Source organism: Bos indicus, chromosome 3 (genome assembly GCF_029378745.1).
Source record: "Bos indicus isolate NIAB-ARS_2022 breed Sahiwal x Tharparkar chromosome 3, NIAB-ARS_B.indTharparkar_mat_pri_1.0, whole genome shotgun sequence".
NCBI lineage: Eukaryota > Metazoa > Chordata > Mammalia > Artiodactyla > Bovidae > Bos > Bos indicus.
Window position 1 is genome coordinate 25126220 of NC_091762.1, and position 144179 is coordinate 25270398.

General features: G+C 38.9%; 1 protein-coding gene and 1 pseudogene across 1 annotated transcript; one reads left to right on the forward strand and one right to left on the reverse strand.

Moving 5' to 3' along the window:
* Nucleotides 1-12819: 12819 nt before the first annotated feature.
* On the reverse strand, nt 12820-120260 carry LOC109556762 (RNA-binding protein 12-like). Its single transcript, XM_070781634.1, is given in 4 exon segments — nt 12820-13411; nt 13414-14220; nt 14223-15970; nt 120217-120260. Coding segments are annotated over 4 exon segments (2940 nt in total). The 3' UTR covers nt 12820-13070.
* Nucleotides 120261-132013: 11753 nt separating this feature from the next.
* Nucleotides 132014-132759, forward strand: LOC109557028 (small ribosomal subunit protein eS6-like; annotated as a pseudogene).
* Nucleotides 132760-144179: the final 11420 nt, after the last annotated feature.

Consider the following 144179-nt stretch of genomic DNA (forward strand, 5'->3'; position numbering starts at 1 on the left):
GCAAAGACACACAGAGGAAAGCTGCTGCTGCTGCTAAGTCACTTCAGTCATGTCCAACTCTGTGCGACCCCATAGACGGCAGCCCACCAGGCTCCCCCGCTGGTGGGGGTAAAGGGAAGTCTGGAGTGGCTTTCACCTTTATTAGTTGTGTGCCCTAAAGCAATCTGCTTTAACCTCTCTACACCCAGTTTCTTGATCTATCCAGTAAAATGGACAATATCTGCTCCTACTCTAACAGCAGAGGACTGCTGAGAACATCAAAGTCAAAATTCAGTATAAAATAGCATTTAGCCATTTACTCGGGATGTGTTCTCTCCCTCATTTCTACAAAAAAATCTAAGAAGGCATAGAACAATAACTCTGTATACGAGACAGCAAAAGAGTCACTGATGTATAGAACAGTCTTTTGGACTCTGTGGGAGAGGGCGAGGGTGGGATGATTTGGGAGAATGGCAGTGAAACATGTATAATATCATATATGAAATGAGTCGTCAGTCCAGGTTCGATGCACGATACTGGATGCTTGGGGCTGGTGCACTGGGACGACCCAGAGGGATGGTACGGGGAGGGAGGAAGGAGGAGGGTTCAGGATGGGGAACACGTGTATACCTGTGGCGGATGCATGTTGATATACGGCAAAACCAGTACAATATTGTAAAGTTAAAAAATAAAATAATAATAAAAAAAAGAACAAAAATGGAGATCAAAATCCAAAAATGTATTCTTGCAGTTTACGTTAGATAAATTAGGAAGAAGCAAGCTCATTTGTTACACTAAAAAGTTTAAATATTGATTTGCATGAGGTTGATTCAAAATGTGCAAAATATGGACTTAAGACTATTTTTGCACATAACATTTTGTTTAGTTACAAATGAGGAAAAGATAATGAATACAATAATGACTGTCTATATTAATCGCACATACACATATTTTAAATAACCAATTTATGGATATTTTGTAGTCATTTTTCTATGCAATATTTCTTGTGGTTATACTTATCGAAATTTGATTTTATGTTCATTAAATCTAAGCATCTTGTTTAGTCTGTGTTTGCATTTTGGATGTCTTTGCCTTTTCACTTTATTTTTGTTGTTAATTCATTTTTTAAATATTGGTACCTGAGGTACTGGGTATAAAATAATAACCAAAATCTGGTTCTTTACCACAGTTATTTTGAAATATATTGTTCTGAACAGGAAATATACTTCTTTTGTCCAAATTATTCTTGGTATTGCTTTATATCTAAAAATAATTCATTACTGTATTATACTAAATACATTATTTCTGGTTGAGGGATTATGATAAACTTATGAAATTAATTTAAAAATGTCAAGTACTAATGATGCTCTCAGCATAACATCATTTAAACTAAAATTGTTTAATAAAAATTGTAACAAAAAAAAAGAAGGCATAGAACAAAATAAAATTTTAATGATAACACTGAAAACTAGAACACATTATTAGCTATCCCTCCCTATTTTTCTCTATCAGTATTCTAGTGCAGCATCAGCTGCTGCTGGACAATTGGAACAATAGAGCTGATTTCCTGGCTTCTGCTCTTGGTCCCCAATAGGGCGGAGCCTGGTGGGCTGCCGTCTATGGGGTCTCACAAAGTCGGACACGACTGAAGCGACTTAACAGCAGCAGCAGGGCATTTTTTATAGATAGCACGCAGGATTTATAAACGGTTTTTTATGAACTATATCATACATACAAAAGAGTAGGTATAACGATATATAGAGCAAACATCCAATTTAATAAATAGGTTTTCACCAATTCCTACAGCTTCCTGTGAGTCTCTTTCTGATTATATCCCCCCCTGCCTTTTCCTGAACGCTAATCATGCACAATACTATATTTTATCATTTCCTTACTTTTTTCTTTGTATCATTACCATAAAGGTGTGCACGTGCTTAGTCACTTCAGCCATGTTTGACTCTTTGCGACCCTATGGACCACAGCCCACCAGGCTCCTCCGTCTATGGGATTCTCCAGGCAAGAATACTGGAGTCGGTTGCCATGCCTTCCTCCAGGGGATCTTCCCAACCCAAGGATCAAACCCATGACTCTCAAGTCTCCTGCATCAGCAGGTGGGTTCTTTACCACTAGTGCCACCCGGGAAGCCCACAAAGGTATATGTCCTCAAATAATAAACCGATTAGCTTTGCCTCTTCAACTTTATTTAATGGAATCATCCTAAGTACTCTTTGGTTACTTGCTTTTTATTTTTCAATGTTATGTTCCTGAGATTCATCCAAGTTGATGAATGTGCGTGCATGCTCAGTCATGTCCCACTGAGCCACATGGAAAGCCCATATTGATGCATACACTAGCCCTTTAAATTTCACTATTGTATAATATCTCACTGTATGGATCAACAATTTGTTATCTTTTCTTCTAGTCATGTACATATGGGTTATTTTCAGTAATTTACTATTATAAGCAATACTGCTATGGATTTGCCTATACATGTTCTCTGGTACACATTTTAGAGTTTTTCAAGGAATGTTTCCAGGAGTGCAATTGCTAGTCTTGAGGTACACACATCTTCAACTTTATCAAATAATGCAAAAGTGTTTACTAACGGAGGGATTAATTTACCAATTTATGATTTCACCACAAGTTCCTTTTGCTCCATATCCCTATCAGCAATTGGAATTGTCAGATTTTATAGTTCTAGCTAATCTTTCAGTTTTAATTTGCATTTCCTGATTATTAGTGAGGTTGTATATGGTCAGATATGATTAGTAGTCACTCACATATTTTCTTTTATAAGTTACCTGCTTATATCTTTTGTCTCTTTTCATTTTGGGTTGTTTCATTTTGTTATTTATCTATTTTGCATGCTAATCCTTTTTCAGTTACGTGTTACAAATATCTCTGTTATCTTTTCATTTTATTTATGACATCTTTTGATGAAAAATAATTCTAATTTTTTTTTCTTCTGCCAAGACAGCTTTTTCCATTTATTTATATAGGTACAGGGCACAGATCAGCAAGCACATTGTATGAACAGAACCCAAACTAAGAAATAAAATCTCAGTAAGACACTCTGAAAGTTTCCACTTGAAGTCCTTTTTACAACATAGGGATTTGAACAAAAGCAGCTTCCCTTTTCTCTCCCGGGGGAAAGGAGGAAAAAGCCACAGTGCCTGCATCCTTCAGCAGCACCCCGCTCTCAGGTTTCTCCTTTCTCTCCCTAATCTTCTGATAGAATCTGGATATAGAAGGACATGTGGGGCAGAACCTGATGGTTCCAGAGTCCACTTGGCCTCTTCTTAAGAACCCTGGAAGAACTGCCACTTGGTCTTGTTTCTCTTTCAAATCTGGGGCATTTCATACCTCCTTTTTCTCTGAGCACTTGGTCATGTCCCATCAACATGCTATTACACCCATTCCCTGGATATTCTTGTAATCTCTGGACAATTGTTCACATTCCATTTAGCAGTCTATTATATCCATTCCATGGCTCAGCTGGTAGAGAATCCACCTGCAGTGTGGGAGACCTGGGTTCAATCCCTGTGTTAAGAAGATCCCCTGGAGAAGGAAAAGGCTACCCACTCCAGTATCCTGGCCTGGAGAATTGCATGGACTGTATAGTCCATGGGGTTGCAAAGAGTCGGACATAACTGAGAGATTTCCCCTTTCACTTTTCACTTTCACCTGAATATTTTTCCTCAAATTATTTCTTTGATTTTTTTTCATATTCATTTTCTCTGTTTTCTCTTTCCAAAACTCTCAATATTCAAATATTGGCCTTCCTCTTTCGCTTTATACAATGCTTTATAAAATAATGTAAGGCTTTATATTTTCTATATAAAATTATACATATACAAATATAGATTTAATTCTAATTTTAGTGTAAAGTTTATCGGGCATTTTCCTTTATTGTTTGTATATTTTGAGTCTGTACAATAAGTCTTTCCATATCCCAAAGTCATAAAGAATTCCACAGGAGTGACTTAAGTTTTGCCTCCCAAATTTGCCCTAATTCTATCTGGGTATTTTAAAGACTTTTTTTTTTTTTTATTTCAAAGTGTACTCATATATAGAAATGTACATAAACTGTAAATATATAGGTTAATTATCATAGAGTGATCATCTGTGTAACTACCACCCAGGTCAAGAAATAGCAAGTATGCCAGTCCTCCAGAACTGCCCCTGCAGCTCTTTCAATTACTATTCCCTGCCTACCACATCAAGTATAACGACTATTTTAACTTGTAACAAAGGAGTCCGATTTTGCCTGCCTGTTTTCAAAGTTCATATAATGGAACCTTCTTCATATAGTGCAATCTTCTGTACTTGGTTTCTTTCATTCGACATTATATTTTTCATATTAACCTATGTTGTTGCATTTATGAGTAGTTTGTTTTCACTGATATAAAATATACTGTTAAATGAATTATACTATAATTTACTTATCCACTTACTGCTGATGGACACTTGCATTGTTTCCAGTTTGAGTTATTACCAATAATAATCATCAATATGAACATTCTTAAACATATCTCTTGGAAAACATCTGTCACAATTTTGGTGGGTACATACCTAACAAGTGTGGAGTTGAATTGCTGAGTATGCAATTGTTGGATATGCACAGTGTCAGTAAATATTGTCCAAGAGTTCTCTGAAATACTTGCACCAATATATAATTCCATTCACAGGGTATGGGGGCTGTGGTTGTGTCACATCCACACCATCAAATGGCACTGTTAGTCTTTTTAACTTTAGCCATTCTGATGGCTATGTAGCAGTACCCTGTTTTGCTTTATTCTGAAAATTTCCATTTTATTAGTAAGTATGAACATCTCTTTATATGTTTATTGGTCAGATGGACATCCTGTTTCATGAAATGTCTATTCAAACATCTTGTCCAGTTTTCTATTCAACTGTTTTCTTTTCATGTTGAATGAAATTTTTGTATATTGGGTATACAATATTTATACTATACTGGATATTTATTACAAATTAATACAATTCTTTGTTAGTTATATATGTTACATATATATATCTTCTTCCCATCTGTGTTTAAAGCCTTTGACTGTGTGGATCACAACAAATCATGGAAAATTTTTAAAGAGATGGAAATACCAGGCCACCTTACCTGTCTCCTGAGAAACCTTTATATAGGTCAATAAGCAATAGCTAGATCTACACATGGAACAATGGACTGGTTCAAAATTAAGAAAGGAGTATGTTAAGGCTATATATCTTCACCCTGCTTATTTAACTTATATTCAGAGTACATCATGCAAAATGCCAGGTCAGATGAATCACAAGCTGGAATCAAGACTGCTGGGACCTATGGGATGAAGCAAAAGCAGTTCTAAGAGGGAAGTTTATAGCAATACATAATAGCCATACATGTAGCAATACAATCCTACCTCAAGAAACAAGAAAAACACCAGACAACTTAACTTTACACCAAAAATAACTGGAAAATGAAGAACAAACCCCCCCCCCCAAAATTAGTAGAAGGAAAGAAATCATAAAGATCCAAGCAGAAATAAATGAAAAAGAAATGAAAGAAACAATAGTAAAGATTAATAAAACTAAAAGTTGGCTCCTTGAGAAGACAAAAAAACAAAAAACTGACAAGCCTTTAGCCAGACTCATCAAGGAAAAAAGAGAGAAGAATCATATCAACAAAATTAGAAATGAAAAAAGAGAGGTTACAACAGACAATGCATAAATACAAAGGATTAGAAGAGATTATTATGAACAACTATATGGCAATAAAATGGATAACCTGGAAGAAATGGACAGATTCTTAGAAAAGTTCAATCTTCCAAGACTGAACCAGGAAGAAATAGAAATTATGAACAACTCAATTACAAGAATTGAAATTGAAGCTGTGATAAAAAAAAAAAAATCTAAAAAACAAAAGCCCGGGACCAGATGGCTTCACAGGAGAATTCTACCAAACATTTAGAAAAGAGTTAACGCCTATCCTTCTAAAACTCTTTCAAAAAATTGCAGAGGAAAGAACACTTCCAAACTCATTCTACAGGGCTACCATCAGCCTGAACCAAAACCAAACAAAGATAACACACAAAAAAAGAAAACTACAGACCAATACCACTGATGAACTTAGATGCAAAAATTCTCAACAAAATTTTAGCAAACAGAATTCATCAACACATCAAAAAGCTCATACACCATGATCAAGTTGGGTTTATTCCAGGGATGCAAGTATTCTTCAATATATGCATATCAATCTATGTGATATACCACATTAAATTGAAAGATAAAAACCATATGATAATCTCAATAGATGCAGAAAAAGCCTTTGACAAAATTCAGCAACCATTTATGATTCAGTTCAGTTCAGTTCAGTTGTTGAGTCATGTCCGACTCTTTGCGACCCCATGAATTGCAGCATGCCAGGCCTCCCTGTCCATCACCAACTCCTGGAGTTCACCCAAATTCATGTCCATCGAGTTGGTGATGCCATCTAGCCATCCCATCCTCTGTTGTCCCCTTCTCCTCCTGCCCCCAATCCCTTCCAGCATCAGCATCTTTTCCAATGAATCAACTCTTCTCATGAGGTGGCCAAAGTAGTGGACTTTCAGCTTTAGCATCAGTCCTTCCAAAGAATAACCACGACTGATCTCCTTTAGAATGGATTGGTTGGATCTCCTTGCAGTCAAAGGGACTCTCAAGAGTCTTCTCCAACACTACAGTTCAAAAGCATCAATTCTTCAGTGCTCAGCCTTCTTCATGGTCCAACTTTTACATCCATACATGACCACTGGAAAAACCATAGCCTTGACTAGACGGACTTTTGTTGGCAAAGTAATGTCTCTGCTTTTGAATGTTCTATCTAGGTTGGTCATAACTTTCCTTTCAAAGAGTAAGCATCTTAATTTCATGGCTGCAATCACCATCTACAGTGATTTTGGAGCCCCAAAAAATAAAGTCTGACACTGTTTCCACTGTTTCCCCATCTATTTCCCATTAAGTGACGGGACCAGATTCCATGATCTTAGCTTTCTGATTTAAACTTAGTTTTATGATTAAAACTCTTCAAAAAATAGGCATAGAAGGAATCTACCTCAACATAGTAAAGGCCATTTATAAGCCTACAGCAAACATTAGTCTCAATGGTGAAAAACTGAAAGCATTCCCCCTAAGATCAGGAACAAGACAAGGGTGTCCACTTTCACCACTATTATGCAACATAATTCTGGAAGACCTAGCTACAGCAGTCAGAGAAGAAAAAGAAATGACAGGAATCTGGATTGGAAAAGAAGAAGTAAAGCTCTCACTGTTTGCAGATGACATGATATTGTACATAGAAAATCCTAAAGATAGTTTCAGAAATTTACTAGAGCTAATCAGTGAATTTAGCAAAGTTGCAGGATACAAAATCAATACACAGAAATCACTTGCATTTGTATACTAAAAGTCAAAAATCAAAAATAGAAATTAAGGAATCAATCCCATTCACCATTGCAACAAAAGAATTAACTAAGAATAAACTTACCTAAGGAGACAAAGGTTCGTCTAGTCAAGGCTATGGTTTTTCCTGTGGTCATGTATGGATGTGAGAGTTGGACTGTGAAGAAGGCTGAGCGCCAAAGAATTGATGCTTTTGAACTGTGGTGTTGGAGAAGACTCTTAAGAGTCCCTTGCACTGCAAGGAGATTCAACCAGTCCGTTTTAAAGCAGATCAGCCCTGGGATTTCTTTGGAAGGAATGATGCAAAAGCTGAAACTCCAGTACTTTGGCCACCTCATGCGAAGAGCTGACTCATTGGAAAAGACTCTGATGCTGGGAGGGATTGGGGGCAGGAGGAGAAGGGGACGACAGAGGATGGGATGGCTGGATGGCATAACTGACTCAATGGACGTGAGTCTGGGTGAACTCTGGGAGTTGGTGATGGGCAGGGAGGCCTGGCGTGCTGCGATTCATGGGGTCTCAAAGAGTTGGATATGACTGAGTGACTGAACTGAACTGAACTGAAGGAGACAAAAGAACTGTGCACAGAAAATTATAAGACACAAAGAAATCAAAGACAACATAAACAGATGGAGAGATAGTCCATGATCCTGGGTAGGAAGAATCAATATTGTGAAAATGACTATACTACCAAATGCAATCTACAGATTCAATGCAATCTCTATCAAATTACCAATGGCATTTTTTTTTTTTTTTACAGAACTAGAACAAAAAATGTCATGATTCATATGGAAACACAAAAGAACCCGAATAGCCAAAACAGTCTTGAGAAAGAAGAATGGAGCTGGAGGAATCAACCTTCCTGACTTCAGATTATACTACAAAGTGACAGTCATCAAGACAGAATGGTCCTGGAAGAAAAACTGAAATATAGACCAATGGAACAAGATAGAAAGCCCATAAATAAACCCATGCACCAATGGGTACCTTATTTTTTACAAAGGAGGCAAGACTACACAATGGGGCAAAGAAAGCCTCTTCAATAAATGGTTCCTGGAAAACTGGACAGTTACATGTAAAAGAATGAAATTAGAACACTTCCTAACACCATACACAAAGATAAACTCAAAATGGATTAAAGACCTAAATGTAAGACCAGAAACTATAAAACTCTTAGAAGAAAACATAGGCAGAACACTCAATGACATAAATCAAAGCAAAATCCTCTATGACCCACGTCCTAGAGTGTGGGACCTGATTAAACTTAAAAGCTTTTGCACAGCAAAGGAAACTATAGGCAAGGTAAAAAGACAGCCCTCAGAATGGGAGAAAATAATAGCAAATGAAACAACTGACAAAGGATTAATTTCCAAAATATACAAGCAGCTCATACAACTCAATACCAGAAAAACCAACAACCCAACCCAAAAGTGGGAAAAAGAGTGAAACAGACATTTCTCCAAAGACATATGGATGGCTAACAAACACATGAAAAAATGCTCGACATCGCTCATTATTAGAGAAATGAAAATCAAAACTACAATGAGAGATCACCTCACATTGGTCAGAATTGCCATCATCAAAAAGTCTACAAACAATAAATCTTGGAGAGGGTGTGGAGAAAAGGGAACGCTCTTGCACTGTTGGTAGGAATGTAAATTGATTCAACCACTGTGGAAGACAGTATGGAGATTCCTTAAAGAACTAGGAATAAAACCACCATATAACCCAGCAATCTTACTCATAGGCATATACCCTGAGGAAACCAAAATTGAAAAAGACACATGTATCCCATTGTTCATTGCAGCACTATTTACAATAGCTAAAACATGGAAGCAACCTAGTCGTCCATTGACAAATGAATGAATAAAAAAGTTGCACTACAAAAAAAAAAAAAAAAAAAGAAGTTGCACTACATATACACAATGGAATATTACTCAGTCATAAAAAAGAAAGCATTTGAGTCAGTTCTGATGAGGTGGACGAACCTAGAACCTATTATACAAAGTGAAGTGAGTCAGAAAGAGAAAGATAAATATCATATTCTAACGCATATATACAGAATCTAGAAAAATGGTACTGAAGAATTTATGGGGCAGCAATGGGAAAACAGACATAGAGAATAGACTTATGGACATGGGGAGAGGGGAGGAGAGGGTGAGATGTACGGAGAGAGTAACATGGAAACTTAACATTACCACAGTAAAACAGATAGCCAATGGGAATTTGCTGTATGGCTCAGAAAACTCAAACAGGGACTCAGGATCATTCTAGAGGGGTGGGATGGGGCAGGAGATGGGAGGGAGGTTCAAAGGGAGGGGATATATGTATACCTATGGCAGATTCACGTTGAGGTTTGACAGGAAACAACAAAATTCTGTAAAGCAATTATCCTTCAAGAAAAAAATAAATAAATAAAAAGACTGCTGGGAGAAATAACAACCTCGGATATGCAGATGATACCACTCTAATGGCAGAAAGTGAAGAGGAACTAAAGAGCCTCTTGATGAGGATGCAAGTGGAGAGTGAAAAACCTAGCTTAGAACTCAACATTAAGAAAACTTTAGATCATGGAATCTGGTCCCATCACTTCACTGCAAATAGAAGGGGAAAAAGTGGAAGCAGTGATATCTTAGGCTCCACAGTCACTGCTGATGGTGACTGCAGCCATGACATTAAAAGATGCTTGCTCCTTGGAAAGGAAGCTATGACAAAACTAGACAGCATATTAAAAAGCAGAGACACTTTGTCAACAAAGGTCCGTCTAGTCAAAGCTATGGTTTTTCCAGTAGTCATGTATGGATGTTAGAGTTGGACCATAAAGAAGGCTAAGTGCTGCAGAACTGATGCTTTTGAATTGTGGTATTGGAGAAGACTCTTGAGTGTCCCTTGGACTACAAGGAGATCAAACCAGTCAATCCTAAAGGAAATCGTTCCTGAATATTCATTGGAAGGACTAATGTTGAAGCTCCAATACTTTGGCCATTTGATGTGAAGAACCAACTCACTGGAAAAGACTCTGATTCTGGGAAAGACTGAAGGCAGGAGGAGAATGGGGCAAGAGAGGATGAGAAGGTTAGCATCACTGACTCAATGTACATGAATTTGAGCAAACTCCAGGAGATAGTGAAGGACAGGGAAGCCTGGTGTGCTGCAGTCCATGGGGTCCCAAAGAGTCAGACATGACTTAGGGACTGAACAACAGCAACAACATCTGTGGTTTCCTTTTCATTCTCTACATGCTATTTTTTGATTATCAGAAGTTCTTAAATTTAACATCATCCAGTTTATCAATATATTCCTTGACAGTTGGTGCATCTATGTTATTTTCTATTAATAGTTCTGCTTTTTTATTCTTCTTGTTTAGATTTATAATCCACATAAAACTGATTTCTTTGTAAGACAGGTGCTATTATAGATAGCTAGATAATGACCAAGCATGATTTTTGAAAACATAATCATTTTTCACTTATCTACAAAACAGAAATAGTCACAGATGTAGAAGACAAACTTATGGTTACTACAGGGTAAGTTGCGGAAGGGATAAATTGGGAGGTTGGGAATGATAAACATATTCTACTGTATGTAAAACAGATAACTAATAAAGACCTACTGTATAGCACAGGGAACTCTATTCAATACTCTGCAAAGACCTATATAGGGAAAAAAAAACCTTTTAAAAAAGTTGATATGTGTAAATGGTAACACGTATACTTAATTCAGCGCTGTACAACAGAAATTAATAGAACATTGCAAATCAACTATATGCCAATAATTATTTTAAAAAAGAAAAACAAGAAAAGTTAATCATTTTTCATGTGTGAAGTCCATAAACACAAGGCTTGGCTTCTTGGCTCTCTGTTCTATTTCACTGGCCTATTTGCTTCCCTCTGTATCAAAACCATGTGCTTTTAATTACTCTAAGTTTATAATTTGTCTTTTTATCTGTAGAGAAAATCTACTCTTGTTCAAACATGACATTGCCATTCTTAGCTTTTTGCTATACCATGTAAATTATGGAATCAATTTGCTAAATTCATAAAAAAACTATTGGGATTTTTATCAGTTTAATTCAGTTCATTTCAGTCACTCAGTCGTGTCCGACTCTTTGTGACCCCATGGAAGGCAGCATGCAGGGCTCCCTCTCCATCACCAACTACTGCAGCCTACTCAAACTCATGTTCATTGAGTTGGTGATGTGATCCAACCATCTCATCCTCTGTTGTCCCCTTCTCTTCCTGCCTTCAATCTTTCCCAGCATCAGGGTCTTTTCAAATGAGTCAGCTCTTCACATTAGGTTGCCAAAGTATTGGAGTTTCAGCTTTAACCTCACTCCTTTCAATAAACATTCTGGACTGATTTCCTTTAGGATGGATTGGTTGGATCTCCTTGCAGTCCCGGGGACTCTCAAGAGTCTTCTCCCACACCACAATTCAAAAGCATCAATTCTTTGGCACTCAGCTTTCTTCATAGTCCAACTCTCACATCCATACATGACTACTGGAAAAACCATACCATTGACCAGATGGACCTTTGTTGGCAAAGTAATGTCTCTGCTTTTTAATATGCTATCTAGGCTGGTCATAACTTTTCTTCCAAGGAATAAGCGTCTTTTAATTATATGGCTGCAGTCACCATCTGCAGTGATTTTGCAGCCCCCCAAAATTAAGTCTGCCTCTGTTTCCACTGTTTCTCCATCTATTTGCCATGAAGTGATGGGGCCGGGTGCCATGATCTTTGTTTTCTGAATGTTAAGCTTTAAGCCAACTTTTCCACTCTCCTCTTTCACTTTCATCAAAAGGCTCTTTAGTACTTCTTCACTTTATCTGCCATAAGGGTGGTGTTCTCTGCATATTTGAGGTTATTGATATTTCTCTTGGCAATCTTGATTCCAACTTTTTTTTTCTGTATACAGAGATTTTATTCAATTTTAAAAGAAAACGAGAACTTTAGACAATGCTTTGACCCTATTACAAAGCAAATCTGTCCAGCTTTGAACCAAATTCCAAGAGTAGCCAGCTATTTTTCAGCAGCTGGCAAGAGCACCCTTAATGAGCTCTACTGACATTTCTATCTTCTTCATCCATATGGTAAAAAACCAATCTAGACTCCTTGATAAGCTTTATGTGGCCATTTGAGTTTTACAAATGGTTTCTCTAATGGTATGCCAAAATCATTTTTGTGTTCTCTCGAGACAGCTTTACTATACAATGGCACCCCACTCCAGCACTCTTGCCTGGAAAATCCCATGTATGGAGGAGCCTGGTGGGCCGCAGTCCATGGGGTCGCTAAGAGTCGGACAAGACTCAGCGACTTCACTTTGACTTTTCACTTTCATGCATTGGAGAAGGAAATGGCAACCCACTCCAGTGTTCTTGCCTGGAGAATCCCAGGGATGGGGGAGCCTCATGGGCTGCCGTCTATGGGGTCGCACAGAGTCCGACATGACTGAAGCAACTTAGCAGCAGCAGCAGCAACAGCAATGTTTATCTTGGTAGTGAGTCTTCTGTAAACAGTCAACCAACACTCTATGTTATGGAAACCAATCTATATGCAATTGAAACAATCCACAGGTTCTAACCTGGAAACACTAGAAAAAGAATCTGAATGCATTAATCACAGCACTATGAAGACTATATCTACCCTATGAAGAATGATGTGAACAGCTACCCTAATACAAGCTTTACTTTCCTAGAGCCAATAGGTCTGTCATTTAAGTCAATGACAGCAGCTGTGGCTTCATCCCGAGATCCAAAAGCCACCATAGCTTCACTGGTGGGCATATCTTTTTCATTGTACTTTAAACAAACTGAGCCTGGGATCACTTGATAACTGTAAAAGAAATCTAAAATCTCATCAATAGACACAGTGAAGGGCATGTTCTGTACTTTAATTATTGTTGGTCCTGGTTTTCCAGAACTAGATCCAAAGCCAGGAGGACCACCAATGTGGATTGGGCCAGAACCAGGGCCAGAGCCAGAGCCAGGGCCAAAGCCTGGAGGCCCAAATGCCCGGGGGCATTTCCAAGGCCAGGGGGCCCACTTCCAAAGCCAGAGGGGCCACCTAAGCTACCAGGACTATTTCCAAAATTCTAAGGGCCCCCTCCAAATCCTGGTCCACTTAAATTATTTGGTCCACTTCCAGAACCTGGAACATCCAGTCCTAGACCAGGCAAACCACTATTTCCAACTGAAGGCATTCCAGGCCTAGCATCACCAAAGGCCCTTCCTAATCCTGGAGGAGGGAGTGGTGTTCCAAAGGCATTTGACCCACCAAAATTACCAGGAAAGTTAAATGGAGGCCCACTGTTGGCCTCCTTAGATCCTACAGCCAAGAAGGCATGCTTTTCACCTCCTGCACTAGGCATTCCTGCACCAGGCATTCCCACACCAGGCACTCCTGCACTGGGAATTCCTGCATTGGGCATTCCTGCAGCAGGCATTCCTGCATTGGGCATTCCCGCAGCAGGCAGTCCCGTACTGGGCATTCCTGAACTGGGCAATCCCGCATTGGGCATTCCCACATTGGGAATTCCTGGAACTGCAGGATTACCTGGCACAGACCTCTTTAACCCCTTTTTTCCTTGGGCAGGAGGATTTTTCTCAGTCTCTCTCATATCTTCTAAAGTAACTACATGAACAAAAGCTTCTCTCCCATTAAGTTTTTTACGGTGTAAGTGTTCAGACTTACATGTATCATCTTCATTTTTAAACTGAACCAATGCCTGTCCTAGACCTTGCCCATTGTTATCAACAAGAACATGTACAGCATTTTCATCCACTGGGATTCCTTCTAGGAACTGAAGAACATCCATCTGGTAATGCTGAAGGGAATATTTGTTATATGGGCACAGACTTTGGCAGAGGTGACATCCCCCTCCGGATTTAAGATCATTTCCCTCTGGTCATAGCTGAAGTTCTGCAGTCTTTTTCGAATCATATCTATCTTTTCTAGCATACCTTTCTTGGTAATTGGATGAACTTGAATAAAGCAATTACCCATGTATTGTTTATGATGACACAGAGCAGCCTTATAGTCAGCCTCATTCCTGAACTCTACAAAGCCTTCACCCGTTGCTTTCCCATTGGGTCCATAAGCAATATAAATACTATCTTCCACAACATCCAACTTTTTAAAAAAATCAGTGACATGTTTGTTTTCTGCTTCAAATGGCAGCCCTTTCAAGTAAACACAAAAACCAGCCTCATGTGGTGATCTTGACCTTGACCTTTTCTGCCCACTGGGCGATTCTGACCTGGGAAGTGGCTAAGGAGGGGGATGGGTTTGTCCAGAAGGTCCTAAACTTTGCTTAAAAGTGATATGGCCTCCAGCAGCTACCCACTGTCTCTCTGTGGCAGGACTAACTTCCACATAGCACTAAATCATCAGCATTCTGTTTCGTTTCAAAGCTTCAAATGTATCTTGAGGGGAGAGAAACTTAACCAATCCATTCCTGTTATTTCGACCTATATGATCTTTCAACAAATGCACCGCATCAACACGGAGCCCATGGAAAAAATCTCGGACATCACTTTCCATTGCAGAGAAAAGGGCATTCCATGCACACTGACATACAGATAGATCATCAGGGTTGATGGGAAGTGGTTCCACATTGCTTTGCGAGTTCATCTGGACAGGGTTAATAGGATTCAACGGACCCAGAAACACAGGGTTCAGGTTATTGTTCAGATTCACAGGTGCTCCAGAGCCATTCATTCCAGGAGGTAGAGGTGCCACAGGTGGTGGGTTCAAAGGTAGCATACCTGACATGGGTGGCAGTGGGGTCATGGGTGACCCAGAAGGGACTGGGGGAATTGAGGGCACAGGAGGCATTGTAGGTACCAGAGGAGGAACTGGAATTGGGGGAATAGACGGAATTGGCGGCAAAGATGGCATCGCTGGGATTGGAGGAATTGGTGGAGATGGGACCGTGTTCATCGGAGAGGCTGTGCTCGGAATAGTTGAGCTAAACGTTGGGCTCCCAAAGGAAGCCCCCATGTTTGAAAGAGCTGTTCCTATGCTGGCTGTGGAAAATGTCTGTACATTTTTGCTGCTTTCATGAACAGAAGTGGTGGCAGTAACTACACTGGATGAAGGATTATTAAAGTTGGGGACTGTTGTAGGCAAGTTCACCCTGCCACTCATTCCTGAGCTAGGTGGTGGTCCTGATCTACTAGCATTTGCTGGTGGTGTATCTAGGTTGGCAGTTTCAAAACGCCTACGACTCAGTTCAATCATATTCTGCATTTCCGTTTTACTACTCAACAACAGTGTTACTTTTGATCCTTTAGTTGTACCACCTGTGCACATCACACCAAGCCTTGCATCTTCATCAGTGGCAAAAACAATGAAAGCCTCACCCAGTTCACCCCCTACAATATGCACACCCCCATCAGGAATGGTCAGTCCAGAGAAGAAGCAGCGAATGTCCATAGTCCCCGCCACAATTGGGAGACCTTGCAAACGGATGACCACAGCTATGCTGTGCTGAAACCACACATACCTCCTTCTTCTCTGCTTCACCCAGCTTGTGCTTCTTCCAGGCCAGAGTTTCTCATGATGTATTCTGCATATAAATTAAATAAGCAGGGTGACAATATACAGCCTTGACATACTCCTTTTCCTATTTGGAACCAGTCTGTTCTTCCATGTCCAGTTCTAACTGTTGCTTCCTGACCTGCATACAGATTTCTCAAGAGGCAGATCAGGTGGTCTGGTATTCCCATCTCTTTCAGAATTTTCCACAGTTTACTGTGATCCACATGGTCAAAGGCTTTGGCATAGTCAATAAAGCAGAAATAGATATTTTTCTGGAACTCTCATGCTTTTTCAGATCCAGCAAATGTTGGTGTTTTGATCTCTGTTTCCTCTGCCTTTTCTCAAACCAGCTTGAACATATGGAATTTCACAGTTCACATATTATTGAAGCCTGCTGCTGCTGCTGCTGCTGCTGCTGCTGCTGCTGCTGCGTTGCTTCAGTCATGTCCAACTCTGTGAGACCTGAGATGGCAGCCCACCAGGTTTCCCTGTCCCTGGGATTGTCCAGGCAAGAACACTGGAGTGAGTTGTCATTTCCTTCTCCAATGCATGAAAGTGAAAAGTGAAAGTAAAGTCGATCAGTCGTGTCCGACTCCTAGTGACCCCATGGACTACAGCCTACCAGGCTCCTCCGTCCATGGGATTTGCCAGGCAAGAGTACTAGAATGGGTTGCCATTGCTTTCTCCGATTGAAGCCTGGCTTGGAGAATTTTGAGCATTACTTTACTAGTGTGTGAGATGAGTGCAATTGTGCAGTAGTTTGACTATTCTTTGGCATTGCCTTTCTTGGGGATTGGAATGAAAACTGACCTTTTCCAGTCCTGTGGCCAATGCTGAGTTTTCCAATTTACTGGTATATTGAGTGCAGCACTTTCACAGCATCATCTTTCAGGATTTGAAATAGCTCAACTGGAATTCCATCACCTCCACTAGCTTTGTTAAGCTAATGCTTCCTAAGGCCACTTGACTTCACATTCCAGGATGTCTGGCTCTAGGTGAGTGATCATACCTTTGTGACTATCTTGGTTGTGAAGATTTTTGTTGTACAGTTCTTCTGTTTATTCTTGCCTCTTCTTAACATCTTCTGCTTTTGTTAGGTCCATACCATTTCTGTCATTTATTGTGCCCAGCTTTGCATGAAATGTTCCTTTGGTATCTCTAATTTTCTTGAAGAGATCTCTAATCTTTCCCATTCTATTGTTTTCCTCTATTTCTTTGCATTGATCGCTGAGGAAGGCTTTCTTATCTCTCCTTGCTATTCTTTGGAACTCTGTATTCAGATGCTTATATCTTTCCTTTTCTCCTTTGCTTTTCATTTCTCTTCTTTTCACAGCTATTTGTAAGGCCTCCCCAGACAGCCATTTTGCTTTTTTGCATTTCTTTTTCTTTGGGATGGTCTTGATCCCTGTCTCCTGTACAGTATCATGAACCACCGTCCATAGTTCATCAGGCACTCTATCAGATCTAGTCCCTTTAACCTATTTCTCACTTCCACTGTATAATCATTAGGGATTTGATTTAGGTCATACCTGAATGGTCTAGTGGTTTTCCCTACTTTCTTCAATTTAAGTCTGAATTTGGCAATAAGGATTTCATGATCTGAGCCACAGTCAGCTCCTGGTCTTGTTTTTGCTGACTGTATAAAGCTTCTCCACCTTTGGCTGCAAAGAATATAATCAATCTGATTTTGGTGTGGACCATCTGGTGACGACATGTGTAGATCTTCTCTTGTGTTCTTGGAAGAGGGTGTTTGTTATGACCAGTGCATTCTCTTGGCAGAACTCTAGTAGCCTTTGCCCTGCTTCATTCTGTCTTGACTTCCTACTTTTGCATTCCAGTCCCCTATAATGAAAAGGACATCTTTTTTGGGTGTTAATTCTAGAAGGTCTTGTAGGTCTTCATAGAACCATTCAACTTCAGCTTCTTCAACCCCAGCCTTACTGGTTGGGCATAGACTTGGATTACTGTGATATTGAATGGTTTGCCTTGGAAACGAAGAGAGATCATTCTGTCATTTTTGACATTGTATCCAAGTACTGCATTTCAGACTCTTTTGTTGACTATGATGGCTACTCCATTTCTTCCCCGGAATTCTTACCCACAGTAATAGATATAATGGTCATCTTAGTTAAATTCACCCGTTCTAGTCCATTTTAGTTCATTGATTCCTAAAATGTTGACATCCGCCTCAGTCAGTATATCCTATCAAGAAGCTTTCATAGGCCTCTTATCCTTCTCCACCAGAGGGCTGCTGCTGCTGCTGCTAAATCGCTTTCAGTCGTGTCCGACTCTGTGCGACCCCACAGACAGCAGCCCACCAGGCTCCCCTGTTCCTGGGATTCTCCAGGCAAGAATACTGGAGTGGGTTGCCATTTCCTTCTCCAATGCATGAAGGTTAAAAGTGAAAGCGAAGCTGCTCAGTCATGTCCAACTCTGAGCGACCCCATGGACTGCAGCCTACCAGGCTCCTCTGTCCATGGGATTTTCCAGGTAAGAGTACTGGAGTGGGGTGCCATTGCCTTCTCAGGGCACAGAGACTGAAAACCACAATCACAGAAAATTAACCAATCTAATCACATGGACCACAGCCTTGTCTAACTCAATGCAACTATGAGCCATGCCATGTAGGGCCACCCAAGACAGATGGGTCATGGTGGAGAGTTCTGACAAAATGTGGTCCACTGGAGAAAGAAATGGAAAACCACTTCAGTATTTTTGCCTTGAGAACACCATGAACAGTATGAAAAAGCAAAAAGATAGGACACTGAAAGATGAACTCCCCAGCTTGGTTGTTGCCCATTTTGCTACCGGCAATCAGTGGAGAAATAACTCCAGAAAGAATGAAAAGACGGAGCCAAAGCAAAAACAACACCCAGTTGTGGATGTGACTTCTGATGGAAGCAAGGTCCAATGCTATAAAGAGCAATATTGCATAGGAACCTGGAATGTTAGGTCCATGAATCCATGCAAATTGGAAGTGATCAAACAGGAGATGGCAAGAGTGAGCTCTGACATTTTAGGAATCAGCAACTAAAATGGACTGGGATTCTGATCAAATCTTTACTAAATCTGACAAGAATTAACTTCTTTTTTTTTTCTATTTATTTTCAATTTATTTATTTTAATTGGAGGCTAATTACTTTACAATATTGTGGTGGTTTTCACCATACATTGACATGAATCAGCCACAGGTGTACATGTGTCCCCCCGTGCCAAACCCTACTCCCACCTCCCTCCCCATTCCACCCCTCTGGGTTGTCCCAGTGCATTGGCTTTGAGTGTCCTGTTTCACAAATCAAAGTTGGACTGGTCATCTATTTCACATATTACTTAGGTCTTTCCCTCCACGAATTTAGTATATTTCTCTCTCTCTCTCTCTCTCTGTGTATATTATATTTTGTTTTGCATATAAATAATTACATTACTTGCTACCACTAGCACTTTTGTGCTTTTCCTCTACATTTCTTATGCCTTCATTTTTTTTCTTACATTTTTTTCTGTATCTGTTGAACAAAAATCATATAATTTTCTTGCTTGAGAGGCATTACTCAATACATTTTTTTCCCCTAATTCTGAACTAAACTGACTTCTGGAATATTCACTACTTGGTCATAGTGTATTTTTTCCCACACACTGCTAAGTTCAGTTGCTAATATTTGTTTAAGATTTTATAATACTTGTTCATGAGTGATTCTGACCTGTACTATTTCTCATTCTTTAAACTGTTCTCATCTGGTTTTGTTATTACAATTATACAAGACCATTATGGTTTCCCTCTTTCCCTCTATGATCTGAAAGACGTTTTGTACTGTTTGCATTTTCTAATCCACGGATGTTTGGTAAAAGTTACCTACAAAATTAGGCTTGTTATTTTCATCATAGGATGTTTTTTAAAACAGTATTTAAATTCTTCAATAGTTACAGAACTATTCAGTTTTTCTGTTTCTTATTGAATACAGTTAACTTTATATTTCTTCTAGGAATTAAATATTTCATAAGCTTTCAAATGTGTTAAATAAAGTTAATCATAATTTTATTTTACCTTTTTACCCCTGTTAAAACTGAAGTTAGAGCATACCCTTTCAAAGTCTGATGTTTATGCCTTCTCTTTTTCCCCTTATTTTAACAAGATTATTTCTTTCTTTCTACTTGACAGGTATATTCTTTTTTATTTTTCTCACTTAAGTTGTATGCTGCTGCTGCTGCTGCTAAGTCTCTTCAGTCATGTCCAACTCTGTGCGACCCCATAGACAGCAGACCACCAGGCTCCCACATCCCTGGGATTCTCCAGGCAAGAACACTGGAGTAGGCTGCCATTTCCTTCTTCAATAAGTTGTATGCATGGTACATCAATTTTCAGGCTTTATTCTCTTCCAATATAAGTAGGCAAATCTATAAATTATCTCTTAAGCACTACTGTAGCTATATCCCACACACTTTTATATATGCTGCTTTTCTTAGCATGCAGTTATACAAATTTAGTAAGGGATATAGAAGTGTGTTTTAAAATTTCTAATGTGAAAATAAACAAAAAGATTCTCCCACTGAAAAATTTTAAAAATAAATAAAAATAAAAATAAATTTTAAATTAAATTTAAAAACTATTTTAAAATATATAACATAATACTAACCAAAAAATCAGTTGTGTTTCTTCCTGTACATTAACAATTGAACAATATGAAAAGGAAATTGAGAAAATTCTATTTACAACAGCATCAAAAAAGATAATACACTTTGGAATAAATTTAACTCAGGAGGTGATTTATATACTGAAAACTATAAAACACTGTGAAAAGAAATTAGAGAGAATACAAATAAATGGGAAAACATCTGTGTTCATGGCATTGGAAGACTTAATATTGCTAAAATAATATTGCTAAAATGTTAATATTACCCAAAGAAATCTACAGAGTTAATACAATCACTATCAGAAATCTAGTTGCATTTTTTGCCAAAAAAAAAAAAAAATCCTAAAATTCACTTGGAATCTCAAGGAAACTGTACATCCAAAATATTCTTGAAAAAGAACAGAGTTAGAAGTCTCACACTTCCTACTTTTAAGGCTTCTCTGGTGGCTCAGAGGGTAAAGAATCTGCCTGCAGTATGGGAGATGCAGGATTTGATCCCTAGGTTGGGAAGATCTCCTGGAGAAGGTAGTGACTACCCGCTCCAGTATTCTTGCCTGGAGAATTCCATGGACAGAAGAGCCTGGTGGCTACAGTCCACGGGGTCGCAGAGTCAGACATGACTGAGCAACTAATGAGCATCACAAAACTATAATAATCAAAACAATGTAATACTGGCATAAAGACAAACATACACCAATAGAATAGATTAGAGAACCCAGGAATAAATTCTTGTATATATGGTCAAATGATTCTTGACAAGGGTGTCAGGACCACTCAGCAAGGAAAGGACAATCTCTTCAAAAACCTACATTGGGAAAATTAGATATCCACATGGAAAATTATGAAGCTGGTCCTTATCTTATAACATATACAAAAATGGATCAAAGACTCAAGAGCTAAAACTGTAAAAAACATACAAAAACACAGGCTTAAAGCTGTATGACACTGAATTTAGCAGTGATTTCTTGGATATGATACCTAAAGCATGGACAATAAAAGTAAAAATAAGTTAATGAGACTCCATTGAAATGAAAAACTCATGTGCAGCCATGTACAACTGTGTAATTACAACCAACAGCATGAAAATGCAATTAATAGAATGCAAAAGAGTATTTGAAAACTACACACACACACATATATACGTGAATGTATGTGTATATATATATATATATAAAACACTAGAATATATTTTTAAAAAACCCTATACCTCAACAAGGGTGTCCCAGTAGTAAAGAAACCATTTCCCAATGCAGGAGATTCAGGGGACATGGGTTCCATCCATGGGTCAGGACAATACCCTAGAGTAAGAAATGCCAACCTGTTCCAGTATTCTTGCCTGGAAAATTCCATGCACAGAGGAGCCTGGTGGGCTACAGTCCATGGGGTCGCAAAGAGTCAGATACAACTGAGTGACTGAACACGCATGCACAGCTCAACAACAACCAAAATATACCCCATTTAAAACATGTGCAAAGGACTTAAATAGACATTTTACCAAAGAAGATATACAAATGGCCAATGGGCATATGAAAAGATGTTCAACATCAGTAACCATTCAGTTCAGTTCAGTTCATTTCAGTCGCTCAGTCGTGTCCGACTCTCTGCGACCCCATGAATCGCAACATGCCAGGCCTCCCTGTCCATCACCAACTCCTGGAGTTCATCCAAACCCATGTCCATCGATTCGATGATGCCATCCAACCATCTAATCCTCTGTCGTCCCCTTCTCCTCCAGACCCCAATCCTTCCCAGCATCAGGGTCTTTTCCAATGAGTCAACTCTTTGCATGAGGTGGCCAAAGTATTGGAGTTTCAGCTTCAACATCAGTCCTTCCAATGAACACCCAGGACTGATCTCCTTTAGGATGGACTGGTTGGATCTCCTTGCAGTCCAAGGGACTCTTAAGAGTCTTCTCCAACACCACAATTTAAAAGCATCAATTCTTCGGCGCTCAGCTTTCTTCACCGTCCAACTCTCATATCCATACATGACTACTGGAAAAACCATAGCCTTGACTAGACGGACCTTTGTTGGCAAAGAAATGTCTCTGCTTTTAAATATGATATCTATCTATCTAGGTTGGTCATAACTTTCCTTCCAAGGAGTAAGCATCTTTTAATTTCATGTCGGCAATCACCATCTGCACTGATTTTGGAGCCCCAAAAAATAAAGTCTGACACTGTTTCCAATGTTTCCCCATCTATTTCCCATGAAGTGGTGGGACCGGATGCCATGATCTTCATTTTCTGAATGTTGAGCTTTAAGCCAACTTTTTCACTCTCCTCTTTCACTTTCATCAAGAGGCTTTTTAGTTCCTCTTCACTTTCTGCCAGAAGGGTGGTGTCATCTGCATATCTGAGGTTATTGATATTTCTCCCGGCAATCTTGATTCCAGCTTGTGCTTCTTCCAGCCCAGCGTTTCCCATGATGTACTCTGCATAGAAGTTAAATAAGCAGGATGACAATATACAGCGTTGACGTACTCCTTTTCCTATTTGGAACCAGTCTGTTGTTCCACGCCCAGTTCTAACATTAGAGAGATGCAAATCAAAACTACAATGCAGTATCAGTTTACATCCATCAGAATAGCTACTATCAAAAACAAACAGAATATAGCCAGGAAGAATGTGGAGAAACTGGAATCTTTGCACCCTGTTGGTGGAATGTAAAATGCTGTAGCTGCTATGGAAAAATATATGGCAATTCCTCAAAAAAACACAAACCAAAAAAAGAAAAACATCACTATGTGATACAGCAATTTCATTTCTCAGTATACATCCAAAATAACTGAAACTAGTATCCCGAAGAAATATTTGTACACCTCTGTTTATAGCAGTATTATTCATAAAACCAAGAAGTGGAAGAAACCCAAGTATTCACGGGCAGATAAATGAATATACAAAATGTGGTACATAGAAGGAAGGAAATTCTAATGTGTGCTGCAACATGTATATACACTGAGGATATTATATTTAGTGAAAAAAGCCAGTCACAAAATAACCAACACCGATTTCATCTGTACAAAGTATCTAAAGTAGTCAAATTTACAAAACAGAAAAGTAAAATTGTGATTTCCAGGGGCCCTAGGGAAGGAGAAATAGGTAGTTGTTTAATTGGTATAGAGTCTCAGCTTTGCACTATGAAAAACTTCTGGAGACTGGCTGCACCAGCAATGTGAATACTTAACAAAGAACTGTACACTTAAAGGTGGTAAGATGTTTTATGTATTTGCAATTTTTAAAAAACCTAAAGTTGTTCTCTAACTTAAAAATTGTATGACTATGGTTAAGCCAATAAAAATGTGTGATGGACCCAAATGCAAAACAAAACAAAAACTACAACTGAGATATCATTTCAAAAATGAGAAAAACATGAGAAAACGTTCTGCCTGCAGGGCTTTGGGGAAACAAACATAGTCATACATTGCTGACAGGGATCCAAATTAGCATAAACCTTTTTGGTGAGAAATGGAGAAATATCTGGGACTTCCCTGGTGGTTCAGATCATAAAGAATCTGCCTGCAATGCAGGATATCCAGATTCAATCCCTGGGTCGGGAAGATCCCCTGGAGAAAGGAATGGCTACACATGCCAGTGTTTTTGCCTGGAAAATTCCATGGACAGAGGAGTCTGGTGAGCTACAGTCCATGGGGTCATAAAAAAGTCAGACACAACTGCGCACTGGTACCCAGGTAGAACTATCTAACACAATTAGGAATGTGCTTACCTTCTGACTAAGTTTCACCTCTAGAAATTTACCTTAAAATACTCCTCCAAAAAAAAAAAAAAAAGTGCTCCTCCAACAATATGAAAGTAAAGCTGCACATTACAGCTTTGTTTTGTAACTGCAAAATGTTGGAAATACTCTAAATCCCCAAATATAGGTAAGTAGAATAAACTATGGCATATCTGTATATTTTATACAGAAATTTATACAAGCAATGTTTTACATATATATTCATGTGTGTGTGTGTGTGTATATTCTCCAAGGTGTATAAGATTTAAGATTCCTGGGCCTAATATGTGGACATTTCACTAGTTTTTTTTTTTTTTTTCTATTTGTTTTCATGTTGGTGTCCAAAGTTTCACTGCTATCAGCACTATATAGATGTGCTAGTCTTACTTGTGCTAAGTATTATAACAATAATTTGAAAATCTGATTTCATATATGTAAGATGACACCATTAGGTTGCTTTAATTTACACTTCTCTAATACAAAGGATAACTAATTTTTTATATTTGTATATTATTTGTTGGGTTTCCCTGGTGGCTCAGTGGTAAAGAATCTGCCTGAGAAGTTGGAGATGTGGGTTTGACCCCTGGGTTGGGAAGATCCCCTGGAGAAGGAAAAGGCAATCCACTTCAGTATTCTTGCCTGGCAAATCCCATGGACAGAGGAGCCTGGTGGGCTACAGTACATGGGGTCACAGAGAGTTGTATATAATTTAGTGACTAAACAGCAACAACATACTAATTGTTGCTCATCTGTGGATTTTTTGAAATCTAAGAGAGTCATCAAAAGTATGACTTCAACAAGTCACTCATCAGTTCAGTTCAGTCCAGTCGCTCAGTCGTGTCCGACTCTTTGCGACCCCATGAATCGCAGCACACAGGCCTCCCTGTCCATCACCAACTCCCGGAGTTCACTCAGACTCATGTCCATCGAGTCAGTGATGCCATCCAGCCATCTCATTCTCTGTTGTCCCCTTCTCCTCCTGCCCCCAGTCCCTCCCAGCATCAGAGTCTTTTCCAAGGAGTCAACTCTTCGCATGAGGTAGCCAAAGTATTGGAGTTTCAGCTTTAGCATCATTCCTTCCAAAGAAATCCCAGGGCTGATCTCCACTCATATCTATCATCAAAATGATTGCTTTAGAAGAATTATTGATATTATTAATGAACAATGACATAGTCATCAATTTGATACCTTTAGTGAATCCTTTTTTTGATATCCCCTCTTTGACATGACAAACTTTTCAGTAATAGTCATTAAATAAAATTAATAATGGTTAAAAACAGCACGAGAGGTATTGTTCAGATATCTCCCAGACCTCAGATTTTAATTTCTACCAGGTTTAAAGTCAGTTACAAGATTGGATGTTCATTTTTTTGTCCCAACATCCAAAGTCTACAGACAAAAACAATTATTTCAATTGGAGAACACTGGCATCTTTTTTTTTTTTTTTTCAGTGTTTGGTAAGGATTTATAAAATCATGAAGTTGTCAAGTATTGACTGCTTCCTTTGCTCTTTTCTCCTCTTCTTTGAACTGTAGAGAAAGGTTCATATTTATTCTAAAAAGATTCACTTCCTTTCTTAACTGGATTAACTCTCTTCATCTGGAAATAGTATTGACCAAGCAGAAATATCAAAACAGATTAAAATATCATTCACTGTCTCTTCTTCATCAAAGTCTTGGCTTTACTAGTATGATTTTCTTCTCCATTAAAAAAAAAAAATACTGTCAGTGTTGACGCTTACTAACATTTCCTTTCTCTTCCGCATTGTCAGTGCTTATAGTAAATGATTCATTATTGTCTTTCATCCCTTTGTCATCTGAATCTTGTGTTGTTTCTCGTATGCATGCTTTGGATGTGCCAACTTGCACTCCTCACAATTTTTATAAAGTCTGGGCAATGTTGAAGGCATTACACATTTCAAAACAGATCCAGACACTGCTGAAATTGCCTCTTTTGCTTCTTGAGCTCCACTGAGTTGTTACCCTTTCATGTTGGCATTGGTTTTGACTTCAAATTACTTTATGAAATTCACAAAAAATTATTAAGCAGTTTCTAATTTTAGAACAATTTTCCAAATGACTGAAAGGTACTTCAAATTCCTGTAGGACAAAAGTGTAGAATTCAGTAACTTTTATATCAACCTAGTAGTTTTAATTTTGATGTCTTTTATCAGAATCTTATGCAAAATACTTTAGGGAAATAACTGTCTAATAATTAGTTAGTGAAATTTAATATGACCAAAATATCAGAGGAAGGGTCAATTTATACAATGACTAAATTGTACCACTAGAACAATATTTTCTTGATTTGTTCTTTAGCTTAAAAACAAAAAGTTAAAGTGGAATATATTTCAATTTTTAAAATATTTTCCAGGATCATTAAAAATTTAACATATTAACTAAAATTTGTACTTTGGAAAGAAAAATATCTCACCTCAGTTTTCACTCTGTTCCACTGTTTAAATTTTAAACAAATAACAACTCCATGTAGTATTACAGAATAACAAAATTGAAGTAACTATACTGTTTCTTCATTTTTACAATTACAATGCTATTATTGCTTATTTCAAATACAGTTTAAATGCAGGAATGTATTGTTCTACAAGGATTGCAGGTGAAATAGTACACAGAGTACACACTCAAATTATTCAAATTTTATTAAGTTATGCTTGGAATGAATACATATACCTGAGTCTGACTGTGTTCAAGCTTAAGCATACAACTGGAAGTACTCAATATTAACTTCTTTATGGAATATAGTATTTATTAAAAATTAAGTTTAAAATGTGCTAATTAAAAGCTAAAATATAAATTATTGAAAAATCAACATTAACCATGGCAGTTATCTAGCTGGACAAACAAGGAATTCTGGGAGAAATATTTACCATGGATGTTCTTTAAAATTGCTAGCACATGGTGATAATATAAAGCAGATAAACTTTGAATGAGTTTATTTCAGTTACAAATTGTCTTTAGAACAATGTACCCAGGGTGGACTGTTCTCCATGCCCCATCCCAAGAATGCCACTAATAACAAGTAACACATGAATCACTAATTGAACTCATGTTTCTATTTCTTCAACTATGGCTTTCTGCACCCCTGTCTCTCTGCTATCCACCTAGATTCCAGGTACATGTATGTTTTACTTCCAAATATTATTCCACAGGCCCCCGCAGATCTCTTCATCCCTCTCCCTTCCAAAAAAACTTCTCTATGTTCTTCAACTGGATACTTCATCTTCAAGTTCACTGACTCTTGTATCAGCTCCATTAAAACCCATCTAGAGAATTTTTAATATTTCAAGTACTGCCTTTTTCAGTTCTATTTAGTTCCCCTTTTGTTCCTCTGCTAAGGATTTTCTATCATTGCATTCACTATGAGAAGATTTTCATTTACTTTTTTAAGTAGAGTTATAATCATTGCTATAAAACTGTCTATTAATTCTGACATCTGGGTCCTATCAGAATTGGTCTCCCCTAATTGCTTTTCTCCTCGAGAATTGGTCAGGTTTTCCTGTTTCTTCTTTGTTTATCAATTTTACCTTATATCATGGACACTGAAAATATGTTGTAGACATTAGATTCTTTCATATTCCTCTGAAGACCCTGACTTTGGATTTGTGTGTTTTAGCACACATTTCTCGACTGGACTTCTACTGGAAACTCTGTGGTAAATGGTACCTCAAATAATCTCAACTCAGCTCTTTTTCCTTTCACTGGCTGCTTCAAATCTACCCTCAAATGTGTATCTCAAGGAGGAGCCACCAGAGATTAAGCTAGAAATTATCCATAGCTTTAGCAATACTCTATTTTTGGATTTCTCTTTTTCAGAATGTCTGCCCTCACTTTCCAATTACTGTGATTATTTCAAATTCTGTACTCTGGTTAGTTATTCAAGCCAATAAAATTGTAGATTTTTTCCATCAGAGTTCTAGATGTCCTGCACAGTGCTGCTTGGGGCCTGTCTTTGCAAAAGTCATAAAAATATGAAACTCACTTAGCACCATCTCTTTCTTCCAAGCATCGTATCCTCTGTAGAGTCTGTCTGTTTTTGGTCCATCTTTAGAGCGTTTAGATAGATTTTACAATTATTTTTTTTTTCCAGAGCTTATATGTACTATCTCTGAGAGAATTTTTCCAATAGGAGCTACCTGGCCACAAAAACTCATATTTTTCATTGAGGATTTCTATTTTCTTCTTTCCTTACTCTCCTCTTATAGCATCATTTTACTTTTTTGCTATCCTGTGCCAGAAAATGCTTTGGCTTAAGTTATGCACTTGAATTAGAGATAGCTTCATCATTGGTGCTAGGGTACCAAGGCTGGTGTATTAGTTTGTTAGGGCTGCTATAACAAAATATCACAGACTTATTTTTGCACAGTTCTCAAGTCTAAAATCAGGTGTCAGCAGGTTTGGTTTCTTCTGAGGACTGTCTCCTCAACTTGCATACGGTCACCTTCTCACTTCACTTGCAGACAGCCCCTCACATGGCCTTTCTTCTGTGTATATGCATCCTTGACATTTACGTGTTCTAATCTCTTTTCATAAGGACACCAGTATACCTGGAGTAGAGCCCACCCCAATGGCCTCATTTTTAACTTAATTATTACCCTTTAAAGACCTTAATTCTGTATCTGGTTACATTCTGAGGTGCTGGGGTTAGGGTTTCAACATATGAATTGGGTAAAATGGGGAGGGACACAAATTCAGCTCATAATAGCCTGCCATCTCTTCTTCATATAATTTTTATTTTGGGTGTGCTTTCCAAAAAATACTTTGACATAGTATGTTTAACCACATAGTGTACATTTTACCTAGAAGAGGTCCACAGCCAGTTGGTTTCCTTACTGCAGGAGGACCTCCAAGTAGTTCTTGACACGTCTCCATTGTACCTTTGCCTACTTTTTCTTTTCTCATCTTCCTTTCAAACCTATTCCATTACTATTGTAAGTTTTACTAAAGGCAAAAGCCTCAAACTAGATATTTTCAATCTAAGGGGCTTGGCTCAATGCATCATTAATTCTCTGATAATAGCTTGAACACGGTTTCCAAATCATGAAACAGATACCATGAGACATTAAACCCTGATAGTCAAAATTTGACCAAGAGTTAAGAACCTTTGTTCTGGTCAATTGGGCCAGAAGTTAACCTCCTTGCTCTATGGAATTAAGCTAGAAATGGTAATAAAGAAGAGGAAGAACAACAACATAATATTTCAGGTTATTCCAATTTTAAATTATTGAGATTCAATGTCACTCTGCTTCCTATAAGACAAACTCTAAACCCCTTGAGCTTGGTATTTAAGTCTTACTACAAATTAAACTATATTTATTTTTCATATGTTATCTTTAAACAGAAAAACTCAACTCAAGCTAGTCTAGATTATTGCTTCCTCAGATTTACTTCATCCTTGCTTATACTGTGTCTTCAGCCTCTAATATTCCTCTTTATTCTCTCCATATACTAGAAATCCTCCTTCATGCTTCATCAGATCAGATCAGATCACTCACTCAGTCATGTCCGACTCTTTGCAACCCCATGAATCACAGTACGCCAGGCTTCCCTGTCCATTACCAACTCCCGGAGTTCACCCAGACTCATGTCCATCGAGTCAATGATGCCATCCAGCTATCTCATCCTCTGTCATCCCCTTCTCCTCCTGCCCCAATCCCTCCCAGCATCAGACTCTTTTCCAATGAGTCAACTCTTCGAATCAGGTGGCCGAAGTACTGGAGTTTCAGCCCCAGCATCATTCCTTCCAAAGAAATCCCAGGGCTGATCTCCTTCAGAATGGACTTGTTGGATCTCTTTGCAGTCCAAGGGACTCTCAAGAGTCTTCTCCAACACCACAGTTCAAAAGCATCAATTCTTCGGCACTCTTCACAGTCCAACTCTCACATCCATACATGACCACAGGAAAAACCATAGCCTTGACTAGACAAAACTTTGTTGGCAAAGTAATGTCTTTGCTTTTGAATATACTACCTAGGTTGGTCATAACTTATAGTACCCATAAAATCCTATATCATCCACTGTGATTTTTCTGATTATTTCAGTCCACAGTAGAATGTACCTCACTCCATCACTTACTACACCTCTATGAAGCTGAGGTCTTCATTTACATAAGAGGGATTACTGAATGAAGTTCACAGCACAGTGGACATGGCCCTGGAGTCCTGAGCTCATCCTGTTCCAGCCTCCAGGGGCAACCAGCAGTGATGGCAGCAGCAGGAGGCAGAGGGGAAGCAGGAGCCACTGAGACGAGGAGGTGCACATATGTCTGTAGACTGTGGACCTAACAGGAGAATTCCCAGACAAGATGGTAGAGTACAAGGACCTGAACTAACTTCTTTTCACAAAAATACCAAACTCACAACTAACCACTGAACAACCATTGACATAAAAAAAAAAAAAAGATATTCTACTTTCAAAAACAAAGAAGCCACGAGATGTTAGGAGGTGTACATTCATGATATCAAATTCCAGACCCACAAACTGGAAAATAATTGTATCTCAGAGGTTCTCCCACAGGAGAATTCTGAACCCCAGGTCAAGCTCCCTAGTTTGTGGGTATGGCATCAGGAGGAATCCCCAGAGCACTTAGCTTTGAAGGGGTTTGATCACAGGAACTTCACAGGACTGAGGGAAATAGAAACACCACTACTGGAGGGCACACAGCGGTTTCAGGCACACTGGGAGGGACCCCGGGGTAAAAGCAGTGACTTCATAAGAGCCAAACCTGGCCAAACCTACCTGCAGGTCTTAGAGGGTCTTCTGGAGATGTAGGGAGTGGCTGTGGATCACTTCAGGGACAAAAACACTTGTGGTGGATGTACTGGGGAGCACTCATTGGCAAAAGCAATCCTGGAGGCTGACATTTTGAAGCCAAGACCTGGTCCCAACCAACAGCCCAGAGGCTCCAGTGCTGTGATCTCTCAGGCCAAACAACCAATAAGGCAGGAAAACAGATCCACCCATCTGGAGACAGGCTACCTGAAGTATTCCTGAGCCCACAGCTGCCTCTAAACACACACCTTGACACAGTCCTGTCCACCAAAGGGACAAAACCCAGTTCCATCCACCAATGGCAAGTATCAGGCCCTCCCAACAGGAAGCCTGCACTAGCCTTTTAGACCAGCCTCACCCACCAGGGGGCAGACACTAGAAGCAAGAGGAACTTGCTATCTGCTACCATAATTCCGCTACCTGTGTGACCCCAAACACAGAAAATTAACAAAAACAAGACAGCAGAGGAATATATTCTAGATAAAGAAACAGGATAAAATCCCAGAAGAACTAAGTGGAGATAGGCAATAAAGCTAAAAAAGAATCCAGAGTAATGACAATAAAGATGATCCAAGATCTCAGAAAAAGAATGGAGGTACAGACCAAGGAGATACAAGAAATGTTTAACAAACAGCTAGAAAATTCAAAGAACAGAGATGAAAAAGGCAATAACTGAAATGAAAAATACACTGGAAGCAATCAGCATGACAATAAACGAGGCAGAAGAACAGATAAGTGAGCAGTCTCAGAATGGTGGACACAGAATGGTAGAAATCACTGCAAAAGAACAGAATAAAGGAAACAAAAGAAATGAGGACAATGTAACAGACCTCTTGGACAACATTAAAAGGATCTACATTTGCATTATAGGAGTCCCAGAAGGAAAAGAGAGAGAGAAAGGACCTGAGAAAATATTTGAAGAGGTAATAGCTGAAAACTTCCTTACAGTCCCATACAGGATAAACCCAAGGAGGAACATGCTGAGACACATATTAATAAAATTTACAAAAGTTAAAGACAAAGAAAAAATATTAAGAGCAACAAGGGAACAGCAACAAGTAATACACAAGGGAATCCTTACAGGTTATCAGCTGATTTTTCAGCAGAAACTCTGCAGGCCAGAGGGAGTGGCATTAGATATTTAAAGTGATGAAAGGGAAAAACTTACAACCAAGAACATTCTACCCAACAAGACTCAGGCTCAGAAGCAACAGAGAAATCGAAAGCTTTATAGACAAGCAAAAACTGATACAATTCAGCACCACTAAACCATCTTTACAACAAATGCTTACAGGAATTTCTCAAGAAGGAAGAGAAAAGGCCACAACTAGAAATAAAAAAATTACAAATGAGAAAGCTCACCAGTAAAGGCAAACATACAGTAAAGGTGGGAAATCCTCCATATACAAATTAGACATGGAAACCAACAACTGTAAAAACAGAAGACTACAAATTGAGGATATTGGAAATGCATCTGAAATTAAGAGACCAGCAACTTAAAACAACCTTGTACATATACAGACTGCTAAATCAAAATCTCATGGTAACTGCAAACCAAAAATCTACAATTGATACACACACAAAAAAAGAATAAAAATCCAAACACAATACTAAAGATAGTCATCAAATCACAAGAGAAAAGAACAAAAAGGAAAGGAATTAAAAGTATCTACAAAAACAATCCCCATGCATATTGGTAATTACCTTAATTTTAAATGGATTAAATGCTCCAACCAAAAGACACAGACTGGATGAATAGATACAAAAACAAGATCCATAAATATGCTGTCTACAAGAAACCCACTTCAGACATAGGGACACATACAGAGTAAAACTGCAGGGATGGGAAAAGATATACCATGCAAATGGGAATCAAAAGAAAAAGAAAGCTGGAACAGCACTACTTGTATCAGACAAAACAGACGTTAAAATAAAGACTGTTAAAAGAGACAAAGAAGGACACTACGTAATGATCAAGGGATGAATTCAAGATGATATAACAATTATAAAATAATTGAACATCATTAAATATAACGTAAATATTGTAGGACCAAAATAGGAGTACCGTAATATATAAGGTAAATGCTAATAGCCATAAAAATAGAAATAAACGATAACACAGTAATAGTGGGGGATTTTAACACCTCACACAGGTCAATAGATAGATCATCCAGACAGAAAATCAATAAGGAAACAAAGATTTTAAATGATACATTAGACTAGATGGACTAATTGATATTTATAGGTCATTCCATCAACAAACAGAAAAACATACATTCTTCTCAACAGCACATATAGAACATTCTCCAGGATAGATCAGATGCTGGGTCATAAAGCAAGCCTAGAAAAACTTAAGGAATCTGAAACCACATCAAGTTTCTATTCTGACCACAGCATTCCTGGAAAGTCCCATGGATGGTGGGCTGCAGTCCATGGGGTCTCTGAGGGTTGGACACGACTGAGCGACTTCACTTTCACTTTTCACTTTCATGCATTGGAGAAGGAAATGGCAACCCACTCCAGTATTCTTGCCTGGAGAATCCCAGGGATGGGGAGCCTGGTGGGCTGCCGTCTATGGGGTCACACAGAGTCGGACATGACTGAAGTGACTTAGCAGTAGCAGCACAAGAAAAAAACTGTAAAAATTATAAACATGTGGAGCCTAAAGAATATGCTACTAAACAACCAACAGATCACTGAAGAAATCAAAGAAAATCAAAAGATACCTAAGGAAAAATGAAAACACAACAAACCAAAACCTTTGGGATATCGTAAAGCCAGTTCTAAGAGGGAAGTTTACAACAATAAAATCTTTCCTCAGGAAACAAGAAAAATCCCAAATAAACAACCTAATCTTACACCTAAAGCAACTAGAGAAAGAACAAACAAGACCAAAACTTAGCAGAAGAAAATAAAGATCAGAGCAGATATAAATGAAATAAAGATGAAGAAAACAACAACAAAAAAATCAGTGAAACTAAAAGTGGGTTCTTTGAAAAGATAAACAAAATGGATAAACCTTTAGACAGACTCACCAAGAAAAAAAGGGAGAGGACTCAAATTAATGAAATCAGAAATGAAAAAGGAAGTTACAACTGAGACCACATAATACAAAGGCTCACAGGAGACTACTAAAAGCAACTATATGGAAATAAAACAAACAACCCAGAAGAAATGGACAAATTCTAGAAAGCTACCATCTCCCAAACTGAACCAGGAAGAAATAGAAAATACAAACAGACCAATCACAAGTATTGAAATTGAAACTGTGATTTTAAAATGTGCAATAAGCAAAAGTTCAGGACCAGATGGTTTCACAGGAGAATTCTATCCAGCATTTAGAGAAGAGTTAACAGCTATCCTTCTGAAACTACTCCAAGAAATTGCAGAGGAAGAAATACTCCCAAACTCATCCTATAAGGCCACTATCAACCTGATACCAAAACCAGACTGAGATACCACCAAAAAAAAAAAAAAAAAGAAAGAAAGAAAATTACAGACCTATATCACTGATGAACAGTCACAAAAATTCTGAACAAAATACTAACCTGAATACAACAATACATTAAAAGGATCATACACCATGATTAAGTGGGATTTATCCCAGGGATGCAAGGATTCTTTAACATTCACAAGTCAGTTTACCATACCACATTAACAAACTAAATAATAAAAACCATATGATCATCTCAATAGATTCAAGAAAAGCTTTTGACAAAATTCAATACCTATTTATGATTTTTAAAAAATCTTCAGAAATTGGGCAAAAAGAGAACCTACCTCAACATAATAAAGGCTATATTTGAGAAACCTGGGCTTCCTGGGTAGCTCAGCTGGTAAAGAATCTGCCTGGAATGCAGGAGGACTCAGTTCAATTCCTGGGTTGGGAAGATCCCCTGGAGAAGGGATAGGCTACTCATTCCAGTATTCTCAGGCTTCCCTGGTAGCTCAGACGGTAAAGAATCCACCTGCAATACAGGAGACCTGGTTTGGGAAGATCCCCTGGAGGAGGGCATGGCAACCGACTCCAGTATTCTTGCCTGGAGAATCCCCATGGACAGAGGAGCCTGGATGGCTATAGTCCACGGGGTTGCAAAGACTTGGACATGACTGAGCAACTAAACAGACTTGAGAAATCCACAGCTAACACAGCACTCAATGGTGACAAGTTCAAAGCATTTCATCTAAGAAACAAGACAAAGATGCCCACTCTTGCCACTTTAATTAAACATAAAAGCAGTTTTTTGATCCATGATCAACAGGCACATGAAAATATACTCCAACATTGCTAATTATTAGAGAAATGCAAATACCTACAAAGAGATAGCACCTCACATCAGTCAAAAAGTCTATGCACAAGAAATGCTGGAGAGGGTGTGGGGAAAATGGAACCTTCCTACACTGTGGGTGGGAATTTAAATTGGGACAGCCACTATGGAGAATGGTACAGAAGTTTTTTTAAAACATTAAAAATAGAGCTACCATAAGACCCAGCAATCCCACTCCTGGCCAAATATTCAGAGAAAAGCACATTTCAAAAAATACAGGCACCCAAATGTTCATTGCTACACTATTACAATAGTCAATATACGGAAGCAACATAAATGTCCATTGATAGGTGAATGGATAAAGAAGATAGGGTACATATACACAATAGAATATTATTCAGTCATAAAAAAAATGAATGAAATAATGCCATGCGCAGCAATATGAAATGATCTAGAGATCATGATGGGAGAAGGCAATGGCACCCAACTCCCGTACTCTTGCCTGGAAAATCCCATGGACGGAGGAGCCTGGTAGGCTCCAGTCCATGGGGTCGCGAAGAGTCGGACACGACTGAGCGACTTCACTTTCACTTTTCACTTTCATGCATTGGAGGAGGAAATGGCAACCCACTCCAGTGTTCTTGCCTGGAGAATCCCAGGGACGGCAGGGCCTGGTGGGCTGCCGTCTATGGGGTCGCACAGAGTCAGACACGACTGAAGCAACTTAGCAGCAGCAGCAGCAGAGATTATCATACTCAGTAAAATCAGAGAAAGATAAATATCTTATTAAATCATTCATATGCATAATCTAAAAAATGATACAAATTAATTTACAAAACAAAAACAGACTTACAAACTTAGAAAACAAATTTAGGCTTACCAAAGGGGAAGGTGGGGAGTGGGACAAAATAAGAGGTTGGGATTAACATGTACTCACCAATACACATAAAATAAACAATCAGCAAGGATCTATAGCACAGAGAACTATACTCAATATGCTAATAACCTATATGAGAAACAAATCTGAAAAAGAATAGAAATTTGTATCAGTTCGGTTCAGTTGCTCAATCCTGTCTGACTCTTTGCGACCCCATGAATTGCAGCATGCCAGGCCTCCTTGTCCATCACCAACTCCCGGAGTTCACTCAGACTCAGGTCCATCGAGTCGGTGATGCCATCCAGCCATCTCATCCTCTGTCGTCCCCTTCTCCTCCTGCCCCCAATCCCTGCCAGCATCAGAGTCTTTTCCAATGAGACAACTCTTCACATGAGGTGGCCAAAGTATTGGAGTTTCAGCCTCAGCATCAGTCCTTCCAATGAACACCCAGGACTGATCTTGTTTAGGATGGACTGGTTGGACCGCCTTGTAGTCCAAGGGACTCTCAAGAGTCTTCTCCAACACCACAGTTCAAAAGCATCAATTCTTCTGTGCTCAGCTTTCTTCACAGTCCAACTCTCACATCCACACATGACTACTGGAAAAACCATAGCCTTGACTAGACGGACCTTTGTTGGCAAAGTAGTGTCTCTGCTTTTTAATATGCTATTTAGGTTGGTCTTAACTTTCCTTCCAATGAGTAAGCATCTTTTAATTTCATGGCTGAAATCACCATCTGCAGTGATTTTGGAGTCCCAAAAAATAAAGTCTGACACTGTTTCCAATGTTTCCCCATCTATTTGCCATGAAGTGATGGGACCAGATGCCATGATCTTTGTTTTCTGAATATTGAGCTTTAAGTCAACTCTCCTCTTTCACTTTCATCAAGAGGCTTTTTAGTTCTTCTTCCACTTTCTGCCATAAGGGTGGTGTCATCTGCATATCTGAGGTTATTGATATTTCTCCCAGCAATCTTGATTCCAGCTTGTGCTTCTTCCAGCCCAGTGTTTCTCATGATGTACTCTGCATAGAAATTAAATAAGCAGGGTGACAATATATAGCATTGATGTACTCCTTTTCCTATTTGGAACCAGTCTGTTGTTCCATGTCCAATTCTAACTGTTGCTTCCTGACCTGCATATAGGTTTCTCAAGAGGCAGGTCAGGTGGTCTGGTATTCCCATCTCTTTCAGAATTTTCCACAGTTAATTGTGATCCACACAGTCAAAGGCTTTGGCATAATCAATAAAGCAGAAACAGATGTTTTTCTGGAACTCTCTTGCTTTTTCGATGATCCAGCAGATGTTGGCAATTTGATCTCTGGTTCCTGTGCCTTTTCTAAAACCAGCTTGAACATCTGGAAGTTCACAGTTCACATATTGCTGAAGCCTGGCTTGGAGAATTTTGAGCATTACTTTACTAGTGTGTGAGATGAGTGCAATTGTGTGGTAGTTTGAGCATTCTTTGGCATTGCCTTTCTTTGGGATTGGAATGAAAACTGACCTTTTCTAGTCCTGTGGCCACTGCTGAGTTTTCCAAATGTGCTGGCATAGCTAAATCACTTTGCTGTACACCTGAAACTAACACAATATTGTAAATCAAATATATTATAAATTTTAAAAATAGGGATTTTTATCCCTGTTTTATAGGATTTCTTAGAGGATCTCAGATAATATTTCTAAAAGAAAACATAATGATAACAAATACTTAAGCACAACTTCTAGGATTTAAACCCAAGAGGCTCCTGAGACTATATATCCTTATATGAAATATACTATTGATATATTAGTAAGCAAAAAGGGCTGCTATTATTAACTTTTACCATGTCTATCTACTGAATTTATCATGAATGCATTTTTTATTTTAATAAAGATTTTTATCTCTTTGAGAACAGGGACACTTTTTCTTTCCCTTCTATAGTATGCGTCTGCATGCTGCTACTGCTAAGTCGCTTCAGTTGTGTCTGACTCTGTGTGACCCCATAGACAGCCGCCCATTAGGCTCCTCTGTCCCTGGGATTCTCAAGGCAAGAACACTGGAGTGGGTTGCCATTTCCTTCTCCAATGCATGAAAGTGAAAAGTGAAAGTGAAGTCTTTCAGTCACGCCCGACTCTTAGGAACCCCATGGACTGGAGCCTACCAGGCTCCTCCGTCCATGGGATTTTCCAGGCAAGAGTACGGGAGTGGGGTGCCATTGCCTTCTCCAATGTGTCTGCATAGGAGGCACTTAACTAATATTTGCTGCATAAGTGAATAAATGATTAAACCTATTTCAGAGACATTATTTACCTGGTTAAAATTACTGTTTTACCTCTCACTGCATCCTTCTTGGAAAAAATCATAGAGTGCCTGATTCTTGTTCAAATATAAATTCCCCCAAGAAAGGGAACTTCCTGTGGCTGCTGAGGAGAAGCTGAAACCCCAATCCTGATTGCAGCAAGCAGAGATTCAGAGAGAAAATAAGGTTCTGATGACCACAAAAAATTCAAGACTCTGGATGTGTCTGAAGCATAAACTGCTAAGCCAACAAGCAATAAATGCAGCAAAAACTTGTTGCAAGTTGACTGAAGTTTTTCTTTTCCTCTGTAACATTTTCATTCTGTAACATCTAGAGCTGGCTGGGGCTATGACCTAACTGGACTAGCAGTGTCAAAGGACTTCTGTGCAATATTTAGCATTTCCAGTGACTTAGGCATTGAGGCTGGATATTTTGTTTCCTAAAAAACAGTTTCCTTTACCTTAACATACTTATCCCAATAATTGTGTCATCTCTGCTTTTCAACCAGAAAATCTCTCAGTTCTGGACATTGTCAGGTTATGTCTCTTACTCACTAAAGACAGACTTCCTTCTGTCTTTATTTGGGGACTTCCTCCTGATTCATACTGGGGCCAAACTATAAAGTCAGGAAGACAGACCCAATCCTTTATGTGGGAAGTTAGAATAATAAGAATCCTGTCTCCTCTCTTAGTCTTGGAATGGTCTCAAACCCCACCATTACTTTGTCAACCTTTGCTCCAAGAGCCAAGGCAGTTTTCCACATGGCATTATGTAAATATATCACACATATTTTCTAAAACTGTGGTGTATTAATCCAGAGAGTTACCTGTATTTTCATGAAAATACCTACATCAATATATATTTTGCCTTTCAAGTTTTAAATGCCATTTTCATATAATTAAGTACAAAGATCTTGAATGTTAAGGTTATAAGAAAGTTTTTCCTTTTATATACTTTTAATCAACTTTATTGAGTTATACTTAATACAAAATATAATTCAACAATTTAAAATGTACATTTCAATGATTTTAGACAAGTGCATATAATCATGAAACCATCACAACAATCACGAAACAGAATATTTCCGTTACTTAGGAGCTCTGTCATGCTCTTTTGCACTCAAAACCATTGCTGTCAATTCTGGCATCTAAAAACCACTAACATATTTTGAGACATTATATTTTTGCCTTTTGCAGAAACACGAATAAATGGAATCATATAGCAGTCTTTTGTATCTAATTTATTTCACTTAGTATGATGATTTTGCGCTGAAGAATTGATGCTTTTGAATTGTGGTGTTGGAGAAGACTCTTGAGAGTCCCTTGGACTGCAAGGAGATCCAACCAGTCCATTCTGAAGGAGATCAGCCCTGGGTGTTCTTTGGAAGGACACTGAAACTCCAGTACATTGGCCACCTCATGCGAAGAGTTGACTCATTGGAAAAGACTCTGATGCTGGGAGGGATTGGGGGCAGGGGGAGAAGGGGACGACAGAGGATGAGATGGCTGGATGACATCACCAACTCGATGGACGTGAGTTTGAGTGAACTCTGGGAGTTGGTGATGGACAGGGAGGCCTGGCGTGCTGTGATTCATGGGGTTGCAAAGAGTCAGACACGACTGAGCGACTGAACTGAACTGATGATGATTTTTGTATTTATCCCCAATTTTTTATATCAATAGTGCACTCTTTGGGACTCTCAGGAGAGAGAGAAAGTATAAATGACAATTCGTTTATCCATTAACTAGGTAACAGACATTTGAGTTGTTTCTGTTTTGACTGTTATGAATAATGCTACAATGGCTACATAAATATAAGTCTTTGTGTGATCATACATGTTTAATCTCTCTTGGGCAAACAGCTAACGGTAAAACTGAAGGTTCAATACAGTAGGTGAATGTTTAACTTTTGAAGAAACCATCCAATTGTTTTCCGAAGTAACTGTACCATTCCGCAATCCCTCCAAAAACATAAAAGAGTTCAGGCTGCTCTACCACATCCTCATAACATTCCAAGATTTGGTACTGCCTATCTTGTTAAACCTAATTCATTACAATGGATGTGTAGTATGTCACAGTGATTTCAATTTGTATTTTTTAAAAAATGAAATAAATATCTTTACATGTGCTTATATGTCATTCATATATCTTCTCTGCAAGTGTCTAGTCAAATCTCTCTTGCCTGTTTTTTAATTGGTTTGTCTCATTAAGTGTAAGAGTTCTTTATATATTCCAGATACAAGCCATAGTTTTTTGTTTTGCAAATATTTTCTTCCTCTCTGTGGCTTACCTTTTGATTTTTTCATAGTATCTTTGGAGAGCAAAGCTTTTGAATTTTGAAGAAATCAAATTCACCCATTTTTTTTTTCTTTTTGATTAGTGCTTTTATATCCTATTTAAGAAATCTTTCCCTTACCAAAGGTCACATAGGTTTTCCTCTTATGTTCTCTTCTACTAGTGTTACAGTTTTAGCTATTACATTTAGATAACTGGTTCACTTTTGGGCTAATTATTTCATAAATGGTACAAAGTAATGGTCTAGGTTTATGTTTATACGTCTGGCTATCCAAGTATTCCAACAATAATCTGGGCAGCATAGGTAATTTCTCTGCCATTCCCTGAGCTGGAACAATACCTTCTCCAATGAGATCTGAACTCCAGGCTTGAGGAGTGATTCCCCCCTCAAAGTTTATCTTTAATTAGAAAGTTTTCCTTAGCTCTTAGGGTGCTATCCAGCACTCCCTGTACATCATATATTTACTATTTTCTTGTGGCTTAATAGTTCTTTATACTAAACCAAAGCAATAGACTGAAATCAACCAAGAATTATACCTAATTTTGTTGGACTGTTTTTTTCCTGATGGAACTGACCCTTTTACCATTATGAAATATTCCTGAAATATTCCTCTAATAATACTATCTAAGTCCATTTTGTATAACACAAACCCAGCCATGCCACACCATATTTCTTATGTGTAATGATTGCATGCTACATCTTCTTCAACTGCATTACTTTTAATTGTCATCCTTAAGTGTCTCACTTATAAAAAGTACGTATTTGGTTTACTTTCAAATACAGTTACCAATATGGTTAGTTTTAGTTTTATTTTCTATTTATGACATTTATTAGTTATTACAGTCATTCCTTTTTAATCTTTTCTCTCCTTTTCAGTATTCTATGGATTGTATATTTTTTGGTATTTATTACCTTCTCTACAGTCCTGTTAACTATAGCTTTGTGTGTTTTTTTAAGTGATTTCTCAGGGTTTTCAATCTTTCATAATCTCCTAGTAGTTAATATCAAATCACTTCGGGTACAATGTAAGGTCCTTAACAACAGTATGCAATAATTATCCTTCTCTCATTACTTTTGCTATTCTTATATATTTTACTTCTAAACATGTTGTATATCCCACAATACATTGTTATTATTTTTGATTTCACGAGACAACACTCTTGAGAAATTAGGAAATGAAAAAATATATCTTTTCTATTTACCCACATACTTGTCATTCTCAGTACTCTCTGTAGATGTGAATTTCCATGTTGTATCATTTTTCTTCACTCTGAGGAGCTTCCATTAATGATTTGAATACTGCAGGTCTCCTGAAAAGTAAGTCCCTCCACTGTTTAACCAAAACTATTTTTATTTCACTCTAATTTTGAGAAATATTTTCATTGGAACTGAAATTCTAGGTTGGCTCTTTTCCTAGCAATTTAAAGATCTCATTCCATTATCTTCTGGCTTCCATAATTTCTGATGAGAAGTTATTAGTAAGCCTTTTGGTTCTTCTGCTATATTTGTCTTTTTCTCTGCTCTTAAGATCTTCCCTTTATCATTGGTTTTCAGCAATTTTGTTGTGCATGTCTATCTGTATGTCTGTTTACCGTGCTTGGGGTCCACAGAGCATCTTTGATCTGTCAGCTTATATTTTTGACAAATGTGGAAAAAATTCTACTATTAACTTTTTTAATATTCTTTTCCATGTCAGTCTCTTTTCCTTCTAGCTCTCTAATTACAGATATGTTTAAGATACTTTAATATTTCCCACAAGTCACTAATGGCTCTGTTCTCTGTTTCTGCTTCAAATCCACTAATATGTTCTTCTATAGTATCTAATGTGATAACAAGCCCATTAAGCAAATTTTCACTGTAGATATTGCTTCTACAGTTCTAAAATTTCCATTTGGTTCCTTTGGTTAACTGTCATTTCTCTATTGAGATTTTTATTTCATTCCTATTTATGACCAAAATTTTCTTTTAAATCCCTGTATTTATTTATAATAGATATTTAGTCTTTGTATATTAATTCCATCAATTCTTTTTTCTTTTCTTATACAGAGTACTTCCCTTGTGGCTCAGCTGGTAAAGAATCTGCCTGCAATGCAGGAGACCTGGGTTTGATCCCTGGGTCAGGAAGATCCCCTGGGGAAGGGAAAGGCTACCCACTCTTGTATTCTGGTCTGGAGAATTCCATGGACTGTATAGTCCATGGGGTCACAAAGAGTCAGATACAACTGAGCAACTTTCGCTTTCACTTTCTAGAGAATGCTAGTTTCAACTCTATTTGTGGATGTCTAAGGAATGACTACATCAGAAAGGGATAGCTAATGTCCATAAACAAATTCCCTACCAACTGTCTTGGGGCAGATGGCACTTATGTCTCCTATTTTTCTGCAGAAAGGAATGAAAGCTGAGATTACCACACAGGCCCTGATGCTCTCTCAGAAACCTCCTTAGACCTAAACTTTGCTCCATTATAATGAGCTACAGAAACAATCATTAGTATTATTTTCCATCATTATACTTGACATAAATAGGAATAAGCTTTTTCTTGTAAAGCACTTAATTAGATCTGAAATCCTCCCAATGGCCTGGAAAGAAGGGTATCATTACCCTTACTTCTTAAAAAACTATCTCCTATCTCAGGTTCACAGAAGTTCCAAACATGCATATTTGTCTGTAAATATTATGCATTTGGCATTAAGTAAACTGCATCTTGTCTCTGGGTGGTGTGTCTATGAATGTTCACTTAAGACCCACTATATGCACTGAAACATGTATATTATCATATGTGAAATAGATGGCTAGTCCAGGTTCGATGCATGAGACAGGGTGCTCAGGGCTGGTGTACTGGGATGACCCTGAGGGATGGGATGGGGAGGGAGGTGGGAGGGAAGTTCAGGACGGGGAACACATGTACACCCGTGGCTGATTCATATCAATGTATAGCAAAAACCACTACAATATTGTAAACTAATTAGCCTCCAATTAAAATAAATAAATTTTTTAAAGGAAATAAAAGACCCACTATGTAACATGAGTGAAAGTCTCTCAGTCATATCTGACTCTTTGCAACCCCATGGGCTATATATAGCTCACCAGGCTTCTCTGTCCATGGAATTCTTCAGGCAAGAATATGGGAGTAGGTTGCCATTTCCTTCTCCAAGACCCACTATGTGGCCCTGATGTAATGCATGATCAATGTCTTTTATAAACTTAGGTATCCCTGGATCAGATGAGTAACACTGATTTCTGTTGGACTCGTCAGGCATCTTGTATAAGCCACTTAATTGTTACATATATTTTTCTGATTCTATTTATGATAATCATCTCTCCCCTCAATTACTCTTTCTTATTTATTCAGAAAGTATACTGAAAGAAGGCCTGGACTCACAAGGCTCTCTACTTCTACATGGCACCCTTACAATCAAGAAGAAGAAAAACTCCCTGAAGGTTTTATAATTCTAGGCATAATTTATGCAGATATAAATGCAGAGATCCACCTCTAATTTAGAAGAATAAAAGCTACCCAAAATGCATTTGGTCTCTGATGTCAACAATTCTTTCTACACATTTCTATACAGCCATGTAGCAACTTTAATGTAGGTCAGTTATCATATAGTCTTTCTTAATGGAGAAAAAAAATAAGTCCAATTTCCCAGGCCATGAAATACATGTTTCTCTGGAAGTATTTCTTCAGAAAAGGGTCCTTCTCACCCAAGACCTCCCATGGGATTCAGTTCTTACATTGTCTTACACACACGTGTACCTGATTCAGTCTGACTAGATAAAGCTCAAGGGCCCACTACCCAGAGTTCCAACTCCCCTAGAAAGGCTGTAAAACACATACACTTTAAACCATTCTCTTCCTGGCTGTGAAATCTTCCCCACACATATTAGAAAGATTTTTTAAGAAATCCTTACACACATAAATCAGTTGATGCCTCAACCTTAGCAAGACCTGGAAGGTTGTAGGTTAGAGTCTATTCTGTAAGACTGGCTCTTGCTTTGCAGTGAGGTTAGGCCATTAGATATTCTAATGAGTGCCCAACTTGTACATTCCCATTAAAGATTAATTTGGCTGCCTTGCAACGTCTGTGTTCTGCTGACTCCTATCTGTTCCCCAGACTGCAGGGCCAAACTCATCCATCATCACAGACAGACACTTGGAAGCCACCCCTTGCTGTTGCTTCAAAATATCAAAGAATGAGTCATCTCAGGCAAGGGAGATTCCTAGAGTGGCCTGCCCCAGGGGCTTCTTCTCAAAAGCCTTTCTCAGGTCCCCCACTTGCCTTTTGGGGTTGAATCTTATGAAGACACCATCACAGCTGAGTCCTTGAAAGCACAGCAAATGGAGCATGCTGAAAGGTGGCTTTAAGGAGGCATTACAGCCACCTGGAATCTGGAGACATTTCTGCCATAGTTCCCTACCCAAAATAGCAATTGGTGAAATTTAACCTGAGAACTGTTGTCAAAAACAAGTGTGAGTATTTTAGTTAATGGAAGCCATCCCAACTGTGGGTGTGGGTTCACCCCAAGGCCCAAGGGATTTGAAGAACTGAACTTCTCTCTGTTTGCTGAAAGAGTACTGCAGGTGAGCAGGAAGCTACTCTGAGTGTGCAGTTAAGAAAGTCTCCCAGGAAGCTGAGAGAAACCCGTAAGGACTAACAGTCTTCAGCATCAGAGACTCACACACTAGGTATACAGACCCCAAGAGGGCTCTTTGCATAGGGAGAGAGGATCGGTCTGGGTACAACTTGCTTGTGATGCCCAGATTCTCATAGAAAGAACACTGACTGCTATCATTTACACATGCCATAGACAGGACCCCACCTCTGATATAGGCAGCTATGAAATATATCCACATGTGTAACACACAGATCAAGAGAAGAAATACAACTGAAGATGAGATAGGCAATTTGGAAAGTTAGGAAGCTTCCTGACAACTGAGGTATTCAAGTCAAGGCTGGTAAACACTAGGATAAGAAAGTCATACAGAGGGTTCAAGCATCAAATGAGTCATTTTTTAAAAAGATTGTCTTTGTGGACCCTTCCAACTCAGATTCCACAGTCTACAAATTCTCCAATTAACAGGACATACCAAGCGACATAAGCTACCTGCAAATGTGTACATCAAACCATTTACAAATATATACCACACATATGCTGTCTGCTTGCCTAAATATAAATGGGGCAATCTGCAATATAAACAAGCCTCAGAGTCATTTATACACTTTTACATAAGAGAACTTGCTTGTGTACAAAGGTGTGCACATAGACAGGCTAGGATGACAAACGAGGCTGTAGAGACAATGTAACAGCTTGATCTGATAACTCCTAAAACTAAAATACAAAAAATTAAGTTTACAGCTCTTTTCCTTCTTCATTTTGTCAATGTTGAACTAAAATGAAGAACATCTCCCAAATAAAACCCTTGGGAAAAAATGAGAAAAAATGTAGATGAAGACTATGAAAGGTTGGGTAAGTACAGAGCATGGAAGAGCATGCTTCACTTCTCAGAAACATCACTGTATTTGTGAAAACACAGCAGGAGGCAGAGAAGGGGGCAAGAGCAGGAAATTGTGTTCAGTCGCTCAGTCATGGCTGACTCTTTGCGACCCCATGGACTGCAGCATTCCAGGCTTCCCTGTCCTTCCCCATCTCCTGGAGCTTGCTTGGAGGAAAGCCCTTCTCCAATTGCAACTGTCTTTTACACAAGGTAAAGGTGTTGAGTACCCTTATGGATACAAGCATACAAGCTTATCCAGTCTTCCAGTACATCTGCTTCTGCTAGGCACCAAGTGATTTAATGTCCAGTCCACTCATTTTATTTACTGCCTCTTAATCTCTTTAAGTGGACCTCAGGGCTTTTGCACAAGCATGGATCAATGAAGGAGCATTCACTCCTCTCCTGCATCAGATGGAGAAGAAAGTTATGGGAAAGTAAAAAACAAAACAAAGAGATAACACAGTGAACAAAGCTTCAGTTTTCCCAGTATGACCTTGTTGAGAGAGCTAAGGAAAGCACCAGGATGTCCTTCTTACCTTTGAAAACTTCGGGGGAAATTAAATAAGGCAGAACTAATGGGGCAGACACCCTTGTGGACTATGCTATGCCTCCAAATCTGATTAGGAAGCGTTATGGACAGAGGAGCCTGGTAGGCTGCAGTCCATGGGTTGCAAAGAGTGGGACACGACTGAGCGACTTCACTTTCACTTTTCACTTTCATTCATTGGAGAAGGAAATGGCAACCCACTCCAGTGTTCTTGCCTGGAGAATCCCAGGGACGGGGGAGCCTGGTGGGCTGCCATCTATGGGGTCGCACAGAGTTGGACATGACTGAAGCAACTTAGCAGTAGCAGCAGCAGCAGCATGCCAGCTGCCATGAGTTCTGTTTATTTCCTATGCTTGGAAAGCAAGGAGATCAAACCAGTAAATTCTATAGGAAATCAACCCTGAATGTTCATCAGAAGAACTGTTGCTGAAGCTCCAATACTTTGGCCACCTGATACAAGGAGCTACCTCACTGGAAAAGACCCTGATGCTGGGAAAGATTGAAGGCAAAAGGAGAAGGGGGTTACAGGGGATGAGATTGTTAGATAGCATCACTGATTCAATAGACAGAATTTGAGAAACTCTGAGAGATACTGGAGGACAGAGGAGGCTGGTGTGCTGCATAACCATGGGGTTCTAAGGAGTCAGACATGACTTAGCAACTGAACAACAACTTTAAAATGTGTTTTGAGAAGGGGCTAAAACGCCCATCAAATAACCTTTACCTACTTTCATCTGGTAAGAGTGTTAGAAGCATATTTTAAAAACACATTCACCAATTACAAAACACAATTATATGAACTACTTTTATTGGTTATCATTCAACTTTAATGTGGCTTTTTAAAGCCCTGGTCAATATCGATATATTATACTGAATGATCTTAAATGCAATTGTAATGAGAGCACTGACACAATAAACTATTTAAGTTTCAATACCAGAATTCACTATCTTTATTCTAGCCAGATCTATACAGTGAATTAGATCTGAATAACAAACAGGTTCACCACTGTCCCCAGTTATCTTGGACAATTGTATCAGGTATGCTGAATGACAAATATAACTAATGTCAAGAGTAATACCTACCATTCATTCTAGCAGGTCCTCTAAAATTATCTCTAATTCTTATAACAACCCTGCAAATTTCTATTACCCATTTTACAGAGAAGAGTACTGAAACACAGACATGTGGGGCTCCTTGACCAAAGCTTGTAAACTTTCTATATTACTCTCATCATCTCCTACTAAAATATCCTGGATAAAATCATAACCTAAACAGGATTTGTGTACACGCATCATTAGGTAGAGCTGGTGATCTAAAATACAGCATAAGCTCTGACTTCATCACCCTTGGGTAAGTTGAGGATCCATCAGCTGCACCATTATGGCTCAGCAGAAATATAGATAAGGAGGTGGCAAAACTTTGGCAGCTGAGACCTTTTCTAAAGCACTAAACATATATAAAGCAAAGTCCAAAGAGAAATATACTTAAGTTCTAAGATTACGGTTTCATAGGCTCTGATGATCTTACAGATTCTTTAAAAAATTCTCCCGAAGCAAGCAAGACCATAGGCTACCATCTCTCCAATCTATAAAGAGATATTAAGGTCCATATTGTCATGAAAGCTCACAGGAACACTTATCATGACGTGTGTAATTTGAGATACAAGTTGATCCAAATGCTTAGTTATCTAAGACTTAGCTATTACACTTAAAGTATGGTCAGTAGACCAGCAGCCTCAGCATCACCTAGGAACTTACTAGAAATGCAGAAATCTTAAGGCCTATCCTGGACCCACTGAATCAGAACCTATATTTTAAAAAGATCTTCAGTTCATTTACAGGTACATTAAAGTTTGAGAAGCATTACTCTTAGAGGCACTACTTACATGAAGAGCCTAAAATGCTGAATTCTGAACTAGACAGTTTATCTGGCAGGAAAGTGCAGTTGAAATGTTTTTTATCATACAGGTACAGGAACTGCTAAAAGGGAAAAAAGATATTTTTATTAAATTTAATCCCTAAAGAGTGTCCTGATTCACATTTTGTAAGGATCAAAACATCTTTAAATAATCCAGGCATTAGAAGGTCTAAATTTTACAGCCTAAATATAGTCTCAAAATGATTTGTAGAGTATTCATGGAAGGGCAATAAGTCTTGCTTCATTGTTCTCATGTCTGACCCTCAATTTTCTGATTTTCTTGGGATTTAAATTTCATTAGCAGTGTTACAGTTAAAAATATATTCAGGTCTTTGCATGACCTTTTCTCAAAGAATATAAATTTACCCTAAGAAGTACAGAATCTAACCAGCACCAAGAAATCATGTTTTATGGATTAAAGTGATGTGATAGCTTCAAAACACCAAAAATCCATGTTGTATGGATTAAGTAAAGTGATGCGATAACTATAAGTTGAACAAGGCAGTAAAAAAGATGAGCTCTTTCACAGAATCTACCTGTCTATAAGTATGAACAGCTGTCAAAATCATTAAGGCCAGCCCAGTCATAGCACTAACCTAGGAATGACCATCCTCGGGATCCTTGATGAGGCAATGCAGAGATGATCAAACAGAAGTAATTGTTCAATCCTCTAACAGCTCACCAACTACAGGAGATGAAATCACACATATGAATCTTTTGGAAAAAAATGGTATAAGACAGTAAAAATCTTCACCACATTATAAAAAGATAAAAGTATGATGGGAAGACCAGAAGTAGGGAAAAAAGGGAAAGAAGTGAAGAGAAAAAAAAAGAGAGAGAAAGATAGGAAGAGGAAGGAAGGAGAAAACAAAGGAATAAAGATACATATGATTACTTTGAGCCAGATACTGTGGTGGGCCCTTCATTACATCTCAGATAACTACAGATGATACAATTGAGACCTAGAGTTTTAATTATTTTCCCAAGGTCAAACAGCTAATGTGTCCTAGTAGAGAATAGCTACTGAGTTCTAGTATTTTAACCTAAATTTGAAATCGTACCTTGACAGCATGGTTCTAAATGTGTACTGATTATAGAGCTACAGAAACCCTGCATTTTCAAACTGAAAAGAACCTTAGAGCAGAGCATTAAAAATACGAGGCTTCTACAGTTCAAGTGACTAGTGGAATTAAAATGACCAACTGGTAGGGATGTGACTGAGACTGAGCAGTAGGCAGGCAGAAAAGAAAGCAAGCAAGAAAGAATGAGAGCTTTTCTAGAATATATCATTATGCACAGCAGGAGGTTATTTGCAAAGAGCTTAACTGTTGAGCAACATGGTCACCACTCCGAGGATCTGAGAGTTTGCTCTGAAGTTCAAAACCCGGTTTCTGCATGACTGAAACCAACTTAGGATTTGCAAGTGTCCAAAACTTAGCCATTCCTAAAACTTGTCCAGAGGAAATGGCTTAGCCAAAGTCAAATATGACTTCCTGTTTTAAAGAAATAAGGCTTAAACCGCTTGTTTAAAAGACTCATTGGATTTCTTGGCCAAGATACCACTTAAAAAAAAAAAAGAATCTATTTTGATGATATAAGTCTAATTGAATCAGAACCATATGGACTGCATTCCCCCTTTTAAACTACACATGAACTAGAAATTAAGTGTTCATGCTTCTCAAAGTAATTAATGATTCAATTGATTAAATATGATACTGGCCTTAAGTACCATGCTGAGCTCACACTGGCTCCATTTTGCAGGAATCAAGATACTTGCTGAATCCCAGACTCAGCTCACACACATTCCTATTTTGTCTGATGCAAGTTTTCTTTTGTTTGCTCTAAATAAAACCTACTCTTTACTAAGAAGCATGGGCAGCCTATTCACAATGCAACTGTTGTTTAGTTGCTAAGTCATGTCAGACTCTTTTGTGACCCCATGGACTGTAGCTTGCCAGGCTCCTCTGTCCATGGGGTTTTCCAGGAGAGAAAACAAGAAAAAAGCCCTGGAGTGGGCTACCATTTCCTTTTCCATTACAATGCAAAGCTTCTGCTCAAATCCCTTTTCTTTTAGGTGTGCCCTAAAAGTGGGGGAGGAAGCACAGACTTTCCGCTCCAACTCCTGACTGGGTTGAGTTCTGGCAATAAAGGCAGAAGGTTGGATCCTGGGAAGCTTCAGGGAGGTGGGCACAGTATAACTAAAGTACCTCTCCACTCTCTACCATGCACAGGGCTATGGTCCCTGGAAAATAATATTCTCAGCCAACCTGGCTTAATGTATTTTTTAATCACCTCCCAGCCAACCCAGCTCAGAATCTTCACACCTGGCTTCATACCTAGCTGATCTCAGAGGAATGAAAAGTGAGCACTTCTCTTTCAGGGCCATTACTTGATATTTTGATCACTTCTTTTGATAAGGGCAACACTATTTCCTGAACTCTGACCTCTTTGCCAGACACCATACAGAGCATTTTACTAACAACCACCCTGAAAGGTGAAGTAGGTGTTATTAACCTCATTGAATAGATGAGGAAACTAAGACTTGAAGAAGTGGAGTCAGGTACTCATAGCCACACAGCTGGGAAGCAGCAGAGCTGTGATTTAGACCCAGATTCAAAACGACTTGAAAGCCTGCTTCCCTCTCTTTTAGGCATTGTTAAAGACTCACCTCAGCCTTCAGTCCTAACGGTCACTAGTTGAAGTGCTTTCTCACTGTCATTAACTCATTTTAGAAGTACAAGGAGGAACAAAGAGATGGGCTCGGTCACTGTCGCACATGTAGGACAAGAGTTATCAATTCTTACAGAACACCCTGCCCAAATCCCACCCAAAGAATCAAGATGCTATGGAAGTCATTCTTTTGGCACCTTCTCTAGCTTCTATAATTTCTGTGTATGATACTTTCTGCAAAATTCACAATTTTGAAAGAAAAGAAAGCAAAGATTTATGCATACATTATTGTATAGGTATAATATCTATTACTTCTAAAAGTTGTTCATTCATAAATCCTTGAGATAATTAATACATGTTGAAATTTAATATAATTATAGACTCTGATCTGTTTATAAATATGCTTTCAAAATTTACAATATCTCACAGTTCAGTCACTCAGTCATGTTCAACTCTTTGGGACTCCATGGACTGCAGCATGTCAGGACTCCCTGTCCATCATCAACTCCTGAAGCTTGCTCAAACTCATGTCTATCGAATCGGTGATGCCATCCAATCATCTCATCCTCTGTCATCCCTTTCTCCTCCTGCCTTCAATCTTTCCCAGCATCAGGGTCTTTTCAAGGAGTCAGTTCTTCGCATCACGTAGCCAAAGTATTGGAGTTTCAGCTTCAACATCAGTCCTTCCAATGAATATTCAGGACTGATTTCTTTTAGTATTGACTGGTTGGATCTCTTTGCAGTCCAAGGGACTCTCAAGAATCTTCTCCAGCACCACAGTTCAAAAGCAGCAATTCTTTGGTGCTCAGCTTTCTTTACAGTTCAACTCTCACATCCATACATGACTACTGGAAAAACCATAGCTTTGACTCAGTTCAGTTCAGTCGCTCAGTCGTGTCTGACTCCTTGCGACCCCATGAACTGCAGCAATACCAGGCCTCCCTGTCTATCACCAACTCCCGGCATTCACTCAAACTCACGTCCATCAGGTTGGTGATGCCATCCAGCCATCTCATCCTCTATCATCCCCCTTTCCTCCTGCCCCCAATCCCTCCCAGCATCAGAGTCTTTTCAAATGAGTCAACTCTTCGCATGAGGTGGCCAAAGTACTGGAGTTTCAGCTTTAGCATCATTCCTTCCAAAGAACACACAGGGCTGATCTCCCTCAGAATGGACTGGTTGTATCTCCTTGCAGTTCATGGGACTCTCAAGAGTCTTCTCCAACACCACAGTTCAAAAGCATCAATTCTTCGGTGCTCAGCCTTCTTCACAGTCCAACTCTCACATCCATACATAATGACCAGCTTTGATTAGACAGACCTTTGTTGGTAAAGTAATGTCTCTGCTTTTTAATATGCTGTCTAGGTTGGTCATAGCTTTTCTTCCAAGTAGCAAATGTCTTTTAATTTCAAGGCTGCAGTTACTATCTGCAGTGATTTTAGAGTCTAATTGGTCTACTACCTACATGCACATATACACATTACTCTATTGAATTATTTCTCACAGGAAAACCAAACATTTTTATATAGTTCACTCCCACATAAAATAAACACACCCACATAAACACAAGGAAACAATATGCAAAATCATAATACAGAAGAGATTTGCAAATATACTCACAAATCTGTTAAAAGTGGAAAAATCACATGCTCATTCATATTTTACTTTCTCCCTCTCTCTTTCCCTCCCCTCCCCACTCTCTCTGATAAACACACACGCACATCAAAATCTTCAAACAAATAACTTTTTCAAATTGAAATACTGAGCAGGGGAAACTCTTTTGACTGAAAATACCTCCTCTTACAGTTCTGAGAAATAAGAAGTCTCTATACAAACCAACAGGCACACCATAGTGCGGCCAAGAGAAGCCACCCCACGTCCGAGATCAGGGGCAGAAGCCGGAAGGACCCCATGCCCGAAGGGCGGTGGCCAAGAGGAGTTACCCCACGTCCAAGGTCAGAGGCAGCGGCCGAGAGTACTAGACTGCAACGGCACAGGAACAGCCAAGAGGAGCTACCTGGCATTCGAGGCCGGGGGGGTGGCCGGGAGGAGCAACCCATGCCCGAGGCCAGGGGCAGTGATGAGAGGAGTTACCCGGAACCGTGGCTGTGCGGGCGCAGGAAGGCCTAGAGGAGCTATCCCACATTGAAGGTCAGGAAGGGCGGCGGTGAGGAGATACCCCTCGTCCAAGGTAAGGAGCAATGGCTGCGCTTTGCTAGAGCAGCCGTGAAGAGATACCCCAGGCCCAAGGTAAGAGAAACCCAAGTAAGACGGTAGGTATTGCAAGAGGGCATCAGAGGGCAAACACACTGAAACCATACTCACAGAAAACTAGTCAATCTAATCACACTAGGACCACAGCCTTGTCTAACTCAGTGAACCTAAGCCATGCCCATGGGGCAACCCAAGACGGGCGGGTCATGGTGGAGAGATTTGACAGAATGTGGTCCACTGGAGAAGGGAATGGCAAACCACTTCAGTATTCTTGCCTTGAGAACCCCATAAACACTATGAAAAGGCAAAATGATAGGATACTGAAAGAGGAACTCCCCAGGTCAGTAGGTGCCCAATATGCTACTGGAGATGAGTGGAGAAATAACTCCAGAAAGAATGAAGGGATGGAGCCAAAGCAAAAACAATACCCAGCTGTGGATGTGACTGGTGATAGAAGCAAGGTCCAATGCTGTAAAGAGCAATATTGCATAGGAACCTGGAATGTCAGGTCCATGAATCAAGGCAAATTGGAAGTGGTCAAACAAGAGATGGCAAGAGTGAACGCCGATATTCTAGGACTCAGTGAACTGAAGTGGACTGGAATGGGTGAATTTAACACAGATGACCATTATATCTACTACTGCGGGCAGGAATCCCTCAGAAGAAATGGAGTGGCCATCATGGTCAACAAAAGAGTCCGAAATGCAGTACTTGGATGCAATCTCAAAAACGACAAAATGATCTCTGTTCATTTCCAAGGCAAACCATTCAATATCACAGTAATCCAAGTCAAGGTGATGGTACCCCACTCCAGTACTCTTGCCTGGAAAATCCCGTGGATGGAGGAGCCTGGTAAGGTGCAGTCCATGGGGTCGCTAGGAGTTGGACACTACTGAGCGACTTCACTTTCACTTTTCACTTTCATTCATTGGAGAAGGAAATGGCAACCCACTCCAGTGTTCTTGCCTGGAGAATCCCAGGGACAGGGGAGCCTGGTGGGCTGCCATCTATGGGGTCCCACAGAGTCGGACACGTCTGAAGCGACTTAGCAGCAGCAGCATGCCCCAACCAGTAATGCTGAAGAAGCTGAAGTTGAATGGTTCTATGAAGACCTACAAGACCTTTTAGAACTAACACCCAAAAAAGATGCCCTTTTCATTATAGGGGACTGGAATGCAAAAGTAGGAAGTCAAGAAACACCTGGAGTAACAGGCAAATTTGGCCTTGGAATACGGAATGAAGCAGGGCAAAGACTAATAGACTTTTGCCAAGAAAATGCACTGGTCATAACAAACACCCTCTTCCAACAACACAAGAGAAGACTCTATACATGGACATCACCAGATGGTCAACACCGAAATCACATTGATTATATTCTTTGCAGCCAAAGATGGAGAAGCTCTATACAGTCAGTAAAAACAAGACCAGGAGCTGACTGTGACTCAGACCATGAACTCCTTATTGCCAAATTCAGACTTAAATTGAAGAGTAGGGAAAACCACTAGACCATTCAGGTATGACCTAAATCAAATCCCTTATGATTATAAAGTGGAAGTGAGAAATAGATTTAAGGGCCTAGACCTGATAGATAGAGTGCCTGATGAACTATGGAATGAGGTTCGTGACATTGTACAGGAGACAGGGATCAAGACCATTCCCATAGAAAAGAAATGCAAAAAAGCAAAATGGCTGTCTGGGGAGGCCTTACAAATAGCTGTGAAAAGAAGAGAAGTGAAAAGCAAAGGAGAAAAGGACAGATATAAACATCTGAATGCAGAGTTCCAAAGAATAGCAAGAAGAGATAAGAAAGCCTTCTTCAGCGATCAATGCAAAGAAATAGAGGAAAACAACAGAATGGGAAAGACTAGGGATCTCTTCAAGAAAATCAGAGATACCAAAGGAACATTTCATGCAAAGATGAGCTCAATAAAGGACAGAAATGGTATGGACCTAACAGAAGCAGAAGATATTAAGAAGAGATGGCAAGAATACACAGAAGAACTGTACAAAAAAGATCTTCACGACCCAGATAATCACGATGGTGTGATCACTGACCTAGAGCCAGACATCTTGGAATGTGAAGTCAAGTGGGCCTTACTACGAACAAAGCTAGTGGAGGTGATGGAATTCTAGTTGAGCTATTCCAAATCCTGAAAGATGATGCTGTGAAAGTGCTGCACTCAATATGCCAGAAAATTTGGAAAACTCAGCAGTGGCCACAGGACTGGAAAAGGTCAGTTTTCATTCCAATCTCAAAGAAAGGCAATGCCAAAGAATGCTCAAACTACCGCACAATTGCACTCATCTCACACGCTAGTAAAGTAATGCTCAAAATTCTCCAAGCCAGGCTTTAGCAATACGTGAACCATGAACTTCCTGATGTTCAAGCTGGTTTTAGAAAAGGCAGAGGAACCAGAGATCAAATTGCCAACATCTGCTGGATCATCGAAAAAGCAAGAGAGTTCCAGAAAAAAACATCTATTTCTGCTTTATTGACTATGCCAAAGCCTTTGACTGTGTGGATCACAATAAACTGTGGAAAATTCTGAGAGAGATGGGAATACCAGACCACCTGACCTGCCTCTTGAGAAATTTGTATGCAGGTCAGGAAGCAACAGTTAGAACTGGACATGGAACAACAGACTGGTTCCAAATAGGAAAACGAGTTCATCAAGGCTGTATATTGTCACCCTGTTTATTTAACTTATATGCAGAGTACATCATGAGAAACGCTGGACTGGAAGAAACACAAGCTGGAGTCAAGATTGCCAGGAGAAATATCAATAACCTCAGATATGCAGATGACACCACCCTTATGGCAGAAAGTGAAGAGGAACTCAAAAGCCTCTTGATGAAAGTGAAAGTGGAGAGTGAAAAAGTTGGCTTAAAGCTCAACATTCAGAAAATGAAGATCATGGCATCCGGTCCCACCACTTCATGGGAAATAGATGGGGAAACAGTGGAAACAGTGTCAGACTTTATTTTTCTGGGCTCCAAAATCACTACAGACGGTGACTGCAGCCATGAAATTAAAAGATGCTTACTCCTTGGAAGGAAAGTTATGACCAACCTAGATATCATATTCAAAAGCAGAGACATTACTTTGCCAACAAAGGTTCTAGTCAAGGCTATGGTTTTTTCTGTGGTCATGTATGGATGTGAGAGTTGGACTGTGAAGAAGGCTGAGCGCCGAAGAATTGATTCTTTTGAACTGTGGTGTTGGAGAGGACTCTTGAGAGTCCCTTGGACTGCAAGGAGATCCAACCAGTCCATTCTGAAAATCAGCCCTGGGATTTCTTTGGAAGGAATGATGCTAAAACTGAAACTCCAATACTTTGGCCACCTCATGCGAAGAGTTGATTAATTGGAAAAGACCCTGATGCTGGGAGGGATTGGGGGCAGGTGGAGAAGGGGATGACAGAGGATGAGATGGCTGGATGGCATCACTGACTCGATGGACGTGAGTCTGAGTGAACTCCGGGAGTTGGTGAATGACAGGGAGGCCTGGCCTGCTCGATTCATGGGGTCGTAAAGAGTCGACACGACTGAGCGACTGATCTGATCTCATCTGATACAAACCAACTCTCTAATCACTCCAGACATGCTACAGTGGTCCCCATTTGTAATATTCAGGTTTTCATAAGGAAACGTTGTTCAATCTAGACCTTAAAAAAATCTTTCCCCAGTTTTTGAGCCTCCTACCTGTTCTCCAATGTGATGTTTAGCCAAAGGAAAATCCTGCTTTTCTGCTGCTTCTCTTCTCCCTCTTTTTTTAGTGGTGATAGTGGGTAACCACAGAAAAGAAAATTCTGAGGGTACAATTCTTAAATTAACTAAAAAAAACTTTATGAAGTACCTTCTATAAAGCATGATAAGGATATATAACTGAACACCTTGGTGCTCAAAAAATTTAAGTAATGAATAAAGTAAAGAGGAAGATTTCAGAGACATTTCTGAGGTACACTTCATAGGTCTTATTGCCTAAACAGATGGGCTGGAGTGGGCGGAGGAGGAAGATATTTCTACCTCTAAAGACTAATGTTTGATCTCTAAAGGAGAGTGAGACACGGTCTGCACTGGGAAAAAGCAGATATTAAATTTCTGTGCATTTGAATTTGCATACTTGTGGGACATTCAGATGAAGATTTCTATTGGTTGTCAAAGGTTCAGAACTTGGTAACAGTCAAAATGTACATATGTTCTCCCAGAAAAACCATGTAGAACAAGAAAATGAGGCCAAACTTGAATCCAGAGAGTAAACATTTCCTTTAGAAGGTTCAGGACTGAACTGTTAACCCTTGCTAGGCCCCAGGTGCAGCAATGTTTTTAAACACGCAGGCTAATTGTGTTCAATTAACAGGATACCACAAAAGGCAGAACCAAAAATCCAGACTAAACCTGCTATGACTTGACCACAGGAACCACATATGAAACCTGTTGGCATCTAAAGGTACCTCTAATTCCCACCATGCTAAGACCTCTGCCAAAAAGGGGGGACTTGTACTCTGCTAGGCATAATCTGTGCCTGGTGCAAAGGAGCCTGAGGCACCGCTCTTGGCCAGCTGCTCCTGGCCCTCTCGGCCCTCTTTCCCACTTTCTGGTGACGCACACTTTTCTCCCTTCCAGAAGGTGCCTTTAGAGTATAAACTCCCCTTCTCCATTCTCTGACCATTGAATAAAAGCCTGTCCCACTGACACCAAACTCAATTTTCCTTACTGGCATCACAAACCTGGGCCCTAAGTCCCTTGGAAACCCTTCCTGGGGCACATCAATTCAGTATGGACCCCAAGAAGAAGACCCTGAAGTCTAGTGTCTAATTTGGAAACAAACTTACCAGCTGGTATTCAGCACGCAGCCTGCAGTTGTGGCTCGGGAGGCTCCCTGCTCTGAGAGTTAGAGGTCCACGCTTAAACTCCATGAGGTTCTGATGGCTGCATAAATGAATTATTCATATGCTACGTCTGATAAAGTTCCAATTCATACCTCCCAAAACCTTTAAAACGCTGGAGTGCACACACCGGGGCTGTAGCAGACACAGCTTCTGATGGGAGACTGCCCTCGGGCACCTTGCTTGGAGCATCCGTGGGCCAAAGTATTGAAGGCCGCAGCCCTACCGGAGATACCTGACTTCCCATGAGTCATAGTATTCTAAGTTCCCGGATGCAGAAAGGCTGAACCTGGAGGTTCCTAAATGCACACGTTTGTGTTTCCAAAATTTCTCAGTGCCTTATCCAGAGCAGGTGATGCAAGGAATTTTGAAACTTAAGAGGAGTTAAAGATCTATCTAAGGTAAGGCATATCTCAATGTATCTTTATACCATTAAAAACTGTTAAATGCGTAAAATTGAGGTCAGGATTGAATACACGTGGACCACAAGGCTGGTTGTTTGGAGGAAGGGATTTGACGTTTTCAGCAGCCCCTCCCCTCCCCCGTATCTTTTCTGGCATGATGTCTGAAATCTCATTACAAATTTTTTGTTCGTGTATTTTTTTTCTTATTAAAATCTAAATATCCCAAGGATGTGCTAACGTAGTGGTAACAAACAGAGCCAGAAGATGTTAGAGGCCAGCTATTCCAATAGTTTTTTTTTTTTTTTCAGATTCATAATTAGATTTTAATTTGTGTGCTTTTTTTTTTCTTTCCTCTTTTAACTTTGGAATCCTTGTTCAAATTATAGCTTACTCCTGAAGTTCAAAGTGAATAAAGGAAAACAGCAAAGCTGTTCTAGTATGTAGCAAAAGCAAAACAAAATACCACTGGTTTACTTGGAGTCCATTTTTAATAACCATTATTCTACTCCAACACTTCATATTTAAAGAAGCTCTTTTGTATAACTCTCTTTACTCTAGACTTGGATGGTATTAATGCTGCTTGTGGGGCTTCCCTGGTGGCTCTGCTGGTAAAGAATCCACCTGCAATGCAGGAGACCCTGGTTCCATTCCTGGGTGGGGAAGATCCCCTGGAGAAGGGATAGGCTGCTACTGCTGCTGCTAAGCCGCTCCAGTCGTGTCCGACTCTGTGCGACCCCAGAGATGGAAGCCCACCAGGCTCCCCCATCCCTGGGACTCTCCAGGCAAGAACACTGGAGTGGGTTGCCATCTCCTTCTCCAATGCATGAAAGCGAAAAATGAAAGCGAAGTCAGTCAGTCGTGCCTGACTCCTCGCGACCCCATGGACTGCAGCCCACCAGGCTCCCCCGACCATGGGGTTCTCCAGGCAAGAGTACTGGAGTAGGGTGCCACTGCCCTCTCTGAAGGGATAGGCTACCCACCTCAGTATTCTTAGGCTTCCCTGGTGGCTCAGACTTTAAAAATCTGCTTGCAATTCGGGAGACCAGGGCTCGATTCCTGGGTCGGGAAGATCCCCTGGAGGAGGGCATGGCAACCCACTCCAGTATTCTTGCCTGGAGAATCCCCATAGACGGAGAGTCCATGGGTTCACAAAGAGTTGAACACGACTGTGCAACTAAGCATAGCACAATGCTGCTTGTGTTTCCTAGTCAGAATTGAAAATTAGTACCACTGCACCTCAACTTCAAGCTTCGTTTCAGTTTGACACCTAGGAGCTTGGATTCCTTATTTAATTCCCTTCCTTCTCCCCACCCCATTGCATTTCTTTGTTTTATTTGTATAACATCCACTTCCTTCACTAGATCATGTCTTTATTGTCTTTACCCCAATTTATTGATTTTTATATTTTTCACACGTATTAACTACTCTTTATACCAGATGTAATGCTTTGCACAGTGTAGTTGTTTCAAAAGTGTTAAATAAATAGATTTTACAGAATTAAATACAGGCCTGCAGAAATTAAGCAGTATTTTCTATTTGGTAAGATATAGGGGCAAGATTCAACTCTTGGCACACATTTGGTGTCTGGTAAATATATGAGGTAGGAATGCATGAATGGATGAATGAACAAAGGAACTAGGTGATAATGTATGTGAATGTACCTTGTAAACCGTAAACTACTTCACAAATATGAGTTCTTGTCCAGGTTATTTGATTATTTTCTAGCTCTCCCAATCTGTTGCACATTTACGAAATTTTGGCCAATTCAAGTAAAGCCCAGGAGGAAATCTGTGGCATGTGCCTCAGGGGGAGCTGTGAAGCAAAGCATAGAGAGATAAACCTAAGGGGGTGTACAGAGCCCACGGGCCTGGAACAGAGGGCTCCCTGACTACTAACAATCTGGTTCTCACCCTTGAATTTCCAATGATCAGCAGTAAGTAAACATGAATGTCTTAAGCAGCTCATAAATCTTCCCAGAGCCTGGGTGCTGAATAAGTCCTAGGAAAGTGGTAATGGTGGAAATAGGATCTCCTCCCTGGAAGTAGTTCCTTTCAGTGCCAGTTTTTGCCCCTGTTAGCTGCTAACACACATACCCCAGCTGCCTCAGTGAGTCTCCTATTCCCATAAAACAGGGCAAATGGAGGAATAGAAACCAGGAAAGGATTCTGTCGTCCCTGAGTTTCCCAACTGAGGACCCCTCAGTGAGTGATGCCACCCCCTTCAAGAGTTTCCATGTTGGATATCTGTCCCTTAGGTCTGGCAACCCTGAAGGACTGGGTTTTCAGGCTGAAAGAACAGACTGGAGCTAGTCAGCTTCTGCTCAATAACCCAAAATAAAGAAGAGAGGGGGGAAAAAAAACAACACACACAGAAAGGTTACAGTATATCTGACTGTGGAATCTAATGTGCACTGACATTAAGGAGATTTCTTTTACCATACTTTGATGAGAGGGGAAAACACCAAAATCTTGTTTAAAACATTTTCCTGGTTTGTAATTGTGCCTAGGAGATGACAAATCTCAGAGTGGCATAGAGCCAGAGGGTCACATCCTAAGCAGAGCTAGACCACTCTGCCGCTGCTGCTGCCTGCTAGCTTTCCATGTATTGTAATTATTTCTCTACATGAATGTCTAGGATGGAAGGGACTACATCTCATTTATCCTTTATTGACTCAATGATAGCCACTGATAAACAAGTTTTCAATAAGGACTTTCCCCAGTAATGTTTCTTGGGTTTTTTGGTTTGTTTTTTTCACTCTTTTTTAAAAATTGAAGTATAGTTGATATACTGTATTACGTAAGTTGGGCTTCCCTGGTGGCTCACACAGTAAAGAATCTGCCTGCAGTGCAGGAGACCTGGGTTCGATCCTTGGGTTAGGAAGATCCCCTGTAGAAGGGAATGGCTACCTACTCCAATATTCTTGCCTAGAGAATTCCACGGACAGAGAAGTCTGGCAGGCTATAGTAAGTTATGTAAGTTACAGGTGTACAATATGGTGATTCACAATTACTAAAGGTTATACTCCTATTATAGTTATAAAATATTGGCTATATATGATAGTAATAATATAAAATATTGATTATATAAAATATTGGCTATATTCCCCATGTGATACAATATATCCTAGTAGCTTATTTTATCCATAATAGTTTATACCTCTTAACCTCCTATCCCTTTATTGTCCCTCCCCCTCCCGTTTCCCCACTGCTAACCACTGTTCTGTGCTCAGTCGCTCCGTTGTGTCCAACTCTTTACAACTCCATAGACTGTAGCCCACCAGGCTCCTCTGTCCATGGGGATTCTCCAGGCAAGAATACTGGAGTGGGTTGCCATGCCCTCCTCCAGGGGATATTCCCAACCCAGGGATCAACCCAGGTCTCCTGCATTGCAGGTGGCTTCTTTACCAACTGAGCCACCCGGGAAGCCCTAGTGCTAACGACTAGTTTGTTCTTTATATCTGTGGGTCTGTTTCTATTTTGTAAATTCATTCATTTGTTTGATTTTTTAGATCCCACAGATAAGTGAAACCAAACAGTACTTGTCTTTGTCTGACTTATTCCACTTACCATAATAGCCTCCCAATCCATGCATATTGCTGCAAGTGGCAAAATTTCATTCTTCTTTATGACTCAATAGTATTCCATTATATGTGTGTATATACAATATAATATTGATGTGTATATATATAAATACACACACAAACACATATATAATATATATATATATATACCACATTTTATTTATCCATTCATCTGTTGATGAACACTTAACTTGCTTCCATATCTTGGCAGTTGTAAAGAATGCCACTAGAAACGTTGGGGTGTGTGTATCTTTTCTAATTAGTATTTTTGGCTTTTTTAGATATATACTCAGGAGTGGAATTGCTGGGTTGTATGGTAGTACTATTTTTAGTTTTTTTAGAAATCCCCATACTATTTTCTACAGTGGCTGCACCAACCCCTTTTTTCCACATCCTTGTCAGTATTTGTCATTTGTGTTCTTTGTGATGAAAGCCATTCTGAAAAGTTTTGATTTATATTTGATTTGATTTGTATTTCCTTGATGACTAGCAGTGTTGAACATCTTTTCATGTGCCTGTTGGTCATCTGCATATCCTCTTTGAAAAATTTCTATTCAGGTCTTCTGCCCATTTTTTGATGTTGAGCTATATGAACTGTTTATATATTTTGGATATTAATCCATTACTTGTCATATTATTTGCAAGTATTTTTTCCCATTCAGTAAGTTGTCAATTTGTCAATGGGTTCCTTTGCTATGCAAAAGCTTTTAAGTTTAATTAGGCCCCATTTATTTATTTTTGCTTTTAATTCCTTTTCTCTGCTTTATTGACTATGCCAAAAACTTTGACCATGTGGATCACAATAAACTGTGGAAAATCCTGAAAGAGATGGGAACACCAGACCACCTGACCTGCCTCTTGAGAGATCTGTATGCAGGTCAGGAAGCAACAGTTAGAACTGGACATGGAACAACAGACTGGTTCCAAATTGGGAAAGGAATACGTCAAGGCTGTATATTGTCACCCTTCTTATTTAACTTCTATGCAGAGTACATCATGAGAAATGCTAGGCTGGATAAAACACGAGCTGAAATCGGGATTTCCGGGAGAAATATCAATAACTTCAGATATGCAGATGATACCACCGTTACAGCAGAAAGTGAAGAAGAACTAAAGAGCCTCTTGAGGAAAGTGAAAGAGGAGAGTGAAAAAGTTCGCTTAAAGCTCAACATTCAGAAAACTAAAATCACGGCATCTGGTCCCATCACTTCATGGCAAACAGATGGGGAAACAGTGGAAACAGTGGCTGACTTTATTTTGGGGGGCTCCAAAATCACTGCAGATGGTGACTGCAGCAATGAAATAAGAAGACACTTACTCCTTGGAAGAAAAGTTATGAACAAGCTAGACAGCTTATTAAAAAGCAGAGACGTTACTTTGCCAACAAAGGTCCGTCTAGTCAAGGCTATGGTTTTTCCAGTGATCATGTATGGATGTGAGAGTTGGACTATAAAGAAAGCTGAGCTCTGAAGAATTGATGCTTTTGAACTGTGGTGTTGGAGAAGGCTCTTGAGAGTCCCTTGGACTGCAAGGAGATCCAACCAGTCCATTCTAAAGGAGATCAGTCCTGAGTATTCATTGGAAGGACTGATGTTGAAGCTGAAACTCCAATACTTTGGCCACCTAATGTGAAGAACTGACTCATTTGAAAAGACCCTGATGCTGGGAAAGATTGAAGGCCGGAGGAGAAGGGGACGACAGAGGATGAGATGGTTGGATGGTATCACCAACTCAATGGACGTGAGTTTGGGTGAACTCCAGGAGTTGGTGATGGACGGGGAGGCCTGGTGTTCTACAGTCCATGGGGTCTCAAAGAGTCAGACATCACTGCGTGACCAAACTGAACTGAACTTTAGGAGACAGAGCCAAAAAAACTATTGCTGCAATGTATGCGAAAGAGTGTTCTGCCTCGTTTTCCTTTACGAGTTTTATGGTTTCTGTTCTCACGTTTAGGTCTTTAATCCATTTTGAGTTTATTTTTGTATGTGGTGTTAGAGAATGTTCTAATTTCATTCTTTTAATTGTAGCTGTCCAGTTTTCCCAGCAGCACTTGTTGAAGAGACCATCTTTTCTCCATTGCATATTCTTGCTTCCTTTGTCATAAATTAATTGACCGTAAGTATATTGACACAGTAAGTTTTGATATTGGTCTTATTGACTTATTTAACAAAGTTCATTTCCAGGGTGTGATTTTTTATTCAGTACAGGTTTAATGCTATGCATACAGTGGTTGTACCTAGAGTAGCATAAGATGAGAAGTATTGGTAGGTATGACGGATCCAGTGCAACACAACATTTGCAACTCCCTGTTGGATTAGTCCACCTTGAGGTAGATCCTTCTCCTGGGTTAGTCACCTACTGCTAAATGATGGGGTCAGAAGTAACAAATATGGTCTGAAGTGGGAGTCAAGTAGAACTTTCTAGAAAAGGATAGTAGAGGGCTCTTCAGACAACTTAAAAATATGTCAAATGTAGACCTCAAGTTTCTATGTATAAATAGGTGCATTTTAGGATTGGAAGTTTGTGCATTTGATTAGCTAAGATAGTGTGTATGTGTAAAACTGTGATGCTTTATTAAATCTTGAAACAAAATAAGTTTCTTCCCTCCTCTTTGTTTCCATAATGCCTTGTACACACTTTTAACATAACCATTAGCAAGTTGTATTTCAAACATTTATTTAGGGAATACTGTCCTCCATTACAGTATGATCTTAAGAATGAATGCATCTTTATTTTATCTTATATCCTTTGTTCCTAGCACAGTGCCTTGGAGATACACTGGCAAATGATACAGAATCCTTTCCTCAAATTGCTTAGAATCTAGTGGAGAGGTCAGATTTGTTAAAAAGTAAAATATAAGTATAGTCTCTGTGAACTAAAATAAAGGAAGCAAATACAATGGGATTTCAGAAAAGGGCAGTCAATTCAGACTTGTTCAATCGAGGAAAGAGGTAGCCTTTAATCTGGGTTTGTAAGGAAGAATAGGATTTCAACAGACTTAGAGCCCTTTAAGTCTTTAAAAGATCCATTCATTTTAGCCAAGGAAACGTGCTCTCCTGAGGAGTGTCCTGGCCTGCCCTGATGGCTCCTGTACTGAGGCAGTGTTACCAGTAGGAGAAACTGTTCATTAAGGGTGAATTAAACCCAGCTACCTTTCCCTAAGCTCCCTGTTGGGAATTACCTTTATATGCTATTGCCTTTAAAGGGATCTTGTCAGATTGTTTAGGCCTTTCGCATGACTGATCTTTATAGTTGTGTTTTTAAGCAGGAAATGACCAGACCCCACCCTGAGCACTCTGTCTTTTTTAACAAAAAGTAAAATCCATCATTTCAACAATGAATCTCTTTTCTTGGTTTAAAGAAACATTTGAAAACAGAAAATCCATATAAGAAGCTTTTTAAAAAGTTACTTGCAAAAATTTGGCTTTACTGAAAGTTAGTCATAAGGAAAACAGCCCAATTTAAACTTGAATTCTAAAAATTAATGGAAAGCATTATACTTATGGCTAAGAAAGTTGGGACTAGCCTGGTCTATGAAACTGAATTTAATTCTAGAAGCAAAAAGGAATTTTATGCTTTAGGACATGGACCTTCTTGATTGAGAAGGGATAAGGCCAGGAGTGCTAGGATTCTGAAAAAAACTAAATAGAAACATTTTTTCCATAATGTGATTATATTTTCTCTATTGCAGCATTCTGGCTGAATGTAGCCTGGAAAGTAAGATTACACATTCATTAAAATAGATTTCTTGAAGGAACTGAGGATATAATAAGTTTTCTGAGAATTTATCTCCAGCATAACCTGCCACTTATCTTTCATAGGCTCTTAAACAAATAGATTATTCCCCTTTCCCCTGTGCCACCCTTAAGGGAGTCAAGGAAAGAAGAAATAATCAAGCTGCAAAAGAAGTATAATATCCTTCTATGGAAGTACCACAATTTTAGAAAAGTAGAAAATGTCACATTTTGAGAAACTGAATAATGATATCAGTATACATATTATGGTGACATTTTGAATGAAACTGGACTTCAAAAATTGTTTAATCTCTTTTTTTTTCTTCCCAGTAGTATATCCTCTAAGAAGATTTACTTGCCTAAATAGTTTGACTGTTTTATTTCCACTGCCTTGGAAACAAAATGTGAATTTCACCTCAATTAAAAAAAAAAAAAAAGTACCAGTAGTAGTAGATTTTCTATGCTACTATAAAAGTTTGCCCAGTATATCCCTGTCTTATTGGTTATATAATTCTGTAATGTAATGAAAGAGTATTAAAATCAATGGAATATAAATGCAAAGAAACAGTTGTTTGGGTTTTTCTGCAAGAAATTATATTGAATGCTTTGGAAAGATTCAGTAAAATCATTTTAAAAGTTGCTGTAGGCAAGACAGTGTGGAAGGTGAAGGAAATTTTTTTAGAAACACAGGCTTCTGCACTCGGATTGCTTTAAAAACGTACTTAAATTCTCATTACATTTTATAGAAACTATAAATGGAAATGAGAGATGCTGCTTTTTGGTGACACAGAACTCATACTCAAGGATTCATACTCAAAGAAAAAGTGTTGGCCTTGCATCAAAAGATTGGCACATAAATAGTCATTCACATGTTTTAAATTATAATAAAATGCATAAGCTATGTGTATATCATTTTTTATGATTTCTCACTTTAACTGGCTTTTTTGACCAACACATTAACTACTGGTCCCGACCACATTGGATAAAGATGACTTTCAGTGAACTACTTTATATAGCAGTTAATAAAGTTGGGGGTGCTCTTCCTTTCTTAAGGTGGTACAAACCAGACTTTGAAAGTATATATATATTTTTTTAAAAAGGCCACTCAGAAGCAATCAGTATTTATGCTTTAAGTTAAGTATGGTACATGAAATTTCCTACAACTTTTTCTGGCACATAAAACACTGAAATAGATGGATAAGGCAATGCACATCAACGTCTACCAGTATCTCAACTGCCTTCTACTTAAGATAAAGATCCTTACCACCATTCTTCTGCCTTTCCTTGTTCTCCTCTCTCTCCATCTTCTGTCTTGCATGCCTGCCTTCATTTAAAAAAAAAAAATTCCTTCACCCATTTTCTCACCCTCCACTCCATATGCCTTTTTTTTTAACAATGAAAAATTGTTAAAATTTACATTCTGATCTATAAATATTAAATATTTGATATATCACCTATAGAGCAATTCTAAAAGTTGAGAACCAACAAATAATAGTATTACAAATGATGTGACTGATGCTCCCTATAGCAAATAAAATTAGAGGATGCCCAATTTGAATCTCAGGTAACAAATTTTTTTTAGTATAAATATGTTCTCTGTAATATTTGGGACATACTTATACTAAAAGAGTGTTGTTTATCTGAAATTTGAATTTAGCTTGATACCTTGTGATTTATTTGGTGAACTACCTACAAGGTATTGCCCTGAGCAAGGATTATATTTTCTCCATGGATCTAATGCCATGACTCCTGGGCCATTCCAAGGAGAATATTCCTGGATTAAAAGTCAAATAGATAATCTTTTCCTTATTTAATATCAATCCAAATAAAAACTTGTTTCAAGAAATCTTAGTTGCTCAGTCGTGTCTGACTCTCTGCGACCCCATGAACTATAGCCCACCAGGCTTCTCTGTCCATGGGATTTTTCAGGCAAGAATACTGGAGTGGGTTGCCATTCCCTTCTCCAGAGGATCTTCCTGACCCAGGGATCGAACCCAGGTCTCCTGATTGCAGGCAGATTCTTTACCAGCTGAGCCACCAAGGAAGCCCATTTCACAACTCAGCATGATCGTACTCTTATTCTCTTCAGTCATTCTGAAATCATGTGATAGGTTTTATGACTTCTCATCATAAAAATGAAGAAATGAGACTATTTGTGTTTTTTTTTTTTCACAAACACACTTTCTGTGCATTTTTTCACAGAAACATCTTATGAAATACCCGTCAAAATGATGTTTTACACACATATTTAATAGGCATTCCTCTGCTGAAAGCCCTTCTCTGGCTGCCCTGTTCACTTCAGATAATGTTCAAAATACATTAAATGGTCTGCTACCCATCCTTTCTTCCTTTTAGCTCTACCTGGCTGTGCTATTTTCATTTTGTTCATGTTCTTTGTGTTGTTTTTGTTGTTTATGAAAACTTACTCATTCCTCTGGAGAAGGCAATAGCAACCCACTCCAGTACTCTTGCCTAGAAAATCCCATGGATGGAGGAGCCTGGTAGGCTGTAGTCCATGGGGTCGTGAAGAGTTGGACACAACTGAGCAACTTCACTTTCACTTTTCACTTTCATGCATTAGAGAAGGAAATGGCAACCCACTCCAGTTCTTGCCTGGAAAATCCCGGGGGAGCCTGGTGGGCTGCCGTCTATGGGGTCGCACAAAGTCGGACACGACTGAAGTGACTTAGCAACAGCAGCAACAGTCATCCCTCAGCACTGTCAAACAGATTGTTCCCTCTACCCAAAGTAGACAAATCTACCACTTTGTCCCATTGCTACTGTACTTCACTACTGTACTTCACTACACTAATTCCTATTCATCCTTCATATCTCAGCCCTAATACTACTACCCCAGAGATCCTTTTGACTTCACATCACATTTATTAATTTATTCATGCAATTCATCATTGATATCTGCCTTCTCCAGCAGAGACACTGTAAGCTTCATGAAGCTAAGAACCATGTGAAGCCAAGAACTATACCTTGGGTCTCTACTGTATGTACTGGACACATCATATGTTGATGTCCGGTTCATCGTAAGCACTATATAGATATATGTTAAATGAACAGATAGATGGATGAATGTATAAAGAATAAGGGTTATATTGTTTTCATCACCATTTTACAAATTAGGAAAACTGAGTTTTGGAGAAATTAACTAACTTGTTTATTTAGCTCATGAGTGGGAGTCAGAATTGAAATTCACATCTGACCACTATCCCTTTTTTCTATGACACTCCTCTCTCAATTCCCTTCATGGTCCAACAGCTCATGATTATGTAATCTAAAATCCTCTTCATGAGACAATAGGTAGGGAAAATAATATTAGTTGGTTTTGCTAGAAAACGTCTTTCGGACTTTAAGTTATGTGTCTTGGAGGAGTTGCAGAGGAGTAGGAATGGCTTGTGGTTTGGGTAAAGGGAGGGGCAGACTGAGCCGCACAGCCACCAGAGACGGCACCTGGAACCAAAGAGGGTTTTTGCCCACACACTGAGTATCTGGCTTCCAGATGGATCCCGGGCACACATTTGTTTTTTTAATCTTCCCCCTCCTCCTCATCTCTTCATTCGCCACCCTCCTTTCAGAGGAATTTAAGGATGGGCTTTGTGCTGCATTGCCTCTTTTTTTCCTTCTTCAACCCCACCCTCTCTTTCTTTTGCACAAACAGCAGTGACAGACCTTTCCTGTGCTTGGAATCAAAGGGGAAACGAAATCCAACTGATTCACTCAGCACCCTTCATCTAGACACCTGGCTGTTTGTGCAGCTTTGAGGTAGTGCCTGATCTGTTTAATCAGGACAGTGGCAGCTCAATTCATCTACTCCAGCTAACTAGAAATTCTCTCTGTTGAACAGTGCTTACCTGTCGGGTGATCTGCATTCTGTAGGGACTACCTAGAGGATGCAGTACTGACCAGTTCTGTTATGACAGAGCAGAGGGCAGCTGTCTTGTTAGCAGAGCCACTTCCATGACTTAGGAAGCACGTCTCTAGGCATTTTACAGTCTCCTGTTCTGACTTTTCAAGAATAAGGAAGATTTCCATAATGTTTTAATACACTTTATTTTTTAGAGCAGTTTTAGGTTCACAGAAAAATTGAATAGACGGTAGAAAGATTTCCCATTTGCCCTCTGTCCCCAACACATGTATAGCCTCTTCCATTGTCAGCAGCCCCCCACCACCAGAGTGGGATACATTATTGGTGTGTCTGATGAACCAACATTGAAACATCATTATCAGAGTCCATAGTGTGCCTTAGGGTTCACCCTTGGTGTTGTAATTTCTATGAATTTGGACAAATTTATGATAACCTATATCCACCATTATATTAATAATATCATACAAAGTATTTTTATTGCCCTAAAAATCCTTTGTGTTCTTTCTATTTGTCCTTCCCTCCTCAGGGTTTTTTTTTTCCCCTCAAAGGCGATCTTTAGACATTTTTAGAAAATAGTAAATGGCTCATTCATTCTGTAAGTGGAGGGCAGAGTCTAGGATGGTCTGTCTTCTATTATCTTTATTATTCTTCATACAACATACCTGTGCTCAATGAGGATAGTTCTATAAATGGATCCAGGTACATCAGTGAACGCATGCCCATTTCCATCAACCAGATGCTTTGAGAAAGACACCTGCCTCCATCTTTCCACATTATGTGGGGGTGTGGGAGAGAAGACTCTGGAAAGGTCAAAGGTAGGTTGTAACAAAGATAGTTTCTGTTCAACTAATGTCTAGTTCGTGTTCTCACCCTAATTGTTCAGGCTAAAAATATAAGAATTTAAATCAAAAGTAGAAAAATATGGAATGTGATTATTATCCTCATTTGTTTATAAATTAATAGAGGGAGGGATCGTGTCCTTTTCCTTTCAGTGTTACTGCTATGGTAAGTTATTGCTACAAATACTCTTTTCCCACATGTAGGGATTATGTATCCTTTCCCTGTTGATGTTGGGCTTGGTTATGTTGCTTGCTCTGGCCACTTAAATATGAACAGACGTGATATGTGCCATTTCTGAGAAGAAAGCCATAACATAATATTCTCTCTTCTTTCTACCACAAGACTAGGAATGTCCCTGAAAAATATCATTCCTTCAGCTAGGGTCCTAGATAGAAGACGAGGTTCAGCAGAGCCATAGATGATGTATAATGAATATAGTTTGAACAAAAACAAATGCTGGAGTGGGTTGCCATTTCCTTCTCCAGGGGATCCTCCCAACCCAGGAATCGAACCCAGGTTTCCTGCATTGTAGGCACACGCTTTACTGTTTGAGCCACCAAGGAAGTCTGCTTATTACAAAAGTCAGTGAGATTTGGAGGTTATTTGTCATCACAACATAATTCATTCTTTATTACCTGACCAAACTGACTTCTCTGAGCGTGGCCTAAAGTTAGGTATAGTTGTATCAGCCTCCAAGGTAACACATAACACTCATAAACATTGAAGCCCCAGTTCAAAAGCTACTGAAAGTGGCCCGGCTACACATATAAATGGCAATATCTATAGCATTTCAGTCAGTTCAGTTGCTTAGTTGTGCCCGACTCTTTGCAACCCCATTGACTGCAGCACACCAGGCTTCCTTGTGCATCACCAACTCCCTGAGCTTGTTAAAACTCATGTCCATCGAGTTGGTGATGTCATCCAACCAACACATCCATCCTCTGTCATCCCCTTCTCCTCCTGCCTCCAATCATTCCCAGCTTCAGGGCTTTTCCAGTAAGTAAGTCAGCTTTTCGCATCAGATAGCCAAAGTATTGGAACTTCAGCTTCAGCATCAGTCCTTCCAATGAATATTCAGGACTGATTTCCTTTAGGATTGACTGGTTTGATCTCCTTGTAGCATTTAAGTGTACTTAAACATTTTTCTGTTTGGGGGCTGAACAGCATGTGACTAGTATGATTTCTAGATACACTACAAGCTTCTGTGCCAATAAATTTTCTTCTTTCACATTTTCCCAATTAATTTGTCCAACCTAGGTTATTAGGGAATAGTCCTAATCCTACAATTTGTCAAAGTCTAACACCAAAAGGAGAAAGTTGAAGTATCAAAAATAGCAACCAGAATGTGAGTAGGGACACCATGGAGTTAGTCTGGCTTGGAATAAGTTACAAAATTTTCCAAGGATATTGTACTGAGTGGCTAAAGGATAAATTACAGAATCAAATACATGCCAGATTCCAAAAAGTGGGATTTCAGTAGGGACTGGAATACTTGAAATGTAGAGGAGGAATAGCAAATAAGTAAAGCAAACATATTTCTGTTGTGTTTCCATCACTGGCCTAATTCTAAAGGACATTCAATGAAATAGAAACATGGTTCCAAAAACTGGAGAAGTTCACTATCTGCTTAAGGAGATGAGTAAACCAAACTGGTAAAAAAAAAAAAAAAAGTGATGCTGAAATATAATGCAGAGAAATACTTACATCATAAGACTACCAGATGAAGATTTTTACAAACTCAGTACAGTCTGGGTGACACTGAGCCTCTTATCAAAAAACAGATATTATCCATCCCCCAGAAACCACCCTCATGATTCTAATTTCCTCCCAAGGGTAACAACTATCCTGGTTTCTAGTAACACAGATTCATTTTGCATGGTTTTAATCTATATATAAATAGAATCCTACAATATATATTATTTCATGTTTGGCTTCTTTGGTTCAGCATTATGTTAGTAAGGATCATTTATGTTATCCACCATACTTGTAGAACTTTCATTTTCATTGCTGTATGGTAGTCACCCATTTTGTAAAGATACCATGCTGATTTATTCAAAATACTGTTGATGAGTATTTGGTAGTTTTTTCTCTGTGAGGCTGTTACAAACAGTGTTGATGTAATAAGTCTAGTATATGTCTTTGGTTAACATATATATGTATTTGTATTGTATACATGATGGGGTTACAACCCCTGCACCATAGGTGTTGGTAGTGGTTATGTGGAGTCTCCCTATGTTGAGAGCTGTAAGGTCACATGAGCCTAGAAAAAATTATAAGATAATCAGTGTCTTCCATGGGCAAGGGACAGAGATGATATGCATACCAGTTTTTTTTGGCATTCCTGGTATTGGATCTTAGCTGAGTCAGTTTGTAAAACAGGTGGTTCCAAGTATAAAGTTAAGGAACCAAAGAGGAATTCTGAGAGTCTTGGAGAAAAAGCCACCAAAAAAATGGTGATTTTGTTCTCCCTCATTCTCCCTTAGTTCTTTTGTTTATTTAGGGCAAATGGCTATATGACTGTTGTGAGAAACTGACAGTAATGGGACATGACTGCTAGTGTAAGCCACATTTCTCCAAGTGACATCAGCCTGGATGACTTGCAGTACAGGGTATCGATGAAGAGGATAGCTGGGATAATACTAAAAGTAGACAATATTAATATAAACTATTAATACTAGTATTAAAAGTAGACAATAATACATAGAATATAAACAATAGAGGAAATCAACTAATCATGTTTTTCTTTAAGAAAATAAACAAAATTGACAGATACTTAGCTAGATTGACCCAGAAAAAAAAATTACTAAAAATCAAGAATGAAAGAAGGGACATCACAAACAACCTTAAAGAAATGAAAAATATTGTTAAGAGTATACTCTGAATAAATGTATGCCGATGAATTAGATAACTTAGAAGAAATGGACAGTTCTTAGAAGAACACAAATTAAGAAAACTGACTCAAGAAGAAAGAGAAAGTGTGAACAGATCTATAAAAATGAAGATATTTAGCCAGGAATTTTAAAACTTCCCACAAAGGAAAGCCCAGGCTTTATTCACTTCACTGGGGAATTTTATCAAATATTCAAAGAAGAATTAATACACCTGCTAATAAACTCTTAGAAAAACAGAAGAGAAGGAAACTTCCTCATCTTATGAGGTCACTATTGCACTGATAATAGAAATACCAAAGATATCACAAGACAATAAAACTATACACAAATATCACTTATGTATATGGGCTCAAGTATCTCCAACAAAGTACCAGCAAACCAAATCTAGTGTGATTCAGAAAGGACTATACACCATGATTTATTCCATGAATGCAGAAATCAGTGTCACATCATATTGATAGGAAAAGGATGAAACCACATGGTAAAGACAAAGCCTTGGACAAAGACAATGCTTTCCTTATAAAATCACTCAAGAAAAAACTTAGGATAGAAGGGAACTTCTTCCAAATGATGACATGCCTCTGTGAAAAATACGCAACAAAGATCAGGAACAAGATAAGACGTCTGCTCTTACCACTTCTGTTCATCATTGTACTGAAGATTCTACTCAGGGTAAATAGGTAAGAAAAAGAAATGAAAAAACAGTAATGACAGTCACCCAACTGTAGGAATGGCCAAAATGCTTTCACTCCTTAGTTTTTCCAGCTCATTGCCGAACAGCATCCCAGAACCCTTAACATTCCAGCCACCAGATCTGTACTCCAGAGCTGCCTCTTGCTTCAGAATCCATGACAGAGATGTGTGCACAGCTGGCAATGCCTTGAGCACCTCTCTCCGCCCCTTGCCTGGTCTTCCTCAAGGGCTAGAGGCAGACTGGGGTTAGATGCCATGACTAAGCTACTTTTTCCCCCAGAGAAAATATGGACCAGATATGTTCTCACCCCGTCCCAGACAACCTTTTATGGAAAGTATCTTCTCTGTTGCCTGGCTAGAGCTGCAAAGAAAGACCCTACTTTGGTAAAAGACTACAAGGAAAAGCCATAAACAAAGACAGACTTGTAGTTTATTTTGCTTTTTTTAAAAAAATAAATACACTTTACATTAAAGAAAGAAAGATGTCCAGATTGGAAAGAAAAAAGTAAAACTACCTCTGATAGATGATGAGGCATATGGAAAAAATCTTAAGGAATTCACTAAAAAAAATGTATTTTCACTAAGAAACGTGTCCAACAAAACTCCAAGATATTGGATTATTATACAGAATCTATTGTATTTCCATGCAGAAACAATACACAAGTCAAAATGAAATTAAGAAAGCAATTGCATTTATAATAAAGCATCAAAAGGAAGAAAATACTTAGTAAATTTATGGAAAGAAGTTCAAAACTTGTACTAAAAACTATAAAACTTTCATCATCAAAGAAAGTTAAAAGACATAAAACTGAAATATATCCTATGTTCATGGATTGGAAGAACTAATAATGTTGAAATGGCAGTGCCTCTAAAATTGATCTGCATATTTTGAATGATGTCTATAACTATCTCAGCTTCCCTATTTACAGAAACTGGTAAACTTATCCCAGAATTCACATGGAAATTCTAGGCACCCAGAATGGCCAAATAGAAAAGGGAGGACTAAGTTAAAGGACTCACAGTTTATGTTTTCCAAATTTCCTGTAGCTATGATTTCCTGTAGCTATAGGACCCAGAAATGTGGTACTGGCCTAACAATAGATATACAGGTCAATGGAATGGATTTAGAGTACAGAAATAAACGTTTATCTTTTTTCAATAGTCAGTTAATTTTCAATAAGGGTACAAAAAAAATCCAAGGAGGAAAAAATAATCTTTTCAACAAATAGTGGTAGGAGAGCTAGCTTCCTACATGCAAAAGAATGAAGTTGGACCCCTTCTAATCAAATACAAAATTAACTCAACATGGATCGTAGACATAAACATTACCATTAAAACCATAAAACTCTTGGAGGAAAATATAAGAATAAATCTCTATGACCTTGAATCTTAAATGATACCCAAAGCGTGAGAGATAAAAGAAAAAATAGGTAAATGGAATTTCATCAAAATTGGAAACGTATGTACTGCAAATGATACCATCAAGAATGTGAAAAGATAGCTCACAGAATGGGAGAAAATATTTGGAACTTATGATAAAGGAGTGACATCTAGAATATGTAAAGAATTCTTGCAGTCAGCAATAAAAAGACAAGGAAACCTGATTTCAAAATGGGCAATGGATTTGAATAAGCATCTATACGAAGAAGGAATTCAAATGACTGATGAGCAAGTGAAAAACTGCTCATTAGTTGTTAAGGAAAGACAAAGTCACAGTGAGACTACTCACATCTGCTGGGATAACTGTTATCACAAAGACAGATGATAACAATGTCTTGAGGACACATAAAGAAATCTGAACCCTCATACATTGATGGTGTGAATGTAAAGTGAGAGAAGCACCTCCTCAAAATACTAAACATGGAGTTACCAAATGATCCAGCAATTTGACTACTCCCAAAATTGAAAACATATATCCACACAGAAACTTGAATGTGACAGCAGCATTATTTGTAATAGCCAAAAAGTAGAAAAAACCCAAGTGTCCTACAATTGATGAACGGATAAATGTAGTATATCCATACAATGAAGTATTATTTGACTATAAAAAATGAATGAAAAACTGTTCTATGCAACAGCATGGGTGACCCTTGAAAACATTATGCTAATTTAAAGAAACCTGTGACAGAAAGCCATATGTCATATGGTGCAGTTTATATGAAATGTCCAGAATAAGCAGATCTATTGAGATGGGAGATGAGTGTTTGCCTTGGGTTGAGAATGGGTGGGAGGTGGGGTGGTAGAGGAGGAATGCGGAGTGACTGCTAATGTATTAAGGTTTTTTGTGGGGTTTTTTTTTAGGATTAAGACAATGTTCTAAACTTAGATTCTGATGATGTTTGCACAACTTTCCAATTATCCTGAAACTATGGATTGCACACTTTCCATGGGTGAATTTTACAGTACATTAATTATATCTCAGTATAATTTTGAGTTTTTAAAAAGTGAAGCTTAATTATGATGATGATTTTTAAAGTTGTCTACATGGAGGAGAAACAAAAGTACGATCACAGATAAAAGTGGAAGCAAGTACATTTTGTGTTAGAAACAGCTAATCTGATTTAATAGGGTCACATGGTTTCCAACTCACAGTACATAAATGGGGCCTTTGGTAAGGAGGGGTAAAGCATATACAGAACAAGGTATATAGTTTTTTGCTGAGTGCAGATCTAATCTTTGAACTCATTTCCAGGACTTCTGAAAGTCTTAAAGAGCTATTAACGTTATTTTAAAAAACTTTTCGTGAATAAGCAGTTTGCTACCCAAATCTGTCAAAGCCGCTTCTCTCCAGAGAAGGCTGGGCTAGGAAGGAAGCCTGGACAGGAATCTATGCAGGCAGCAGGCTGGGCTGAGTTGATTCTACAGCCTTTAGAAACGCCTTTCTCTCTGCCCTTTACCACCTACACATCTTCCCAGAGCTGTGCACTACTCCTAGCCCCACAGCAAGGTCTCTATTTATGTCAGCCAGGCCCCAACCAGCTTCCCTGTTTATGGACAGACTAGGTTACACTTGCACCTTAATTGGAGAGAGGTTGCAGGAAACCAGGAAAAAGTCTTCATTGTGGGCCTGTGTTTCCTGAAGATGCTGAAGTTCAAGGCAGTAGGGTGAAAATATCAATGTTTCCATGCTACCCTAAGCAGAAACCTTCTTTCCCTTCCCCAGCCTCCTTCTCTCACTTTTTTCCCCTTTTCTCTTTCATATTTTGGCCTGAGATACCTTGTTAATTTTTCAAGATTAACAGGCCGTTTAGCACAAGATGAATGTGATGCAGGTCGCAGATGAATAAATTAATACCAAAACTCCACACTAAGATGAAAATCAAAGCTGTCTGTTTTATTGCTTAAAGTATCTGTGAGTGCTGGACAGGAGGAAATTGGTATCTCATTAAAAAAATGAGGGGGTGTGGTAGAGAGGAAACTGAAAGCTCGTTAAAAGTGGTGGAAAAGCTGTCTTAATTATACCTTTCCATTTGCTAACAAGAGGACATTTGTTATGAGTTCAGGACACTTTATCCCAAGCAAAATAAACACAGTTAACTACATTATTTTTGTCTTTTTAGCCAGTGGTGGCTCTGGAGTCCTGTTTCAAAATAAAGGTTTCACTGCGGGAAGTCAATTAGACCAGAGAGTGCTGGCAAAGGGTCAACTGCTTTCACTTTCAAAGATTGATTTGAGAGCTGCTACCCAACCTTTCACCTTGCCCCCATGTAAGGGGGAAGGTGGGCAAGGGTTCCTTATTAGTGCAAGAATCTGTGGGCCTGGAGAAGTATTTGAAGGCTGTGCTGATGGTCATTCAAAAACAGTTGCTGAAAGTATACTGCTCTTGTAAAGCATCAGTTTTCTCTTCTGGAAAATGGAGATACAAATGACTTTGTAGCCGTGGTGGTGATTAAATAAGATGTTATATATGAAAATGCCTCCAAAGAACTTTAATGACACTGGCTACAACTTACTGATGATTACTGAGAGTCAGGTACATCGTCTTAATTTTTACTATAAATATATGTAGTACTGTGGTCTCTACTCGATGAGTGGAAAATTTTGGAAAGGTTATATGGTTTTGTACAAGATCATCCAGGAAGTGAGAGAGTGGGATTTAGACCCAAGTCTCTTTTACAGTTTCTCATGAAAGGTCATGAAAAAAAAAAAAAAGATATGGCCCCTGACTTCAAGACCCGTAGAGGAATAGAAACACACTTTGATAATGAAGCCGAGTATGATTAATGGCCAAAAGGATTTAATGTGCTAAGGGAATTCAAAGAAAAAAGAAATTTTGGTTGGAGAGTTATGCCAAGAGGCTGTAACATAATGTGCAAGAGCATATATAGAATATTCTTGGTTCAAATCCCAGATTTCTTAGTTTCTAAACTGTGTAGTATTGGACATATTAGTTTTTCTCTCTAAGCTGACTTCAGCTATGACATGAACATTGAAATACTACCTCCCTTTCAGGTTGTTGTGAGGGTTGGAAAAAAAAAATGATGTCTGTTAAACACATATCAGTGCCTGGTGAATGGATTTTTAAAAAATCAAGGTTTATTTCATATAAGAAGTGGTAGATTAAAAGCTTTGAAGGACAGCAATAAAGTTTCGGCATAGACATGTAAGTTTTGGGAGAATAAAGTATCCTCAAGATTAAATATGCTGCAGTAGAATTGTTATTTTATGTACTGAATTTATTTAAGAATCCATCGGAAGCATACCATTTTCTAAGTATGTCAAGCTTAAGAACTGATTTCGGGTTTGAGTAATGGTGGAGTAGTTTGCATCAGACTAACCTTCCTGCCAGTAACAAGTATAAACTCTGCACAAAATATAAAAATCAACTGTTAAAAAGCACTGGAGGGGGACCAAAGTAATCAAAAACGGAAAGGGCTTTGACACTTGATTGGAGGGGATCACACTAGATGAGATTCATATTTATAAGACTTTTCTTCTGAGGATAGTCCCAAATCTATATGGTGCTGAGGAGCTTGAACACAAGACTGCAGTCTAAGTGTCCTGAGGAGACAGAGAGTAGAAATCTAAAAACTAATGTGCCACAGTGGAAGGATCCTTCACATCTACAGATCAGCTCTCCTCGAACTCTTGACTGACTGCTGAATTGTCTTTGCATAAGGAAAGACTACAAAGGAAAAAAACAACAGCTGTAAGGCTGATGGTGCTGAGCAGATGTTTTAATGCCTTTCCATTGCAGGGGAGTCAAAGGCTTAGTGTTTGAATCCAGTTAGAGAGGCTTGGACTTTGCATTGAAACCACAGAATGATCATTCGTTAAGCATGATGATTATGTCTCATGACTAAAATAGTGACCTTAAGACTAAGAGGGGCTTCCCTTGTGGCTCAGCTGGTAAAGAATCTGCCTGCAATGCGGTAGACCTAGATTCTATCCCTAGGTTGGGAAAATCGCATGGAGAAGGGAAAAGCTACCCACTCCAGTATTCTGGCCTGGAGATTTCCATGGACTGTATAGTCCATTGGGTAGCAAAGAGTCAGACACGACTGAGCGACTTTCACTTTCACTTCACTTTAAGACTAAGGGGAAAACCTTATAAAGGCCAACCTTTATGGAGTCTAAAATCAAGTGATCACACAGTAAAAGTAATCCACCCGTAGTTTAACTGACTTCTAGGACAAAGTAGATTTAATCAGGAAAAGTAACTGAATCCAAATTGGGCAATGTGGAGGTCTTTCTTTATGGTTTCTTTGCTTTCTATTTCATTGATGTATGTTTCTTTATTAAACTTTCTTCTGTCTTTGGTTTTATTCTGTCATTCCTTTTTTGACTTCTTAAATTGTATGTTGCTACTGCTGCTAAGTCACTTCAGTCGTGTCCTACTCTGTGCGACCCCATAGACGGCAGCTCACCAGGCTCCTCTGTCCCTGGGATTCTCCAGGCAAGAACACTGGAGCAGGTAGCCATTTCCTTCTCCAATGCATGAAAGTGAAAAGTGAAAGTGAAGGCGCTCAGTCGTGTCCAACCCTCAGCGACCCCATGGACTGCAGCCTTCCAGGCTCCTCCGTCCATGGGATTTTCCAGGCAGGAGTACTGGAGTGGGATGCCATTGCCTTCTCTGAATTGTATGCTAGCCCTTTGCTTTTCAGTGTTTTTTATTTTCTAATATAAGCATTAACATTAAAGCTTATAAATTTGCCTATAAATCACTACTTTAGCTGTATTCCAAAATTTTTTCACAGGTAGTATTGTAATTCCCCTTTACTTCTACTTATTTCCAAGATTCTGTTATATCTTTTTTAATTTATTTGATTGGTGGTTAGAATGTGCGGTCTATAGTACACTCATTCTTGGAAATTGTTGAGACTTGCTTTATGGACTAAACTACGGTCAGTTCTTTTAAAAAATCCTCTATGTATGCTTTTAAAAATGGAAAATATACTTAGATTTGATAGAAAATCCAAGAGTATTTCATCTGTTATTCTGGGGTGGGTGGATAACTGAGAGCCTGTGATTTTAAAACTTGACAGTTTATAATTTTACAAAATTACATAGTGTTGAGTTTTAAATCATGGTTGCTGTCACATTATACCAATAAATGTAATCCTTAGTTAGCAAGTTAGACAGGCAGAATGGTGGTGAACAGGCAGACACCCTGGCCTGGTGCTTCCTTAAGTAGGATAATGAAAAATCCAGAAATTTGTGATATGGATAACAGGGATAAAGGTGTAATTGACAACTCTCTGTAGCCCTGTCCTCAGGCCTGACTTTCACGCACCTTTATAATCAGTGCTTAACTCCTTTTCTTCCGAGGGTGTTCCTAATAATTCTACGTGTGAGGACTTTCAGCAACTCTCCATTACATCTAAAATCCTGATGACAGCAATTAACGTATTCCATTACACTGATGTTTTGGGTGAAAAACATATAGCAGCTTTTGTCTGAAATCTGCCAAGTTCAAAAGTCAAAACACTACTGCTTTTCCACAGGCCCCCTGCCTCATCTTTCCTCTCAACCCCCTTCCTCCTTTGTCTGGAGTAACTTTTACTTAATGATTAGTGACTTTGCTCAGTTCATCAATACTGGTCAGAATTACATCAGGCTCTTGGGCATTCAACAAAAATCTGACCTGGTAGAAAACAGCCCTCCAAAGGAAATTCACAATCTGAAGACTGGAAAAAGAGACAAAAGGGACAGGAAAAAGGACAGATTGAAGGTTGAGGCTGAGCGATAGAAGAGCCTTTGGAAGAAGAAACTTCAGATCAGTTCCAGTGTATTGTCACAGTATGAAATAAAACTTTTAACACCAAAGAATATGTGATTCAGAGCTAGCTGTCAAAGAAAAAAACTGTGCTTGTTTTTTTACAGAGGTCATATCTTTTTTTTTTTAACCTATCCTTTCCCTTACTTGATGCTGAAAAGGTTTTTCTTGAGCCAGGGACTCATTTGTACATTTTTCTCTTTATCATGTTTTTTTAAAAACCAGGGATTATGTTACACCTCCAGATACATGGACAGCCTAAAAGTGGATAGCAAACTCAGTGCTTTATGGGAGTAACTAGGGACCTTATTACCCTTGGAACTAAGGGCTGGAAAAGCAATAAGATGTGATATCTTTCCCAGGTTGGCAACCTTGAGATGTTAAGAAAGTTGAGGGGAATGAGAGTTCAGCATCATCAAACAGATTTGGCATTCAGCTTTTCACATAGCCTACAGTATAGGGAATTATACAGGATGTGGGCAAGAAGAAACATGATTTCCATTTCCTTGGGGCTCCAAGTTCACAGAGTATAATTAATCTATGTCTTTGACTACTATTTCTAATGGGACTTTTATCCAATGCAGTTAAACTGTGTTCGTGTTCATCTTTGGTCTTTTGACACTAAAGTGCCTATCATTGTGATTCCTGACTTGACTGAAGATGTTGTCTCCTCTGCCTTCAGAATGCCAGTGTGTTCTGGGTATATGGTGGTAATAAAAATGCCCTGGCTATCAATTTATCAAGTTGTATCCTGTCACCCAGCCAAAAACACAGCCTCCAAAGAATGAAAAGCTGAGCTGTTTAGCACTGGTGAAGACCAGAAGTATATGGTATGGATGTCAAAATGAAGAACAAGATAGAGAAGTGCTCTCGGTATGGGAGCAAGCAGCAGCTCTGAGAAGGCTGTAAAAGCCTGGCAGGTCTTGGGCTAATGAGAGATTCAAGTTAAATTTAGGAAGACACCATGGAAGGCACATTTTGATGCCTTCTTGAAAGTTCACTTAAAATGTGGTCAGTAAAAAGAGCTTTAGAGAATTTTGTTTCCTCCCCAGTTTCCTCATTGAGTGAGTTTGTGATGTTAGGCAAGGATATTAGAACTCAGTTTTCACCTGTGTGAAATAGAATAAAATCTGTCAGCCTACCTCACAGGGTTGTGTTGAGAGTTCACTACGATTGTGTAAGTCAAGGAGATTTGGAAACTGAAAATTCATGTACAGGAGGAACATATTTAGGGACTGTTTATTTCCTCAAGCTTTGTTCCTTTTTAAAGATGTCTCTTTGAATAGGGAAATTAGGATTGTAGAATAGGAAATAACTGACCAAGAATGGTGAGACTCAAAAAAAAAGATGCAAGCAGGATGTGAAAAAAAAAAAAAAGTGGTCAGTGCCAGGTTTATGTCCTATGTCAATAAGTGGAACAGGAACAGTCATTATCTGTTGCCTTTGTTTTGTTCAGTTCAGTTCAGTCGCTCAGTCGTGTCCGACTCTTTGCGACCCCATGAATTGCAGCACGCCAGGCCTCCCTGTCCATCACCAACTCCCAGAGTTCACTCAGACTCACGTCCATCGAGTCAGTGATGCCATCCAGCCATCTCATCCTCTTCAGAAATGTAAATCAGACACAACTGAACATGAGCACTTTGTCTAAATGAAGCACATTCAGTTCAAAGAAATAGATCCTGTAATTTAAATACATATTTCTCATCACTGAAGAAAAGAGACACAACTGTTTCTCTTGGGAAGTGTGTGATGTTTGAAATAATTCTGTGTAAAAGAGAAACTCTCCCCAGTCATTTTGCTTTCATGTAAATTGTGCTGCAGTAATAAATACTTAAAAAGAGAATTAATACAGGAGACTTCAACTGTATGTGTATGTTTAAAATTCACAATAAAGATTTAAATCAAATGTAGCAAAATGTTAAGATTTTAGAGCTTCCCTGGTGGCTCAGCTGGTAAAGAATCTGCCTACAATGCAGCAGACCTGGGTTCAATCCCTGAGTTGGGAAGATCATCTGGAGAAGGGAATGGCTACCTTCCCTATTAACTGTATGCTTGAAATGTCTCAAAGCAAAAACTATAATTAAAAACAAAATAGACCAATTCTAAATTTTTACCAATAATTTCATAGAGGGGAAAACTTTTAAAAATGAGAATTATTAATCCCCCCCCCAAAAAAAGAGAAAAAGAAACACAGAATTTACAAAGCTAGTAGAAAACAAATTTTGTAAGGTATAGACTGAAGCCCAAATATATTAGTAATTATGTCAAGTGCAAGGAAACAAAATATTTCCTAATAAAATATTAAGATTATCAGACAACTTAAAAATAACAAGCTATATGTTCTTTATCAAACGTACCTTTTAAATGACAGAAGGGTTTAAAGTGAAAGAATGGAAAATACAAAAGTGTAAACACTAACCGATAAACAGACAAGCTGATTTTATTTGTAGGGTGAAAAGATTAGGGGGCTTCCCAGGTGGCACTAGTGGTAAAGAATCAGCCTGCCAGTGCAGAAGACACAGGAGACACGCGTTTAATCCCTGGGTTGGGAAGATGCCCTGAAGGAGGAAATGGCAACCCTCTCTAGTATTCTTGCCTAGAAAATTCCATGGACAGAGGACCCTGGCGCGCAATAGGCCATGGTGTTGCAAAGAGTTGAACATGACGGAGCCCAGCAAGGCTGTAAGATGATTAGAAATAAAGAGGCACATTCCATAATGATTATACAGTCAATTCATTGGTTATACACATACTCACATGTAACATGTATATTTATACAATGTGTATAATACGTATAGCCTAACTATAATAGCCTCAAAAAATAAAAAACAAATGTTGAAAAATAGTAAACTTACAATTATGAGAGATTGGTTTATATTGTTTTTTTGAAGGCATGATTAGCATCCAGTGAAATGTACAATCTTAAATTGTGAGTTTAAATATTTACAAATGTATGTACCCATGTAACCCCCTCTCCTATCAAAGGTGGGATATTTCAGTCATGTTAGAAGGTTCACGCCTGTCCCACTCTCAAGTCTGACCTGCTAGAGGCAAGCACTGTTCAGATTTCTTTCACAGTGTATTAGTTTTGTCTTCTGCTGCTAAGTGGCTTCAGTCATGTCTGACTCTGCGACCCCATAGACAGCAGCCCACCAGGCTCCCCCGTCCCTGAGATTCTCCGGGCAAGAACACTGGAGTGGGTTACCATTTCCCTCTCCAATGCATGAAAGAGAAAAGTGAAAGTGAAGTCGCTCAGTCGTGTCCGACTCTTAAGCGACCCCATGGACTGCAGCCTATCAGACTCCTCAGTCCATGGGATTTTCCAGGCAAGAGTACTGAAGTGGGGTGCCATTGCCTTCTCCAGTTTTTGTCTTCTAGTTTCTTGTAAATGAAATCATGCAATATGCACTCTTTGACTTCTTTTTTTTAATTGCTGAGTAGTATTCCATTACATGAATATACCATAATTGCTTATATATTCTGTCCTTATTGGATATATGGGCAGTTTTCAGTTCGGCTATTATGAATAAAGCTGCTATGACATGTTTGTACAAGAATTTTTATGATTATATGTTTTCATTACATTTGGATAAATACCCACAAGTGTAATTACTGACTTCAGGTAGGTATATACTTTAATATACAAGAAACTGCCCCATGTTTTTTTTCAAAGTGGTATTGCTGTTAATAATGTATAAGAGTTCTTTTTCTACAGACTTTCCACTGTTTGGTGTTGTAAATAATTTTTCATTTTAGCAATACTAGGTGTCTGTAGTAATATTTCTTTTTGCATTAACATTTAATTGAATTTCTATGTTCACCAATAATGAGGAGCATTTTTTACATGTGAGTTGAAAGTGCTGCACTCAGTATGTCAGCAAATTTGGAAAACTCAGCAGTGGCCACAGGACTGGAAAAGGTCAGTTTTCATTCCAATCCCAGAGAAAGGCAATGCCAAAGAATGCTCAAACTACCGCACAATTGCACTCATCTCACACGCTAGTAAAGTAAATCTCACTTAAAATTCTCCAAGCCAGGCTTCAGCAATACGTGAACTGTGAACTTCCAGATGTTCAAGCTGGTTTTAGAAAAGGCAGAGAAACCAGAGATCAAATTGCCAAAATCTGCTGGATCATTGATAAAGCAAGAGAGTTCCAGAAAAACATCTATTTCTGCTTTATTGACTATGCCAAACATTTGACTGTATGGATCACAATAAACTGTAGAAAATTCTGAAAGAGATGGGAATACCAGACCACCTGACCTGCCTCTTGAGAAACCTGTATGCAAGTCAGGAAGCAACAGTTAGTACTGGACATAAAACAACAGACTGGTTCCAAATCCGGAAAGGAGTATGTCAAGGCTGTATATTGTCACCCTGCTTATTTAACTTATATGCAGAGTACATCATAAGAAACGCTGGGCTGGAGGAAGCACAAGCTGGAATCAAGATTGCCGGGAGAAATATCAATAACCTCAGATATTGATATTTGAGGTGTCACCAAATACGACACCACCCTTTTGGCTGAAAGTGAAGAAGAACTAAGGAGCCTCTTGATGAAAGTGAAAGAGGAGAGTGAGAGTGAAAAAGTTAGCATAAGGCTCAACATTCAGAAAACTAAGATCATGGCATCTGGTCCCATCACTTCACGGCAAATAGATGGGGAAACAGTGGAAACAGTGTCAGACTTTTTGGGGGCTCCAAAATCACTGCAGATGGTGGTTGAAGCCATGAAATTAAAAGATGCTTACTCCTTGGAAGGAAAGTTACGACCAACCTAGATAGCATATTAAAAAGCAGAGACATTGCTTTGTCAACAAAGGTTCGTCTAATCAAGGCTATGGTTTTTCCGTTAGTCATGTATGGATGTGAGAGTTGGAATATAAAGAAAGCTGAGCGCTGAAGAATTGATGGTTTTGAACTGTGGTGTTGGAGAAAACTTGAGAGTCCCTTGGACTGCAAGGAGATCCAACCAGTCCATCCTAAAGGAGATCAGTCCTGGGTGTTCATTGGGAGGACTGATGTTGAAGAGGAAACTCCAGTACTTTGGCCACCTGATGCGAAGTGCTGACTCATTTGAAAAGACCCTGATGCTGGGAAAGATTGAGGGCAGTAGGAAAAGGGGACGACAGAAGATGAGATGGTTGGATGGCATCACCGACTCAATGGACATGGGTTTGGGAAGAGTCTGGAAGTTGGTCATGGACAGGGAGGCCTGGCGTGCTGTGGTTCATGGGGTCGCAAAGAGTCAGACATGACTGAGGGACTGAACTGAACTGACCATTTCTATGTCTCTTTTTGTGAAGTGCCTGTTTAAAAATTTTACCCATTTTAGGGGTTATCATATTATTGAAAAAATGACCTTTATAATATATATCTTGAAACATTTTCTCCTAGTTTGTGGCTTGACTGTCATTTTTCCTGAGGGTGAATTTTGATAGTCAAAAGTTTTGGATTTTGAAAAGGTTCAATTTATTCATTTTTGTTTCTTCTACAGTTAGTCCTTTCTAGACTGATCTAAAAATGTTTTAAAAAGATGAAAGTCTTGAATCTATTTTTCAATATTTCTTCTAGAAGCTTTAGAGTTGTAGTTTTTAATCTTTAGGGCAATGATATATCTGGAATAAATTTTTTGTGTGGTGTAAAGAAAAAGGGCGGGTGAGTTTCTTTTTTAATGGACATCCTGTTGTTTCAATGCCATTTGTTGAAATAGCTTTCCTTTACCCATTGAATTGCTTTGTTGACTATAACAGAATCATAGGCTGTGTAAGTGTAGGTCTTTCCGTAGACTCTCTGTTGTGTTTCACTAACCAGTTTTTCTATCTTTGCATTAGTAGTAATTATTTTCATTTTATTAGAAAACTTAAAGACAGTTAGTATATAGGTCCTCCAGTTTTTTGTTCTTATTTGGTATTTTATTTTGGCTAGTCTAGGTCATTTATGTTCCATATAAATGTTTTAATTAGCTTGGACATTTTATAGAAAAAAATAGCTGAGATTTTTATTGTTTTTGTAATTGAGTTGAATCTATAGATCACTTGTGGAGAATAGAAATCTTAATATTTAATCTTTTGATGCATGAACATGCCATTTTATTCACTAATATGGATCCTCTTTAATTTTATCTTTAGTATATTTCTATGAATAGATTTTAAATATTTTTTAGTTTATCATATTTTATGACTTTTAACATACTATAAATGATACTGATTTATACTACATATTCTAAGTTTTTATTAATATTATAGAAAAAAATGTTTGATTGTTATTGACTTTATATGTTGTGATCCTGTTAAATTTACTCATTAGTTCCAGTAGCTTTTCTCATATATTCCTTAGAATTTCCTATATACCTGATTATCTCATCTATAAATAAAGATAGATTTACTTCTTTCTTTCCATTTTGTTTGTCTATTACTTCTTTCTCATCTTATTGTACTGGCTAGGACCCATCCAGTAAAGTTTTGAATAAGAGTAGAGAGCAGGTCTTCTTGCCTTTTTCACCGTATTAAAGGGAAAGTGCTCATTTCATCATTAAATGTAACATTGGCATTTAGATTTTTTAAAAGATGTTTTTTACCATTGTAGAGGGAGATTGCATCGATTACAAGTCTGGGTGTTGAATTCTGTCAGATGGTTTTCCAGCACCTATTTGGAAGATCATATGGCTTTTCTCCTTTATTCTGATAAATCTTACTCCATCATATTATGTTCTTCTTTCATATTTTGGTGAATTTGTTTTGCTAATATTTTGTTAAGATTTTTGAGTATATGTTAATAAAGCATATTTTAATATTTTTGTTTGTTTGTGGAAAGAGGGTAGAGTTGAACTGGTGTTCCCTCTTCTCCTACTTTATTAAGGTGATGGTAGGAATAGGCTATTTCTTAAATAAATGTTGACAGAATTCACCAGTTAAGTATTTTGTGTATATATTTAATTATGAAGGTGTTTCATTATGAGTTCAATGTTTAGTAGTAGTTAAGGTTTTCCATTTTTTCTCTTTTAGTTTTGATTTTTTACATTTTAAGGAATTTGTTGTTCTCTTTATCCATGGTATTGGCATATAATTATTCACAATATTTATTCATTTTATTTTTCAGCCCCTTCTAATACTGATAATTTGTGACTTCTTTCTCTTTTAGCGAACAGCCTTGCTAATATTTTATAAATTTTATTGACCTTTACAAAGTTTCCATTAACTTTCTCTATTGTTTGTCCATTTTTAATGCCATAGATATCCACTCTTATGTGTTTTATTTCCTTCTTTCTATTCATAATGAGTTTAATTTGTTTTTATTCCTCCTTGTTTATAGAGAAGTTTATTCTAAAGTATTTTCTCTTTTCTTTGTGCAAGTGTTTTAAAATTGTAAAATTTCCCCCCAAGCTCTGCTTTAAACTTCCCAGGTGGCTCATTTTAATTTTATTTATATTTGGCCACACTATACAGCATCTGGGGTCTTCCCAGATGGTGCTGGAAAGTTTTTTCCAGTAGTCATGTATGGATGTGACAGTTGGACCATAAAGAAAGCTGAGTGCCAAAGAATTGATGCTTTTGAACTGTGGTGTGGGAGAAGACTCTTGAGAGTCCCTTGGACTACAAGGAGATCCAACCTATCATCCTAAAGGAAATAAGTCCTGAATATTCATTGGAAGGACTGAGGCTGAAGCTGAAACTCCAATACTTCGGCCACCCCATGAGAAGAACTGACTCATTGGAAAAGACCCTGATGCTGGGAAAGATTGAAGGCAGGAGGAGAAGGGGACGACAAAGGATGAGATGGCTGGATGGCATACCAACTCAATGGACATGAGTTTAAGCAAGCTCCAGGAGTTGGTGATGAACAGGAAAGCCTGACATACTGCGGTCCAAGGGAGTCGCAAAGAGTTGGACACAACTGAGCGACTGAACTGAACAGGTGGCGCTAGTGGTAAAGAATCCGCCTGCTAGTGCAGGAGACAGGGGGGACACAGGTTTGATCCCTGGGTCAGGAAGATCCCCTGGAGGAGGAAATGGCAACCCATTCTAGTATTCTTGCTGGGGAAACCCCAAGGACAGAGGAGCCTAGCAGGCTACAGTCCATGGAGTCACAAAGAGTCAGATATGACTGAGCATGCATGCAAGCACTGCTTTTGTTGCAATGTACAGGTTTTGATAACGTTGTATTTTAATTATCCTTCAGATTGAAATGTTTTCTGATTTCAATTAGTTTTCATTAGTTTTTATTTTAGCTTGTGAGTTTTCTAGAAATGTGTTGCTTAATTTCTGCCCATTTCCCAGATAATTTTACTATTGTTGATTTGTGATTTCATATCATTTTTGTCAGAAAACAAACAAGCATAATTTCACTTGTTTTAAATTTATTGAGCTTTGACCTCGAATATAATATAACCTTGGTTCATGTTCCACTGGCACTTTAAAATAATGTATTTTCTACATTTTGTGGTCTAATTTTTTATACGTAACAAATGGTTGATGATAATGTTTAAAGTATCTACATCCTTATTGAATTTTGTCTCTTTGTCTATAAGTTACTTAGAAAATAGAGCTAAAATTATCTACTCTAACTGTGGATTTTTCTCTTCGTACCTTTGATTTCATCAGTTTTGACTGTATACATTTTGAAGCTATGTAATTAGTTGTACATACATTTATGTTTATTACATATTTTTGGTAAATTAATCCTTTTCTCATTATGAAAATCTCCTTTGCCTGAAATCTGCTTTGTTTCATATTACTATAGCCACTCCAGCTTTCTGACAATTAGAATTTGCACAGTGTTTATTTTCTGTTCCTTTTACTTTTAATGTATGTGTGTCTTTGTTTAAAGTACAACTTTTATAAATGTCAGGTAGCTGGGTCTTGCTTGTTTATTCAGTCTAACAATTTCTGCCCTTTGTTGTAGTGTTTAGTTCACACACATTTCATATAATTATTTATAGTGTTTTAAGTTTACTAAAGTTTTACTGAATGTCTTTTATTTCTCTTATCTCTTCTTTTTTCCTTTCCTCTATTTCTTGCCCTTTTTTTCATTAATGGAGCAATAAAAGGTATAAGATTTTATATCTTATATTGGATTTTTAATTATACCTCTCTTTTCATTTTTAATATTTGATCCAAGACTTACTATCTGTACCTTTATCTAATAGCATTTTATTTTGAATGAATATATCATTTCACATAGAATGTAAAACAAACAACAGTGTATATCTGCTCCCTTCCCATCTTTCTACAATTGCTTGCTAGAATATATAAGCAATTGCTTGCTTCTACAATTGCTTACTTCTCTAGAATATATTAATTTTGCTTTAAAGAATCAATTACCTTTTCAAGCAATTCAAGAAGGTGAAACATAAAGTTATTCTGGACTTATTTATATGTTTTATCTTTTGAGAAATGTTTTGTGTAGATTTGAGTTCCCATTTACTACCATTGGCTTCTCCCTAAAGAACTTCCTGTAACACTTATTATAGTGTGGGCCAGATGGCCACAAATTCTTTCAGAATTTATTTGTCTGAGTATGTCTTTGTTCTGCCCTCATTTCTGAAAACATTTTTCACTGGTTATGCAATTCTGGGTTTTTAACCATTTTAAAGAGGTCTTCTCACTCTCTTTGACTTTTATTGTTTCTTTTGAGAATGTTGCAGTAATTCTTATTATTTTCCTGCTTTTAATATCTTTTTGGAGGAAAAGGGTACTTTTAATATTTTCTTGTTTATTTTGGCAACTTAATTATGATGTGCCTACATGTGATATTCCTTGCATTTCTGCTGCTTGGGGAGTAGCAGATGTCTTAGACTTGTGAGCTTATATTTCTCATGAAATTTGAAAAACATTTGGCCATTATTTACTTCAATATTTTTGCCCCAAACTCTCCTCTCCTTCTTTTCTTCAGCGTGACTAAAATTTTCAGTTGTAGAACAACTGAATGTCTCTTATTAATGGTAGGAGTTTAAATTGGTACAACCATGTAGGAAAATTGGTTTCGCTATCTGCTAATGTTGATACATGTACTTAATTATACAAAAATTACATTCCTCGTATATATCCAAGAGTATGTCCATATATGCACCAGAAGATGTGTTCAAGAGTGTAAAAACACATATCTGGAAATAAATAAATGTAGTATAATCAATAACTATATACAATTGTCACCATTACACGCAGCAATGAAAAGAAACTGCCACCTGCAATACCGTGGACATTGATCACAAACATGATGTTGAGCCGAAGAGAGAAGAATTCATACAGTGTGAGTTTATTTGTATAAAATATGAAAATAGACAAGATCAACCTATGATGTTAGAAATTGGGATAGTGGTTTTCCTTTGGGTAGAAGGACAGTGAATGAAGCAGGCATAAGAGAACTTTCTAGATGTGTTAAGTTTGTGAAACTTCTTTGGGCTATACCTGTTTCTATGTATTTCTATATGTAAAATGCAATGTGATTTTATCTCTATGTATTATAGATCAATAAAAAGGTTAAAAAAGAAAAACTAAATGAAAATTAAGTTAAACAAGAAATGATTTATTTTTGCTAGTAAGCCAATACTGCTTTGGAAATAAAAATTATATAATTCAAAACAAGTATTAAATGGTTATAATGCATACTTTGGGTCTTTCTTCACAAGTTGTTTTCATTTAGCCTGCTTTTCTTTTATAATGTGGAAAATAAAACACAAAGGCAAATATTTGTCTCATTTAGGTACCAAATTCTAGAGTCATGAGACTCAACTTGCTCAACTTTACACTTTGTTTCCTGTCTGCATGTTCTGTAGTGTGCTTCTCCTACTCTCCAACTCCAGATACTTTCTCTATTTTTTGAGCACAGATGTAAGTGGAATTTTTTTATGCCAAGGAAAGATTCAGGCAGAAGCTCTTCAGATGGTTAAAATGAAGAAATTAAGCTCTTTCTCTCCCTGCTTCCCACCCACTCCACCCTCCCCCACCATATGTTTCAGAAGGGCCAGGAGGAACTTGCTGCTGAGTATGGAGAGAGAATGTGAAGGAAACATACGGAAAAGATGTTTTGTACTTGGTGAAGCAAGTGTATGGATAATGAAGATCTTTGTGGTGGTTGGGGTTGGTGGGGGCGCAGTGGTGGTAAACTAATGAATACTGTTTGTTTGGACTTCCAAGTATCTCTTCACAAGTTTCTATATGTTCATGAAACCACTTTAAATCTGTGCTCAAAATTAATTTTTAGGTGTATTTGAACTATTTTATTCTAGATAATATATGAATCACTTTCAGTTCAGTGCAGTTCTGTCGCTCAGTCATGTCCGACTCTTTGCGACCCCATGAATCGCAGCACGCCAGGCCTCCCTGTCCATCACCAACTCCCGGAGTTTACCCAAACTCATGTCCATCGAGCCGTGATGCCATCCAGCCATCTGATCCTATCATCCCCTTCTCCTCCTGCACCCAATCCCTCCCAGCATCAGGGTCTTTTCCAATGAATCAACTCTTCACATGAGGTGGCCAGAGTATTGGAGCTTCAGATTCAGCATCAGTCCTTCCAATAAATACCCAGGGCTGATCTCCTTTAGAATGGACTGGTTGGATCTCCTTGCAGTCCAAGGGACTCTCAAGAGTCTTCTCGAATACCACAGTTCAAAAGCATCAATTCTTCGGCGCTCAGCTTTCTTCACAGTCCAGCTCTCACATCCATACATGACCATTGGAAAAACCATAGCCTTGACTAGACTGATCTTTGTTGGCAAAGTAGTGTCTCTGCTTTTTAATATGCTGTCTAGGTTGGTCTTAACTTTCCTTCCAAGGAGTAAGCGTCTTTTAATTTCATGGCTGCAATCACCATCTGCAGTGATTTTGGAGCCCAAAACAATAAAGTCTGACACTGTTTCCACTGTTTCCCCATCTATTTCCCATGAAATGATGGGACCAGATGCCATGATCTTCGTTTTCTGAATATTGAGCTTTAAGCCAACTTTTTCACTCTCCTCTTTCACTTTCATCAAGAGGCTTTTTAGTTCCTCTTCACTTTCTGCCATAAGGGTGGTGTCATCTGCATATCTGAGGTTACTGATATTTCTCCTGGCAATCTTGATTCCAGCTTGTGCTTCTTCCAGCCCAGCGTTTCTCATGATGTACTCTGCATAGAAGTTAAATAAGCAGGGTAACAATATACAGCCTTGACGTACTCCTTTCCCTATTTGGAACCAGTCTGTTGTTCCATGTCCAGTTCTAACTGTTGCTTCCTGACCTGCATATAGGTTTCTCAAGAGGCAGGTCAGGTGGTACTGGTATTCCCATCTCTTTCAGAATTTTCCACAGTTTATTGTGATCCACACAGTCAAAGGCTTTGGCATAGTCAATAAAGCAGAAATAGATGTTTTTCTGGAACTCTCTTGCTTTTTTGATGATCCAGCGGATGTTGGCAATTTGATCTCTGGTTCCTGTGCCTTTTCTAAAACCAGCTTGAACATCTGGAAGTTCATGGTTCACGTATTGCTGAAGCGTGGCTTGGAGAATTTTGAGCATTACTTTACTAGCGTGTGAGATGAGTGCAATTGTGCGATAGTTTGAGCATTCTTTGGCATTGCCTTTCTTTGGGATTGGAATGAAAACTGACCTTTTCCAGTCCCGTGGCCACTGCTGAGTTTTCCAAATTTGCTGACATATTGAGTGCAGCACTTCCACAGCATCATCTTTCAGGATTTGAAATAGTTCAACTGGAATTCCATCACATCCACTATTAGAGCAAGCATAACAAAGTTTCTATGTTGATTGGAAAATGATACAATGTGGGCAGACTTTTTGTTCAAGAGAAAATAAGAGTGAAAATGACAGAGAAAGACTATTGCTTCTTGCTTTCTGAGCAGAAGAGAAAACTAGAAAAGAATGTGCTAACAGTTTCTCTCACTGAGAGTTTCCCCTGGATAGCTGAGAAAGAGGGAATCAAGCAGAGAGAGAAAACAAGAGCACTGGAAGTTCCAGGGCTAAGCATGAAGTGGTACAGTTGAGACACTTCTCACTAGTGAGCCAGAAGCTATACTGCTCTTGAAATATTAGGTCTCTTTATCCAAACTCATCCAAACTAATGTAAAGTTCCTAAAATATAACACGCTACAGAAGAGCTGAGACAAGGATTTTACTCAAGTCTGTTAGAGGTTTGGAATGTTAGTTACTTGATTCTCTTAGACCTTAATTAAGTTCATCATAAACATAAAACAAATGATGATCAAAGTATCAGCTCTAAAGCTGGAAGTGAGTGCTCAATGACTCCCACAGGACAAGATTCCCAGGTAACCTTCACTTGGAAAATGAAGGTGAGTCCTCAGGACTCAGTAGGTTCCTGCTACTTCTCCAGGTTACACCTTGGGACTTATCTTGGCAAGTACGAAGTTTGAACTTGATGATTTTGAGTACATTTATCCAAGAAGATTGTAGATCTGTATTACAAATACAGTTACAAGAAGAATGCAGGTTGAGAGAGAGCTTGGGCTTCCAGGCAAATCTCTAATGGGTACAAGGAAGCAGGAAGCAGAAGAGAGGCTACCTCCCTTCTTATCCGTTAAGTTCTCTGGGAAGCAGACATTGAGATGGAATGAGGAGTAAAGAAGATTTATGTGGAAGTAACACTTATGAAAGAAAAAAGAAGGAGGCAAACAGCGTCAGGCAAGGAAATTGTCAGACCACAATGTAAACCTGGCAAAAGTCTCCGCCAACCTAACAGAGAGACCTGGAGCAAAGATGGACCCTTGCAGCAGTGCTGTTTTGGGGCAGGAAAGGTTAGGATCATGTACTACCAACTTGTTCAGTCATTGGCTGTGTGACTAGCTTGTTCTTGGCTCAAGACTTACACAGATCCTAAAGAAGTGAAGAGCTAGAAGCTCCTGATGACCGTACTCCTGGAAGCTGGTGGTACTTTCTCAAAGGAGGATCTGAGCTGCTTATCTCTATGTCTGCTACAATCCACGCCCTGTGTCCGCATATCCGCTTCTCTGTATGTACATGGGAAGCAGCAGCTCCTTCAGGGTTCTGAGAGGAAACCCAGAAGAGGGAGGCGAGAAGAGTAAACTGAAGGCCGCACGACTGCAGTTAGTCTCGGAGCTGCAACTGGGATTTGTTTTCCTCTTCCTCTCTGCATTCACTTTCTCCTTACTCTCAACTGCCACCTCTGCTTACCTGATGAAAGTGAAAGTGTTAGTCACTCAGTTGTGTCTTGACTCTTTGCGAGGCCATGGACTGTGGCCCCCAGGCTCCTCTGTCCATGGGATGGTCCAGGCAAGAATACTGGAGTGGGTTGCCATTTCCCCCTTCCAAGGGATTTTCCCTATCCAGGGATTGAACCCACGTCTTCTGAGCCTTCTGCACTGGCAGGTGGATTCTTTACCACTGAGCCACCTGGGGAGCCCAGCTTGATCGTACATATGTATAAAATAAATAAGCAACAAGGAAATACAGCCATTATCGGGGGAAGAGCACCATATAAAAGACTTCGATTTAATGTATTTTATGCATTGTGAAGAATAGTACCCCCATCCTCTCAGGGTATGAGGTCTGACCTGGCCCATCAGCAACATCTTTAGTAAGCTATTCCACTGATCTTTCAGGCTGGCAGCTTCTAGGTAGTTCAGTATGTGAAAAGACTGGTGGAACTGTGGTCACAGGCTCAAATCTTCAATGGGAGATGTATTCCTCAGTCAGATGGGATATTGTGTGGGATTCCAAACCTGAGGACCAGGCATGTGTGAGTCCCACATAGTGATGTTGGTTGAGCCAACAAAACTCAGACCAAGGAGTGAGTTAACAAGTGAGAATTCTGACTCTTGCTTCTTCCTCTCTCTTCTCTTGCCAGCCTTTACTGGAAAAAAATTTCCTTCCTTTCTATATTATTGATAATGGCAAAAGTCAACATTCCAACCTTTCAGATTCATTTTTTAACTATATAGGTAATTTTTAAAGTTGCTACTGCTGCTGCTGCTGCTGCTGCTGCTGCTAAGACGCTTCAGTCGTGTCCAACTCTATGCGACCCCATAGACAGCAGCCCACCAGGCTCCCCCATCCCGAAAACTTCTTTATTCTCAATGCCTTACTCTCCAGAGTATATATTCCCCATGAACAAGAATCAGCTTTGAGAGCCAGAGCAGAAGGATGGCCCGTTTCTATTTGCTTCTCTGCTTTAACAGTCTGCTTCTGGTTGGAAAAGGAATTAACCACATTCAGTAAAGTGGAAAGATAAAAATCACATTAATAACTGCAATATTGAGACTATAAGGAAATTTGAAGTTTGTAGAAATGTAGAAGAAATATCTGATGAATGAAAGGCACTTCCCCTAAATATTTGGTCTTCCTCTACAGTTCCAGATTTCCAGCTCCCCAGATTCTTGGAATTTGCTAAATGTTGAGAGTGATCGTTTAGTCAAGGCTATGGTTTTTCAGTAGTCATGCATGGATGTGAGAGTTGGACTATAGAGGAAACTGAGCACCAAAGAATTGATGCTTTTGAACTGTGGTGTTGGAGAAGACCCTTGAGAGTCCCTTGGACTGCAAGGAGATCCAACCAGTCCATTCTGAAGGAGATCAGTCCTGGGTGTTCATTGGAAGGACTGATGCTGAAGCTGAAACTCCAGTACTTTGGCCACCTCATGTGAAGAGTTGACTCGGAAAAGACCCTGATGCTGGGAGGGATTGGGGGCAGGAGGAGAAGGGGACGATAGAGGATGAGATGGTTGGATGGCATCACTGACTCAATGAGCATGAGTTTGAGTAAGCTCTAGGAGTTGGTGATGGACAGGGAGGCCTGAGTCCATGGGGTTGCAAAGAGTTGGACATGTCTGAGCTGAGCGATTGAACTGAACTGAGAGTAATAATGGTGTTTTGATATGTTAATGAGGTGACTTTTGAAAAGCATCCAGGGATAAGAGCCACTAGTATCTGAAGTTGGGTGGTGAGGGGGATGAAGAGTGAGGAGGATTCTTGTGTGACTGAACTTGTGGAATCTGATATTATGTCTAGATAGTAAGTGTCAGAACTGAGTTGAATTCTCAGACACTCTGCTGGTGTCTGAGAATTACTTTTTGGTGTGAGGGAAACTGTGCCCCCCCGCCCCAACATTGGAAATTGAGTCTCAGAACACTGAAAAAATAACATATTATGCCCCCTTTGCTAAATACTTATGATTTTCCTCATATGATGCAGTCTTCATCCTTCTCTGCCCTATATTATGCCCAGAACAATAACTTTATATTCTGCCTTGACCTGCCCTGCCTTTTGTCTTCAGGTTGGGAGCCAGTCAGTGGTTGACACAAGTGAGAAATCAGAGGTTGGAGTTGAAGTAAGGCAAGGTTTTCATTTTCCCATCTCCCCAGCTACCTCTGCCAGAGGTCACAGCTCCTGTCTAGCAGCCCTCCTGTGCAATCACAGCTGCTGCTTACTATTCTAGTAACTTCTCCCTCCTTATGTGTCTTGACATCTAGGGATGGTGACATTCTCATATCCTGCCACCTCTCCAGTGGCACACCATCCCTTGTTTCCCTTAACTTAAAAAAAAAATAATCCCTTAATTAAAGTTTCTTCAGTTGTCCTGGTAAGTATGGCATTTACTTTTCTTCAGACCATTACTGATAAACTCATTATATCTGTATGATTTTGTATCTGCATGAAGTATTTTTTGATTAGATTAGAACTCCTTAAAATCAGGGATTCTAATTCTTAAAATTCTCTCTTATCCTTTTCCTCCACTACAAAGCACAATACACTATATACAGAGATGGACGTGAAATGCTTTCTGAAATTCTTCATTTAACCATTGAGCTGTTATGTGCCGGGCATTGTTTTAGGCACTGTGGATACCATGATGAACAAGATGGAAGTGTTCTTGTCCTTAGAATCTATACTCTCCTGACTCTAACAAGTTCCCCATTGTAGGTTGCAGTTTTTAATGAACAAAGTGTGTTGTAGTTGTTGACTCTCCCGGTCACATCCTTTTCAGGCATATCTATCCTACCTGCATACCAGGTGGCAAGGATAAGGCAGAATCATGTTTAAGCTGAAATTTGAGGACCCAAAGCTATAAATTAGCAATGCAAGTATAAGGAGAGATCTGGAAATAGAAATAAATAGGCACAGAAAGAAATATAGGTGTCATGATGATTTGAGAGACCATTTTGTCTTGGCACTGATTAGATTTCCTATAAAGACTTTACAGCAGTTTCTCTTCTTAACATCTCAGGAGTTCATTGTTGAAACTTTAGAAGCAAAACCTTCTTTGCTTGGAACAGTTTGAACAGCTCCTAGTTCCTGAAATGTGGCTGAAGATATGACTCCCATGGGAAGGGGGTAAAGGGAAATAAAAGCGCTCTGTAGGTTTTGTGTTTGGTATTGCTGCTGCTGGTGGCATCCCTGAGGCATCTGGGGGAGCAGGCTGAACCAGTGAGCAAACTGCTGTGCTTTCCTGTTTTCAGAGAAGACTGCATTGCTTCTCAAGCTGGGCTTTCAGGCCACCTTGCTTCATGAATCATGGCCCCACAGCTTGTTTCTCTTTCTCTGACCCTCATACTCCACACCCCCTCTCATCAGTAATTTTGTTTTTCTAGATGATGAGAAACTGCCAGATGGATCCCTTGCTTTGCTCGATCCCTGGATCATTGGTCCACCTGCTGCTTCTGCCGGTACTTGCCGCTGGGAGTCCACTGTCTAAAAGGACTGCCAAGGTGCATTTGTCAGAGCATGGCTCATTATCATACAAACTAAAGGCAGGTTTATGTCCTAAAACCTAAGCGTTGAAACTGCCTTTATGAGTCCTGTTGAGCTAAAAAACACTCATGGAATCTGTCTGCAACATCTCATTATTCAAGAAGAATTTATAATGATCTACTGGTTACCCTTTTCCTGTGATTCTTCAGTCTCATTGCTGAGAAATCATTTTTGCAGTCTCAGTCTGAGTCCATTTTCTTGGACCAGCCTTGTCAACGTAGGGAGAGAGTAACCGAGCTCAAGAAACCCATCCCTTGCATTTTCTGCTCTGACCTTACAGTTGAGTTCTAGCATCTAGACTCATGCTTTGTTCTGAGAACCAGTTCCCACCATATGCTCCTGATTCAATGGCATCGTAAGCATAGGATTCACTTTTGACCTCAATGCCATGTGCCTTTGGGCATGTTCTCTTTAGAATCTTCTTTAGAATTCCCTTACATATACCCTTTTTCTCACTTGATTCACAGAATAGTCTCATTGAAATCAATTATTTTACACTTAAAATCCATTTTCAATGTAGCTGGGACTTGAACAAAGCCCTTATAACTCCATAATCAATGCTTTTTAAGCAACGTGTCTTTTCTGTTTTAGCATAAACCTGTTCTGAAACATGTGGAAATAGAGATTAATATGAAGAAGATCTAAATAAGCTTTACTGGTATTTTAGAATTTTTAGTCTACACATATAGTTTTTTTTCATTGTTGATACCATTCTATAAAAAAACTTCATAACCTGAAAATTTGCATTCAGTGAATTTGAATGGTCTTTTGGTTCTGTTTTCTTTTTTTAAATACTGCCACTGTTGATTTTGATCATCATATTAAATCGGTCCTAAGACTACACACACACAAAAAAAAAAAAGGAGGAAAGAAAGGGAAGGAGGGAGGAAGGAAGGGAAGGAGAAAGAGAGAAAGAGAGGCAGGAAGGCAATAGACTCTCCCAGATATAATAAAAAGGAACTATCAGAGCAGGATATTCCTGAGCCAGGTTTCTTGAGCCGGACACTGCAGACTAGAGGAAACTTTGTAGAAAATTTGTAGATAGGCAGACTAGAGGAAAATCTGTAGATAGGCACACAAACAAAACATTACAATGGTTCCCTGGGCTTGGTTTAGAAACTATCTGATTCCCTCCTTAAGCTATGTAAAATTCGAATACCTCTTTCACAGTAGCCAGTGCAAGGAAACATCTCTAGTACAATCCCAGTGCCTACTCTGAGACAGTGTATAGTATGGTACATGAAACAACCAAATGAAGCAAGGCATTACTTCCTGAGCAGGTATGCTCATGTTAGGGAAACCTGTGCCCAAGAATAGCAGCAGAGTTCTTCTTCATCAATCTCATTTACCTAAAATGCCAACCTAAAAGGTGAGAAGAACAGCCAATTTTTGTGGTTTAATTGGAAAGGTCTTCAAACTGCCCCCCAATCCCAAGCCTACAAGTCTCCACGTTCTTTGTTCCAGAATCCCCACTCTTTATCATTCTTTCTGATTAAGTGTTAAAGAACTTTGTTATAATATAAACGTATCATTGGAATGAACCATTACCCACTTTGAGCTTCTAGTTTGAATTAATGCCTAATGCATGATGATCTAGTTCATCACCATAGGGCAGTGATGTAGACTTAGCTGTAAGACCAGGTTCTGGACACCTAGATGTAGAAGAAGAGACAGAAGGGAACAGAGCGTGAGTACTGCCAGGAGGCTCTGCTGGGAAGCCAGGGCTCTGCATACACACAGGGTGCCCAGGAGTGCTGGAAGAGCGCGGGAAGCACCGTGAGGGAGCACTGACCCCAAGAACGGTCTTCACCACTGTGAATCGTCAGGAATAAGGATGTAGCTTACAGGCCTGTGAAGAGCTAGGCCGTTCCATGCTTAGGAAAACTAATTTAGTAAATATGCATTCTCAACATTATAGCAGTTCCATCTGTGGGTGAAACAGAAAACTTTCCTTGGGAACAGCAGTAAGGTTCTGCAGTGGCCCAGGGCCCAGACCACTGGGCTGAGGCCCTTTCTGTTGGGAGAAAAAGTCACATTTCCTTGTTATTTGCGACAACTTCAGGACCCACAGGCTGCTTGCCATGTGCACACTGCAGAATTCAGCATGAAGGTTGCCAACAGTTTTTGGCCTCCGCTTTTTAACTGGTTTTCATTTAGCAACAATTTTCCATTTTTCCAGGACCTTTTGTGTGTTGATGAAGACAAATTAGATGACCTTTAATCAACTTCGCAAAAGAGAAGGTGGGTGACAGTGGTCCAGAATAGTAATTATAGGGCTTACTATTCCCATTAAAAACCCCAGAGCAACCATCAGCAGTTCACTCTCATGGAGTCTGAAAGAGAGGCGGTCTTGTTCTTAAGAAATGACGGTTTGTACTTATCAAGCCATGAAGCTATACAGCCATCTGTGAATTTGGAAGCAATTTGTTGAAATAGAGAGCAGCATTGACCGCTGAGTGAATTGAGGACAAAAAAACGCCACACAGCTTCTGCCACCATCTCTCACAGGACATATAAATAGCAGGTAGAGCTGCCACCTAATCAAGTATATGAATAAACTATAAATTGACTCAACTTATCTCATTATACATGTGACAAGACCGTAACTTTCTTAGGACAGATAGTGCTACACAAGCCTCCTACCCATCACACTTCTAACAGAAGACCTGTACCAGCCTCTGGGGGAAGTGGCCTACCACCCCACATAAGGGCTTATTCATTGATCTAGTGGAAGTTTTCACTGGACAACAAAATTTTCCCAGGCTGACAAGGGGGCTGCTCTATTCTTACAATGGAGCTTCCAGCCCAAGGCAGTGACCAGGACAGGGTTCCCCCAGGTCTATGGTATGGCACTGGTCTGGAGCCAGAAGGAAATGTTCAGTCTTATTTCAGCATTTTGTTCCTCAAAACTCCATTGAGGAAATGGTCCCCCACCCTCTGCATTTGATGTACCAGATGTACAACGGCTGTGAAGACTGGTTCTCAGCTCAAGTGAGAATGTGGGGGCCACCACGAAGGACTGCTCAGATTTTGCTCCATCACCCACATCTGCCAGAAATGGACTTTTTGGCACTTGGCATTTTTTAGTTCTCTACGTTCAGTATGTGTAATTCTGACTCGGACCTCTTTGCCCTATGCTTTGGTCCATTCTCTTGGCAGTTTCACTTGAAAGAAAAACACAAACTTAAAAGGCAGAGGCTTTTAAGTTTCTTTTACAGCTTTATATTTATAACCTAGGACTCTCAATGCTTTGAAAAGATGTATGAAGTCTTTTGATCATATGTGATGAAGGTAGTATTACCAAAAGGCTGTGCATCTCTATAGCCCCTTATTCTTAGAAGATAGCATAGCCTGGAAACCACAGAGTAAGCATTCAGAGAACTATTTTAATGAATGCATGGTTCACATAACCTAGAAATAAGGTGGTGAATTATAATTAGCTTGAGTGTGTATAAGGCTGTGCTACTGTGATAGTTATTGACAGAAAAGAGATGTTAATACTTTTGGCTCTCCATTCGAGTACGTTGAAGATTTTGACCAGTAAAATATGAGTAGAATAATGTTGCTTCCCTGGTGGCTTGGTAAAGAATCTGCCTGCAATATGGGAGGCCTGGGTTCAATCCCTGGGTTGGGAAGATCCCCTAGAGGAGGGTATGGTAACCCACTCCAGAATTCTTGCCTGGAGAATCCCATGGACAGAGGAGCCTGGCAGGCTGCAGTCCATGGGGTTGCAAAGAGTCGGACATGACTGAGCGCCTAAGCACAGTACAGTGTTACTTCTGGGGAGGGTTTTTAAGATTTGGATGCAGTATTCCACCTCTGTCTATCCATCTCTCATGGGTAAAAGCAACACTCCAGATAGAGGTTGTTCCATTATTCTTGAACTGGAGTAAAGAGAATGCAGAGGGGGCTAGCCAACATGTGACAGATATATCATGAGAAAGAGAATGAACCTTTATAATTTTAAGTCTTTGGGATTTTGGAATTGTTGCAGAAGCATAATCTAGCTTATCCCAACTAGCTATGAGATAACTACTTCAATTCTATTTTTTAGGTGTGAGCATAGAACAGGTGAGAAGAGAGAGAGAGGTAGAGCTTCTGGATTTAGATTTCTGTTGGAATCTTAAAGACATACACTTTCAATAAAGAACATATGGTGATCTACCCACCCCGTTGTTGGCTCAGCAGCCAACTCAAAGAATCTCTTAAGCTAAGCTGGCTGTGACAATGACAGAGGAGAAGTGATTTAGCAGTACTTCTTATTTCCTAGAGTCATTGTTTTGGTCTGATATCAAGTCACTGCATGTGTGGGAGAAAATGGAAAATGTGTTGGATTGTACTAAATGTTGTCATGCTAAATATATATTATTATGAGAAAAACACTATCATTTATAGCATCAAAAATATTGAGAGTTATAAAAGAGAAGGAAATGATTTTAATTGTTTTATGGAAAATAGTGCTAATTTAAAGGTTCATATACCTAGAAGAGTATAAAAAGAAAGTAGTGTAATTACTTAAAACCAGAGATAGCCTTGCTTATGTAATAGGCACACGTTTTATATAAATGGAAATATGCTATTAAAATTGCATCCATTTAATTAAATCTAATATGCACAGGTCTAAGAACTGAGATGCAGGTATAAGCCATCCCTATCCAAAACTTACTAAATGTAAAGACAGGTATTCAACAAGATTTTTCAAGAAAAGTTAGTGTTGTCATATGGAAGTCCAGGGCACTAGGCATATTGCAAGGAATTTAACTTAGCCTAAGAGTAAGGGATGAACTTCCAGAGGAAGTGATTTTTTTTTTTAATAAAAAGACTTATTTTATTCTACAGCATGTCAAATAACTCTACCTTATAATTTTCAGTGGTGGCATAATATTTCTTGTATGAAAGTATGAATGTATCATAATTTGTTTGCAAGTGTTTATTAGCAGACATTCAGTTTGTCTCCTTTTTAAAAAATCTCTTACATACAGTGCTGCAGTAGCAGTTCTTTTGTATGAATTATTTTGCCCTTACTTACATTTCTTTAGGATAAAGAAAGAGAAATGAGATCATTGGATCTGAAGTTGTAAAGATTTTATATTTATGTTTTATACGTATTTATACACACATTATATATAGTAAATATATCAAAATATAGAAATATATATTACCTTTGCATATAAGTGTGTATACATATCATAGACATCAAATATAGATATTGCTTTACTGCCTACAGAAATGAACAGTTTATGTTCTCATTATTGACCCTTAGGAGTTACAAGTCCCCATTCTTGAAAACTCAGGAAATCCAAGCCATTAAATCATTTTGTAAACTTTGCCAGCATTGTAGCTGAGAAAATCTTCATTTTGTTTGCATTTCATTAACCACCATGAGGCTAAAATTGAATATAGTGAGCAGGATGTAGATTCCATAAGTAGGCACATATAAACCAGAGAGTTGGAGATAGCCTCACAAAAATTCAGGAGCCTTTGCGTTAATGAAGTTATTCTGAGATATCCTCTTTATGGTAAAGTATCAGTTTTTGCATCTTGAACCCTCCAGCACTGAGAATGAGGCACAGTGTTCGACAGTCCTCTTTCAAATTAGAGCGTAACACATATCATACTTGGGAATAAAGTTTTAATCCATTTATCAGGTGACTCAGAAGGATGTAAGTCTTGAGTACACCCCAGATCAAGAAAAGGCTCTGTAACAGGTCAGCTTACAGCTTGGGCCATATGCCCCAACAGAGACAACAGTGCCAGAGGCATTTGAGGTGGTTAGGGTGCTGGGTAAGGACGCTATGTGAAGCCTCCAGCAAGTGGCACTAGGAGATGTTCAGGACACATACCTAGAATTCTAAAATAAACCATGTCCCTGCAGCAGACATTATCCGCCATTTGATAAACTCCTATGGGTCCTAGCAGAGACTGGAAGCCTGACTACAGGACAACCGTCTATGTGACCAGAACTTTTTGCCATGACCTAGGTGTTTTCAGATCCACCAGATTAATGAAGAGACAGTAGCAGCAAGCCATTGTACAAAGGAAACAGAACATCCAACACTGGGCCTGAGAGGGTCAAGAAGGTTCAAGTAAAGTGCGTGAATAAACGGTTCAACACTCCCAGGAGCCCATGGACCCCTCTGCGTCAGCTTTGGGCCTGCATGGTAATGCAGATCTCTACAACCAGTAGGAAAAGGAGGGGAAATCTCAGGCTCAAAGATGTCTTGTCATAATACCAAAAATGAACTACTGTCACACTATGGCTACACTCAAACAAGTTTCCAAAAAACAGTGGTGAAGAGAAATTCCCCAGTACGGAAATCTACTTTTGGTGATTTAATTTGTGTGGAAGGAGAAGTGGACTGAGATAAAGTTTTCATGAATTCTTGAGCTGTGACGAGGAGTTTCAGTGGTTGGTCCGGAGTCTGGAAGGAGCAAAATTTTTAAAATGTAAGACAAAGAACTTTGGGGAAGAGGCATGTAATTGGGCTTTTGGGAGTGGACATGAGAAGCAGTAATTCTCCCAGGATAAGTCCTGAAGGTTGGAGTAGAAGTCGCTAAGGAGGAGAATATCTGCTTCCAGCAGCCTTTCTCATCAGCGAGGCTGTGGCACTGACCTGATTGTCCTTGTTGCCCCAGGACTGACTGAGAGGGGGTGAGGCAGGCATTCTCTCAGAGCAGCGCTGAAGAGAGGGAAGGGGAGATTTGAAGTATTTCCCAGCGCTGCCTCTTCCCAAGGCTTCTGCCTCAGGGATTTCTAATAATTTTAAGTCAGTTCCTATAATCTACCTCCCTTGGGTTTTCTGTGATTTCTATAGCGTTGATTTAGGAGCAAAGAGCAGAGCCTTTTCTAGTGCACTATCTACCTGAATCACTCTTTTCAGCTTTGCTAGCAGTGGGATTGGGGTGAAATAAAGTGCATAGAAAAAAAGAAATGTTGGCACAAACAGAGAAAACAAAGGAAGCTGGGAGGGCTATGGGGAAAAGAAAAAGGATGCTGAAAGAAGAGAGAAAATACATGTAGTTCCAGGACGTTTCATATATTTGTGGTTCAAGTTCAAATCATTGTCTGACTTCATTGGAACAAATTAGATCCATTTTCCCAAACCCAGTCTCCATGGTCATATGAATGACAAGTAATCGCCGGATCATTTCTTCTACAACCACTGGGGCATTAATCTTGAAATTCTCGACTAGACTCAGAAATGTGTGAAATAGTGGGGAGGGGAAGTTCCCTGCATAATTTCAAGGTCTGAGATTTCCCAGAAGGTACAGAATACACTTTCTATTATTCCCATAACTTGAAGTTGATACTTTCAGGTATTTTTTTGATAAGTGGAGCCCTAGTTGTTGTCATATAATTAGATATTTCAAATATTTTGCTTTTCTCTCTTTCCTTCCCTGTGTGTAGTCATGGGAGGCTCACATCAGGCAAGTGTTTTGATTTCACCGTCAGTGTGAAGGATTTCATTGTTGTCATTACTATGTTTATCACATTCCTCCCGGTTATGGGCCATTAGCATTCCACCAAAAAAAAAAATATAAATTCTGAAATGTAAGGTAATTCAGTGGCTAGATATCCTGGAAGCCCCTGTCCCCATCCCAGCCCACATGGGAGGCCTCTCCCATCTGGCCAGACCTAGCAGCTGAACTTCACCCCTGGGGCTTCTCAGTCCTGTCAATCACAGCATCCTGCTGTGAACACCATGCAGCCATTCCTCTCACACTGGCTCTCAAGCTGGCAGAACAAGTAACCACATGGGCTCTGGTCCACACTGCTAAGGCCCATGACATTCCTGGAGATAGCAATGAATCAAGGCACGTCACCACTACAGCATCTCTGTTCTGCCCAGAGTCCTTCATCCCAGAGGGTTCCCAAATATTTTGCAAGCTGATACTTTGTCCAAGCTGTGCATAAGCCTCTTGCTTCATCCACCACTGGAACCCATGCACAGTACCTCAGTGGTGGAATGCAGCAGCTGTTCTACAGCCGCACCACAATCCCATGGACCTCAGTTTGGGACAGGAAGCCAAGAGGAATACCATATCCAATTGAAAGGACAGGAGGGAATTTCAGGAGGTAAAATTCACTAAGCCCAACTTGGAAGCTGGCCAGGGCACCTGGCTAACACCCTTCCTCTCCTCAGAAAGCATGGGTCCCTGTGACCACCAACAGCCTGACTCTAAGCTCCGCTGACACCCAGCACCTAGCAGTGTCATCCTAAGACGAACACTAAACTCTAAATAACTCAAGGAAGTAACAGTAAGGTATTATAAAAGCTAAGGGCAACTCATCTCACACCTGCTGAGCTTGGTTAATGTCGCCTTAGAAGGAATAGAAATATCCCTGAGGTACATTGAAGGTATGGAAAGTGACCAGAGTGTCTAGTCTTACTACCTTCTTGACGTTAGAGAGACACCCAGACCGAAGGAAGTATCCAGTGTTTGGAGTTGAAGATAAGGATCATAGCCAGAAAAGTGGCTTTGAGCCACGATGTCAGCTTTGAAGACTCTGTTTAAGTGAGGTATACGTAATTCCCCAAGCCAGTGATTTTACCCCACAGTAATGAAAGAAGTCTTTACTGGAGTCTGCTTGAAGACGCATTTAATTAAACAACAGTAAAAGCTGTAAACAACAACTGCTGCTCACGACCACCACCATGACCACCACCAACACCACCACTACTACTAATAATGGTGATACCTAACAGTGTTACCATGTGTGATGTGCTCTACCAGGCACTTGACGTGGATTCTCCTGTAGTCCTTCCAGTAACTCTGTAAGATAAGTACTGTCATTGTCCCCATTTTACACATGCATGAACTAAAGAACTAAGAAGTTGAGTAATTTGTCCAGAATCAGACAGGAAGTGGTGGCGCCGGGATGTGGCCTGAGGCCGTCCAGCCACTGCACATGCCGTCACTGTACCTGTACAGTCTTCCCCTCACCACCCTGCATTGCTCTTTTGAAAAAGCCAGGAGACACCACAACAGTCATATACTCTGTGACCCCAGAGAAGCACCATATGCAGATTATAACAGATAAAACCAATTTAAATTGGTTATTTATTCCTTTCACAAACATCCGTTAAACATCCACAAAGTACCTGATGCTGTGCTGGAGATAACGGGGAGTAAAGTAGACACGGTTTGGGGTTTGTTGGCACTTACAGATTAGTGGGTATCCATAATACCTCCTATGGCCTCCAACAACTTTCTTCTAAGGTGCTTTTGAAACAAACTGGCCATAATACCTAGAAAGCAACTTCTGAAATGTTATTTGCAACTCTGTTTTGAATTGTCTACTCAGTTATTTACATGTGAACAGGAGTTACTTTTATCATAATCAAAGTTCTTTATAATGTACCTATATATGTATTACTATAAAAAGCATCTTTGAGGAAAATAAAAAGTAACAGAAAGTTCTTGAAGAGCTTTTACTGCTTTAAATAGGAACAATATAATTTATATAGAAAATATTTGCATGATGGGTTACCCCATCCATGTGACATTTATACCATTTGTGATGGTTAATTGTATATGCCAACTTGGCTATGCCATAGTACCCATTCTAGATGTCTGTGAAAGTATTTTTAGATGATATTAACATTTACATCAGTAGCCTTTCAATTAAAAAAGAAATCGCTTTCCATAATAAGAGAAGGCCTCATTCTATTGGTTGAAGGCCTTAATAGAGAAAGGTTGACCTCGCCCAAGGAAGAAGGAAGTTTGCCAGCAGGCTGTCTATGGACTTGAGCTACAGTGTTAACTCTTCCAGGGTCTTCAGTCTGTTGGCTTACCTTGTATCTTTAGATTTGGCAGCTTCTACAATGATGGAAGCCAATTTCTTAAATCTCTTTGTCTTTCTTTCTATATCTCTTTGTCTCTACCTTTCTGCCTCCAACTTTTATCTCTTTCTCTCTCCCAACCCCCTCTCTCCACACACACACACACACACACACACACTAATGGTTCAACTTCTCTGGAGAAACTTGACTAAGACACCTTTTATCAGCCTCTAACTGTCTTCCTCCCTTCCACCTCTCCCCGAAAGACTTTCTGTGAGACTTTCAGGCAGCAGAGCAGGCTGACACATCTTTAGCATCTTCAGTTAAGAGGCTTTATTGAATCACTCTTAAATGATTTAATTTAGGCTACTGCCTAACTTTTTCAGATCAGCCTTGAAGTACTCTGGGGCTCAGTAAAAGGCAGAAGGCAGTGTGGGGAGCAACTGAGCAACCACCAGTTTAAGCAAGTCCCTGGATGAATGGAAAAGTATTAAGTCCTATTTCCAGGCTGTAAGAGTATTTGAGGCAGTTCAAATATCAGAGAGCAGCTGATGTGTAGAATTGGGAAATGAGAAATGGGTTAGATGTCAGGCTATAATGGGAACTTTGAAGGCTCTGAGAGGTGAAGCAGGCTGGAAAAAGTGTCAAGTCTAGGCCAAGAGCTGGCCTTGCCAGGTAAACTGGGAAGGCCTCAGTCTCTGGGTACACAAAGATAAGACTTTCTACTAGCAACGTGTTTATCTTATTTCTAGCCGTGGTTTTTAAACTGAATCATAACTAGGGCTACCACACTTTGGCAGCTGTGTGGACAGTTGATCTTAAGGGAAGAAGAACAAAGTTGGAAGACAGTTTAGGAGTTCCTACAATCCTCTGGACAGGGAGTCATGGTGACTTGGAACCAACTTACAGTGTTTGAGATGGTGAGAGATGGAAGGAGTCAGGGAACGTTTGAAAGGCAAAGCAAGCAGACTTGCTGATGGATTAGAAATGGAATGTGAGGGGGAAATCGTAACTAAGTATGACTCCTGGGTTCAGGGCCTGAGTGAGTAGATGATGCTATTTATTAAGATGGGGAACACTGGGAGAGAAACAGGTGTGCAGGAGAAACTAGAAATGCTATTATGAACGTGCCATTTTGAAATACCTGTTAGAAATGAAAATATCAAACAGTAAATGTATATTTGTTTGAACACAGGAAAGCAGTTGAGGCTGGAGGTATGAAATTAGAAATCCTTAGTTTACAATGTCGCTCAGATTGGTGGGATTGGACATGATCACCTAAGGTTCTCAACACTGGCTGCACATTAAAATGCTCTGCAGACACCTGAAGGATTGTTGTTGTCCTGGGGCCCATCCAGAGTCCAGAAATCAGAATCTCATATCTAAGGCACTAATTTCATTGTTTGTTCTTTGTTTAAGTTCTCCTTGTGATTCTAATGAACACCCATGGTTAGGGACAAATGAATAAGTGTAGAAAAGGAAGGCAGCAGGTTCAAATATGTTCAAAGAAGTGGGGGCAGCCTTATAAGAATTTGGGTAGAATTCTCAAGGTGAAAATTTGAAATTTGGTTTGTCATTATTCAAAGATATTAACAAAATCAGGTAATATTTAAGAAGCAGAAAATACTTTCTTCCCAGACTCTTCTGTGGATTCTTTTACCTCCACACTGTCCAATGCCTGTTCCTCCCACAGCTCTGCCCTCTACCTTCTTCTGTTCACACTCTACAGACAAGCCCTGGCATGGGCATCCACACTATATCAAATACCAAAGGCAAGCTAACGTTACCAAATCTAAACCTCCAGGCCAAATCTTTCCAATCACATATGCAAACTGCTACTAGACTTTTCTATCTGAATATCCTCCAGATCCTCATACTCAGTAGTCAAGACTGATCATAGAAGATGGTCTACATGAAATAGATAATCAATGAAAACCTACTATATAGCACAGAGGACTCTACTCAGTACTGTGTAATGACCTGAATGGGAATAGAATCTAAAAAAGAGGGGCTATATATATATATATATGTATCATTCATTTTCCTGTACAGCAGGAATTAACGTGACATTGTAAATCAATCATATCCAATAAAAATTAATTTTAAAGGAAAGAAAAGAAGGAAGATAGTCTTCTCCCTGCCCAAACCTTTCCTCCTCTCCTATGGCTGTGGCATTCAGCTATCTACCTGAGACAAGTGGGAATCAAATGTGGGAATCAACCTAGATCCTTTCTTATCTGCTTAGCTAATCAACCAAAAAGTTATATTTATCCTTCTCTTAATTTTCTTTTTCTTTTCTTTTCTTGATATCTTCTTTTACATTTATTATGAATTTGCATATTAATTTATAAGCAAAAACCACATTTTATTTTTCTCTTTAAAAATGCTTCTTTATATAACTTGCCATGTTAGAAGTATGAACATTTACTCTATTGATTGGGATGAGCACTTAGAATATTATTTATTGCCTTCCTTTTTCCATTGTTTGTATATAAAACACTTTCTCTCTTTTCAATTCTCTCATTTCCATCCCTGAGTTCATATCATCATTATTTATCACTCTTACTCCAGCGCTGTCCCACTCTGCTCCATCCTTGACAAGTCTATAAAATAGACTTGACAAGTCAAAATAAAAATCTAATGCCTGAATCAAGTCTTCAGTCAATCCCTACTGCCTAAAAGACCACATCTACACTCCTTAATATCTTCCCCTTATTTAGCCTCTGACCACCTCCTTGTTTTAACCTGGTTTTTCGTCATTCCACCATCCTATCCAGATACAAAGTCTCAGTCTCAGATAGAGTGAGTTGCTTGTAGTCCTCCAGCGATGCCCTGTCTCTGGCATATCTCTTAAGGCTTATCTAGTAGTTTCCTCTGCCAGAATGGCCTCCTACCTTTCTGTCTCTAGCCAGCCTCTATTCAGGCTTCATGATCAGCTCCAATGTGAAAACTTCTGGAATCCCCCCAGGGCTGCTTCCTCCTAACTTTTCATGGTATATTTTATGGATCTCCATCAAATGCTTTATCATATATATTATTGTTTTATCTGTTCTTTTTTTCTTAAAGATGGTCTCCAAGTTGAATAAGTTTCCAGACACCATAAAACTTGACAGGGGCCATTTCTTTTTCATTTTCATACTTAAATAAGCTAGCATGGTGTCTTGTCCATATTAGATGCTTAATATGTATTTGTTGGGTTTCCAGTGAATTTGATTATTGAAAGAATCCAGCTTGATTTCTGCCTCCTGAGAAATCTGTGTGCAGGTCAAGAAGCAACAGTTAGAACTGCACATGGAACAATTAGACTGGTTCCAAATTGGGAAAGGAGTACATCAAGGCTGTATATTTCACTCTGCTTATTTAACTTATATGCAGAGTACATCATGCGAAATGCCAGGATAAATGAAGCACAAGCTAGAATTAAGATTGCCACGAGAAATATCAATAACCTCAGATACGCAGATGACACCACCCCTATGGCAGAAAGCAAAGAACTAAAGAGCCCCTTGATGAAAGTGAAAGAGGAAAGTGAAAAGGTCAGCTTAAAGCCCAACATTCAGAAAGTGAAGATCATGGCATCCGGTCCCATCACTTCATGGCAGATAGATGGGGAAACAGTGGAAACAGTGGCTGACTTTATTTTTCTGGGCTCCAAAATCACTGCAGATGGTTACTGCGGCCATGAAATTAAAAGACGCTTACTCCTTGGAAGAAAAGCTATCACCAACTTAGACAGCATATTAAAAAGTAGAGACATTACTTTGCCAACAAAGGTCCATCTAGTCAAAGCTATGGTTTTTCCAGTGGTCACGTATGGATGTGAGAGTTGGACTACAAAGAAAGCTGAGTGCCAAAGAATTGATGCTTTTGAACTGTGGTGTTGGATAAGACTCTTGAGAGTCTCTTGGACTGCAAGGAGATGCAACCAGTCAATCCTAAAGGAAATCAGTTCTGAATATTCATTGGAAGGACTGATGCTGAAGCTGAAACTCCAATACTTTGGCCACCTAATGCAAAGAATTGACTCATTGGAAAAGACCCTAATGCTGGGAAAGATTAAAGACAGAAGGAGAAAGGGGACAACAGAGGATGAGATGGTTGGATGGCATCAACGACTCAATGGACATGAGTTTAAGTAAGCTCTGGGAGTTGGTGATGAACAGGGAAACCTGGTGTGCTGCAGTCCTGGGGTTGCAAAGAGTTGGACACGACTGAGCAACTGAACTTAACTGAGAACTCAGTGTGGCCTAGTGAAAATAAGGGCTTTGGAACTAGAGAAATATGAATTTGAGTCAGGGCTCTGCCATTCCCTAGCTATGTGATCTTGAGGACTATTGTTAGCCTTAGCTTGTAAAATGAGGCTAACAATAGTACTTAACTCATAGAAATACTCCTGGCAATACTCTTGGCATTTGAGTTACATATTTAAGACTCAGTAAATTTACTTATATTGGAAAAGGATTAACCGAATAACTAAAATAGAAAATGTCTAGACTTGTAATATGGCTTTAATTATCATAATATAATACTTTTAATTAAAAATGAGAGTGCTTTTCCCCCCACCTTTGTAGACATTGTTTAGAAAGTACTGACATAGTAGGGCTGTGGCTTTCTTAGTGTTTTATTACAGTTAATGCCAAGGCTAGAACTTTGCCTGCCATGAAAATTTGATAAATATTAACTTGTGATTATGGTAAACTTCGAAATTAATAGAAAAGGATGGGTGAAAACTCAATTCATAGTCTTTTTCCTAAAGCAGTCAAGCCATGTTCTCTGTCTCACATGGATGATTGCATTTAGTAGCAATTAGAATTTGTTCTGACATTAATTGAGTTTGTTTCACTTCTACCACAAATAATATTTCAGTGAAATATACGTTCAAAGAAATTGTTTTCCATAAACCTAACAGCTTTAATTACCTGATACATGCAGAACCGATGACTGACTACCTAAGACTCCAAAGACAAACTTCATGAGGACTTGAATAGAGCAGAGCTTCCAACCATTTCTAGTTATGAGTTGTAACACTTACATTATCCTTTTCTATGTGTGTCTTGATATGAATAGGAGCGAGAAGCGCTTGTGTAGATGGAGACCGCATTAATCATGAGTTAGTGGCTCGTTTTCACAGTTCTGCCTAGTCTGGTTTGGTCCCTTAGGGTACCTGCTCCCAAACTGTGTGTGAATGGTTCTCAATGGGAATCTGACTCTTTTAGCTTCTGAACTAGTCCTTTTTATCTGTATATGGTCAGCTTTGTCCCTTGAATTCCTGCTTTCATCTTCTTAAAATAGATCCATTCATTGCTACCAAACCAGCTTTTCTTGAATGCTGCCTCTTTAAGTACTAAGTTCTTGATACCCCCATCCCTAGCTAAATGTGCACATTTGTAATTTAGACATTCTTTACCTGTATTTGTCCTACAAGAAGTAACATAGGTCATAGCCAGTCCTCAAGGAAGAATCTAAGAAACTTTTCTTCTCACATCTTTCATCCATTTTTTGGTCATACCAGAAATCAGAGCAAGGAAGAATCTTATTTAAAAATTCACCCTGTGTGTATGATTTCCACACATTCCCCATCCAATAATTTATTCCACAAGCATATTTTGACATGTTATCATATTTTAGGGTCAGGCACTGTGCAAGAATCTTAGTATAAAAATGAATAATATCATGTTCCTACCCTAAGATTGTTTAAATTATTAAAGATACAGACATGTATATGTGTATACCCTGGCGTGCTGCAATTCATGGGGTCGCAAAGAGTTGGACACGACTGAGCGACTGAACTGAACTGAACTGAATACACACAAACATATACACACACATATCTATGGGCTTCCCAGGTGGCTCAGTGGTATACATATACACATATACATGTCTGTATCTTTAATAATTTAAACAATTCTTAGGGTAGGAACATGATATTATTCATTTTTATACTAAGATTCTTGCACAGTGCCTGACCCTAAAATATGATGACATTCAAAATATGCTTGTGGAATAAATTATTGGATGGGGAATGTGTGGAAATCATACACACAGGGTGAATTTTTAAATAAGATTCTTCCTTGCTCTGATTTCTGGTATGACCAAAAAATGGATGAAAGATGTGAGAAGAATCCACCCGCCAAGCAGAAGATGCAGGTTCCATCCTTGGGTCGGAAAGATACCCTGGAGAAGGAAATGACAACCCACTCCAGTATTCTTGCCTGGGAAATCCCATAGACAGCAGAGTCTGGTGGACTATAGTCCATGGGGTCACAAAGAGTCAGACATAACTTAGTGACTAAAAATTATACATACATGCATACTGTTTCCTTCAAGGTCTTCATAAGATAAAGGTATATTTTTTAAAATGTCATCACTGCTGCCAATATTCATTTCACTCTCTAGTTGAGATATTTCCAGACAGGGCAAGGGAAAACAAGGGAAGAAGCCAGACCAGGCATACTTCTGGCTGGCATACCTGACTTATTGCTTTGATTAAAATGGGATAAATCACCTCTGATAAAATCACTGCATTAACCCTACTATCCCAACCAAAAGATGGTACTACTTCCCAAATCTTTGCTTGATATGTGTCTTCTTATCTTAGAAGATCTTAGTTGTTCGTATCATTTGACACGCATCCTGTCTCTCCCATCCCCAACTCTACCAAGCCTTAAGCTGATCTTGCTTTGTGTTGGTTGTGCTTCTATTGTGGCACTTACTACATAATATTATAGACATATAGTCATTAGACTTACGACATAATATTATAGACATATAGTCATGGATCAGCAATTGGAGCAAGGTAGGAACTGCTTTTAGACTTGGTCCCAAGGGTAGGATTTGTCCCTTCTGTGCCTAAAACTTCCATGCATTCATTTATTAGAAGGATTAGATAAGTTATTCTTTCTGAATCAATCCAGTTTTAACTCACTTTCAAATGACATTTCCAACAAACCCTTCCAAGGCACAAGGAGTCCCATGGGTCTGCTTGGATTATTCACAACTTAAATGAGAAGATTGCAGGTCATGCTCTCAGCTTTGGGGGTTGGATCCAAACTAGGTACAGTGAGCTAGAATGAAACTACTGAAACGCTCCCTGTTCCTTTGTGACAAATGTCAGTTCCTCCTTTGAAAAAGAAAAGTTAACTGTCAAATGCTGTAGCAGCATGAACATTTTTACTTCAGAGGACTCTGGTGAAATGATACAAGCCCAAAAGGTGGAACTGATTTTAGACTCTATTACCATATCAAAGAAATTTTCTGCTTCTTGACAAACATCATACCAAAAATATTTTAGATTCATCAGCCAAGGGTTTAGGACACCCTAGTGTGTGGTGACTATGTTTTCATGGCCAGGTGTATCTTGAGAATTTATGGGTCAGAAAATTGGAAAGGATGCAAAAGAGAAAACTCTAATTTTAAATGATGGACTCAAAATAATTTTCAGATTGATTTTCCATTCATAGTGTGCAGACTAGATTGACCGGAAGATCTGGTGACATAAATCAGCCTATGAGGTCTGACAAAAATGAAAGGATGCTGTTGCTCACACAGCAGTGTTCACAGGACTCCAGATGGAGCCCACACAAAATCATTCCATCAGGCAAATTCGAGCTAAGTGAATATATGCAGTGTTCAATTCAGTTCAGTCGCTCAGTCGTGTCCAACCCTTTGCGACCCCATGAATTACAGCAGCACACCAGGCCTCCCTGTCCATCACCAACTCCCAGAGTTCACTCAAACTCACGTCCATCGAGTCAGTGATGCCATCCAGCCATCTCATCCTCTGTCGTCCCCTTCTCCTCCTGACCCCAATCCCTCCCAGCATCAGAGTCTTCTCTAATGAGTCAACTCTTCGCATGAGGTGGCCAAAGTACTGGAGTTTCAGCTTTAGCATCATTCCCTCCAAAGAAATCCCAGCACTGATCTCCTTCAGAATGGACTGGTTGGATCTCCTTGCAGTCCAAGGGACTCTCAAGAGTCTTCTCCAACACCACAGTTCAAAAGCATCAATTCTTCGGTGCTCAGCTTTCTTCATAGTCCAACTCTATGCAGTGTTAATAGTTTATTTAACACTTGTTGGGATCCCATGAAGTTTTGTTCAGTGTGCTCAGAAGGCCTGTACATGGAGGAACATAATTTGAGTTGACAGGCAAGAAAGCAGACAATTTGATGTGACAGCAAAGGTGCTAGAATGAGTTATGGAGTGATGCAGCAGGAGCACAGAGAGAAGGGACAACTAACTTCAGAGGCCCATGGGAAAGTTCTAAAGGTGAAAGAAAAAATTGTTTTCCAAGGCAGTTGAAGGAACCAGAAAAGGACTGGTGTAAATTTCTATTGCCTGTACCATAGAATGATGGCAGATACAGCCAGAGAGATTTTAAGTTAAACTTTAAAAAATAGCTTCTATTCAACCATTTTTGATTTATGTTAACTTGGATTCTGAGAATGAAAGGTCATATATGCTTTCTCTATAGAAAAGTTAAGCTTTATCCTATGGAAAATGCAGAGCAAACCAAAGCTTTTAAGTCCGAATGACATGCATGGAATTGTTTCATAGTAGGATAGCCTTGGAGGAGCTCTTAAGTAGGTACTACAGTAGGAAGAAGCTGATGCTGGGAAAGCCACTGAGGAGACTATACACACAGTCTAGGCACAGGTCCGACAGTCTAAACAAGGGCAGGAGAGAGACTGAGAGGGAGCTGATGGGGCTCAATAACTGTCCCTTCCTCTTGGCCAAGACTATATGGAATCTAGTCACAAAGAGACCAGGAAGGAAGTTAGTTCCTTGTAATGTAAAGCTATCCTGAATATTCATTGGGAGGACTGATGCTGAAGCTAAAACTCCAAAACTTTGGCCACCTGATGTGAAGAACTGACTCACTGGCAAAGACCCTGATGCTGGGAAAGATTGAAGGCAGAAGGAGAAAGGGGACGACAGAGGATGAGATGGTTGGATGGCATCACTGACTCAATGGACATGAGTTTGAGCAAGCTCTGAGAGTTGGTGATAGACAGGGAAGTGTGACGTGCTGCACTCTATGGGGTTGCAAAGAGTTGGACGTGACTAAGCAACTGAACTGAACTGACTGGACATAAACCAGAGGTACTGGAGAAAAACGGAAAGCAGAGGTACTGGAGAGGCACTAGAGGAAAACTGGAGATTGAGAGGAGGAGAAAGCCAGGGCTGTCCCATTGTCTGTCTAGCCCTATAAGTGACTGGTTTTCTACTCTTGTTAAATGTTGAACGTCTCTGTTTTTCCTCTCAGCTCTTCCATTACCTACTGAAACCAATTAGCTAAATAATAGCCTCTCTGATAGATATACAACTGTAGCAGTGTCTATTTTCCTGACTGGAAATAGGAGAATTAACACAAGAGATAGAATCAATACAAAGGAGAATGTATAAGGATTAATGACCATGGATTATAGAGGTAAAGAAGGGAGTGGTAGTAAGGACAACTCTGACACTTTGAAGTCTTGAGGCTGAGTAAGAAAAATAATGCCAGTAAATACTCACTCTCTGGGAGTTAGAATGTGCCAGGAACCATTCTACATGCTTTACATATAATAACTCATTTAATCCTTACAACCACTCTATGGGGTAGAAACTTAATGTTATATAACTTTACAGATAAGAAAAACCAAAGTTAGGGAGTTTAAATCATTTATCCACAATCACAAATTAGTGAATAGCAGAGAGCTTAGTGGCCAAGAACGTAGGGAAAGGTTTGAGGAGAAGGACGAGACAGTGAGCTCATATCTGGACATGTGGTATACTTGCCGAACGTCCAAGTCTAGATGCTCTGTAGTTGGAAGTACAGCCTGTAATTTAAGAGACAGATTAAGCTGGGGATGTGCGTCATTGTTGTATAACTATATGTTGAAGCTAGTATAATGTCAGGTAGAAAAAAAAAACTGGGGAAAAAAAGGTTTAAAACTTTAGTAGTGGATGTTATTGAATAAATGAGGCAGATGAACTGGCCTGTTCTCTTGAATACAGTCTATGGACAAAATGACTGCCAGTAAGATGCCTCCCAAATTACCATGCTATGCTGCTATGATATAATCCCCGATTTTCCCTATTGTACCACTAACTTGTCACTACTTAATAAATTAGTATGGGAGTTTCTTGGCAGCACTGACTGTGTATATTTCAAACAGTCAATCGAACACCAAGTATCTACTGAGCTCTTAGTAAATAGTTAGCTATATATTAGGTTCTGTAGAGGATTTAAGAGAAACCCAAGATACTGTCTCCTCCCTGAAGTACTTTACACAAGCAGATTTGTCAAATATTCTGTACCTCTATCTTATGACTTCATTGGAAGCACTACACACACTGAGAGGCTCAGTCAGTACTCAGAGAACAGGTTTTTAATGACAAGGGGGTGATTGGAAATTCTTTCACATTTGAAAAACTCTCAGTTTGATAATTTAGGGTGCTTTAAAGATGTCTAAAATTTCCCATACAGTTCTTATGGAACTTCTTTGTTGCAAAAGGGTGTAAGTCATAAGATGAGGTCATACATTCAAATTTTTTTGAGCATTCTCCACATTAACCCAATGGGATAAGTCCTAAGGATACAAAAAGGGGTAAAACTTCCCCCCTGAAAATGATGCAGAATAAAAGTAATGACTGTAAAACAGTGTATTAAGGGCCACAGTAGGACTGTTCGTTGGCTAGAACTGTTCATTGGCTGAGTTAGATTCAAAAAGGCATCTAACTCAGGCAGGGAGGGGATATTAGGTCATGCCTGCAGGAGAAGATGGAGCTGGAGTTAAGTCTCAGGAGACAAGTCAGAATTAACCGGAGAGGGATAAGGCATCCTGGACAAAAGTAAGTCTACTTGACAGCATGGAGGTGTCAGCTAGGGACATTCGGAGGTTGTAAACCAGAACAACTAGAATGAAAGGAGTGTGAGCAGATGTCACTTACTGTAAGTCTGAAAGGTTATAGTAAGATCGAAGCTGAAGGGCCATGTTAGTCATACGCAGGGGGTTTCATTACAGCCCCACAGGAGTGAGAGGAGCCACTGAGGGTTTTAATGAGGGGAATGAAATGATGACATTTACCTCTAAATGAAATCAAGTCAGTGATAGATGGGGAATGTATTTGCTGGTGGTTGCAAGGAGTGGGAAGGAGTGGAATGTGGGGCTGAGACAGCACTTGGGAGGCTATTGCAGAAACCCAGGCAAAAAATTATGAGGGTAACTAACGTCTTTCTCAAATCAGCCAAGAAGCCCATTCACAATGACCTTTGGTTCCGATGTGTAAACAGAAGGAATTTATTTTCCCTATCTTTCTTTTTTAATGATTATTATTTAATGTAGGTTATAACCCTTCCTGGAACAGTTCACTAAGACCCCCGGAAAGAGGCAGCCATTAAAATTAAGCTGAGTGAGATGGAAAGTGGGGCTGTAAAAACTCCACCGCAGCCACCTGGAAACAGAAAATGTTAGGTTTGTGAGTCCTGGCAGGCTTCATGGGAAGGAACCCTGTACTTTCAGTCAAAAAGGAGGACCAGGAGCTGGATTTTCTTTTGAGTTTTCAATTTTAAACTTAAAGCGAAATGAGTTACTAGGGTATAGAAAGGGTCAACATCTGTCTTTTCTAATTCTAGGAATATAAACATTAAAACTCCTTTGTACTCACTAAAAGCAATGAATGGTAACAGAGTTGGAAAGAAATTGTCAAAGCCAATGGTATTAAAGTATAATTTTTGAAAAGATATAAACTCATAACTTCCAGACAAATATAAAATGAACATATGTCAAAGATTTTATTTAATTCATTAGTTAACAAGGGAACAGTAAGATCCTAAAATTGGGCTTATGCTTATTTAAGAATCTGAGTATATATAGGCAATTTAATAAGTTGATGGGTTAGATATAAAATGGTTAATGTCTAACAGGTCTATAAACCTTTTAGTCATGTATTCTACTAGTCAGTAATTATTTGCATCTCTACTGGGCAAAAGTTTTCATGGTTACCCTTGCTCCTGGAGAGTTGTAAAACAGACAATCAGTAGAAAGTCATACCCAGCACTTTCTTGTAATCAAAGGCCTGTCCCAATTGTTAGATAATTTTTCTGACAAAAGAGCTGTTGGTGAGAATGCAACTTTATATCTAGCATGGAGGAGACTACCAAGGATAACAAATTCCGATTTGGACATAGCAATACCATGGTAAGAACAGTAGAAAAAGGGGGTAAGCGTATGAACTGACAAGTCAAAAAAGAAGAAATAAAAATGACCAATAGACATACTAAAAATGTTCACTCTCACAAGGGTGTTTAAGAAATGTTAGTTAAAACAATAAGGTTCCAGTGCCCCGCCCCCCGACCCCAAGCTAAGAAAAGCAAGCTTAGATGGGGATATCCAGTGCTAGCAATACTATAGGGAAATAAACACTGCCATAATCAGCATATGGCAGTATAAACCGAAAGCAGCTCTCTGGCTCCGACTCCAGTCCTTAGGGCTCCGCTGCACTGTGCTTCACATCCCTGCATGAATAGAACCCAGGGAAGCTCACCTCTTCCCTCGAACCTTCTGGTTGTGCCAGGGTCACGATTGCACTACTCCCAAGTCTAGTAAGGCAGAGAGGCCCCCAGAGCATCCACAGTTGGCTTCCAATAGAGAAAAAAATCTTCCATTTATATCACTTGTTGGCAGAGGGGTTGTGGGTGCTGTGAAGACGATCACAGAAGGGAGAAGATGTGCCATTCCTTGGAGTCAGGAGGATAGTGCTGTTGCCTGCTCCCCTCCCATCACATCTCTCTTTCTCTTACACACACACACACACACACACACACACACACATGCACATCACATTACCCTAACAAGGCTTCTTTATCTAAAAAAGAGATATGGTAAACTTATTCACAAGATCAGTTCAGTTCAGTCACTCAGTCGTGTCCCACTCTTTGCGACCCCATGGGCTGCAGCACTCCAGGCTTTCCTGTGCATCACCAGCTCCCAGAGCTTGCTCAAACTCATGTCCATCAAGTCAGTGATGCCATCCAACCCTCTCATCCTCTGTCATCCCCTTCTCCTTCCACCTTCAGTCTTTCCCAGCATCAGAGTCTTTTCCAATCAATCAATTCTTCACATCAGGTGGCCAAAGTATTAGAATTTCAGCTTCAGCATCAGTCCTTCCAATGAATACTCAGGACTGATTTCCTTCAGGATTGACTGGTTTGACCTCCTTGCAATTCAAGGGACTCTCAAGAGTCTTCAACACCACAGTTCAAAAGCAGCAATTCTTTGACGCTCAGCTTTCTTTATAGTCCAACTCTCACATCCATACATGACCACTGGAAAAACCATAGCTTTGGCTAGATGGACCTTTGTTAGCAAAGTAATGTCTCTGCTTTTTAATATGCTGCCTAGGTTGATCATAGCTTTTTTTCCAAGAAGCAAGTGTCCTTTGATTTCATGGCTGCAGTCACCATCTGCAGTGATTTTGGAGCCCAAGAAAATAAAGTGTGTCACTTCTTCCATTGTTTCCCCATCTATTTGCCATGAAGTGATGGGGCTGGATGCAATGATCTTAATTTTCTGAATGTCGAGTTTTAAGCCAACTTTTTCACTCTCCTTTTTCACTTTCATCAAGGGGGTCTTTAGTTCTTTGCTTTCTGCCATAGGGGTGGTGTCATCTGCATATCTGAGGTTATTGATATTTCTCCCAGCAATCTCGATTCCAGCTTGTGCTTCATCCAGCCTGCATTTTGGCATTTTGCATGATGTACTCTACATATAAGTTAAATAAGCAGGGCGACAATATACAGCTTTTATATACTCTTATCCCAATTTCGAACTTGTCTGTTGTTTCATGTCCAGTTCTAACTGTTGCTTCTTGAGCTGCATACAGATTTCTCAGGAGGCAGGTCAGCTGGTGTGGTATTCCTGTCTTTTTAAGAATTTTCCACAATTTGTTGTGACACATAATCAAAGGCTTTGGAATAGTCAATAAAGCAGAAGTAGATGTTTTTCTGGAACTCTCTTGCTTTTTCAATGATCCAACGGATGTTGGGAATTTGATCTCTGGTTCCTCTGCCTCTTCTAAATCCACCTTGAACATCTGGAAGTTCACGATTCACGTATTGTTGAAGCCTGGCTTGGAGAATTTTGAGCATTACTTTGCTAGCCTGTGAAAGTAAAAGTGAAGTCACTCAGTCATGTCCAGCTCTTTGCAACCACATGGACTGTAGCCTACCAGGCTTCTCCATCCATGGGATTTTCCAGACAAGAGTACCGGCATGGGTTGCCCATTTCCTTCTCCAGGGGATCTTCCCAACTCAGGGATCGAACCCAGGTCTCCCACATTGCAGGCAGATGCTTACCCGCTAGCATGTGAGATGAGTGCAATTGTGCGGTAGTTTGAACATTCTTTGGCATTGTCTTGCTTTGGGATTGGAATGAAAACTGACCTTTTCCAGTCCTGGTGGCCACTGCTAGTCCTGTGGCCTTTTCTAGTCCTGTGGCCACATTCACATGATACTTCCTGATGTTTGGTGTTACTACTTGCAAAAGTATTTGCATTTCAAAAGAAAATTTCTATGTAATCTATATTTGGTCTATATGTATCCCAAGTCTGTGCTGATAGAATTCCAAAGCTTTCTTTGGATGGGAAGGAAAAAAAAATCAGACTGACAGAGGAAATAAATGCTTTGAAGGGGCCAAGCACATAAGTGATGTGTTTTCAGAAAATATGGGATAGAGTTGAGGAATGTAAACAACTGAAAACTTGTCTTTGGAATGCTTTACTCCTTAGTTTTGGCAGATAATAATGTTTATCTGACCAAATAGTGAAAGAAGTTTGTGTATCACAGGCAAATATAATCCCTTAAGCATAGCACTAGGGAGGAACTTACTGTTTTACATTATCATGTTCAGTAATGAGAATACCCAGTTGAGTAAGTCATGGTCCTTTGAACTCAAATGCTATGAAATCTAAAAGTGTCAGTTAATTTAAACAATAACAGTAAACATAACAAAGATAATACCTATTAAGTGCTTACTGTGTTCTGGATACTGTTCTAACTAATTTTCAAATATGAACTCATTCCTAGCTTGGACCAAATTGAAACAACATTTTAAACCATACATTATTAGTATTCCTATTTTTCAGTAGAGAAAATTGAAATGAAGAAACCCTAAGTGACTTGCCCAAGGTCATCACACAACTGGCAAATGGCAACACATTCTATTAACAGAAATCTATTTTGAATTCTATCTATCTATCTGGGCTTCCCACGAGGCTCAGTAGTAAAGGATCCACCTGCCAAAGCAAGAAATGTAGGAGACATGGGTTCAATTCTTGGATCATGAAGATTCCCTGGAGTAGAAAATGGCAACCCACTCCAGTATTCTTGCATGGAAAATCCCATGGACAGAGGAACCTGGTGGGCTGCAGCCCATGGGGTCACAAAGAGTTGAATACGACTGAGCAACTGAGCAGGTATCTGTCTATCTTGTATCTGTATATCTACCCCTAGTCCATCAGGTAAAGGGAGGTGTTCCACACTGAGCAATGCAGGGGAATCTGCAGATGGCAGTGCTACAATAATGGTCCATAGACTCATAAATTCAGACAGAAACTTTTCTGCTTCACTCTGTCTTCTCACCGAGAGGCTTGGCACAAATATGTTGCCATTGCTGAGTTTATTTTTATCCTCCACATTTGCCTACAACTGCAGTCTGGGGGTGAGTACCTCTGGAGTGACAGTGCCCAAGGTTACCCTTTGTGAGAGGACTGCTGGGCTCACCTCTGCCTTCCCTCTGCACACCCTGGGCTCCGGGCATAACTGAAGAGCACAAACACCACCAGTCTTGCCGCCAGCCCCTCCCAGGCAACATCTGGGAAGTGGGATCCAGTGGTTGGTAAACCTCCCCGGAGCATCCCAGCAGATTCTCCACCAATAAATTGTGGTCCTCTGGCAAGTCAAATGACTGCCAGATCAGCTGGGAGTGGGAAGAGACAGATACGTTTAACCTTTCAGACTGAAAAAGGGGAAACTCTGATTCACGAGGAGTCAGGCTTCAGAAGAGCAGACCAGTTGTCTGGTTGATGCTTCCTGGTGTTTTGTAGTTGCCATTTGTTCTATTCCCAGAATTGTGAATCTCTTTAAAGAACACACACATACAACCTAGTCATGTGGATTTCCACTGAGTCCAAAGTCCAGAACCTGGGACAATAATTTTTACAAGTTGATCACTGAGCAAGTCTTGAAACTTGTTTCTCTTGTGGCAAAAAGAAGAAGGAAAAAAAAAGGGGGGGGGGGTTAGGTGCAGCTTGCTACAATTTCTTCAAGAGAATAGCCATTTTAGCCTGTGAATATTTTCATTCTTAAAAGTTTTGACAATGAGGGTACAAGTGAAAGGAAGAGACAGAGAAAGAATGGTGATCAGTATAAAAGTGATTTCATTACTTTGATTACAGTTTCTATGAGGGTAGTGTTCTTTGGGCTTACCTACCAAGCAGTAAAGATTAGAAATAATTAGGGCACCAGAGATTCTTGTGGAACAGGAAAAAGAAATTCTAATCTGGATACTGGAGTAACTTAAAGAAAGAGATTTTAGACTCTTCATAGATCTTTAAAGAGAAAAAAGAAAATCATCCATCTTGATGATTTAGACATTCCTTAGCATGGAATTTTTTTCTCCAGATATACCCCCAAGGTTTTTATTCTGCAATTCCAAGTCTCCTATTGCCTGTTTGCTTGTCTGTTTCTTTCCCTATAGGAAAGCTTCCTCTGTTCTAGCTTTTTTATTCTTATTTCCATATTGAAACTATTACTCTGCAAAGTTGAATAAACTCTTACTTCTACCAAAATATGCCTCCCTTTATTTATAATGCATAATTATCTCCTTGAAATTTCATTTTCTTGCATTTTCTGTGAACTCGCCTGTAGGAAGAAGCACTGGCTTTCTCTAAGCTTAATATCCTATATGCATGTGTCCTCAATCATGTTTGACTCCTTGTGACCCCAGGCTCTGCTGTCTATGGGATTTTCCAGGAACAATACTGGAGTGTGATGCTTTTTCCTACTCCAGGAGATCTTCCTGACCCAGAAATAAAACCTGTGTCTTCTGCATCTCCTGCATTGGCAGGCCGATTCTTTACTACTGTGCCACCTGAAAAGTCCTAGTATCCTATGAATTCACCTCAATTTAAAATGAAGTGACCATGATGACTCATTTTTTCCATTCTTTATATTCACACCTCCACTGAAATACTAGATCTTGTATTATGATAATATAAAGCTTTAAGCTACTTCCAACACTCAAGAAATGCAACTAGAGATGATGGTGAAGATTTTCAAGTAGTTTGTCAAAATCAATAAAAATCTAAGACTAACATCTCTTATCTATTAATATTAGCACTTAGCATCATTTCCAAAAATCAAAATTTTGCATTGAATGTTCTATTTTCTAGAGTTAGAGAGCAAAGACACTTGCTCCTTGGAAGAAAAGTTATGACAAACCTAGACAGCATATTAAAAGGCAAAGACATTACTTTGCCAGCAAAGATCCATCTAGTCAAAGCTATCAGTAGTCACGTATGGATGTGAGAGTTGGACTATAAAGAAAGCTGAGCACCAAAGAATTGATGCTTTTGAACTGTGGTGTTGGAGAAGACTCTTGAGAGTCCCATGGACTGCAAGGAGATCAAACCAGTCAATCCTAAAGGAAATCAATCCTGAATATTCATTGGAAGGACTGATGCTGAAGCTGAAACTCCAATACTTTGGCCACCCAATGCAAAAAACTGACTCATTTGAAAAGACCCTGATGCTGGGAAAGATTGAAGGTGGAAGAAGACGGGGACGACAGAGGATGGTTGGATGGCATCACCTACTCGATGGACATAAGTTTGAGTAAACTCCGGGAGTTGGTGTTGGACAGGGAAGCCTGGACTGCCGCAGTCCATGGGGTTACAAAGAGTCAGACACAACTGAGTGACTGAACTGAGAGAGCAAAGTTCTGATTAATCAGATATACTGATGGAAAGAAATTGTATTGTACAGCATATGAATGACTGATCTTCAGGAAATTGCAATACAGCCAGATATTTTTAACACCAAAATTTTACTGAAATGTTTAATTTTTATTATTTGCTATGGCAAGGGTACTGTGGAATCCTATGGTATCTCAAGGTTATTAAAAATGTAGTTGTCATTCCTCTGGCTAATAGATAGAACATCATTGTCAGTCAGAGCACCAGAGTTCTAGACCTAAGTTGGTCAACTAACAGTATGATTGAGTGAGCCATGCTTCTTCTTGGCCTTCACCTCCTATAAAGTGGGATGATTATACTAGATGATCCCTTAGGTCCACTCTAGCTCTAACAGTCTGTGCCTGTGTTAGCACATATTGAGGGAAGTAATTATTTAACCTATATGCAACTGATGGAATGCCATATTACCTAAGTAACCCCAAAGATCATAACACATGTAATCTCTTAACGTGTAAATAATTAACAATAATAGTGAAAAAATCTAGGTAGTTAAAACCGAAATGCTTTTGAAAATGCTTTGACTCAGAGAATGTGTCCACATAATATTCAGATTTCTGTTTGAAGAAAAAGTAAATTCTGTCCAACTTCTAGTATTTACATACACAATTGAAAATTAGATTTACTAGAATCCAAAGTAAACTGGATTGTTGAGTCATATTAATGAGAGATGCTGTTATGATTACCCCTGGAGAAGTAGGTCAGTAGATTCCCATTTGGACTACTTATGATGGTGAACAAAAGACTGAAGCACTTAAAACATGAAGAGAATCTTCAGGATCACCAAACCCAGCCCTAACTTTAACAGATTTTGGTGACTGAAGTCTAGTTTTAATTCATTTTATTTAATGAACACACATGTAGAAAGCATCATTCCAGTGCTTTACAAATTCCAAATCATTTTTAGAGCAACCCTATAGATACATACTACCATTATCTTCATGGTACAGCTAAGAAAACTCAGGCATAGAAAGGCTAAGCAACTTGCCCAAGATCACACAGCTAGTAAGCAGGCAAAGCCAGAATTTGAATATAGTACTGGCTTTGTTTATGATCATGGGTAATGTATGTTGATAGAGGGAAAATAAAGTCTGCAGTATTTTTCCAATATACTTCAAAGTTGCTGCTGCTAAGTCGCTTTAGTCATGTCCAACTCTGTGTGACCCCATAGACGGCAGCCCACTAGGCTCCTCTGTCCCTGGGATTCTCCAGGCGAGAAACTGGAGTGGGTTGCCATTTCCTTCTCCAATGCATGAAAGTGAAAAGTAAAAGTGAAGTGGCTCAGTCGTGTCCAACTCTTCACAACTCTATGGACTGCAGCCTACCAGGCTCCCCCATCCCTGGGATTCTCCAGGCAAGAAACTGGAGTGGGTTGCCATTTCCTTCTCCAATGCATGAAAGTGAAAAGTAAAAGTGAAGTGGCTCGGTCATGTCCGACTCTTCGCAACCCTATGGACTGCAGCCTACCAGGCTCCTCCGTCCGTGGGATTTTCCAGGCAAGAGTACTGGAGTGGGGTGCCATTGCCTTCTCCAACTTCAAAGTTAAGAGGTTATAAAAATATCTTAAGACCTCTGGTGGTCATGACCTTTTGTTCCATTCAGATATAGTTGATTTACAATATTAGTCTCAGGTGTACAACATAATGATTCAATTTTTTAAAGATAATACTCCATTTAAAGATACTATAAAATACAATTGTTTATAGTATCTTTGTTCCCTGTGCTGTACAATATATCCTTGTAGCTTATTTATTTTGTACAATTTGTACCTCCACTCATATCCCTATCTTGTCCTTTCTCACTTCCCTCTTCCCATTGATGTAGAAAGTGATTCTCTATGTCACTGAGTCTGCTTCTATTGTGTTCTATTCATTCTTCTGTTTTATTTTTTAGACTTCAAATATAAGTGATAACATACAGTATTTGCATTACTTATTTCACTAAACATAACATAATACCTTCCAGGTTCATCCATGTTGTTGCAAATGGCAAAATTTCATTCTTTTTTTTTATGACTGAGTAGTATTGTATAGTATATATAAACCATGTCTTCTTTATCCATCTGTTGATGGACACTTAGGTTGCTTTTATATCTTCACTATTGTAAATAATGCTACTATGAACATTGGGGTGCATGTATCTTTTCAAATTAGTGTTTTCATTTTCTCTGGATATATATCCAGGAGTGGAATTGCTGGATCATAGGTGGCTTTGTTTTCAGCTTTTTGAGGAAAGTTCTCTACAGTGGCTACATCAATTTACATTCTTACCAATAGGATAGAAGAATTCTCTTTTCTCCACATCCATGCTAACATTTGTTATTTGTGGTCTTTTTGATGATAGCCATTTTGACAGGTGTGAGGTGATATCTCCTTGTGATTCAATCTGCATTTCTGTGATGATTAATGATGTTGAACATCTTTTCATGTGTCTGGTCGCCATCTGTATATCTTCTTTGGAAAAATGTCAGTTCAAGTTTTCTGTCCATTTTTTTAATCAAGTTGCTCTTTTTTGGGGGGGATATTATATTGTATGAGCTGTTTACATGGTTGAGATATTAACCCCTCATTGGTCATATTATTTGCAGAAATATTTTCTCCCATTCAGTAGACTGTCTTTTCATTTTGTCTGTGGCTTCCTTTGCTGTGCAAAAGCTTTTAAGTCTAACTGTGTCCCATTTATTTATTTTTGCTTTTGTTTCCTTTGCCTTATGAGACAGATACAAAAAAATATTGCTATGATTTATGTCAGAGAGTATTCTGCCTGTGTTTTTCTTTTAGAATTTTTATGATTTCTGCTCTTACATTTAGGTTTTTAATACATTTTAAGTTTATTTTTGTATATAGTGTGAGAAAATCTTTTAAGATCTTTGCAGGGGAGTAAACAGCAAACATTAGCTGATTGAGTGTATGCATTGACTCTTAACCAAAAGGGTAGGTAAATAAAATGGGCACTTCCAGTTCAAAATTGTGTATTGAAAAAGAGAGACTAATTGTAATGATACAAAAGATGATTTTAAAAAATAGAAAAGTGAGAAAACAGAATGGTTCTAACAGGGTCAGAATAGAAGTATAGACATTAATGTAATTATTTTCTGGAAACTGAGTTTTAACTCTCAAACTTGGTGTGTATAAAAAACAGCACAGAAAATAGGGGCAAAGTGATAAAAAAAATTACTTTGGGAAGGGAGCTGGGTGATAAAAGACGCACAGAGTACTTTGCAGTTCTGCCTTTTTGTTAACAATGGGCCCTTATACAGTCACCTGAACTGTCTGGACCTTTGTTTTCACAGGTATGTACTCTGAGGACAATGGTATTTACTTTTTTTTTTTTCTATCAGAAATAGTTTAAAGCTTTATCTCTCATCTATAAATGAGATTAAAAGTAATTTATAGTGTCCAGCACATTGACGTTTGCTTGATGAGTAAATGCTTTACACAAATACGAGATGATAATTACAATAACAGAATTATTGAAGTTTTTCTCAAATAAGATTAATAGACACTCTCTTTGTGTTTTGGATGCCATTTATAATCTTAATTATGTCAACATTTTGTGAAAGGATCCTCTCCAGTCTCTCATTCTCAAGCTCATCTTCACCATGCCATTCTTTTCTTTCCCCAACACTGATAAAGTCCTTTGAATGCTAAACCACTAAGTTCAGGACAAATAATTATATACTTTTGTGACTATGTTATTGAACACTATTATCCCAAGAGTCTAAATTTGCTGGCATACTAAATTATTTTCATATTAAAAATAAAAAAGAATTTCTGAATTTAAAACCTTGTTGTGATAACACATGGATTCTATAAAATAGGTATAGTCCACTCTGTTTTACATTTGAAGAATGTGATGTGCACAGAAATTAAGTAATTTGTCCAAACTTTTCATCAGTCAGGCAGACTGAGATGAAAAATCTCTCCCACATCAAACTCATCAAATTCCCCACTCCTCAAATACAGCAAGGGTGATTAAATATAGTCAAGAAATGAAAATCCCCAGTTTCAGAAGGTATGAAAACATTTCTTAAAGAAAAGTCACAAATGCTGTGGGGCTCACAGGAAATTCACAAAGAAGGGAATGGAAGAGGAGAGTTTAAGAGTCTGGCCCAGGGAGGGAAAGAGCAACAGGGAAGTTTAGAATCCACTTAGAACCATAAGTAGAAAATATATGAGAACTGGAAACCCAGGCTTATATAGTAGGTGGGTATGAAGTTCATGGAACCATATGGTTAAAGTTACTCAAAATGAGAAATGAACTTGAAAACTGGAATGAGTCCAGGGAAATCATAGGGTTCCTGCAGAATAGTTTAGAGAAGCATTTCCACATCCCCAAACATACTGAACTCCAGTAGAAAGTATTATGTGCCTGAAAATGATGTTAAAGTATAATTGTAAATCTCATTATTAAATAAACTAGCATTCAGGAGAGACAGTAGACCCTACAAGAAAAGAAATCTGCACACCAAAAATGAGATAATTTAACAATCTAAAGGGAACTATAAATACATCTGAAATGGTCACAGATATTAAGGAATTGATGCAACATAAAGTAGAAACAGAATATTTTTAAAAGAAAGAAAAAATTAATATGAGAAATAAATCATTTTCTATAAATGGGAAATATAGTCATTGATATGAAAAGCTGAATATATGGCTTAAATAACAACTCTACTCTTTATCATGGTGCCTTGGAGGCTATCAGCCACTTCAGAATGAAGCTGAAGGTCTTTTTCCTGGCCACTGGCTGCCAGAAGCTCATTGAAGTGGATGATTAATGAAAACTTCGTACTTTCTACGAGAAGAATATGGACACAGAAGTTGCTGCTGATGTACTGGCTGAAGAATGGAAGGGTTATGTGGTCCAGATCAGTGATAGGAATGATAAGTAGGGTTTCCCCATGAAGCAGGGTGTCTTGACCCATGGCCGAGTTGCCTTCTGCTGAGTAAGGGGCATTCCTGTTACAGACCAAGGAGGACCAGAGAGAGAAAGTGCAAATCTGTACAGGGTTGCATTGTGGATGCCAATCTGAGTGTTCTCAATTTGGTATCATGAAAAAAGGGGAGAAGAATATTCCAGGACCCACTTATACTACAGTGCCTCATTGCCTTGATCCCAAAAGAGCTAGCAGAATCTGCAAGCTTTTCAATCTCTAAAGAAGATGATGTCTGCCAGTATGTTGTGAGAAAGCCCCTAAAAAAAAGAAGGTAAGAAACCTAGGACTAAAGCACCCAAGATTCAGTGTCTCATGACTCCAAGATTTCTGCAACACAAATGCGGGAGGAATTGCTCTTAAGAAACAGCGTACTAAGAAAAATGAAGAAGAGGCTGCAGAATATACTAAACTTTTGGCCAAGAGAATGAAGGAAGCCAAAGAAAAAGCAGGAACAGATTGCTAAGAGACGGAGGCTGTCCTCTCTGACGGCTTCTACGTCTAAGTCTGAATCCAGTCAAAAATGAGATGTTCTAAGAGTAACAAATAGATAAGTTCAGGCATTAAAACAAAACAAAACAAAAAAACTCTATACAGATAAAGATAAAAACCAGTGCTTTAGAAAGCAAATCTAAGGGCATCACACAGAAAATCAGGAGGGAAAAGATAATGGGATAGAGGAAATTAAGAGATAATGAAGAAAGAAGAATTGAAATTTTGTTTTGTTTTGTTTTTTCAAATTTCAGAAGGAAACAACAGAAAGAGTAAAGAGAAAACTTTGGAAAAGACAATGGATATAATTTTCCAGAACTAAAGAAAGATATGATTCCATAAACTGAAGAATCACAGAGTTTTGAACAGGATAAATAGCAATAAATCCACACCTAGCTAGGCGTAGAGCATTAAAACCCTCAAAAACCTACTAAACAACAGGTTACTTACAAAGGAACAGCAGTAGGAAGGTAGAATTCTCATCAACAGATGCCAGTTTAAAGTGGAATAAACATCTCAAAAGGGCTGAATTCTATAAGCAGCTAAAACATCCTTAAAGAGTGAGCACAGAAATTACATTTTCAGACATAAAAAGACTGCAGTTACAATTTCCATATCTGTGCTAAGAGAATTACAAAAGGATAAAACTTTAACAAGATGAAATGTAGTCTGGAAGAAAAGAATAGAAAAAACAAGATGTACAAGTAAGCAAAGAAATCGCTACACATGCTAAATATTTAGTACCTGTTTTAAAAATTATAATAACCAGTGGGGATTAAGTTTAAATCGATTTGGAACTAAAATTCTAGACAGTAATAATATGAAAGAGTTAAACTGTCCTAAAGTTCTATTGTTTAAAAACACACATAAAGATATTGTCGTGAAGTCGTGAAGTCACTCAGTTGTGTCCGACTCTTTGTGACCCCATGGACTGTAGCCCACCAGACTCCTCCATCCATGAAATTTTCTAGGTAAGAGTACTGGAATGGGTTGCCATTTCCTTCTCCAGAGCATCTTCCCAACCCAGGGTTCGAACCCAGGTCTTCCGCACTGCAGGCAGACACTTTACCGTCTGAGCCACCAGGGAATTTGGTTAACTTTAATTGTCCATGTTAAAAATGTAAAGATATGAATGTGTCAAGATGTATGTATCCGCTTTATTGTTGCTAGACATTCGATTGTTTCCAGTTTGGGACTGTTATGAATAATATTGCTTTGAACATTCTTATGCTTTGTGTGCACATAGGACAATATATGGCAGTGGAAATGAATAAAATACAACATTTCACAACAACATCAATTAATCTCACAAGAAAGAATATATACCCTGTCATCTCACTAAAAAAAAAAAACCTGCTAAAACTGGAAAAACTAATGTGTTGGTTTTTTTGAAGTTACGAGTGTTAACCTTTGAGGAGGAAGAAAGAGGAATCGTGCTTTGGAGGAGCATCAAGGGGACTTCTAAGATATGAGGAATATTCTATTTCTTGATAATAGTTACTTGATATGACATGACTGTGTTCATTTTATACTTCATTTCATTGTACAATTATGACCTGGATTTTTCTGTATGTGTATTATAGTTCAGTAAAAAGTAGTTTTTTTTTTTGTTGTAAGTTTACCGCCAAAATAATATAAATAAATTATATAATTTTTCAACCCAGTAAAGGAAGAAAAAGAATTTAAAATATGTCAAAAGAACCAAAAGCAGAAAAGAAATAAAAATAGGATAGAAAAGGCAAAATACTATGCCAGAAATAGTTCAAATACATCAAGAATCTTAAGAAATGTGAATGGAATTACATAGGTACTAAAAGACAATTATGAAATTGATTTTAAGAAACTAGCTGTTGTAAATATTGTTTATACATAGAATGGTTCAAAATGAAAGTTACTCATATATGTTTGTTTTCTATAGCTGCTGTGACAAATTACCACAAATTTAGCGACTTAGAGGAAAACTAATTTACTATCTAAAAGTTCTGTAGATTAAAAGTTCAACGTGGGACCTCACTAAAATCGAGGTGTAGGCAGGGCACCATTCTTTTCTGGAGGCTCCTTGTGTTTTCCAGCTTCTAGAGGCTATCTTCCTTGGGTCATGACCCTCCCTCTCCATCCTCAAAGACAGCAACACTGGTTGAGTCCTTCTTTTATCCCATCATTTAGACTCCTGCCATTACATATCTTTCTCTCTCTTCCTTTTCCTCACACTTCTACTTTTAAGGACCACTGTGATTACGACTGAGCGACTTCACTTTCACTTTTCACTCTCATGTATTAGAGAAGAAAATGGCAACCCACTCCAGTGTTCTTGCCTGGAGAATCCCAGGGACGGGGGAGCTTGGTGGGCTGCTGTCTATGGGGTCGCACAGAGTCAGACACGACTGAAGCGACTTAGCAGCAGCAGCAGCAGCATGAGCTGTTTATATATTTTGGAAATTAACCCCTTGTCAGTTGCATCATTTGTAAATATTTCCTTCCAATCCATTGGTTATCTTTTCAAGCAGTGATTACATTACCCAGGAGAATCTCACTATTTTAGGGTCATCTAATTAGCAATCTTGAATCCATCTGCTCCCTTAATTCCTCTTTGACTTGTAATATAACATATTCACAGGCTCCAGGGTTTAGGACAGGGGCATCTTTGGGAGATCATTGTTCTTCCTACTACAGATATATTTGGCAGATAGTCACCAAAAAAAAAAAAAAAAAAAAGTACAGTGATAGTTATTAATACATGGCATAATAGTTTATAAATCAAAACATGTTAGTAGGGAAAAGGGAGAAGCTACATAATGATAAAATCTACCGAAAAGATTAACAATGTGATTGGTCCAATAAGAATTAAATCTAGGATTCGGACTCAAGTTCTGTGTCTTCTAGTTTGGTATTCCTACCAACAAAAATTTCTAAAGAACACAGACCAATAGAAGGTGGTACTTGAAGCTCTCTGTGCAAGTACTGGTAAATTTCTTGCCCCAAATGAAAATAATAATTATGACCCAGACCACAGGGCTGTTGTATGAAATACCTTAAGGATTGAGGCACACTGCAGCTATCATATAAATGTTAAATAAAAATAATATTTCCTGTATCCTTACTAGGGTTGGGCAAATCCAGATGTATATTGTACTTTTCACATATTTCAAAATATTTTCAAATGTTTTGGTTTGGGTTCAATAAAAACCTCAAGTACATTTTGCCAAGTGCTTTTTCCATTAATTATTCAATCCATTTGTATTTCAAGGGAAATTCAGTCCACATGTTTCTAATTCATTTAGCACTAACTCATCAAAATATTGTTTCTCTCACTGCTGTTTTCTGTCCAAGAGGCTTTTCAAGCCCTCCCCTCCTTTTTTTTTTTAATTTCTTAGAAACAAAAAGATACAGTTTTCCAAGGGCAAATCCTAGTAAACTACCAAAAGATTTACTAAACATTGCAACTAGAATTCTTTGCGTTTCCAAGTCCCCTGTCAGTCTACCCTGGTCCACGTCACCTCTCTCACCTATTCCCTGGTTTCCTTAACTTTTTCTTTCCTTTGATCAGGTTCTTCTTTGTTCTCATTGACCCTCCACAGATTTCAGATTTTCTATCATCGAAGTCCATAGGCCTCTAGACACCTTAATCCTCTTGGTGAACCCCTCCCTTTTAATGAAAACCTTCCAAGGCTGGGGCCAGTGAAATAATGGATTCAAACTGCCTTCCAAAATATCCCCATGGGATCTGTGGCAAACCTTAGAAATAGATACATTAAAAAAATCTGATCTTTTTGAGTGTATACTTTGTCTGTGTGTGTGATATCTTATGTGCAATTAATGTTGTCTTAAAGGTACCTAAAGGGTGAGGAACTTGATACTATGTTCATTGTGAGTGATCCAAAAACAGCAAGAGCTGTGCTGAAGAGTCAGTTCCCAAATCACTTGTGGAGCCCTCTTACCAAAAAGATTTAACCTGAATCTAAGCATAAGAACACTGCGGAGCATTCTACAAGACAACTTCTCTGGACTCTTCAAATATGTTAATGTTATGAAAGACAAATCAAAGCTATCAGGAAACTCTTCTTCTAGATGTAAGGAAATCAAAGAGACATTACAACTAAATGCAGACTGTTACAGTCGATTGAATTCTGGAATTGAGAAAAATATAGGGACATTCTGAGACAGTTGCAGAAATTTCAGAATGTTGCATTTCTTGAGTGTGGGAGTGATGTCATGGTTATATAGAAGGGTTCATATTCATATGCGTATACACACATTTGTGTATATATGAAGAGAGAGTAAATATAGCAAAATGTTATACTTGATAAATCTGTATACACCTACCCACACACACAAACACCCACGTACACAATTATACATATTCACACTCACCTGCACACACTCACACACACCCAGATACCCACACACAGAGGAAATATGTAGGAGACTCTTCTCTGCAAATTTGTCCATCTCAATCCAGAAATCCTTTTTTAAAAAGCCCTCCTTTTAAAAAAAATGAAGTATTGTTGATTTATAATATTGTGTTAGTTTCAGGTAGACAACACAGTAATTCAATTATATATACATAGTTTTTCAGATCCTTCTCCATTATTATTAAGACATCAAATATAGTTCCTTGTGCTATGCAGTAAATCCTGTTGTTTATTTGTTTTATATATAGTAGTGTGTGTCTGTTAATTGGCCTTTCCTGGTGACTCAGTCGGTAAAGAATCTGCTTGCCAATGTAGGAGATGCAGGAGACGTGAGTTGCATACTCCTAACCGTAAGTTTGTTTTCTATTTATGTCTATAAGTCTCTTTTATAAATAAGTTCATTTGTATTAATTTTTAGAGTCCACATATAAGCACTATCATATAATATTTGTCTTTTTTCCATCTGACCTACTTTCTTAGTATGATATTCTCTAGGTTCTTCTATGTTGCTGCAAATTACATTATTGCATTCTTTTTATGGCTGAGTAATATTCCATTGTGTGTATTTGTGTATATGATATCTTCTTTATTCATTCATCTGTTGATAGACACTAAGATTGTTTCCATGTCTTAGTTACTGTAAATAGTACAGCTATGAAAATTTGGGTGCATGTGTCTTTTCAAATTAGACCTTTCATATTTTCCAGATATATGCACAGGAGTGGGATTGCTAAATCATATGATGACTTTTATTTTAGTTTTTAAGGAACCTCCATACTGTTATCCATAGTGGCTGTACCAATTTCCATTCTCACCAACAGTGTAGGAGAGTTCCCTTTTCTCTATACCCTCCTGAAAATTTATTGTTTGTAGACTTTTTGATGATGGCCATTTTAACCAATGTGAGATGATACCTCATTGTGGTTTTGACTGGCATTTCTCTAATAAATAGCAATGTTGAACATCTTTTTTTCATATGTTTATTGACCATCTTCTATATATCTTCTTTGGAGAAATGTCTGTTTAGTCTTCTGCCCACTTTTTGATTGTGTGTGCTTTTTTTAAATTGAGTTGTATGAGCTGTTTCGGAGAAGGCAATGGCACCGCACTCCAGTACTCTTGCCTGGGAAATCCCATGGACGGAGGAGCCTGGTGGGCTGCAGTCCATGGGGTCGCTAAAAGTCAGACACGACTGAACGACTTCACTTTCACTTTTCACTTTCATGCCTTGGAGAAGGAAATGGCAACCCACTCCAGTGTTCTTGCCTGGAGAATCCCAGGGATGGGGGAGCCTGGTGGGCTGCCGTCTCTAGGGTCGCACAGAGTCGGACACGACTGAAGCGACTTAGCAGCAGCAGCAGCAGCATGAGCTGTTTATATATTTTGGAAATTAACCCCTTGTCAGTTGCGTCATTTGTAAATATTTCCTTCCAATCCATTGGTTATCTTTTCATTTTGTTTATGGTTTCCTTTGCTATGCAAAAACATTTAAGTTTGGTTAGTTCCCATTTGTTTATTCTTGTTTGCTTTTTTTAAATTAATTTATTTTAATTGAAAGAATAATTGCTTTGCAGTATTGTGTTGGTTTCTGCCAAACAGCAACATGAAGCAGCCATAGGTATACATATGTAAACATTTAGATCTTTGATGTTGACTGTTTTACCAATTATGCCGTTTAATATGTGTAAATGTTAGTTATTGATAATAGTATTGCTGTGTGTATGCGTAGGCATTGTAAAGCAGGAATTCTCAATAGTTAATGGAGTGGTGGGCTCTCAGAAGAATAAGGATCACCTGAAAATGTGTGTACCTGCATTTTTCAATAGAGTACACATAATTTTGATCACATGTACAAAGGAAACTATGAGATTTTTAACTGCTTAAAGAATCATCTAATTGAGTATTTTGTTCATGAAGAGAAACCTCAGATAAACCTCTAATTTGTAATTTCTAATAATGCCTGTGGCACTTTATGCCAAGAAATACACAGTAGCTAGTAGCTATTTACAAGAAATCCATCAGTAAAATTGAAGTCTCTTCACCAGCTACGCATACTAGCTGTCAGTATGCATAGAGACTCCTCTTTGAGAAGCTCAACCCATTGGTAAGATACCTAATCACTTTACGAGCTAGAAAAAGGAAAGAAAGACAGTGGAAAGTTAAGTGGCCAAACAGTGGCTGGGCTTGTACATTTTAAAGATTGCAGCATGCAGCCCCCCAGAGTATGAAAGGAGAACTGACTGTGCCTTCCAATTAGAACGGAATTAATCTCAGCAATGTGACTTTTGTTTTGGAAGGGGATTTGGGACATCACTGGTTTATGGGACACAATTGTACACCAGGTGGTCCTAGTTAGGTGAGAGGCTTTATGTAAAAATAATCCTTCTTTGGCCTTATTCAACATAATAAAACCACTAAGACGTTTTCCCATATGAAGTATTTCTACAGGCACATTCAAAATGTTAATCCCCATTTTTATATGCATTTTTCATGACTCCTAAGAAGTTAACCAGGTTGGGAAATTTGCAAAAACTGATCCCTTGACAAACTCATGGGATGCTTTTATCATCACAAATTTGTTTGTTTTCATGTGAGCCCAAAGTCCTTTAATAACATCCCTCACTGTGTCATCACAAATAGGGTCAAATATTGTTATCCTAACCTTACAAATGAAGGCAAGTGTCTCACGTTGACTTTTAAAGGCTATCAAGTTCTGAGTTAGTACTGTACCTTTATTCACCTCAGATAAACCATCCAGAATTTTATCCATGCTGAAAATTCTTTATAATACAAATTTCTGTTAATAAAAGTAAATAACAGACATTTTTATGCTACAAATACAATATCATACAATACATATTATATGTAAAGGTGTATATGTGAATACATCTATAATATAATACTTAACATTTGGAGCAATCATCTGAGGTCCTGAGCATTTCTGAAGTGTCTGCAGAATCTTCACTAACAGATGAAAGCTGAGCTCAGGAGAGTTTAATTTTCACAGAATTTGGTGCAGGGAAAAATTTCAGACTGGAGTTGAATTCTGAAGTCACCTTTATTATTTATGTAACCTTGAGAAAAGTTATTTGGTCTCTCTGAGCTTTATCTGTTCCCTTATTGGGCTTTTATGAAGACCAAGAGATACATCTTTTGATTGCTCTCATGCAATTAGATTATTCAATTAATGCTTTTTCTCAGTGCCTCATGGTAGAGTTCACCTACATCTTGGCCATTTAAAATAGAAATATATACTTTCTTCTCTATTTCAAGTGCCAGTCATCTGTATGAGTATATATGGATATTTTAGGCACAGCAAAAAGAATGAAACTACAGCTTTTGTCCATGTCCTATACCACATTAGTAAAAGTGTCAGGAAACAGTACATATGATTAATGCTGCTGAAATAGGCAGGAAATTATTCAGGTGGATTCAATCAACTCAGCCAAACATATAGGTAGCTTATTAAAATTTAGACAAAAGTCTACAGGCACTTAATACATAACGATGACTCTAGACCTAAATTAAGAGTGCTCCCCACCCCCAAGCACCCCAGCCCCTACAACTTACTGCCTAGAAGCAGCCACTCCTCTTACAGCTGAGTTATTGAGCTGATTTTCAGCTTTTTCCCCTTCTCTGAAAGTCAGACATGTGACCTTCCTAAGCCCTAACCCAAAGCCCTTGCTGAGACGCTGCGCCGTGGAGTTTGCCCTTGAAGCTGTCTCTTTCCAAAGCAAACCAACGGGAGATTGACAACACTGCTGTCTCAACTACCCCTGAAACCTGTGAGCTCTGCCACACTGCCCGGGATTTTGAAGAAAAAGTGACACAGTATGGACTTAACAGGGATGTAAAGAGAGAGTTTTCTAGACACAAGATCCCACATCTGACTCACTACAGTGAAACTACACTTTGGATATTTAAAGCAGTCTTTGAGATAACACAGTTAAAGTGCTTTTTCAGAGTTAAATTTCCTTGGTTACCATTATGCAGCAATAGGTATGGCCTCTTCCCCTCCCGCTCTATGGGATCACTTCACCTAGGTTTAAGAAAGACAGGTCTCCTCTCCTGGCCAACCCTAGTCTGAAATTCCCTTAATTACCACAAAGGGGTTCACTGCTTTTAAAATTAGCTCAGAAAGAAAGCTCAATGTGGCACTAAAAGCTCTGTCTCAAGTCCCAGTTCTGGGCTTCACCCGCCATAGGGCCTTAATAATAATAATAATAATACAATGACCTGTCTGTGGAAAGCACCTCCTGTTCAAAGAGTAACAAATTATGTTTGTGGCAGATGGGACTTTTGAGAACTGCAGAGACTATAAAGATTTTAAATAGAAATTTAAACCCAGGAATAGTGGCAGCACGGACACACCCATCGTAGATCGAATGATCCATCTACTGTGGATTCTGTGTAACAGCACAGTCTGTGTGAGATGACAGACCCAGCCTGGTGGTATGGGTAAGTGTAATGGAGTTCTAGCCCTAGTTCTTGTATTTACCAGCTGGGTGCTCTTGGGCAAGTTATTGGAACACCCTAGGTCTCTATTCCTCTCATCTGTGAAATGAGGGGATCACACTAGATCAGTGTTTCCCAGAGTGTGTTCCTTGGAGCATTCTATACGTTTTGCTCCCCACTGATTCCCACCTCCACAAAAATGAATAATCTGCAATGAAATCCATTCAAAAACCATCTTTATTATACAAATTTATACTATAAACATCCCAAAGGGATGTTTACTTTTTAGCGTTTTCCAAAATTATTTTCCCACAGTATTATTTTCTGAACAAGAAAGAAAAAAGTACTTAACTAGCAACATACCTGTATCTAGAGTGAGACCTTTTTAAACTGGGTTTATTATGGTATTCACTGGTTGCCAGGTATACTGAAAGCAGAAAATGGGTCGTTTCAGCTGATTGCATTAGTTATTTTCACCTCACTTAATAGCCAGTTCTATTCCTCCAAGCTGCCATTTGGCTTCCGAGGTCTTCCTGAGTCATTCACCAATTGTCTCAGTTAAAAATAGGACCTTGTCATGTGGGCGAGATCACCAACAACAGCAAGCATGACCTTATTTAACGTTGCACACTTGCCCCAGATGCTTCTTTCTCCTGGATGTCTTTGAAAAGCCTACCCAGATCTAGATACTAATCCAGATAATGCATATGTCTCATGTTCAAGTAAGGAAGGAAAAGACCTTTCAACAGAGAAAACAAAAAAATTTTTTAAAATGTAATGACCTCTCCTGATATAAGCTCTGAGGAGGATAAATAAGGTTGTTTGGGGGAGTTTTTTCCTGTTAATTTGTTTTTTGCTTTGTTTTGATTTTTAAACTCAGATGGGTATAACAAAACCAGATGCCATTCGTCATAAAATAGTGTGGTGGTCCCTGAGGGATGGAGGGAGGGAAATTGTACTCTGCTGACTTATCTAGATACTTGCCTCAATTTACTGCTGGCTCACTGGGGGACTGTGATCCAATCTCCTATTTTTTTGTGAATATGTAAATATATTTAATTTTAAATAATGAAAGTACTACAAACACTTGTACATTTTAGGAAAGAGAAGAAAGAATAACCCATAATCCCACCATCTGAACACTGGTAATATTTTTGTGTACATGCCTCCAGTCTGTTATAAACATGCTTCTTATTTATGTAGTTGTAATTCTAATGTATAAAATTTTTTTCATTTAACTTATTTCATTTACATTGTATCATAAGCTTTTTCTCATGATGATATATACCAAAGGTCACATCATTTTTTAATGACTACCTAAAATTTCATCAATTTATTTACTTTACTATTCCTTTATTGTAGGACTTTTAGTTACTTCGCATTTATAAATTACTCTGCAATAAGCATCTTTGTGCAATTATCTTTTTTTAGAACTTTGGATAACTTTTAAGGTATATTTACAGGGCATGAAATTACTGAGTCAAATGAAATGAGTTATTTAGGGATCTTGATATAAATTCTAAACTGCTCTTCAAAATGTTTGGGTCATTGTGATCTCATCACAGTGTTAATAGCTTGGTTCTTAACATTAAAAAATATATATTTTTACTAACTTAAAAGTATCTCTATTTTCATTCAGATTTCTTTAATTACTAATGAAGGATATACTAACTTTGGAGATCAGATTGTAGTCCTCTCACTGAAAAGAATGCAGTTCTATAAGAATACCTGCCTGCCCCTTAACAATATTTTAATAATTTGCAAGTTGGTAGACTCAATGCTCTAACCCTCAGGTCAAAGTCAGGCCTCAAGTTACAGGGCAATCAATCAAGGAAAGTGCTGCTCTAGGCTTCCAGCCCTGCCCCCTGCCTGAACAGAAGCTGAAATTGCTCTTTACAAAGATTGCCCTGGGTTCCAGCTAGGCATTTTGCAGCTATTATTTCCCTAAAGTTGAGTGTCTCTCTCTGCCCTCATTATAACACTTCAGTTCTGTGTGCTAAATATTCATGGGACCTCTTTTGGGGGCTCAATAATGTGATAGGTTCCTATAGACTCCAGAATGACTAAGAAACAGGCTTGCTGAGCAAGTTTAAATTTAGCACAGTGGGACTGGAACCTGGCTGACCATAGAGTCATCTGGGAAGCCTTCAGAAAAAGAAGTTTCCTGGATTCACCTCAGACCTACAAAATCAGAGGTTTCAGGTTTCTGTATTTCTAATAAGCCACCTGGGATAAGCCAGGCTCAGTTTCCAGTGGCCTAGAGTTTGCTTCTTAGTAGTGTTCTCAAGCAGAGAAGGCAATGGCACCCCACTCCAGTACTCTTGCCTGGAAAATCCCATGGACGGAGGAGCCCGGTAGGCGGCAGACCATGGGGTCGCACAGAGTTGGACACGACTGAGCGACTTCACTTTCACTTTTCACTTTCATGCATTGGAGAAGGAAATGGCAACCCACTCCAATGTTCTTGCCTGGAAAATCCCAGGGACGAGGAAGCCTGGTGGGCTGCTGTCTATGGGGTCACACAGAGTCGGACATGACTGAAGTGACTTAGCAGCAGCAGTGTTCTCAAAATGACAAAGTTTTTTTAT